Source organism: Nelumbo nucifera, chromosome 4, assembly GCF_055504915.1.
Source record: "Nelumbo nucifera cultivar China Antique chromosome 4, China Antique-T2T, whole genome shotgun sequence".
NCBI classification, from domain to species: Eukaryota; Viridiplantae; Streptophyta; class Magnoliopsida; order Proteales; family Nelumbonaceae; genus Nelumbo; species Nelumbo nucifera.
This window is the reverse complement of record NC_142652.1, coordinates 27,491,109-27,635,287: the sequence shown is the minus strand read 5'-3', so window position 1 is coordinate 27,635,287 and position 144,179 is coordinate 27,491,109. Positions and strand designations below refer to the sequence as shown.

Genomic DNA, 144,179 nt, shown 5'->3' with positions numbered 1-144,179 from the left:
TTTGTTCAGACTTCAAATAAATGATTCATATAAGTTCAAATAGTTTGAATCTAAACCTAATTTTATGGACCAAGCAATTATGATCATGTATTCATTTGCTTGACTCAGGCTGGAAAATTTGGATTTCAATTTCCTTTTATAAACACAATTTGTAAGATTTAAGGGCATTCATCTTTTGGTATGTGTTTGGTTTGAATTAGGGGTGGCAAATAGGTGAATTGGGTAAGGGTTGAATACCAATTCATCTATATTGATTCACCAATTTATCATGGCCCATCATCAAATACTTATTAAAGGGTCATAACCCACCCTAACCTTGACCCAATCATATTGACATTTATTCACCCTTACCTATAAATACAGAAATAGGTCGGGTCAACCCGTATGCCCAAAAAATAACAACTTTCGAGAGGACCATCTCTCTCAAGGCTGCCATGTTGCAGAAACGGGTCAGGTTGTCCCATATACCTGCAAATAACATTTTGTGAATCATCTCTTGTTGCTATTATGTGCCAAAATGGGTCGGGTCACCCGTATACCCAGAGATAATGTTTTGAAACGGGTTGTTTCAACTCATATTTCCTGAAAAATACCATTTTTTGGGTGAACCATCTCTTAAGGCTGTCATATGAAAAAAAAACAGGTCGGACCAACCTATATACCCTAAAATAACATTTTTTAGAGGATAATCTCTACCAAGGCTACTACATGGCAGAAATGGGTCAGGTTGACCTGTATACCCGAAAAATGCAAGAATTATGTAGAAAAATACCAAAACTTTGCAAAAAATACAAAAAAAATACCAGAAAATTGTATAGATGCATAAAAACACAAGAAAAATGTGGAAATTATGTGGAACATTGCAGAAAATTCAGAAAAATACCTAAAAATTACAGAAAATGCAAAATATGCATAACTTTTGCAGAAAAAAATGCAAAAACAATGCAGAAAATATCAGAAATGCATGAAAACACAAGAAAAATGCATAAATAATGCAGAAAACACCAGAAAATTACAGAAAATGCAGAAAAATGAAGAAAATACAGTAAAATACCAGAAAATTGCATAAATAATGAAGAAAATATTAGAACATTGAAGAAAATTCAGGAAAATATCAGAAAATGTAGAAAAGTACTAGAAAGTTTCAGAAAATGCAGTAAATGGCAGAAAATGCAACAAAAAATTGTGCAAAAAAAATACCAGAAAATGCAAAAAATTGCAAAAAAAGCATAACTTTGGCACAAAAAAAATCAGAAAATGCAAAATAAAATACCAAAAAAATGTAGAAATGCATGAAAACACTAGAAAACGTGAAAACATACCACAAAAACATGATAGAAAAAGGTATGAGAAAGCCTTGACCTTTACTCAGAAACCCTCAACCTGAACAGAGACTTTCAAGTTACTGAAACCAAGGACTAAAGTATCGGTATTGGGTATTGGATATCATATCGGATAACACGAATACAAATACGCTTTGGAAATGCATAGGTACAAACAAAAAATATGGAAAACTTTTGGATACACTAAGAAAATACATAGATATTTTATAAATACATTAATAACACTAAATTTACGGTCAAAATAATTACAAAATAGTATATAAATACATAGGAAATGTAAATTGTAATGATATATATGAAGAAATATATTACAATTAATATGCTGAAATGCGTAGATATCATATAATTTTAGTTATAATGGATCAATCACGAGTCCAAGACACTAAACATATGCACCTATTATATTTTAATAATTATATAAATTATTATTTTATTTTATTATTTTAATTTTTTAAAATTAATAAAAACTCAAATCAAATTAAAATATCACTTAATAATTTATAAAAATATAATCTTAACTTAAAGTATATCAAATTTGTTAAGAATTCTAAGATACATATCATATACAAATTCATAGTTTTTAATTACTAAAATAATTATTCCATTATTAATATTTTTACTTCTATAAATTTTATGAAATAAAATCATTTTTTTAAATAAATGTAGATTAGTGGATTTGATAGGTTTAATTTAATATTATGTTCTTCAATACTTTTGTTTATAATGTTTTTATTTTTAGTAAACAATAAATATTTTGTTATTACTTATTAATGTAAATTAAAATATTAGTTAATAATTTATAAAAAATATATAGAAATTTTAAGATTTTTATCGTGTACAAATTTATAGATTTCAAGTATTAAAATAATTATTCTATTATTGATATTCTATTTGTATAAAATTTTTTATATTAAAAATCATCTTTTGTATAAAATTTTTTATATTAAAAATCATCTTTTTGTATAAAATGTAGATTTGATAGCTTATTTATTCTATTAGTTTGTAAAATACTATTTTAAAATTTTTAGCTAGAGTTGTTAAATATAAATATGTGCTTTTTGTTTAAATTGCATGTGAACACAAAAGTTAATAAAATCTATTTTATTTCACTTTTAATTACAAAATGAAATGTGGCTTGGTGGTTTAGAATTAGAGTAAGATGTGGATGCGCTAGGTGGCCCTGAGTTTGAGTCACTTCAAATACATTTTTTAATAGACTTGACGAAATTGTCAACCCAACCCATCCTAACCCTAATGTGTACTCTCGAGTCTTGACCCAACCCACCCTGACCCTTTTCCACTTACCCTAATTGGTTGCTCGACCCATATTGACCCACCAATAGAATGGGTGGGTTAAATGGTTTGGGGGGTCAAGATTGCTAGCCCTAGTTTGAAGGAAAAAGTAGGGAAACCTTTACAACTTTGTAAAGCTTCCCTACCTTTCCCTTCTTTTTCCTTCAAACCAAATGTAAAGTTGACCAATTTTCTTATATTTGTATTTTAGTAAATTAAATATGGTTCCCATTGTAAAATAATTTTTTCCTTGGGTATCACTTATTTAGAAAGGTAATATCCACCTCCTATATGTATAAGTAATGTCTCCACTTAGGGGGGTGATAAAACTAATGAGACAAAATTGTCCATTAAACAGGCTTTACAAACAAAAAAATGCAAGGGTAAAATGGTAACACAAAAAAATTACCTGAATAGAAAGAGAACACAAGTAAATGGACTTACCTAGATAAGTGTTATTTGAGAAGTATTTATCCAAGTAAATAATTTAACAAAAAAATGAACAAGGCGTTAAAATCATTTTAATAAGATCACTTTGGTTGCAAATTGAGGAATATTACAAATTAACTAGTTCAAAGTTATTTGATTCATTGATTCATATTGAAATACTTTATCTTCCTACAAGCTATGATTAGTTGTTGTTAATGTATCTGAAGAAATATTGACTTTTATTAGAAGAAGAAACACCCATATACATGAGAGGATGAAAACAAAACTAAAAACAAAAAAAAAAATAATAACAAATAAATAAAGGAAATGCCCACACAAAAATTCAGGGCATGTAATTGTTGCTATATAAAACACTCATGTGCACCCAAATTTTAGGTGCTTACTGGTAGTACTTACTGGTCAACCCAGTCTGAGGTTAAAGAGAAAAGCCCATGGCAGTAATGTCAAGTTTCCCAGAAGAAATGAAAATACAAAAAATTCTTTTAGATGTATCAAAAATAAGTTATAAGGAGCTATCTACGAGACTAATTGGAGCTAAATGTGAGAAAGGAGAAACATCTAAACCTTCTAAAAGTAAGAAGGCAAATAAGGCCTCAAACTCATACTCAATAAATCAACTAAGTGAAGGATATGACAAAACAAAAAGAATCAATAAAAGAATTATAAAACTCATTGGAGCTAAATAAGCCCTCTAAGCAAAGTAAGAAGCCTTATTATCCTAGACACACCCCCGTAGACCTATTATTTGAAAAACCAACTAAGCCCCAGGTTGGCTATAACTGGAATACTTTTTATGAGTGGAATTTGGATGGAAAATCTGAATACCATATTCATGAAATCATACATCATATGATGATGTATGCTAGTGCCAGCAAATTGGCTGGGAATGATGAAAAGGTAATTGCCACAGTTATTACTGAATCCTTTACGGGACAATTAAAGGGATGGTGGACTCACTACTTGACTGAAGTAGAAAAGGATTTTATTTTGAATGCAGTCAAGAGAGATGAAGATGGAGAAGTCGTCTTAAGTCAAGACCAACCCATTCAAGATGCAGTCACAACTCTAATCTTGAATATCCTTAGTCATTTTATAGGAGAGTCAGATAATATGACAGAAAGATTAAGTAAATAATTAATAAACCTTAGATGTAAAACATTATCTGATTTTAGATGGTATAAAGATGTTTTCTTGTCCAAAGTTCATAGACTTACCAACTCCAGACAAAATTATTGGAAGGAACAATTTATCTCTGGCCTTCCTCTAGTATTTGCTGAAAATGTTAGAAATCACCTTTGGAACATAGGAGGTGGTAGAATGCTATATCCTCATTATACCTATGGATATCTGGTCCAAGTAATTAAGCAAGTTGGACTAGACTTATGTAATGATTTATGCTTAAAAAGGCAAAATAAGAAAGAGAGAACTGACTCTGAAAGATAGTCATCTTGTATTTTATCCCTAATTTCCTTTTGCCAGCAACGTTTACCTGTTGAGAGGTTTACTCAAAGTATTTAGAAGGTACAATTCCTTCTTTGATACAATTTATATCAGCACTTGAATCAACTAAGGCGATAACTGAGAAGTTGAAACCTTTTATTCTAATGATAATTTTTGAATACCATTTTTGGTACTTGACTTCCTCAGTAGAGTATATAAACTCTTCGTCATCTCCAATAAATTCGACGGGTTCTAATTCTGAGGATATTTCAAATTGCTCTGTCTAGAAATTTTCAACTTCTAACTGATCAACCCTGGCTTTTAGGGTTTTAATTTATTTTTTGAGCTCATTAACCTCTTGTCTAAGATCATTCAGAGAAGGGGGCTTAGATGTTCCTACTTGAGCTCTTCTCATAATCTCACTATATGAGATTATATTTTTTACTTCGAATGACCTTTTAGATTTTTCTTTACTTTCCTTTTCTTTGTTTTGGAAGGCCATAAGTAGGTGATTTTTCTTTGATTCTTCATCAAGAATTTCATATAGAATCTTTAAGAGGTGTTCATCCAGGGTTAATACATTGATTTCCCTTGATTCTTCTTCATATGTACTTGTCTCATTTTTACAAGTACATATTCCATTGCTGCAACATTCTTCTGAAGAGGTTGACGATTCTCTTTTAGATATATATTATTCTTTAGATATTATTATTATTATTATTATTATTATTGTTGTTGTTGTTGTTGTTATTATTATTATACAGTGAAGTAACGTGAATATATATATGTATGCTATATGCAGAGTATCAATATGCTGGGAAAAACCATAACGACGAAAATATGTAGAGAAAACCAGGAATAGTACGAAAGCAACATAACAGAAATATATTACTAATAGTACTTATAGAAGGAGATCGAAAATACATTGAAAACAACATTCTTGCTCACAAGTACAATAGCACTCAAAAAATTTTTACAACAATCCTTACTACAAACACTCAGAAGGAAAATAAGACTACTAGACTCTTCTTTTGCTTGAGATTTTTGCACCAAAAAGCATTGCACACCAAGAACTTGGAGGAAGCGTTCCTTTTATAGAGACTGTCGAGGATTCTAGAAAAAGGTAGAGAGAAACTGCTTTATTCGAGCTTATCTTGAAGGCCTCTATGATTAAGATTCTTTTTGGACTTTTCTTTTGAGCATCTAAATAATTGAGATGCTTTCTTCCGACCTTATCCTTTTCTTTGTCGTATTAGGACCAACAAATGATACTTTCACATTATTAATATTCTTTTACTGTTGAGGATAAAAGAAAATCTCTCAATAGTTTTCTAATAATTGTCCCTAGTGAGGGCTAAGTGACCCGATGCTTTTTGTCTCAAAGTCCTTTGAGATTCCTTTACTATTCTCTTTCATCCGTTCAGCAAAGCAGAGAGACATATCTTTGAGTTCCAAGGGGTCTAAGTCGGGAAACTTGCTTTGGAGCTTGTCCATGTAGGATTCAAAGAGAGACTGAAAGATGTCATCTTCATCTGTTGATGGCTTTAAGGTCTCAGTGAGATCAAATTTATCCCACCACTTGATTTCAATAATTCTATCAATGGTTAGAAGCATCCAAGAGACATCTAAATGGTAACTCCATTTAATATCCACGGGAAACGAAAAGTTTTAAAGAATTTGAACTATTTTAATGGTCGAATTCTAAATAACTTCTTCCTTTCCCAAAAGCTTTATATTTTTTTATTAACTCTTACTGGGGAAAGATGTCGTCCGAGGCTCCCCATGTGGTCCACCACACATAGGCCCAGTCAGGATAGGGACCCTGAAATTCTTCTGAAAATCTGATGAACCACGAATGTCTGAAAACGGAGTTTGTAACAAGAAAACCTTGTACTAAGCATCTTGATAATCTCAGTAATTGAACATCCTAGGTCTTCTGTCAATGGGCTAGCTGATGAATCTAGATTTACAAGAATCGCCCCAAGCTGCCTTTGTAAAAAATTTTACTATTACAAGTTTGGAATATGATAATTCTGTCTTGTTTGGGTCTCTGTAATAGTGTTGGATTCTTGCAGAGCCTGTGTGTAGGAGGATTTCTTCATAATATTTTTTATCTTTATTTAGACCACATATTGTGAAATGATGGCCGTCGAGAATAGTGAGAGCCAAATGTTGAAGTACCCCTTCGGGGTTGGCATGAGAAGAAACAGAGGGGGCTTCCTCTCGAGAAACAGTTACCACAAAATCGGTGGAGTAGGTGATGTATTGGCTTGAATTAGCCTCGTCGGATGCCGAAGAAGGATCCCTTATTAAGGGAAAAATAGAGGGGGACTGATTAGTCCCAGAACTTTATCTGATCTGATAAGATCTTGGATTGGACTCATTAGTCTGTCTGGATTGCCTCGAATTAGGACTTATCGGAAGACTTGGTGTTCTGTTGGCCATCTTTAATTTGATTGCCTTGAAAGAATTCCCTAGTTAGAAAATCTAGCAGAGCATTATCAGAACCTTTAATATATTTAATCTGAAAATCAAAAACTGATAAAATCGCTTGCAGTCGGGCGAAAATTTGTTTTAAAACCAGGTTTTTAACATCCTTTTCCAAAATTTCTTTTGTCGATTTACAATCAATTTTCAAAGTAAAATGCTGGTTTATCAAATCACATTGAAATTTAGTGATGCATAAGACAATACTAAGCATTTCTTTCTTTATGGTGGAATATTTCTGTTGGGTGTCATTCCAAGTTCTAGAGGTAAATTGAATAATTTCATCATTCTCATCTTTATTTTGCTTCAAAATTCCTCCATATCCTAGTTTGCTGGCATCTGTTTCTACTATTTTTGGGACTTTAGGGTGAGGAATATTAAGGCAAGGAAGGGTTTTTACCCTTTGTTTTATTCTTTTCATTATTTGGATGAATTGTTCATTCCATTCTGGAGGATTTTTTCTAAGTCTTTTTTGTAATAATTGGCGATCTCTAGCCAAATCTTTGTAATAGTCTACCACATAAGAATCTCTGGAGTTGAGTTTTTTCCCTAATTTCATCGGGAAATTTATCAACAAACTCTATTACCCTTTGAATAGGTGTTATCTTTTCCTTGGATATTTGATATCCTAAAAATCTAATTTCAGTTTGAAAAAGTTTCATTTTTCTAGCGGATGCTGCCAATCCATTTTCTTTCATTACCTTTAAAAAGATATTTAGGTGTTTCCTATAACATTTTAGTGAGGGGGAATAAATTAACACATCATCTATGTACACTATTATAAATTGAGTGTACGGGGTAAAAATTTCGTTCATAATTTTTTAGAATTCTGAAGGGGCATTTTTTAAGCCGAAGGGCATAACATTCCATTCATAATGCCCAAAAGGAACTGTAAAGGCGGTTTTATATCTGTCCTTTTCTTCTATTATGATTTGCTAGTAACCCGATTTTAGGTCAAATTTGGAAAATACTTTTGCATCTTATAAACGACTTATTAAGTCTTGTTTATTAGGAATTGGGTACGTAATCCATCTTAAGGCTTTATTTAATGGTTTATAGTTACTACAAGCCTTGGAACTCCTCTTTCTATTTCTGCGGCATTCTTAACATAGAATGTTGGACAACTCCATGGAGTTTAAGCGCATATATCATTTTCCCTTTTTGTCTGGAAATTTTCAATTTCTAGCTGGGTCTTTGGTTCATTTAGCAACTTAATGAGTTGCTTTTCTTTTATCTCTGTTTGCAATTCAGAGATTAATTTGATTTTACCCTTTAGACTTACCTTTAGGGTGTTTATTGTGGATACTTTTGGTTTTTGTCAGAATTTATAAGTGACTGATATTTCACCTATAGTGGTGGTAATCCCTGTCGAGTCTATTTGACAGGGTAAGATTGATAGTAGGAAGGGTGTACCCAAGATTACTTCTTGCTTTAAATCCTTTACCATAAGGAAAGTGGATTTCAAGGAAGTTCCTTGGTTGCAAATGTGGGCAACAGGGATCTTGTATTTTATCACTAATTTCCTTCCGTCAGCAGCATTTACCTGTTGAGAGGTTTTCTCAAAGTATTTAGAAGGTATAATTCCTTCTCTGATACAATTTATATCAGCACCTAAATCAATTAAGGCGATAACTGAGAAGTTTAAATCTTTTATTCTAATGGCGATTTTTGAATACCATTTTTGGTACTTGACTTCCTCAGTAGAGTATATAAACTCTTCGTCATCTCCAATAAATTCGGCGGGTTTTAATTCTGAGGATTTTTCAAATTGCTCCATCCAGAAATTTTCAACTTTTAACTGATCAACCCTGGCTTTTAGGGTTTTAATTTATTTTTTGAGCTCATTAACCTCTTGTCTAAGATCATTCAGAGAAGGGGGCTTAGAAATTCCTACTTGAGCTCTTCTCATAATCTCACTACATATTATATTTTTTACTTCGAATGGCCTTTTAGATTTTTCTTTACTTTCCTTTTCTTTGTTTTGGAAGACCATAAGCAGGTGCTTTTTCTTTGATTCTTCATCAAGAATTTTATCCAGAATCTCTAAGAGATGTTCTTCATCTAGGGTTAATACATTGATTTCCCCTGATTCTTCTTCATCTGTACTTGTCTCATTTTTACAAGTGCATATTCTATTGCCACAACATTTTTCTGAAGAGGTTGACGATTCTTCTTCAAATTCTCCTAATTCATTAATCTTTTTTGTATTTTTAAGACACTTGTTATCGTAATGTCCATTTTTGCCACACTTAAAATAAGTAGGGCTTTTGTTTTCTCTTCTTTTAGAGAAATTTGGATTCTTGTTTTTCTTCTTTTCTTTCATTTTATAAACTTTTGACTTTTTTCTTTTGTATACCAGTTTAGGACGAGATGGCTTAGGGACCATTCCAAACTAGTAACAGAAATCTCCTAACTCTTTTTTAGAGTCAGTTCTCTCTTTTTTAGTTTGCCTTTTTAAGCGTAAATCATTATGTAAGTCTAGTCCAACCTGCTTAATTACTTGGACCAAATATCCATAGGTATAATGAGGATATAGCATTCTACCACCTCCTATGTTCCGAAGGTAATTTCTAACCTTTTTAGCAAATACTAAAGGAAGGCCAGAGATAAATTGTTTGTTCCAATAATTTTGTCTGGAGTCGGTATGTCTATGAACTTTGGACAAGAAAACATCTTTATACCATCTAAAATCAGATAGTGTTTTACATCTAAGGTTTATTAATTGTTCACTTGATCTTTCTACCATATTATCTGACTCTCCTATAAAATGACTAAGGTTATTCAAAATTAGAGTCATGACTGCATCCTGAATGGGTTGGCCTTGACTTAAGACGACTTCTCCATCTTCGTCTCTATTGATTGCATTCAAAATAAAATCCTTTTCTACTTCAGTCAATTAGTGAGTCCATCATCCATTTAATTGTCCTATAAAGGATTCAGTAATAACTGTAGCGATTACCTTTTCATCATTCCCAATCAATTTGCTAGCACTAGCATACATCGCCATATGATGTATCATTTCATGAATCTAGTATTTAGATTTTTCATCCAAATTCCACTCATAAAAAGTATTCCAGTTATAGCCAACCTGGGGCATAGCTGGTTCTTCAAATAATAGGTTTACGGGGGTGTGCCTAAGATAATAAGGCTTCTTACTTTGATAAGAGAGTTTATCTAGCTTCAATGAGTTTTCTAATTCTTTTATTGATTTGCTTTCTTTGTCAGATCCTTCACTTAGTTAATTTATTGAGTATGAGTTTGAGGCCTTATCTGCCTTTTTACTTTTAGAAGGTTTAGATGTTTCTCCTTTCTCCCTTTTTGAAGAAGAAATTAGTCTCGTAGATAGCTCCTTATAACTTACCTTTGATAGATCTAGAGGAGTTTTCTGTATTTTCATGTCTTCTGGAAAACTTGACATTACTACCATGGGTTTTTCTCTTTCGCTTATTGTTTTAGGTTTAGAAACCTCTAAGGAACTTAAGAGGGTTTCTATTTTGTTGGTTTGTTGGCCTAACATGTTAAGACATATATTTGTATAATTATTTTACTCTATAATTTGATAGCAATGTTCTGGAATAACTGTTTCAGATTCTTTTATTATTATTATTATTAGTAGTAGTAGTAGTAGTAGTAGTAGTAGTAGTAGTAGTAGTATTCTCATAGCATTACACAATAGGGGTAACCCATTCCCCAACCCTTGTTATGGCAGGATACGATCCCAAATCTTTGCTACATCCAGTTAGAGACATTGCCAACTCAGCTAGTTGGTACCTTTAGGGGGTGTTCAATTTTTTTTTCTGGACTTTGAGTGGGGGAGTTAGTTCGCATTTACCAAGATATTTATTTTCTTCTTTCGGATTTATATGGGGTTCATGGGAAATTTATTTTCCCTATGTATCATTTACTTGGTGGGTAAGTAACTTCCCCCCATCCGAGGAGGAAAGTTGTCTAGCACTCGAGGAGATAAAATTATCCCTTTTAATAATGGATTTTTAGGGCTAAAACAGTCATTGTATTATTTAATACAAGAACATGGATAAATGCACTTATCCAGACACTTACCAAAAAATGTTTAATTACTAGATAAGTAACTTACTTAAAAATGAACGGGGCCTTAATATTTAAACTATAATCAGTTGAATGCTCATATAAGTTAATTTCCCAGCGCAATAACTTGTATGACTAAAACTTGAAGAATTGGAAACAGACAAGTCTTGGGATCGTATCTTGTGGGTTGAGTTGAAGAATTTGTCAAGTTGCTTCAAAATATCTTGTGGGTTGAGTTGCGAATGAACATTCTCGATTCACACTCCCCACTTTTTATTTCTATTTTGTTGAATCTAGATAGGATCACATTCTAAAGAGGTGGAGCTTTAAAGAAACAGAGAAGTCTTCAAAGTCATGCTAGTCAGTCATGAAGTCCATCGTGCGGAGCTGGTCCCTGGCATTTAAACCATTCAGAACATGCTCTGGGGTTACTGCACCGAGAAGCATACTGAAAGGCCGATCGAGGCCGGCTAAAAGTGATGGTCCCCAGGACTAGCTTGTCGTTTGCCGTGTTTTAGTAGGCAGCCGCATTAGCAAGTTCGAGTATTAGAAAAGAAGTTCATTGGTTAAGAGACCCTTTTCTGCTTAATTATATATATAGGAAAGCAATCTATAAAAAACAGTTTGATTCCATCCACAGAGGTGTGAGAGGACATTCAATCAAACACAGTGTAGAGCTATAATGTGGAAGATTACTAAAATTCTTGTGGCTAAACATGCACGAACTATAAACAATTGGGAGTTAATTTGTGCTGTAGACTCAGTTCGGAAGGAGTATAAATATAAATATGTAGAGTGCAAAATCTTGCATTTTGTATGTATTTGCACTGTACATATTTGTCTTTGTATTGCTTCCAAACTGAGGGCGTATATGCATTTTGTGAGTACACAAATGGAACGCGTACCCCCTAGCTAGCTCACCTCTTACTTGTCCCAAGTGTTTGTAATGTCATTTGGGTTGTTCTACAAGAAGTTTGGATTATTGGTGCTTGGAAACCATGGACATCACATGTAAATCTATGGGTAGTCCCCCCCTCCCCCCCACAGCCCCACCCCATACGGCCATACCCCGTTTTCTCTTGTCATCTTTGACACCTGTTCTGTTCCGTTACGCAATTGGCTCCCCTCTTATGGTGTGACACGTCTCTTATCCTATTGAGCGCCACATCGCGGGCAACATGGTTAATGCTCAATTGGTTGAAAAGGGTGTCCTTGTATACTTAGGCCATACCAGTGGTGCATTGGCAATTTGGATGCATTGTAAGTTGTCCTTCAACTGGTCAAATTCCCCTCTACTTGTTGGCTGTCTCAACCACAACCTAGGAGAGTAGCCAGTACAGACATGATAGATACTTGCTGCAATATAACAGCCAATGGCACCCAACCCCTAAAGCGAGTAAATGCTGTTATAAGAGACAACCATTGGTTTACAATGTGTATGGTTTCATCCCTTTCTTCTTTTAAGAATTGAGGAAAGAATGGAGGATGAAAGCTCTGTTTCCACAACACCAGTACATTACATATCAGATTGCTTTAAGAGCAATCAACATCAATGTTGCAATTCTTACCCCCATGCCCCAACCATCAAGGAGGGGGCACTATCTTTACAGTGATCTCATTTGAAAAAAAAAAAAAAAAGCAGTCCTTTGTTAAAAGGTAAAAGGAAAAGTGTCGAACATGTTGTGGGCACGTGGATGCAACAGGAGACACATGAATCATGGGTTCATTTACAATCAAGATTGCCTTGTCAATGCCGAAGATACTGAGGAGCTAGTGAATTTACACTGATAACAACATATCAGAGCCTTGATTGCAATTCTGAGTCATGTGGAATGTGTAGTTTCCGATGCAAATGTGAAAAAGATAAATAAAAAAAAAAACCAGGGAAGTTTGTTTGAGTCAATAATATTGAGCAAGCTTTATCATCAAAAGGGTTCTAAAAATCTAGATTGGAAATGTCAAACCTAATGCATGGTGCTTCAAATGCAAGGTGGAAAATTTCAGGTATTAAATGATGAAGCCATAAATTTTATTTCCAGTACTCATCTATGACTTTGATACCTATTACCTAATATTCTTGGCCTTCTGGGAAACTAAATTACTAAATACATTGCCACGTGGAAAAACACATGCTCTTTATTATGGGCCAATTCTCATTAGTCATTACAAAGTAACTATGCATGGGACATTGAAAAAAATCAAATCAAGTGTTCAAATTTATACATACTGATAGTGGAATTTGGGAGTGAAGACATAACTGAATTCTCCGCATAATAACTCAGACATCTCTTCTTAGAAATTCTGAAATCACCCCAAAATTGGAGGATTAAGGTCTGGTGGGGTCTCAAATCCCCTTGAATTGTGGAATTGAATGTGCCAACTGGTTCAGCTGGGAGTTGTGGCCTTGTGGATATGGAAAATGGGTTACCACCTCCCATTATGCAGACTCAGTGAAGCCAAAACAGAAAGGATTTAGAAATTCCTTAAAATGGAGGAATTCAAGGATTAAAGTCACCTCTCAAATTCTGTTTGCAATAGATCTGTAGCCAAAAGGTATATATGTCATTGAGAATACCCTCCAATGATCATTAGCTTTGTGGAACGGAAATGACTTGCAACTGCCTGTTTCCTTTCTATTTATTTTGCATAGACCTATTTACAGGCCGGGCTTCGAGCTTGACCCATGACCATTTTACATTACGTTAGGTTTAGGCTTCAGGTTAAATTCATATAAATTTTGGCAAAAGTTAAACTTGAGCATGATCGATGAATAGGTCTATTTTACATCATCATCATCATCTGAGCCTTATCCCAATTATATGGTATCGGTTACATGAATCTTGTTTTTCCATTTCATTCTGTTTAATGTTATATTCATTATTAAATTAAATTATTTCTTACTATTTCAAATTATATTCCTGTTTATCCCTAACCCTTTCCGGTATTCTTTCTGTTTTCCTTTTCCTTTTTATTTTAGAGCAAAGGTGTGTGTTATGCAAATGTGCAGGTAAAAATATGACATATAAGCGTAACATTATATATAACCAAGGCAAGTATATCTTTATACACTAATAGAGTTTATTTATTTACAACAACCTCACAAACTTAGGGGGTGCTTGACAATAAGGTTGGTTCTATTTTTGAAAAAAAAAAAAAACAATTGATACATAGTAAAATTATATTGTTTGATTGATGTGACAGTTATTTTTGTTTTAAAAACAAAACGAACCATTTGCCAAATTACCCCTAAATATTTAAGAATTTGAGATTAGGTAATAACTCAAAACAGTAAAAATAATCTCATCTTTTTATAAAAAAAAAAAAAAAATACTGAAAGGTAATTTCCACACGCCTATCAAAAGCCACAGTATAATTTAAAATGGAGGGGATCTCCCTTAATAATTATGAACAGACAAGAGTGGCCTCACCGTAGGAACTCCTCAAGTTAATCAATGATTAGCCCAACAAAAGTTGCTTTACATTAATAAGTTAAATTTCCCAGGGTAATCTCCTAAATGGTGGATCCTGATCCTTTGATCCTTAGTAAATGTATTAGCTAATGATTTATCATTCATGGCTCAGGATCTCATGTGTTACTCTTACCGTGTCTTCTTCTGAAGGAAAAAGCCACCATCCATTCCTGAGCCAATGGATGACAAACACGACGGATTCTCACGGTAGGAGTGCTCTCCTACCCGGGTCAGAAAAGTGAAGGCCCTGTTTGACAAGATTATGTGAAAACATTTTTATTGTTCCTAATGTTCTCGTGGAGCATGAACATGTTTGGTAAAAAAAAATGAAAGAAACAAGTTATTCTCGCATAAGAACAATACCTAAAGAACACATTCTTTGAGAGTGATAAATCGACATTCTCAAATAACGTGTTCCTAGAGAATGTGTGGTTCTCATAATGTTAATGCATATTAATGAATACATGCCATCGATTCCTACGTGAGAGAAGGGGTATGTTTGATATTTCACGTGAAATAATAGAAACAAGTCCTAAGCAATCGCCTTTCATTCATTCAACACTACCTCAATGCCACTGCACATCTCAGAGGAGGGAACTACCTCAATGAGCAAATGGTATAAAGCTCCAGCAACATTTTCGGTCAGATTCACGTAAACAGGTAGGTGTATTCCTTCTTGCCGTACCTGGTTTACTCGTTATTGCTTTGTTTCTCATCATTGCTCTGTCTAGATTCACCCAAACCAATCTCCAATAACAATCATCTCTAACAAATGTCAAGTTTCCATCATCTAAATTCGTTTGTTCATACTATTTTTTTTTTTTACTTTGTTGGATATCTTGAAATGTGGGATTTCTATTATATCGATTGAGTGGGATTTCTTTTCATCTGAATTCATTATTCAAACTCCATTTTTGTTTCTGTAGAACAAAAATATGTTCCTGAAAAACATTTTGCCAAACACCTCTATTACCCTAGAGAAGCAAAAAATAAAATTCTTATTTTAACACAAGAATTAAAAAAAAAAAAAAAACAGAAACAATTGGGAACATTGTCAAACAGGGCCTTAGGAGACCCCATGTCCAAAGGTCGTTGTCCTTGCCAACACTTCTCATGCATTGCACCTATCCTCAAAAGCCACGGACGCCTTTCCATCTTTTTACTTAGCCCAATTTTTCTTAATTTATTTATATATTCACTCTAAAAAGTCCAAAAGCTTATACGGGTCCACCTTACTGGATATATCATTTCTCCAGGGCGTTGGTTCCACCACGGGAGCAGAACCACAGAAGCCAGACTTGCCACGTGGCAATCCCAAACACTTCACCTCTTTCCATTTTAGCTTTGTTTTCATGTCAAAAAAAGAAAGTAAATAAAAAGAAATTTTACAGCATATCATATACCCACAGTGTTGTTGTCCAAGCCTCCAAGGTGTATGTATATCCAAAACCAAAACTAATCTATAAATAGCTCTCTGCACGCTCTCCATTATTTGAACATCCTCTGTGTCCTACGAGAATCTCTGTAACTCAAACCCCTATGGCTGATTTTGCAGGAGAGTCGCAAAGTTTCAGGCCTTCCTTCCCTTTCTTAGAGATCGACTCCAACATGGAACTAATGATGAACCAGCTCGCAGAGTTGAACCCAAGTGGATTCCTAAATCCAAACTTGAACATACAGAGCTTCATGGGTTTCTCCAATGACAATTTCTTCGTCCAACAGCAGCCGGATTTCTCTACAAGCTTTGCAGATAATAGTACTGCGGGTGTCCCTCACCGGTACGGTCCAAATGCTTTGCCAGTTATTCAATCCGTGGCTTCAGCTGGAGATGCTGTCGACCATGAAAGTAAGAAGCAGATGATGGTATCGGAGAGCAGCTCCGGGAACTCTTCCGCTCCGGTCTCCGAAACAGGGTCGGGAGGAGATGATAAGACTAAGAGAAAGAATGTATGTTTTGTATTGTATTGTTTTTAATTTGATTCTCCTTTCTTCCTGATTGAATTTGTATACACCACTCTTTTGGAGTACGATTGGCTCTGTTTATGTGAGACTCAGATTGTGGGTTTGCTTCGTCTTCATGTTTACAGAGCTTCGGGAGAGGAAAGAGAAAGAGAAACAATGAGAACGAAGGGGAAACACCAAAGGAAGTTATTCATGTCAGAGCAAGAAGAGGCCAAGCCACTGACAGTCACAGCTTAGCAGAACGGGTAATTTTTTTTTTAAAATACTGTTTTCAGTTATTTATTTGGTTAATTTGCAGAAATACCCCTGATCTAAATACTGTTACAAAACTAACCTGCAATTTGACTATGAGCAAAAGAAAAAAAAAATTACAGAGAGAAGAATGATCACATGCTGTTGAAACTTGAAATAAATAACCCTGATTCCTTTGTTGTCGACCAGGTAAGAAGAGAGAAAATCAATGACAGATTGAGATGTTTGCAAGGCTTGGTTCCAGGATGCTACAAGGTAAGATAATTCCTTGAGAAAATTCTTCAAAGTACAATTTCTTGACTGAAAACTTGCTATTGTGTAAGAATTATATATTTGTTTGTTTCTTACAAGCATTTCTGGAAATGCAGACAATGGGAATGGCAGTAATGTTGGATGAAATAATCAATTATGTACAGTCATTGCAGAATCAAGTGGAGGTAATAATTAAGTAGTAACAGATGAATGTTTTGCTAATGAATTGATAAGAGTTCTAAACTTGGGTATTAATTTATTTTTCCTTCTTCTTAATTATGTGCTTTCTCCAGTTTCTTTCCATGAAGCTATCTGCAGCCAGTTCTTTCTATGACTTCAACTCAGAGATGGAAGCTCTTGAAACAACGCAGGTACTCCTTCAAGACCAGAATAAGCAAGCTTTCCCTTCAATGTACTACTCCAACTTAGAATGCCTAAATACTAGTATTATATGCCCAGGCTTCTCTATTTGGAATCAGGGAAACCCTAAAAAGGGAAATGAGGTAGTGAGTACCACCAATAGCAGTTACCTTTGATTCCAAATGTTGGTATGTTTCCAAGGGACCACAGTATGGGGAAATTCTCTTAAGCAGAGTCCGGATCTGCTCCTCACACAGTGCGCCTCACACCGACCTCACAGCATGTTCTGGCCGAACAGGGACATCTCCTGTGCTTATATTTGTTATTCATGGGGAGATGTAGGCACAGTCTGTGAGGAGCAGATTCCAATTCCCCTAAGCAATGCTCATGGGAAATAGCAGCCCCTACAGCATTAGAAGAGGGCTAAAAGCCTAAAACTGCAGAAACTATTACCATGGGCCATGGCAGCCCTATTCATGCCGGACGTCCCTCCTGTTTAGGGTTAGAATTGTCTCTGAGAGATGTTGCAAATACAGTCACACCTTGGCAGGTGACCCATAACGTGGAGCTCGCATTTCCTGCGACCATATCGCATGTGACCCCCCAATGAAATGCAAACACACCAGAGTTTGAAATAAAGAAAGAAAACAGTTGATGTGATGTATTGAATTTATTGGAAATGCTGGTGTGTTTGTGTTTTATTGAGAGGTCTCAGGAATGTACTGTGACTGCAGTCGCAGGAAATGTGAGCTCCATAACGTGGAGTGGTGTTTTAAGTTGTTCTTTTGTCTTGCACATCAATCAGCTAAAGCCTAAAGATTAAAATTCCTCCAAAGTACGTAACAAATCTTGTACCGGTCCACATCCCCTTGGGCCTTTGTGAGAGTGAATGAACTGATCCAGAATAAGGCTCAAGTAGTAAGTGTGATCCCTTAACCCATGGGCTTGTACATATGGGTTTCATCAAATGGGTTCATTAGGAAGCCAGCGAGGGACAGCTGAGCTTCACCCACCAATCACCATGAATCTTGAGGCCAGCTATATGTAGAGTAATGTTTGTGAAATAATTGGTTGACGGTTTTGTTTGCAGGGGGCAAATGCTTATGAAGCCCAAGAGATAGAAAGGGTGGTGAGAGACGGAGGATATGGAGGTCTAACTTGCTTCAACTCAACATGGCCCTTTTGACTCCACTTTTGGCTCTTACTTACTGCTGCAGCCTGCATGCCACATGAACAAGCTCTATTCCCTTCCCCTGCGCCAAATCAGATGTGTCCCCCCCGTTCATGCCCATATGTAGCACACGAGAAAATGGAATTTGTAATCCCAACCACACACCCATATGTGGGGGGCCTAACTTAAGATTCAATAATAAAAGCTTAATTAATACCATTTTTATCTTCATTAGATTCTTGCTTAGTTGTCCTTAAACCCATGGTTTTGTATCAATTGTGCTTCCTAGTACGAAAAATGTATGTACACCCACCACCATGTCGGCAGGATCACATCTCTCTCTCTTTCTAACAACGTGGCAAATAGTTATTTTGCTCACTTGATGAAATCGATTGCAAATTTGTGCCCATTTAATGTGTGGGTACTATCATAATTTAGGGTCGTTGGATAACAGATGAAATTTCTGAATCAAATAACTTATTGTTTTATCTTTTATTGAATAAAATAATTAAAAAATAAAAATTTCAAGGATATCATGATTTACCTAACTTCAATTTCAGCCATTAAGAAACCCTCAACCTCATTAAAAACTTATTCATTAAAAGACAAAACAATAAGATTAGAGTTAGAGATAGAGATAGAGAGAGAGAGAGAGAGCCAAGCCCATTATTAGAAGGTCACGGGATCAACCCCATATTGGGGTGATGTCCCAGCGAGGTAGAGCCCGGCATGGACTGCCTCGCCCATGCCCTTCGGGGGCCTACGGACAAAAAAGTGGGCGCACATTCTAACAGTCAATAATAAACCTGCTTTAACCTTTATTTATTTATTTATTTATTTTTAGTTATTTTCTCTTACTTAATTGTGATTGCAAGGTTGGAACAAAGGGAAGACGACAGAGTTCCATGTAGAGGGCCCATATAAAAAATAATTTAGATGTATGCATTTTGTACATGTCTCGTTTGTAGGGAGTGATGCTGAGACCCTTTTTATTTATATTACCTTATTGAAATGGGGGATTTTTAAGAAACAAGAAATGTGAAAAGGTTACAAAATAATATCGTTTAGTTATTCTACTGAGTGCAAAATTACACCACAAATCTATGAAGATAATCAATCATATAGAATTGACGTGGAGATTCAACTGCACTTACAGTGCTTCTACTATTGTTTTCTTGTTATACAAGTCATATTATGCTATGAGTTAAGGCATATCTAATTAAAAATAGCTAATTAGCTTTTTATAATTGGATAACAATTTTCTTGCTTTATTTTTTATATACTTTAAACATATTAATAATTTCTTATTTTTATCTGTAATTCTTATTATATTTTTACTTTATTTATTTTAGTTACTGCTATGTTTATGAATGTCAGTGGTCAAACTTTTGAGAGTGCATGAGTTTTATTATTATTGATTTGGTCCATTACCGGATTATTATCAACATGGGAAATGTAAAAAGAGGGGAAAAAACCCTTGGTGAGGTTTAAGTTCTCACAAAATACATGAATTGGAATTCCAACATAAAATTCCAATCCCTACCCTCCCAATTCCCACAATATAAAACACCTGTGGTATTAATGTTCTATTTACCTAAAAGGCAAACATATTGAGGATAATCAGTAATAATAGTATTGACTTGCAGTCATAATTGTCCTTGAGAAATCAAAACACAATCTGATGCCACCTTTTGTACAAGATAATTAGATTCTCCTTGTAATAATCCATTGGATTGGAGATAAAAATGGGTATTTTTAAGTTCACTCAACCAATTCATTTTCTTCTTTATTAAGAAACTGAATATAATCACTTTCCTATAAAACATGGACATATTTTAACACCAGCCCATTATGCATCACACCAGTCTCTTCTAGTTTTAAAATAAAAAATAATAAAGGAAAAAGAAAAGAAAGATGAATGAATGAATGAATGAATCAAGAATATAATAAATAAAAGGAAAGGAAGCAAGTTATTTACATGATCATATCTTTTCATTTTTAAAATCCAAACTGGGACTGGACCAGTTGGACTGGAAGAATGGAAGATGGACCCTGGGACTGGACCAGTCGGACTAGAGGATGGACCGGACCCCTGGTTAATCCAACTTGCATATATAGTTGACCCAAGAAAGGAAATAACAATCAGAGATCAAAATTTTGTGTCCATCTTTTGGAGTTTGGACACATTTTCTGGTTTACCCAACCGGGTTCTAAGATAATTGCTATTGGATGACAAGGATCGTTTGAAGTACGGCTGCTACTTTTGGGACTAACGATGCCAACACAACACTTATAACGGATCGTGGACCAGATAAAATGGGCAAGTGTGTCAACTGGACGGACAGCTAGGTTCTACGAAGAATTTTTTGACATTTTTCATGGCAGAGATGAAAGTGACAGTGAGTAGGGCCCCATGAATGGACAGTGGGATTCGCAGAGATGTTACCAATTCATACACTGAATGATTGAAAGGAGGAAGCTATCAAAGAGTGGTTTTGGGTGTAATTGAAGTAAGAAAGACTGGTGCATTGCATCCACAGATTTAGGATGGGGAGGAAGAAGACAGCCTTGAATGGGCCACTTCATGCCCATAAGAGCATGGGCAATGTGGGTTCTCCAGCCTCTCAAATGATAAGAACCCATTAACCTCCAAAGCCGCTTTTCCTTGACTCCATATTGACTCTGATTTCCCTCTTCACCATGCATGCACAAGGTTGAGTTATGGGCCCATCCATCTTATTCTTACTAGCTAAATGGATGGGCCCTCTTCTCTCTTTAGATTTTGAATCCCATATACATCCAACTGTGATTTGGGCTTATTTTTGAAGGCGAGGACAACTATGAATACAATGAGCAAGGACCCCCCCCCCCCCCCCTCTCCCAAAACCCCATCAGTTTGACAGTAGGTATTTTATCATAAAGCCTTAGAATTGAATGAAACAGGTTGTTGGCTAGTCTAGAGCCTTATTCACCATGCATGCACAAGATTGAGTTATGGGCCCATCCATCTTATTCTTACTAGCTAAATGGATGGACCCTCTTCTCTCTTTAGATTTTGAGGCGAGGACAACTATTAATACAATGAGCAAGGACCCCTCCCAAAACCCCATCAGTATGACAGTATGTATTTTATCATAAAGCTTTAGAATTGAATGAAAAAGGTTGTTGGCTAGTCTAGAGCCTTATTCACCATGCATGCACAAGGTTGAGTTATGGGCCCATCCATCTTATTCTTACTAGCTAAATGGATGGACCCTCTTCTCTCTTTAGATTTTGAGTCCCATATACATCCAACTGGGATTTGGGCTTATTCCCCCCCGCCCCCAACACACACACACACAAAAAAAAAAGCCATCATTTGGACAGTCGGTATTTTATCATAAAGCCTTAGAATTGAATGAAACAGGTTGTTGGCTAGTCTAGAGCCTTATTCACTGTGTCTCCCATAAAATCCACGGAAAAGAAGTTGCAGGTTTTGTGTTTGACAGTACCAGAGGCTATTATTGGGGGAGTCACACTCAAGACACGTGACTGATTCTGGTATTATTTTGGATTCCGAATAGTCTCTTCACCAACTGCTGGCTCCATCCATCTTGGAGTAATCTATTTTTAGTTTACATATTTTTTTTCTTCTATATAAAATGGGAGAGCTAGCATTGGATGCTTTTATCAATCTTATCACACCCATATATATATTTATATATGTTGATCCTAAATATTCAATTTTGTGGGGTTTCATCTTTTAAGATTTTCGACACCAAAATTAGTTTTGATTATATCACCTTTTTGAACTTTCACAAGAATATGAAATCACTTCACTGAGAAATAGAAACATACAATCAATTTGGATTTGTGTCTAATCAGTAATCATCATCGTCATTTAAGTCTTATCCCAAGTATATGGGGTTGGTTACCTGAATCTTGTTTTTTATTATATCAGTTTAATTGTTAAATTATGAACGTTTAAATTATTTCTTATTACATCAACTCTTGCTTTTTATTATATTAGTTAAATTGTTAAATTATTTCTTATTACATCTACTCTTGTTTTTTATTGTATCAGTTCAATTGTTAAATTATGAATGCTAAAATCATTTCTTATTACATCAATTCATGTTCTTTAATATTTGGTCTATCCTTATCTCTTTCAGCCTTTCAAGTTATAACTGATGGTGTTTTTATAGCTATTGTAGGTGGTCTTCCATGTGGGATGGAACCATCTAACTTTACTTTCTTTTATTTTATCACCTACCGGAGAGCTACTAGTATTAGGTTCCTTAAAAGAATAAAATTTGTGTTGCCTGTGATAAAATGTGAAGAACAATACCCAAATACACTTTCAAAAGGTCCTTCCAATAGATAAAATGAAAACAGAAGAGAAGAATGACAGTCATAGAAATAGACATCAGCGCCTTTCCTACCGCAATTTTGAATGGAACCCTCTTTGATTAACAAAATAATTGAGGGCTCCTTTCATTGCTTTTGATACATATGTCAAAATTTTGTGGTTTTCTCTTTATCAATATTGTTCCCCTTGGTTTGACAAAATTTTATACGTCTTATTCTGTTCCATGGTCAAGTATCTCAATATTATAGGAGAATCAAGATAAACTTGAAAAACACAACCCATTAGAATTGATAGATGCAAAAACATTGAAAAAAAAAAGGCATTTGCCCAAGGTTTGTAAAAGTTTTTCTACCTTTCCATGCATTTTCCTTCAAACCAAACATAACCTAAAATCTTCGCTTGCTTTTACCAATCTAAAACATTCAATTACTATATGACCCATCTTCCAGATATGTATGACAGAAAGAAGAATCAGTTGAATGGATAATTCAACCACCTTCTTCAAGACTGAATCATTTCTTTGAATGCTAAAATGAAATTGAAAGGTTTCTTGTCAATCACAATCCTATATACATATTCTAGATGTGGTCTATTATTTGAACAGTTCTAGGTCGAAAACATTATCAACTAGCAGCTCACTGTATGATGAGAACTATACATGAAAAAGTAATGGCCCCACGAATTGAGTGTTTCTAAAATTAATAAAGATATGGAAAGATTATGTTATATTTGCTGTACTATCAAATGTACGGGTAGTACTGGGACTACCAATGTGTCCATCCTTCTTTAATATCCGGAAGATAAGCCAAACTAGTCGATTTATTTAGTATTGGATAAGAGAAATGGAAAGGATATAAATTCAAGCTTATTTCTAAGGCACACTTCCAAGATTAGATGCTTCTTATTGGTTCTTACAGGATAAAGCATGGACTCCCCCCTCGACATGCACAAACAGCTGAGGTTAGGATTTTAATTGAATCAGGTTGGTGTTTTCAGTTGAATAAGGGGAACTATGAAATAAGTTGATTGACTGCATGTATTGACATTGATGCCCTGCTATTTCAGGTTAAGTGGTATTTGACATTTAGAAATGTCAATTGTCAAGCATTATTGTGAAACCAACAAGAGCAAAATGTTTTACTACCTTAAGACTACAAGGTGCAACCTAGAAAAGCTTAATGTGCAAACAAAAGATTGGGAACATTTTAGTACCTATCTGTTACATCATCTCCATATATCTCTTCAAATTTGGATAGTCCCCACTCCTTATCTCACCTGCATCCTGTACCAAAAGGATTTGCATCTCTTTTCTTAGTATATAAATTTGATGTACTAAAGGCTCACCTTGGAAGGAGTATAAATACAAATACAGTGTAAATACATATAAAATAATATAAAATATAAAGTTTTACACTATGTATTTGTATTTATACTTCTTCCAAATTGAGCTAAAAGAAATCTTCAAAAAAGCAGAAAAGTTGGTCATGCTATTTTTTAGCAGCTTTACACGTTACATAAGTGAGGGGTGGGCAAAGTTCAAAATTGGCTGATACGTATCTTGCTGGTGGCTTCCCAATATGCCTTACAGGGGGTGTATCGGGGTTCTGACCGGTTCAGGGGGTGGAGAAGCCTTAAATCGCCCCTCTAAACCGGTTTTGAAAAAAAAAAAAAGATGAAAACATTATTGATATTGCCCGATACACCCCTACCGGTGTATCAGGCATATCGATATTTTGAACCTTGGGGGTGGGGGGGGGTGGGGGGGGGGCCACGAGGTTGACTGATTATACTAGTAAGAGTTCATGATTCCATAGGCAACTGTTCTTGGTTGCAATGTATGGCTCAGTTTTGAAGGAGTACAAATACAAATATGTAGGGTGCAAAACCTTCTAATTTATATTATTTTGTATATGTTTGTACTATACATATTTGTATTTGTACTCCATCCAAATTGAGCTGTAAGTGCAAAACTATATGCTGTAAAACATCACACCTCTGAGGTTCAGGTGCATGCAATTGAGGACTAGATTTTAACTTTAATTTAAACTCTTCTTGTTTGGCAACTACCAATGCAAAATAAGGGTGCTAAATTGTGAACATTTGGTTATTCTTAACGATACAAATTAGACCCTTTCCATTTATGTGCCAAAAATGACCGTCGGCTTCACCAATGAACTATGCCGCTGTTATAAAATGGACCTATGAGGCCCAATTAATGTCTTCTTAAAGCAGGACATTGCCTCCATTAACTCTGTTTAAAAATTGAGGTCAGTCTGTTACCATCTAGTGCCCAAGCTCTGATTAGATGCAAAATGATATGTTCTAAATTAAGATATTGATGCAGTTCGATACAACTGAGCAATAAAAGATGATATTGAACATCTGGTTTATAGTATTTGTTTGCAAAAGCTAGCTAGACTACGGTAAGGAATTAATTGTTGCCTGAACTAAAGCACCCCTAATAAAACACGAGAAACTTTTCAATGCATTTGTCAGTGGTACTTTAGCTTCACTGACTTCAACGAAGAAATCCTTCTTTCTGATCTGTTTTTTTTTTTTTTTTTTTTCTTTTTGGTGTATATAAGGTAGCAGCTGAAGAAGCATCAATATGAAAATATATAAAGAACTTTTCTTTTTGTTGCAAGGAAATCAGTACAAGAAGGAAATTACTGAACTATGAGAACCTAAATTTTGGTGGATAAGAGAACTCTAATTGACCACAAAAAGAAGGATCTTGGTGGATTTGAACCACCATCCTATTGTCTTTAGATAAACCTCCTTCATTTCCCAAGCACCCTACCAATTTGAGCCAAACACCTCATTTCATCCATTGAGTTAGTTATCAATTAATATTAACTGAGTACAAGTACAACAGTATTTAAGCCAACAGTGATAAGCACTCGTAGTCAATATGATTGTATTCAGGAGGCCGTGAACTTCTCAGTAATTTACATAGGCACTTGAAGATGAGGGTTGACATTGACACTTTACATAGAAGTGAATTGAAGGGTGATACATGGATTTGACAATCTAGCTAAATTTTAAATTAATCAGAAATTCAGAAGGGTGATACATGACTTTGATGTTAGGGTTTTTTTTTACAACGTTTCCAAAGCTTGCAATTGAGGACCGGGGTGCAATAATGCATGAACCGAGTTTTACACCATTTCCAACAGCCTATAGGTTTGAACCTGCATTATCTCCTATTTGGAGGGGTGCCGAGTAACCATCTCAACTAGGGTCATCCCCAACCCCAAAGTTGTTGATGTAGGAAGCAAAGTCATCTTTCCTCGTAAAATAAATAGATCCGAATAGATGTATATTCTTTAATTAGGTGAATTATTTCTTATAATTTTCTCTTTCATTTTATTTATGATTATTTCCTCTCTAGACAATAAAAAAGTCACTAACATCTTAGTGATAATTTACAAAAAAGAAAAAAAAAGGGTAAATTATAAAAAATCACATATGGGTCAAATACCCCTATACTTTCATTTGGGACAAAGACCCCTTTTAAACTTTCACTGTGTGACAAATACCCCTTTTAAATTATCAAAAATGCCCATCTAAACTTTCTTTATTTTTTTCCCTCCCTCTTTTCTCTTAAACCCTAATTGACCAAAAACCTCCATTTTTCCAAACAAAATCAGATAAAATAACAAGAATCATTTCATTGGCATATAAAAAAAAGTTTTATTTATTTATTTTTTAATTCTTGATTCATCTCACTGATATGAATGCCTCTTCATCTTAAATATAAAAATTATCCACACTTTTCTCCAATAAAACAAGAAAAACAAAACAAAAACATAAATTTGTATCTATCAAAAAGAAACCTCTACCATTTCATTTAAATATTGAATCTAGCTAAAAATCTGCAAGGATCTATCGGAACAACTAAGAGGACTCCAGCGTTATATTTAAAAACTAATGGACTCATAAATCGTTCAAGTAAATAAGAAAAGGGTATTTTGGGTATAAAATTTTTTAAACAATTAGTGGAAATCTTTTTTGAAGTTAAATGATTGAACTCTAACGGAGAGGGCATTTCTCACAAAGTGAAAGTTAAGGGAGGCCTTGTCGCAAATTAAAGTTTAAGGGGTATTTATCACTGACCCCAATAGTACATTGGGGTCTTTGTAATTTACCCAAAAAATATTCCTTTTCAATATTAAAAGTTAAAACAGCTCGATGAAGATTGTTAAAAACCTTTGATGTTATCATCAAAGGTTTTTTAGTCAAGTTTATACAAAAGGGGATCAAGTTATCATCTCCATCCTCTATAAATGGGGCCAATTGGAATTCCAAAGCCCTATCTTATGTTCAAAATATATAATTTTTTAAGTTGAACTTTTGGTTCATTTGTATCACCAGTAAAGTGAATTTGTAAGAATCACCACAAAAGAATAAGTAATAAACATGTCATATCTAGGGGGTTTCCTATCTAGTGGACAGTTTGGATCGGATTAATACTCCTCATTGTCGAATTCCATTGGTAGGGTCATCCCAAAATGAGGCCATACAGACCCCATTCCACTACCCGATAGTAGTGGTGGCACTGTTGCTGATGATAGCTGTACTAGTGTCTAGTGGTGGTAGTAGTCCCAAGCTAGCACTCCATATTGGAAGCCAAAGTTTTCTTCTTCTTCTTCTATGTATTACAATCTTCAAAAAGTGAAAGAATCATACTAATATGGGAGAAACTGTAGCCTCTATCTTCATAGGGCCAGTGGGACTCGGTGTCATATAAAGTGGTACTAGTGCCAAATGCCAATACAGGAGGGTTGTGTGATCACAGTTCATTTCCATGTCATCAATTCTATAGAATTTTTCACATACTAACATTTTTGGGCCTAATCATGGGTGGGATATGAGTGTTTTGGTCTGACAAAAAAAAGATCAATTGCCCTGATGTATTTCATCCAGACAAGTCAAACGAAATCATTTTCTCCCTATACTTACAGATAACTTTAGGTGAATTGTTGGCTTGTCATTGGTGATTGTAAGTAAAGCCTGTAATTCTTGGTCACAATAGATTTATAGTCCTCAGTAGTAGTCCAGTGTTTGTTGAGGACTCCAAAATCACAAACTATGAATTGATCCACCCAACTACCTGAGCTTATTTTCTAGTCTTTGCTACTGTTTGGTTCACAATTGTTTTTTTTTTTTGGGGGGGGGGGGGGGGGGGGAACTTAAATTTTTAGTCTAGTTTCTGCACCGAAAGATTCATACCCAAGAGCCATGTTCATGAATCAACAGGGCCCAGGAAACTTAAAACAAATAAATAAAGATAATAATTTAGTAGATTTCAATGATTCCAAACCGACCAGATAATCTTGTGAATTATTGTGAAATCCATTTATGGTTTTATGGGCTATGGTTTGGTTGTCCATCTCACAAGTGTTCCATGGACTGAACCCTACTTGGAACAAGTACATATGTACGGTATATTCATATCCAATAATTGAAACTATATGCCAACTAAATCTATGGTACATGTCCTTGTTGAAAAGTAACACAGTGGTGGCGAGTATGGACAAATCCAGAAGGGATTTCTGTTCAATCAATCTACAATGAAGACTGCTCTTTCCCTGGTAGTATGGAAGTGGTGGTGGGGATTGGTATGTGATAATTTATATGCAATAAGACGCCTTGTGAAGATGATTTGAACAGAACTACATTCGCAACCTAAATGCTTCAAGTTGGTCCCCAAATTCAATGAATTGTTTCGAACACTAATTTCATTTTCATTCACAAAATGGGGAAAAATACTGTTTTATCTTTTCCCATTTTTTTAAGTTAATGGGTCTCTGAAAAAGTTACCCAATTTCCTGTATTTCCCATTTTCTCAAAATGACACTAGAAGTACTGAAAGAGAAAGCATTTAATTGGTCCCATCCAAGTTGAATAGTTGATCTGCAATTGCAAAAGTTTATACGGTTGGATCACTGATTCACAAATTCTCCAAATTTAAGTGTGGGAAATTTACTTTATGTCCTAGGAAAATGCTGGAGGACCCTTATTCTAGAATTATTTGGTATCTCTTTGGTATCCATGTCCCACCATCTACTGATGAAGCGAGTCCAGATGAACTACAAACAAACAACAGGCTATGGATCTACCAATCAAGGGTGAATATGCCCGTGTTTTGTACACAAGGTATGGGCCTCATGTGTATAGAATATTAATGTGTTTATTCTTGAGACTCCGGATCTCCTGCCCATAAGAATTCTACCCACAACTATCGACAAAAACATTACAACCGCAAATTGGGAACAATTCCCCGTGCATAATTGCATACAAGCATAGGAGATGTTCCCTATGTGGGGATGTGATGTCATGTGGGTAGAGCTCTTGTGGGTAGCAAATCCAAGCTCTACTCTTGATTGATTCTGCAGCTTGTTTTACATGCCTTTGTCTAGTGTTCATTCTGTTCCTCTTCTTTAAAGGTGGAATTTTTGAAAGTGACTCCTGGACCTAATAGCTAGGGTTGTAACTTGGGTGCGCAGATGCACTGGGCCTAGCCCAATCCTAAATTTATACCCACAACAATCCAGGACCAATCCACCCTTTGTTGGATTTATAAATCTTAGGTTGGGAGGGCTTGGGTTAACATAGATCTGGGTCCAAGTCCAACCAGACAGGGAAAATTAAAACACAAGGTTCCAGGTCCAAAATGTGCTTTAAAGCCCAAAAGTACATGCCCAAGTTGCGCAACCCTAAGGGCTAAAGACAGTCTCTTAGACTTAGTTTGGAAAGAATGTAAATATAAATATGTACAATGCAAATATAGGTTTAGAAATACAGCATACAAAGCGTTGTACTGTACATATTTGTATTTGCACTTTTATCAAACACAAATACAACCTTAGGATTAGTTTGGAAAGATTGTAAATACAAATATGTACTGTGCAAAACCTTGTATTTCAGGCTCAGTTTGAAAGGAGTACAAATGCAAATTTGTAGAGTGCAAAACCTTATGTTTTGGCTGCGTTTGGAAACAATGCAAATGAAGTGTAAATTCCGGTTCAGAATAAATTTACACTCTGGTTCACTTTTGCCTGTGTTTGGCAACATTACATTTATGCATTGACAAATGACAGGCCAATGCATATTTATATTGATAATAAGATGTAAAAATACATCAATAAAAAAGAAGTAAATTTACATTCGAGTGGGTTTTTGATAAAAAAAAAGCACATGCTTTATTGGAATTCATGTTTGCATCCATTACAGCTAAAAGTCTGATTGGTAAGAAGATAAATTTGTCAGTACAAAACTAACCCAAATTTACAATTTATATGAACCATTTTACATTCTACATATTTGCATATTTTCCAAACGCAGCCTTTGTATTATTTTGTATGTATTTGCACTGTACATATTTTGTATTTGTACTCCTTTCAAACTGAGTCTCAGTATTTGCACTATACATGTATTTTTGTACATTTCCCAAACTTAAGCCTTTAAAGATGAGCTACCTTTGTGGTTTGAATCAATGTTTAAAGTATGGATATGCGCAATGCCTAGATTTCTATTAACCCATCCATTGAACCTTGACCCAAGGTGGGTTGTTTCTCAATAAGGGTTGCGACTTGGGCTGTAATTTTGGGCTTTGGGCTCATCTTGGGCTTGAAATCTTGTTTTCCCTTTGTCTTGGGCCCAGATCTCAGTTAATCCAAGCCCAGGCCAACCCACAACAAAGGATGGGTTATACACAAAAATTGGGTGTAACCTTTTTTGTGGTTCTGGGCCCAGCCCAGTCTAGACCTTTGTTGTGGTTCTAGGTTTGGGTTAACAGAAGTCTGGGCCCAAATTCAACTAGACACAGTGAAAATAAAAAGTTAAAACACTAGGTTCCAGGCCCAAAATCAGCCCAAAGACCAAAAACACAAGCCCAAGCAATCCTAACGGCTAACTACAGTCCCTTACGACCCACGCCCACCTTTATGGTTCGGACCATTGGATCATGATGGTATTTTCCTTAGGCTGTTGGATTGTAATTTTTCATCCATAGGTTGATACTTAAGGCTGTGTTTAGTCTGAAGGAAAAAGTAGGGAAAGGAAGGGAAATGTAGGGAAACTTTTACAAGCTTTGTATATGTTTCCCTAGATTTCCCTTCTTTTTCCTACATTTTTGTTCAAACCAAACATAGCCTAATAGGATGTGTTGAGGCGCAAAGCCGTGGATAGTAGATCTGATGAAGTGAGACTTGAGATTGAAAATGCCAGTCTAATGCTTTCCATAGATCCTCTATGGTGATTTTTAGGGTCTGTTTGGTTTATTGTTGGAATTGGAATCGAATCGGATTGATTTATTCTAATAGTTTGGTGGTTCAGACAGGAATTGGAATGGGAATTAAAATTAGCTAGAATGGAATTTCATTTCCAATAGAAGGGGAGGGAATGGCCAATCTACCAAGAATGGATATGGAATTCCGATTCCATCCAACCAAACAGTTAAAATTGAAATGACCCATTCTAATTCCAATTCAGGATCCCTCAAAGCATACAGGTCCTTAATAATCTTAGGGTCCGTTTGGTTTATAGTCGGAATCGAAATTGGAATCGAAATCCTCTAGAATCGGAATCGGAATGGTCCATTCCCATAGTCTGTTTGGTCCAGATAGGAATGGGAATGAGAATTAAAATTAATAGGAATGAGATTTCATTCCCAAGGGAGGGGCAGGGAATGGCTCAATGACCATTCCCTCGAATGGAGGAATGCCCTTCCAGCAAGAATGGGAATGGGATTCCGATTCCGCCCAACCAAACAATTGGAATTGGAATAGCCCATTCCGATTCCGATTCCAGACCCCTATTCCTGAAAACCAAACAGACTCTTAATTCGTTTGAACTAATAAAACCTAAAGTTTAGTCCAAGAATAGTGCCCAAGAGTTTTTTTTTTTCCTTTTTTTTTTTTTTTTCTTTTGGCAATTTTATGATGTTGCGTTGCTGATTTTACTGCAATCAGAATTAAGAAACGCAATACCATGAACACGATTATGTGGCTAGTTAAAAAACCGCAACGGCCAAAAGTGGCAACTATACTATACCCACGCCAACACCTTACACCCTCCAAATTTGAGTTTCTTCACTTACCCCGGGACTTCGATCTTCTATTGCATTTGGGAATACACAGGAAGGCGAATGACAGAACTAAGGAATCTGAATGTTCCGAAATCTAGTAAGATGAAACTATCGTAGTTTTAGACTTTTTAGTCATTTGGAACTTTAAACGGGTCCAAAAATCCAGAGATTGATACCGGAGAAAGATCCAAGAAGTCATAAAGATGATGTCTCCAAGGCCGATCTCTGAAGACCGAGGAACTTCTCATTCTGCTTCGTTCAGGTATAATTAATCAGTTCCCGCGTGTTTCTGATTCTCTATTATATGCATACGGAGAAAACCCTAATTCATAAGAATTCTGCCTTTGTAATAATTATGTCACAGTCTGATTTGTTCCTTCATTTCTCTAACACATTGAATTGCCTTTCCTCTTTGCGTCGTGCTGCAATGCATTCATTGTTTTAAGTTTTATCGAATTGTAGCATGTAAATTGCTAGTTGAGATAACCTGATGGCAATAGAAATAGAGTTCTTACAAATCATATCAATAGCGCAAGTGCAAGGACAAAGCTTCTGAGTTTAACGTTTCTTAGGGGACTTTCGTGGTCACATGGAAGGAGGTTATTTTGTCTCTCTCCCTATAAGCATAATCATTCAAACGTTAATTACAGGTAGAAATGAGTTGATTCCTTGAAATCCTAAAATAAGCTCATTTTAATTTTTATTAATATTTATGTGAAGACCCTATTTCAGATAATAAGGTCATTCCGTCAAATGTTATAGGAACTTAGTAAAACCACATTAAGGTGTTTTCAAACGGTGCATCTGTGAATTTAAGTGAACTGTTTTTCTTTTGCTGACGTTGAGAACTTATCTATTTTAATTGGGGTAGGAGTGAGTCAGTTCTACATGGTATTCCACGCAAACAACTTGATTCTTTACTCACTTCACTTTTAGGTTTGCTTGTTTCAATTGGGTCTTGGTTAATCCATTAAAATTTAAAACCTTCTTGTTTATCAATTTATCTATTTCAGTTCATATATGGCCACGATGATTTTGTGGCCTGGTCTGTAGTAATTAGCAAAAACTTGGGTTGGATTCAATTTAAGCTGAAGAAATGCTGAAACTGATCTGTGCCACTGCCACCCCTACTCTTTAGCATAGAAAGATGGTTTCTGCCAATGTAAGAATTTAGCAGGACCGTTTGTAACTCATTCTTCTATGACTTCTTATATTCTGAGCTTTAGTATTGCAGATGAACACATATGCTAGTGATAAATGCTTTAAGCTTTATGTTTTTTTGGTCCGTTTTACTTTGATTTATCTGTAAGACAAATGGGCAAATAGCTAATTCCTGTGTTTTCTCCCTGCAGGCATACTCCATTGCAGATAATCCACATTATTGGAAACTTAATGAGAATATGGTCAGTCTACTCCATGTACCACTATTTATCAGAGAATGGAGCTTCGGTTGTGGCTTTTATCTTCAGTTGTCTGGTTCCGTCTTCCATTCTCTTTTTAGCATTGCAAAGGCCTTGGAAGGGAAGGCCTCTGGCCAATACACAGGTTGTCTCTTCTTTCTTATTTCTTGTTATACAAAAGCAATCTTTTAAAATTCTGAACTCATTTTCTGATAAATGAATATCCACGCAGACTATACCAGTTGCTTATCCAAGCTTTTTCAGTAGGATTTTTTGTGTGTTTTATTGGCTAATTAGGCTCAAGCTACAACATTTTGTTCCACATTTCCACATTTTAAGAAAAACATGTGATATCTTTATGGGGCTCATACTTCTGATATGAGGCTTGACACTTGAAAAACGCTTTACCTCACTGGTTCACCCACATCTAATTCACTTCTTATTATGCATTTATGCTTGCCAGCATTGCATGATTCCTATTTGTGGCTTGGGGCACTTTGTCTATTCCTCACCTCAAGGTTTATTGCTCAAGCACCTAAATGCAAACAAGAGCAGAAAGTAACTTTATTGTTGATTTTGTATCATTTGATATGGATGTACTATAAGTTGCATTTAAATATTCCTTATGAACAATTGTGTTTCAGGTGGTGCCTTCTATAATCAATGGTGGCATAACAGCATTATACTTTGTAATGTGGGGGAAGGGCCTTAGGTCATGTGGACCTCTTAGGTAGGTCAAATTGTACTCCTTTGAAGAGGATTTAAAGTATTTTTCTGCATTGTTTTTCATTCTGAACAATATAGCCTCTGGTCGATTTTGTAATTTGTGGAATTATATCTAAATGTAATGGATAAAGGGAATTATATAATTTGCATCATTAATTGGCTATCTTGAAAGATAAAATATCTAAAAGCAATTCTTTTCTATTGTAGGTTATATGGTACTTAATAATAATTTCATCTTTTCTTTTTTGAGAAAGGATAACAGATTTCCATCCCTCTTGTTTTCTGTTTGTACAATAATGTTTAGAAAGAAATTGCTTGGGTGCAATAAAGTTGGGGAAGCTTGTTGGGACTCTTTATTGTTTATAGTGATTCTGAATGCTTTGGGACCACCCATTTGTTATAGGAAATGTGTTTGTATTTTCTTATATTGGTTGTGAACTTAGGTTGATTTGGGTATCCTCTTTGCAATCATATAACATTTTTTAACCAATCACCTCTTTAAAATAATGAAGGAGACATTTCTTAGTTCATTAGTAATTCTGAGACTGGTAAACCTGAGAATGTGGGTTTGTTTGACAATGGCCACTTTGTGCAAAAAATGCCAAAAGGTTAGGTCAGTATCCAGTCCACCCCTCTCAAGATCCCAGATAGCTTGGGACCATCATTGTGTAATGGCCGAAGGATTATTTTTTAAGTAAAGAGGAGTATCATCATCATCCGGGAAATGGAGTTCGTGCAGGCAGGTCAGTGGAGGAGATCCTTGAAGATAGAAGCAAAAAATCTCATGTTCGAAGAGATGAGAATCAAGGGGAAGGTAAGCCTGAAGGTAAGGGAAGCGAAAAAGGGTACAATATTGCTGGAAGGATTAGAAGTGATCGAGTGGCTAAGAGAGTTCATAGCTGGAGCTTGTTCAAAAGGTAAGCAGATAAACTGGTAGGATTTTAGTACATTAGAAGGGAGAAGATATGCTGTTGAATGTAAGAGGAATAGAAAAGGTTTCTTCATAGCTTTGGCTGAGTTTTTTGGTAAGGGACGAAGGCAACTGGTGTGTCTACCAACAGGAAAACAGAACCAAGGTTGGGGGGAAGTTGACTGGTTGCTCAAAGAGTAGCAAATGATAAAAAAGCCTCCATAAGGGAGGAGAAGGCATATCTCAGCAACAGCAGGGTAGAACAAGGGCCAGTGGTCATGGCAAAAACAAAAGGCCAATGCAGAATGGTGGGAGGTCTAGAGAGAGAGGAGTGGGATAGTAAGTTTGTGATACAAGCCAAGGAAAAGGTTAATGATTGGAGGAGGGTAGCTGATTTACTGGCAACCAGGTTGAAGCTGAAGAGTGTCTTCATAGTAACCCCCTTTGATAGCTGTAAAGCCATCCTAGATCCAATAGAGAATGATTTGGAAATATCAACTATCAATGTTCAAGCTGATTTCGGATCATTCACAGTCTTTAAATGGAATCCAACACCCAACTCCAAGGATTTTTTTGTCGAAGATGGTGTGGTGGTGCGTGTAATAGGTTTGCCATTTCATCTATGGAAACAAGAAATAGCAGAGTCTATAGTTGTATTGTGTGGAGGAATCTTGAAAGGTGCTTTCTGGGGTGATCTTTACTCAGCAGCAATCCTGCTAAGTGGTGTGAAGCTAGAAGACATTCCACGAAAGATAGAGGTACGAATAGAGGGGAGCTTTGTCTTTGTGTGGTTAGCTTCCTCCATTGAAGCAGGGCTGTGGAAGGAGGCTCGTATGGTAGGAGGAAGAAGAAGCACTACGTGGACCTGTGAGATTGGTTAATTCAAATGGGAAGGAATGTTTCACTAAAAAGGGCCAACAAGTTCTGGGAAGCCAAAAAGTTTTGGGGTAGTTGGAAGGTCAGACCTGGAGAAAGCAAGATAAGGATATGACAAATGGCAGATACTTTGCGCAGGTGGTGTCAGGGGAAACAGACAAAAACTTACCATTGGCGAAAGGGAGAGGGCTGAACAAGCAACCTCAGACAGGGAAGGTTGCTGGCTCGACCATTAAAACAGGGGGGCGTGACTTTTTAAGAGGTCACGTGGGACGAAAAGAATTAGAAAATGGGCCCAATCGAGTGGATCCCTTTTGTGGTGGGCCGAAGAAGGTAACTCAAGTAAAGGTCTTCAAGTTGGGTTCCTATAGTCTTGAGCCCAACGCCCATTACAAGACAGTTGGGCCGAGGGACACTTTAAGTAAGCACGTGACTGGGAGGAGGGATGAGCTGATAGACGAGACTAAGCGTCTATCTTCTTCTACCCCGAATCCCTCCTTTCGATCAAACAAATCAGGCGCAAAATCTCAAGACTCTCAGTCTCGAGGCTCTCTACAGTGGATTCCATTCAACCTGGTGAACCGTCTTTCACCAGATAGGCGCAACCCGAGATACCTGAAGCCTAGTGATTTGAACAGAACAGGGTCTGAAGATTGGTTGTGTGAACAAAACAGCAGTGACGATTCTGATAGAGACGAAACGTTAAGTTTGGGAAGTCTGTCTTCGAAAAGCAACAATGAGTTACTTGAAATAGAAAGTCTGCATACAAAGTTGTTGTTTTTAGAGGAAGAGACTGAAGAGGTAGGTGGCGGGAAGACTAGAAATGGTGAAGAAAATGGTTCTAAAGTTGTGAAAACTCCTCCTCCCTTCATCGAGGGAGCTGACCCTAAGTCTAATGAATTACAGGATGTTGGTGGAGAGGGACAAGAATCGGCCGTGAGGATGGATGTGGGTATTTCAGTGTCGGAAACACAAAGAAAGGTTTTCCAAGTGGGTAGGTCGTCAGGAAGTGATTCTTGCACTATGTCTACTTCATAACCTTGTCCAAAAAAGGGAAAGGCCTTAAAACCATTTGCCACCTGTCAACACTTCAATTCCAGTGTTTCTAGTCCTACCCCCGTCCTACCAGGTATGGGTGTCAATTCTTTTATAGGTACTGACTTGTTTGCTATGCCTGTAACAGAGATCCCAGCTTCCCATCTAGGAGGTTCTGATGCAAGAGAGAAGGTGATAGTGGAAGAAGGAGAGAGGGTGTTGGAAGGAAGCAGTAAGGGGGAGTCGGACAGAATTTGGGAGCTGATTTGTACAATGATGGAGGAAAAAAAAAAGGAAGGATTCTTAGAAAGATGCTGTAGCCAAAATAAGTGTGAGCAGGGTAAAATTCTTTCTCAGACATTGTCTGGAAAGGATGGAGAAAAGAAAAAGGATGATTGTTGTATTAGGAGGGGGGGGGGAAGGAACAAATAAGAAAAAAAGATCTGAAGTGGAAAGGCTAATTTCATACATTGAGGGGGATTTAGAATTCAGTGGTAGAGGGGATAGGAGGAAGGGCCTAAAATGAGGAGACTATGGCCTTTTCATGGGTTTTTTGCTATTTTGTCTTGATGAAAATTATTAGCTGGAATGTAAGAGGGTTAGGGAGTGCAAGAAAGAGAAGGGTGATCAAAGACCTACTCCGAAGGGAAAAATCCGATATTGTGTTGTTACAAGAATCCAAAATGATGGAATTAGATGGGAGATGGGTGAGGAGTTTTTGGAGATCTAGAGGTTTAGGTTGGAGCTTGTCTCCTTCTTGGGGAGCCTCGGGGGGGATCGTAACACTATGGAGGGAGGATGTGGTGGAAGTAGTGGAAGAATTGATAGGCAGATTCTCAGTTTCCATTAAGTGTAAGAATGTAGAGAATGGGTGTGTATGGGTCTTAACCAATGTTTATGGCCCTAATTCCTATAGAGAGAGGAATGAGATGTGGGAGGAACTATATGCAATCAAGGGGCTATGGGATGGTCCTTGGTGCCTGGGCGGGGATTTTAATGTCATTAGATTCTCTGATGAAACCAGTAATCCCCAACAGGTAATTTCAACAAGCATGAGGAAATTTAATGGTTTTATTGAAGAATGTGAACTGAAGGAAATACCTCTGCTGCAAGCCAGTTACACTTGGTCCAACCTTCAGGAAACCCCTTTGTGTTCGAAGCTGGACATATTCTTATTTAACCTTGCCTGGGAGAATAGTTTGGAAGACTTGGTTGCTAGAGCGTTACCCAGGGTCATCTCCGATCACTATCCTATCCAAATAGACCCAAACCTTTTAGATTCAAAAATATGTGGCTCACCCATCCAGATTTTGTGAAAAAAGTGAAGGAATGGTGGGGTGAGGAGGAGAGGGGGGTAAGGTGGAAGGGGATCAAGTTCCATAAGAAATTAAAAAGGCTGAGAGCCAAAATAAAAGAGTGGAATAGAGATCAGTTTGGTAGAATTGAGGAGCAAAAACTGTGCCTAATTTCTCGCATAGAGAACTTGGATGTAAAGGAATCTCAAAATGAGCTGACCGAGGAGGACAGAGTGTTAAGGAGACAATTGAAAAAGGATTTGGAAGAGGTGTTATTGAGGGAAGAAATCAGTTGGAGACAAAAATCTAGACACAAGTGGATTAAGGAAGGTGATGGGAACACTAGATTCTTCCATGATTTGGCAAATGGGAGACGAAGAAAGAATCTTGTGACCAAGCTAGAGATAGGAGAGGAGGTAATTACCAACCAGGATGACATAGCCAGAAAATTTGTGGACCACTTCAAATCGATTTATAGAAGACCTTTGAGTGAGAGAGCAGTCATGGAAAGGGTGGATTGGCCAAGAATTGACAAGGTGGCTGGAAAGGGGTTTCGAGGAAGAAGAGATTAAGAAAGCTGTCTTTCTAATGGATAGATCCAAGGCTCCGGGTCTAGATGGCTTTACAATGGGCTTTTATCAAGACTGTCGGGAGGTGGTGAAAGAGGATTTAGTTGAAGTCTTTAAGGAATTTGTAGACAATCACACTATAAGCCCTGGAATTAATGCCACCTTTTTGGCCCTGATACCTAAGAAGATTGATGCCAACCACCCAAAAGATTTTAGGCCTATTAGTCTGGTGACAAGCATCTATAAAATTCTGGCTAAAGTGCTCTCATTGAGGATCAAAATAGTGCTCCCTTCTATCATTAGTGAAACACAGGGGGCTTTCATTCAAGGGCGACAAATAACAGATCGGATCTTAATTGCGAATGAGTGTGTGGAGGAAATGAAAAGGTCTAGTAAGAGAGGATTCATTTGTAAAATGGATCTTGAAAATGCCTATGATTTGGTGGACTGGAAGTTTCTATTAGAGGTTATGCAAAACTGTGGGTTTGGGGACAAGTGGTGTAATTGGATCTTTGGGTGTATCAGTACTTGTCACTACTCTATTCTGGTAAATGGTATGGTGAGGGGCTTTTTTCTAGCTTGCAGGGGTGTCAGGCAAGGGGATCCACTCTCACCCTTCCCTTTTACCTTAGTAGCTGATGTGATTAGTTGGATCATTACTAAGGCTGACAGCGAAGATGCCATTAGGGGTTGGAGAATAGGGAGACACCAAGTTCCCGTCAACCACCTTCAGCTTGCAGATGACCTAATGATCTTTTGTGAAGGAGGTCTTAGCGAAAAGGTTGCAAACCTAAAGGAGCTAATAAAAGGTTTTGAAAGTATCTTTATTTTGAGAATAAATCTGGAAAAGAGCTGCATAGCCGGTATAAATTTGGAGTTGGAGGAGGTCGAGGCTATTGCGGAGTGTCTTGAGTGTTCCACCTCTGCTTGGCCTATGTCATATTTAGGGCTTCCTTTAGGGGCAAATCCTAGGGAGAGTAGATTTTGGACCCCAGTGATAGAAAAGTTTGAGAAGAGATTAGCCTCATGGAAGAGGAATTATATCTCTTTAGGAGGGAGAATTACCCTAATAAGAGCTACCTTGGCTAACTTACCTACCTATTATTTGTCTGTTTTTAGGATACCAGTTAGGGAAGCTAGGAAACTGGAGAAGTTGATGAGAGATTTCTTATGGGAGTCGGGACAAGAAAAAAAGGATCACTTGGTTAATTGGGAAATTGTGTGCAGAAGTAAAGAAGAGGGGGGTTTGGGACTTGGGAGTGTAACTAGAAAAAATCAAACTCTGTTAGGGAAATGGTTGTGGCGATGGCCTTTGGAAAGAGAGAGATTGTGGCATGAGGTGGTGGGAAGCATTCATGGGAGGTCAGAGAATGGATGGGATGCTGGTGTATCGAGGCAAGCAACCTAGCAGCACCTTGGAAGGCTATTCACAACACCCTTCCTCAATTCCTCAATTTTATCAGGTATGAAGTTTGTTCTGGCAACTCTGTCCATTTTTGGGAGGATATTTGGGTAGGAGACACACCGTTAAAGGATTTGTTCCCTTCGCTATTTTCTATTTCTTTGTACAAAAAAGAGGTGGTCTCAAAATTTGTCTCACCTTTGGGAACACCCTTAGATCCTACTTGGGATTTTGGGTTTCGTAGAGGTCTTAGGGATGATGAAATTGATTCTCTTTCTACTTTGCTTGGTTGTCTTAATCAGGTTTGTTTGGATCCCTCCAAGCCAGATAAGAGGGTTTGGACTCCTAGACCCAATGGAACCTTCACTTGTGCTTCTTTCTTCACGTCCATTTCTCAACTTTCTACTCACCAACCCTTTCCGTCAAAAGAAATTTGGTGTAGGCCAGTTCCCCCAAAAATTATGGCATTTTGTTGGGAAGTATTCCATGGGAAAGTAAACACTTTAGATAACCTACAAAAGAGAAGACCTTTCCTCTATATTTCTCCTAATTGGTGTATCCTCTGTAGAGCTCACGGTGAGGATTGTTACCATCTATTAATATCTTGTCCCTTTTCTGCAGACTTTTGGGCTTGGCTACTCTCGTTGTTTGGGGGTAGTTGGAGTCTACCAACAGAAGTTCACATGCTCTTCAACCATTCTACCTTTTATTGGCCTACAAAAATAGGGAGAATTATGTGGAGATGTGCTCGTGCTGCTTTGATTTGGACTCTTTGGGAAGAAAGAAATCTTAGAATCTTTCAAGAAAAGGAAAGGAGCAGCCAGGATTTGAAAGACTGTGTGTTGAATAGGGCAATACATTGGTTGAAGACCTTGGAAATCTTTCATCAATTCTCCTTTAATGACCTTTGGAGAAATTGGTCAGCAGTAGCGAGGTGTTCATCTCTAAAGGACAAATCAATTACAAGCTGGTCTCCTCCATCCGAAGTCTCACTAAAGTTGAACTTTGATGGAAGTAGCATGGGTAGTCCCGGTTTGTCCGGAATGGGGGGTGCTTTGAGAAATGCGAAGGGTGAGATTTTGTTGCTTTACTCAGGTCCCTTGGGATTTGGGAACTCCATCAGGGCAGAACTTTTAGCTGCTGTACAAGGGGTGCAATTTGCAAACCAGCTGGGGCTACAACAACTAATAATCGAGGGGGACTCCAAAGTGGTGGTGGGTTGGTTGAAAAATTCTGAAGAGGCTATGTGGTGATACAAGAATGAAATGAAGAAATTCAGTTGGTTGACAAGGAATATGTTGGTCACTGTACAGTGGGTGGGGAGATCAACAAATACTTTGTCAGATATGTTAGCTAAGCAAGGGGTAAATAGGGAAGAATTATTTTGGGCTCAGTTGTGACTCTTGTTTTTCTTTCCTAGTTTACTTGTAAGATTCAAGGAGGGGCTGCAGCTCGCGCCTCTCGCTGGGATGATGTATGAACTCACTCTAAATTTGCCTCTGAATCAATAAATTTATTATTATTCATAAAAAAAAAGGCCATTACCTATTTAAAAAGATGGAAGATAAAAACGGTGGGGAGATTGGTTGCTGACTTATAAGAGAACTAGAGAAGGACCTTTATATATTCATGTAAAATATAATTGTAATTGCACTTTCTTGGTTTGTCGTTGAGATTTTTTTCTTTTTTCTTTTTTCTTTTTTCTTATGAGCATTATTTTCTGTTCGTTCTGTTTCATTTATATTAAAACTCTAAGCATATTGCTTGTTTGCATTGGAGAATGGAGAAAGAAAGTGGATCATGCACATACTAGTCTCTGAACCTAGGCTAGCTAGCAAAGAAAGACATTGTAAACCTAGGAGCACATATTGGAGTGGCTTCTTCTCAGTCGTGTTGTATTAGTTGTAATTAGTAATTACTAGTAGAATCTTCAAGAGTTTGTAATATAGGTTGAAGGATAATTTTCACCAACAATGTTGTGAAAATTTTACCTAGGGTAGTATGAGATGAGGTAACAAGGTTCAACTTCAAGGAGTGGTTCCTTCTCCGTGCTTGACTGGTCCTGGCGGTGAAAGGTTTTTTATGATATAAGTTTTTTAGTTTTGGTGAGAATTGTCACTTTGAGGTTCTGAAAACATTTTATTACAATTGACATTACTAATGATGCATTGATGCTGAGTGGTGCATAATTATATAAAGTGCAAAGAAGAAACAAAACCAAGTTTATGTAACTTTGGATTCTCTCTATGATTTTTGCAAGTCTATAGATGGTGAATGCTCATTAAATCTTCTTTATATTTACAAAAAGATGCACATGGTGTTCATAGTTTCTAAAATTTGGAAACAAGAAAACCCTTTAGGGAAAGTGGCAACATGATGAAGTTTATTTTTTGGTTACATTTATTTGACCATTTATTCAAAGAATTATCATTTGGAATTAGTTTCATTTATAAACTGTGTTTGTTGTGTTTAAGACCCTCCAATCCCTCCCTCGAACCAGGAAAAAAACAGAACAAAAAAGGATTGTGAGAAAAATATTGGTTTTGGAACCCTTGTCCATGTACTCCAATCATATCATATCATACGATCCTTGTCCTATTTCTTTGCAGTCAACCAAATGAATCCATATTTATTCAAAGTTATTCTTTCAAGTATGAACTTCTATTCTTAGCTGTCATTGATTCTGTTTCTCATTAATCTCAGAGCCATAATGGCTGAGTATGCTGGTGCTGTTCTTGGCGTTTTATCTGCAGTACTCTATGGACGGAGGGGCAACATTTGGAAAAAGGTGCACTTGTTGCATATGTTCTACTAATCTAATGTTTTTTAGTTGATGTATTTGCTCATTGTCATTTATGCTAGCATCTGCATGCTAGAAATGCTTGAACAGCCTATTGCTAGTTTTATAACATAAAATTTTGGGAAGAACGAATTCATGGCATTTGGATATGAAAATGCATTTGACATGGTTGAATTGCAAATGCATCCAATTACTGGTTTTTGCATGATTTGTCTCTTTTAATAAATTATTATTATACCTTTTATATGACTTTACTGGTTTCTGCAATGTTTTGAAAATCGTAATCGTATCGTAAATTGTAGGGAAAGTTGAATCGTGAATCGTAAGATTATTTCTATTTTTTACAAACTTGTCAAAAAATTAAATACAGTATTAAACGGCTAAATATTTATAAGAAAGCGACTTTACTCTATTTTTAATCTATATCTACCATATATGTACTTGAAACAATACAATTCAACACTTATACAATAGAAGCCTAAGATGATATAGTCAAGCTGAACTTGAAAATCAAACAAATCTACATACAATCAAGGTTCTAAATATCGATACGCCTGATACGCCAGTAGGGGCGTATTGGGCAGTATCGGTATTGTTTTTTTATTTTTTTTTCAAATCTGGTTCAGGGGGGCCAGTTTAAGGTTCTTCCACCCCCTGAACTGGTCAGAACCCCGATACGCCCTCTGTTGGGGTGTTCGAGGTGCTCCCGATATGATATGTATCGGCCGATACGGGCTGATACGTAACGATTTATTGAACCTTCCATACAATGGCTCTTTAACCTACATATGATAGAAAATAAACTCAATCTCTTGTCTTAAATAATGTAAATAAATAGTTTTCTAGTAAGGACTTTAAAAAAGTCTCCCTTTGGCAAAATTGTATATAAACAAGAAAGAAGTAAACAAAGTAGATAACTAATTCTTAATTGAGTTTATTTGAATCGCAGTGAATTGTAGAAATCATATAGATTGTAAGATTTATGAATCAAATCGTAGGATTCAAAATAAAATTGTAATATTTTTGCAGAAAAGGATTCAGACATAAGATTTGAATCAAAACCCTTGGGATTCATGATTCAAATCGTGAATCGTAGGATTTTGACAACATTGGATTTATGATGTCTATTATTGATCCTTTAGTTTCCATGACACTGACACTAAAAATATATTTATTTTCTCATTAAATTAATTATGGTGGTTAGTGTTGTACCAGGTCGGTGGACTCATTGCAATGATGGCATCATTCTACTTCTTATCTCAAGGGTGGGCTATGGCCACATATTCACCATTCTATATCCTTTGTCTTTTGTGATGCTTAGATATGTAAAGAGATAGCAGATAGGGCCTAGATATCATTTTGTTTTTTAATTTTTGTCCTTGTGGTGGAAACATCATCACTCTCTATATCTGTTAAAACAGCTTGGTGATGATTGTTCATGCCTAGTTTACTGATGAACTTAACCAGAAAATACCTTTTAAAGACAACATTGACACGGAGGCTAAGGCAGAGGAAGTGTTAGGGATGAAGCAAATGATAATTCCTATAATTGCTGGAATTTTATCAGCATTGAGAAGGGTGATCGCAAGACGTGTCTCACTCAAGGTATTGTTATATACTTATGTGGTTCTGCATGCCTGGTACCCAGTATTTCCATTTTAGCTCATTTTACCTGAAGGGTAACATCTAGCAATTAGGTATCTGAAGTATCTGATATAGCCATGGTTTCTTACAGAATCAGCTAAAAAGGCGACTACATGCAATAACTATTACTTCTGCAACATGCTTTCTTTTTCCTTTGGCCATGTGGGACATGATATTAGTAAGCTTATCTCTATAACTTCTACTATTAGATTATAAATTTGTTAGTTAAAACTTAGAGTAGCTATGAGAATCTTCCTTTTATTCAGTTCTTTGTTGGTTGACAATTGGTTGCTTGCCATTTGCTATTTTCTTGGAGTAACTTCAGGGCTCTGCTTCTGGTAGCAGCATAAATTTGCCGTTTTCTACATGGGCTTATTTGAGCACCATTCTTTTCGGAGTTGTCTTAATATTCTATGTTGACAGCGTTGCTGAGGAGAGGTACCTTGCTATGTTTCTCTTACAATTTTCTTTAGCTACTGGCTTTTTGTGAACCTGCTATCATTTTTCTGATTCTACCCCACACTTTAAAAATGAGAAGAGGGGAGAAAGAGAATAGGTGAAAAGAATATTTTTGCATGACCTCTTTACTCAACTGAATTTAATAAAGTCTTCTCAGCCATTTAAGGTCAGTTGCATGAATATCCTGTTTTCCACCATTCCAAAGTCCACACTAATAAAGCAATATCCTCTGTTGAATTATGAATCCTTAGAAAATACAACAATTCAATAGTGCCTCCTTCCAACAATCATCTATTTAGAACTCATTAAGATATAACCAATCAGTAACTGAATGGCTCTTTCAGTGTGATATACAAAACATCAAATCCTTGACTCAAGCATATTGTTGAGCACCTTCACAGTTTTTCCTAGATTGTTTACTTCTCTAGAAAATTGAAGATATAGGGTGCATAAGGTTCAAAATTTTGATATTGTTGTCAACATTTAAGGTTTGCAAATATTGGAAAAGTTGCCAAATTTGGGGAAAGGTTAGGGCCATCCTTTAGGCTATGTTTGGTTTAATGGAAAATAAGACAGAAAAAGAAAGTTGAGGGCTTGACTTTCTGTTTCCTCTTCTTTTCTATCAAACCAAATATAGCCTTAGGATTGATCCTAATAAGTATTTCACAAAATTACACTAAGAGCTTTAGTTCGAATGATGACTAGGAATGGTAAAAGTGGGATGGCTTGAATAATGCTCCTGAAGTTTCTAAAGAAAATTGCCTAGCTGTAAAGATAAAAACAGTTGGTGTACCCGACAAATGGTATGAGTATTTTACTTTGTAATTTATACTAAAATTTTGTTACCTTAAAATTGACAAAATAGTATATTTTAGTTCTTTTATGGACAGTGATAATTAAATCCTCATGATCTATTGCAAAATGCCCTCCCATCCTGTCCAAAAATTGTTATGTTAGTTGTGTTTGGTTTGAGGCTTTGAGCCTGACCCAAGTAAGATCTACTTATGGGCATGCTGTTTGTAAAGGAACTGAAAAAGTGTATCTTATCATGGATTGAATGATGGGACAGGATGCTATTTTAGAAAAAAAATGGCTAAATTCAACAGCCTGTGCCACCAATAGGGCTCTCCCTGCATGACATGTTACTTTGCACAGACTCCTCTTAATAGTACTGGTGCTAGATGCCTTGCCAGTTGAACTAACATGTCATGTAGGGAGAGCTTGTTGACAGCCCAGGTTGTTGAACACGGACAGCCAAAGTTTTCTCTACTGTTTTAAGGTGACTTATGGTGTGACACAACCAACTGCTCAAGGATCTCTTCCCAGCTTTCTACTCCATAGCTTCAAATAGAACATAAATGATGCAAGCTTGGTTCCCATTTGGGAGTACTGTCCTAGTGCAGCATTTTGGCCTTCATAAATTTCAAGGCATGGAAGCCAAAAAGCAATGTTTGGTGGAATTTTTGGAGGGCCAAAATAGTGGCTATCATATGAAGCTTCTTTTTTTAAGCTCTGGGTCAACTTTCTATGTTTTTTCTATTAAGAAATTTTATATAAGTTAAAACCATCCTTATCACTCTTATTTTCATTAAATGTTATTCCTTTTATATGACTATCAATCTATCATTATTTATATTTACAAGAGCACCCAAGTGTTCACCATACATTGCTCGTCTCTTGCAAATTGCTACTACTCAGCTGCTATTATGAAGCAACTCAAATTAAGCTTGAGCCCTTCCAAATTGGCCCATGCTTTGGTGTGGATCAAAATGGTGTGGTTTGACATTGTAGACTGAGAAAAATATAAATGATTGGAAGATTGATGATATGGGCACTTTGTAGGTGATCATGGGCATGACCAAGCCAAGCTTCTAGGCCTACAACTTTAAATACACATATAATATATGTGTATTCCTAGCTGGGCTAGAAACGATCACCCCTATTTTTTTAGTGATGGAGCTCCAATCAAATCATCCATGACCTGATCGTAGAAATGAGGGATATTGGATTTGGGATCCTTCAGAAATCTTCTTGGTTAGCTTTCCTTTAAAAAGATAAAGCTCCAGTTACAAGAGATTTTTTCTAGGCTTGGATGGTAGTGTTAAAAAATGTCTGATTAGAGATAAGCTAGTTGCTTGGTATACAAGTATACCCAACATAGATTGTTCTTGTTAGCTTATTTTCATGATATCTTTGGTGTTGATTGGTGCTTCCTAGCTTCTACTGGAGACAATTGATGGATGGCATTTCAGGAAACTTGGTAAAAAAGAAAGTCAAGGTTTTGAGTGGCCCTCTACATATTTGTATTTGTACTCTTTCCAAAGTGAGCCTTACTACATTTTGGGTGGTATGGAGAGAGGAATGCCGGAATTGTTGACAAGTTTTGGAGTTGTTCTTTGGAGCTCATTGGCCCTCTTTCCTCTTGGTTGTCCATTGACAGTAATGCAAGAGCTGAAGAATCAAATTTGGAAATTTCTAAAATTTTTTTATTTTTGTATATTTGGACAGTATGGGTATTTTTGTCAATTTAACTAGTCCAATGTGGGCCTGGGCTATAACATCTTGTTCCTCTAGTTTAGTATGGCTTGTCTTTCAATTTTCAGTTTATTTTAATTAGTAGATAGAAAGTTATTATGTTTCTTGATGCACAAGACAAGAAGTGGCATTTTTGTAATTATGGTGATCAGTATTCTGGGCCACACAGGCACTCTATAAATAGATGCATTCTCTTCCTTTTGAAGCTAATGAATGAATGGAGATTTCTTTAGAGCTCTCTTGCAAGTTTGCTGTATGGAGTGATTCCTACAAACCCTAGAGTGATTTTAGGACCCCTTGGAGTGATTCCTTGGGATTTCTCTCTCTTTTCTCTTCCTCTACCCTTTCTCCTTTCTGTGTGTGTGTGTGTCTTGTGATAGTTTGTTCCAGCCCTACTGCATCAGTTTGGTATAAGAGCTAATGGTTAGTCACCATGTTCTCACAAAGTGACTGATTCTATAGGCCTAGGTATCATTTAAACAATCTCGTGGGTCTAGAATCAATGATGATAGGTTTTTTGAAGCATGTGAAGTATGGTTGATTTACTTGAGAATTTGGTGGAAGAAAATTGATCTAGTAATGTTGGCTATGGGAGTAAGGTTTTCAACAACGTTAGAAGAGAAAGGGAAGTGCCTAATTTTAAGGGAGGTGAAGAATAAACACATGATATGAGCAAGAGAATTCCCATTCTGGTACTGGAGGTAAAATGGAGAACAGGTTTGTAGAAGCTGCAAAATGGAGGAAAGCGATAAAGGTTGAAGCAAAAGTTTTCATTCTCGAAGAGATAAGGATTAGAGACCAGCAGAGCTTGAAGATTAGGGAGGCAAAGAGAGCCACAATATTGCTGGAAGGTCTTGAAGTGATCAAATGGATGCAGAAGTTTGTTTCAGAAGCAAGTTATAAAAGTAAACAAATAAATTTTACGAAGTTCAACCTTGATGAAAGGAAGAGGTATGAGTTGGAATGCAAAAGGTTGCTACATAACTCTGCAAGAATTCTTTGGGGGAAGAAGAAGCAGGTGGTCTGTTTCCCAGAAAGTAGAAGGGGTAATGGCTGGAAGGTAGTGGCACAGGTACTGAGTGACTTCATTCAGCAGCTGAAAACAAAACAAGTAGAGGATGTAGCAAAGGAAAAGAAAAGGGGAATGCAAAAGAGAGAGGAAGATTCCAGTGACAGAAACTGGTTGATTGCAGAAAAAAGGAAAAAGAAGTTGCAAACTTGCATCAGTAGAAGAGAAGAACTGGGGGAAGAAATTTGTGGTGGAAACTTCAAGTCTACCAAAGGATTGGAGAAGTATTGCACAGGCGATACTCAGAGAGTTAAACCTGCAAAAGCCGATGGTGATTACTCCTTATGCCTCTTGTAAAGCCTTGTTAGATCTGGGTGAAGATGAAGTAGGGATTTCAGCTCTAGTTATTCACTCAAGGCTGGTGGTGCCACAGTCTCGAAATGGTGTCCTCTCTCCAATACCAAAAGTTTTTTGATTGAGGACAATGTAATGGTCAGATTGCTTGGGTTACTTTTCAACCTCCGGAAGGAGGAAGTGTTACAGTCAATAGCTGTAGTCTGTGATGCAAGATTATATGGTGCGTTTGATTGTGATCTCCATTCAGTTGCAGTGTTGTTAAGTGGTGTTAAACCCAGTGGTATTCCAAGGAAGATAGAGGTTGTTTCAAATGGTTTAGTTTACCCTGTTTGGCCTACTACCTCCATTGAAGCTCAGCTATGGAAGGAGGGTAGAAGGGAGGAAGATGAAGGGGCAGAACAGGCTTGGTTGCGTGGTTTGCAAGGCAAACTAGTCTTTACAAGAGAAGTTAAGACAACTGATGTCCCCAAGAAAAAAGAGGATGGTTGAAACACTTGGGGAAAGTCTGCATGGCAGGGTGGGCTGAGGGATGGCAGGTCCTATGTTCAGTTGGTGATAGGGGAATTAATTGGAGACAGGCTTGCTGCAGTTCAAATTTCAAAACAAATTGAACAAAGGTTGGCAAGGTTTCAGGGCTCGAGCCAGTCCTGTGATCCGGCTCAGTCTGGTTCAACGAACCAAGGCCAGTCACACGTTTTTTAATTAAACACATGACTGGCAAGGGGATAGAGGGGTTGGGCCCAGGCCCATCAAGACATAATGGGTCTAGTGAAGTGAATGGGCCGGTTACTATAAATCGAGTGGACCCAGATTTTAAACGCCACGCGCCCTTGAAGTGGGCATGTGATCAAAGGAGCTAGCAAGGGGATAGAGGGGTTGGGCCCAGGCCCATCAAGATCTAATGGGTCTAATAAAGAGAATGGGCTGGTTAATGAAAATCGGGTGGACCCAGAACTTAAAAAATCACGCGCCCTTTTAAGTGGGCACGTGACCAAAGGAGTTGGGGAGATGATGGACCGAAAAGTCAGTCTATCATCGTCTCCCTCGAGCCATTCGCAACCAGTGCTTGCAGGAAGTAGAGTTCGCTGCAGTGGCGCGCCAAATATGAACTGGGCATGGGTCCCAAGCTTGAAGAAAAATGGCGACTCTCCAAAACGGCGCAATCCGAGGTTCAAGAAGCCTCATCCGACGATAGTGGAGAAAGGGTTCTCCATCATTCCGGCAACAGAAAACCAGAATACCACGGATGCTTTTGAGGACGGTGAGACGGAGGAAGCAACTCAGATTCAGAGTCTGAAGGCTCTTCAAGTAAGTCTACAACTGAAGAAAGCCAAACCCCTCAGCGACAATGAGAGCCTACATACCAAGCTGCTTTTTTTAGAAAACGAAGATTCGGTGTTAAAAGATTCAGTTCAAGAAAAGTTCACTCAACCTTCTCCCTTACCTAAGGAAGTGGGGTCTACTGCAGATTTTATAGAGGAGAGGCAAAGGTTACCGTCTCCTAAATTTGCTCCCAGTTTGCTAGAGCAGCTAGGCATTGATAGAAGACCAGAGGAACAGGACATACCTCGGTCACCGAACACAGAGGTATCGATCAGGGGACAACATCTAAAGGCAGATTATAATGCAAGGACTAAAACAATATTTGCTTAACATAACGGGGACCCACAGTCACCTCTTTTGGAAGGAGTAGACGTGACCTTGCCCCTTTGTTTTGCTTCTCGAGATCCATTGGCCTCTTCCTACAACCTGTCAGGTAATATTGTCCATTCGTTTTATGGTACTGATGTGGGTTTTCTGCCTGGAACAGGTACTTTTGCAGCTCAACTTAATTCAACAGCCATGGATGGAAAATATTTAATTGGGGATAAGGAGGGTCAAGGACGAGAAGAAGTGGAAAGGGGAAGGAAATTACAGGAAGAGGAGTTAGAGAAGATCTGGGGTCAGATCTGTAGGTTTTTGGAGGAGTATAAGAGAAAGGAGGAAGAGGTAGGGCAGGGTGGGGTTCAAGAAGTTTCAGTAAAAACAGGGGCTCAAAGTAGCAAAAAAGCTGGGGATGAATCAGTTATGGGAAAGAAGCAGGAGGAGGAACTGGAGAGGATTTGGGGACAAATTTGTGCCCTCTTTGAGGAGTATAGGCAAACAGAGAAATCTGTGGAGGAAAGCCAAGGACTTCCGGAAAGGCAAAATAAAACAAAAGCAGCCTTAAGTAGATTTGGAACAATTAACAGTCGAAGGAAGAAGAAAAGATCAGAGGTGGAAAGGTTGATATTAGATATAGAAGAAAATTTGGAGTTTAGCGGAAGAGGGGAGAGAAGGAAAGCCTCCAAGTAGGGGCCTGACCTCAAGAGGGGACGTCAAATCTTTTATATCCATGAAAATATTCAGTTGGAATGTAAGGGGGCTGAGGAGTTCTAGGAAAAGAAGGCTAATTAAGGACCTCCTTAGAAGGGAAAGGTCGGATATAGTGATGCTACAGGAGACCAAACTAGCTGATATTGATAGAAGTTGGGCAAGAAGTATCTAGAAGTCTGGAGGAATAAACTGGGTGTCAGCACCTTCTTGGGGGGCTTCAGGGGGAATTGTTACTTTTTGGAGAGAGGATGCTGTGGAGGAGCTAGTAGGAAATTTTTCAGTCGTTAAAATTCAGGATGGTAGAGGATGGATTTACTTGGGCACTAACTAATGTGTATGGACCAAGCAATTACCAAGAGAGGAATGATTTTTGGGAATGGATACAAGGGCTTTGGGATGGTCTGTGGTGCTTAGGGGGAGATTTCAATGTAATCCGATTTACGAATGAATCAAATAATCCCCAACAGGTCATCACAACCAGCATGTGGAGATTCATTGATTTTATTAATAACTGTGAATTAAAAGAACTCCCAATGCTGCAAGCCCTCTATACTTGGTCCAACTTTCAGGAGACACCAACCTGCTCCAAATTAGATAGATTCCTCTTCACTGAAAGCTGGGAAAATAAGTGGGCAGACTTGATAACTAGGGCTTTACCGAGAGTCACTTCTGACCGTTGCCCCATTGGCTTAGGACAGGAACCCTTTTGGCAAGGACCCCGACCTTTTAGGTTTGAGAACATGTGGCTGACTCACCCGGACTTCGTGAAGAAGGTTGAGGAATGGTAGAGAGAAGACCTAAGGGGGGTGAAGTGGAAAGGGGTAAGATTCCACAAAAAACTTAAAAGATTGCGAGCACATGTGAAGGAGTGGAATAGGGAGCATTTTGGGAGAATAGAAGAAAGGAAATCCTCTCTGTTGACCCAAATAGAGGAATTGGATGCGAAGGAATCTCAAAGAATCATAAGCTCTCAGGAGAGAGATCGGAGATGGGAACTAAAATGAGAGTTAGATGAAGTTGTTTTAAGAGAAGAAATTTCTTGGAGGTAGAAGTCTAGATGTAAATGGATTAAGGAAGGAGATGGGGATACTAAATTCTTTCATAACCTAGACAATGGAAGAAGAAGGGAAAACCTAGTGTCCAAACTGAAAGTGGATGGAATAGTCTTTGACACCCAAGAGAGGATAGCCAACTGTTTTGTTGAGCACTTCAAATCAATTTTGAGGAGACCCCTAAGACCTAGTGTGGAGTTGGAAGGCGTTACCTGGTAGAGGCTTCCAGAAGAAAGTAGAAGTTGGCTGGAAAGGAATTTTGAGGAGGAAGAAATAAAAAAAAGCCGTCTGGGTTTACAATGGCTTTTTTCTAAGACTGTTGGGACGTATTCAAAGAAGATTTAATCGAGGTCTTTGAGGAATTTGAGGATAACCCAGTTATGAGTCGTGGAATTAATGCTACTTTTTTAGTTTTGATTCCCAAGAAGAAAGAGGCCAAGCATCCAAAGGATTTTAGACCTATTAGTTTGGTGATTAGTGTTTATAAGATTATGGCTAAGGCCTTATCTTTGAGGATAAAAAATGTGCTTCCTTGTCTTATCAGCCAAGCGCAAGGAGCTTTTGTTCAGGGGGGACAAATTGTAGATCAAATTCTAATAGCAAATGAATGTGTAGAGGAGATGAGGAGATCAGGGCGTCAAGGTTTTGTTTGCAAACTTGATCTTGAAAAGGCCTATGACTTGGTGGATTGGGGATTCTTACTACTTGTGCTAAGAAAGTGTGAGTTTGGGGATAAATGGTTCGAATGGGTAAATGGTTGCTTGTCCAATTGCCATTATTCCATCCTAGTCAATGGGGTATTTAATGATTTTTTCCCAGCTAGTAGGGGTCTGAGACAAGGTGATCCTATGTTACCTTCCTTTTCACTTTAGTTACCGATGCTTTCAGTAGACTCCTCTTAGAAGTAGATAGAGCCGGATCTCTAAGAGGGTGGAGAATAGGTAGAGGTAGAGTTTCAGTAACCTATCTTCAATTTGTAGATGACATAATAATCTTTTGTGAAGGTTGTGATTTGATGGAGGTAAGGAATTTGAAGGATGTAATAACTCACTTTGAGAGGTTCTCAAACTTAAAGGTAAATTTTGAGAAGAGCTGTGTTGTGGGAGTTCACTTGAACAGAGAGGAGTTAGAGTCTATAGCAGCCTTGCTAGAATGCACCTGCTCTCAGTGGCCTCTATCCTACCTAGGACTTCCTTTAGGTGCAAATCCAAAGGAAAGTAGGTTCTTGAACCGGGTGGTGGAAAGATTCGAAAAAAGATTGGTAGCTTGGAAGAGAAACTATATCTCCAAGGGGGGTAGAGTTACTTTGATTAAAACAACTTTAGCCAACTTGCCTTTATACTTCTTGTCAGTCTTTAGAATTCCTAAAAAGGAGGCAAAGAGGTTGGAAAAACTAACGAGGGATTTCTTATGGGAACCTAGTGAAGAGAAAAAAGATCACTTGATTAGGTGGGAGGTGGTGTGTCGGAGTAAGGAAGAAGGAGGTCTAGGATTAGGGAACGTGGTGAGCAAGAATGAGGCTCTTTTAGGTAAGTGGCTTTGGAGGTGGCCTCTGGAGAGGGAGAGGTTGTGGCATGAAGTAGTGAAAAGTATCCATGGTTGTTCCGAATCAGGTTGGGATGTGGGAGTATCCCAAAGGGCTTTGCTCACAACACCTTGGAAGGCTATCTCTGGCATTCTCCCTAAGTTCCTCAGTTTTGTAAGGTACGATGCTTGCTCCGGAAACTTCATTCTTTTTTGGGAAGATACTTGGGTGAGCTCTCAACCCCTAAAAGACCATTTCCCTTCTCTCTATTCCATCTCCCTTTTTAAAAGAAACCCATTTCTTGGTTCCTTTCCCCCCAGTTTGCCCTTTGGCCTTAAATTGGGATTTCAGGTTTCAAAGAGGGCTAAGGGATGAAGAATCTCTTTGCGTTTCAGAGCTGTTGTTGCTTCTAGATTTGGTGTGTTTGGACCCCCCCTAACCCATCTAAAAGAGTCTGGTCCTTAACCATGGTTGGCTCGTTCACTTGTGCTTCTTTCTTTAAAGCCCTTTGCTCCAATCCCTTCTCTTAGGTCTTTCCCGTTAAAGAGGTATGGTCAAGACCAATTCCCCTCAAAATAGCTGTGTTCTGTTGGGAGGCCTATTATGGTAAGATCAATACTGTGGAAAACTTGCAAGAGAAGAAACCTTTTATGTGCTTGTCCCCTAATTGGTGCTCTCTGTGTAAATTAAGGGGTGAGGACTGTAACCATTTGCTGATATCATACTCTTTCGCTACCAATATTTGGAATAGGGTTGCTTCTTTATTTGGGTGCAGGTGGAATTTGTCCTCTGAAGTAAAGCTGCTGTTCACTCCAGCTGCCTTAGGGAGATTGACAAAAAGAGGGAAGCTAATGTGGAAATGTATCAGAGCTGCTACGTTGTGGACTGTATGGGAGGAGAGAAATGCAAGAATATTTCAAGAACAGGGAAGAAGTCTTGCTGAAATCAAGTAATGCATATTGACAAGGACTATCTCATGGTTAAAATCTTCACACTTGTTGGCAGATTACTCCTTTGATGACTTAAGGAGAAATTGGGCTGCAGTGGCTGCTACAGTCTCCACCAAGATCAGATCACAAGCTGAATGGATTCCCTCCGGATGGTGTGGTAAAATTGAATTTTGATGGTAGCAGCCAAGGTAATCCAGGGCCATTGGGAATAGGTGGGATTCTGAGAGACAATGACAACAATATGTTGTCTCTATTTTCCGGACCAGTGGGTGAAGGCGATTCAATAAGGGCAGAGCTACTAGCAGCGGTACAAAGTATACAGATGGCTAGTCAAATTGGAGTGACCAATATGCTAGTAGAAGGGGATTCCAATGTAGTAGTAGGCTGTCTAATCAGCCCAGAAACAGCCTGTTGGGGCTACAGGGATCTGTTAAAGAAAATTAAATGGATGACAAGGAATATGACTGTCAGGTTTCAATGGGTTAGAAGATCAGCAAATGCAATGGCTGATTCTTTGGCCAAGCAAGGGGTGCCAAGGGGAGATCTATTTTGGGCTACTTTGTAATTGTGTCTCAGGCCTGGGCAGTTTTGGTGTATATGGTTCAGTCCTAGGGGGGTAACATCTCGTGCCTCCTCCTAGGCTGATTGTACTATTGATATCTGATTTAATAAAACTACTTTCATTCATAAAAAAAAAATAAGGGAGATGGAGACTGGCAGGCATTCTTTGATTGGATTGCTAAACTAGAAGAATATTTCAATTGGCATGATATGTTTGAAAAACAAAGATTTATATTTGCACACATGAAGCTCTTGGGTCATTTTAAAGTATGGTGGAGAACTCTTGAGCAACGACTAGAAAACAGAGGTGAATATCCTATTACCACATGGGCAGAGATGAAGAGGTGTTTGCAAGAAAAGTACATTCCACAATACTTCTATGATGATCTATATGTGGAGTTGACTAATCTCAAGCAAGGTAATGCTATCTGTAGTTCAATATATGCATAAGTTTGAATTATATATTAGACATGGCATTATAGAAAATGAAAGGAACAAATTAATTCATTTCACAAATGGACTCAGGGATGATATCAAGAATGAATTGTCTACAATTCAGATTTATGACTTAGATCATGCCTTTGCATTGGCTCTTAAGATAGAGAAGAAGCAGCTGGTTACAACAAAAAATTTGAAGCCAATGAGAAGAAAGTACAAAGTTGAAGATAAAGAAGATGATTTCTTGCATGTTGATGCCCATTCTAGAGCTAAAGTTGTGAATGGAGAATTTCAACGTATAGAAGTTGTAAAAATTGAAGATCAAAAGGGTGCGGACCAAGAAAAGATTGGAATTGTTGAAGACGAAACTTACAACACCCATGGTCAGCTTGAGGTTAATGATCAAGAAGAGATAGAAGTGGACGAAGTTGAAGAAATTCAGGTACAAGATGCAAATGTGTTGGTTGTAGTAGATGTCAGTAAGGAAGTAAGTTATGACTTTACCTTACAAGTTCAACTGAACCAATACAAGAATTACAAGCTGAGATAGTACAAGTTCCACCAACATCATTAATGGCAGAAGTTTAAGAGTTTGTTGAAGAACCAAGGGTAGCTGAACACATAGAGATGGAGATTTCTCAACTAGAGGTTGAAGGAAACGTTCCAAATGCTGCAGTTGAGATTTTGGATATGAAAATTCATAGTGATAAGCAAGGGGAAGATTCACCACAAGATAGGCTGATTGATAATTCTTGGGATTTTGGATTGAGGAGAGGGTTAAGAGAGTCGGAAATGGAGATGGTGGATGAACTTGCTGCTCTCTTAGGGTTGGTTTTTTTGGATCAATCTTGTTTGGATAGCAGAATTTGGAAACCCTCCACCTCTGGTGTCTTCACTTGTGCTTCTTTTTATATTATCCTTCTCTAGTCCTCTAACCTTGCAGGGAATTTTCCAACAAAGGAGGTTTGGTGTAGTCTTGTTGCTCCAAAAATTCGGGATTTTGTTGGGAGGTTGCACTCCAAAAAATCAATACTCTGGAGGTTGTTGCAAAGAAAAGGCCAAACCTTTGCCTTGCACCCCATATTTGTAGCCTCTGCTTGGGTTTTGGTGAGACAATCACACACCTCTTAATATTTTGTCCTTTTGTGTCTTTTATTTGGTCTTGCTTCTCTTCTCTCTTTGGTTGCAGGTTGACCCCTCCCCCGGATGTGGTAAGCCTTTTTGACCCAAACTTTTACAGGCAAGCAAAGAAGCGGGGTAGAATAATGTGGAGAGCTACAAGAGCAGCTGCTCTTTGGTCAATTTGGGAAGAAAGAAATAATAGGATCTTTAAGAATACTAAAAGATCCAAGGAGGAAATTGTAGAAGGAATAACTATTAAGGTTATTCATTGGTTTAAAACCAGTGAGCTGTTTTAAGGACTTTTCAGCTGATGACATTTACAAAAGATGGAGTGAGGTGGCAAGTACTATATCCCTAAAGCCTGTGGTGCATGAAATGTGGGCCCCGTCAACTTCCCCAAATACAAAGTTGAATGGCAGCTCTATAGGTAATCTGGGCCTGTCGGGTATAGGGGGAGTATTTAGGGATGGGGAAGGAAGAATTATTGCCATGTATTCAGGGCCAATAGGAGAAGGAGATTGTTAAGAGTAGAGGTGATGGCTTTACTTAAAGGTGTAACCGCGTAACGGCGTAAGATATTCCAAACATTTGGGACTACATCAAATGGAGATTGAAGGGGACTCTAAGCTGTTAATGGGGTGGATGCAGTCAGGTTGTTTGGGAGCATGGAAATATAGACAGATGATAAGGGAAATAATGAATATAACGAGGGAGATTGGTCTGTGCTTTAAGTGGACAAAAAGGTCAGCTAATGGGCTAGCGGATACCTTAGCAAAACAAGGGACTGTAAGGGAGAACATGTTTTGGTCAGTGCTGTAATGAGTATGTAACTTGGGTCAACTTCTTAGGAGTTGACAGATGTACCTTATCATAGTTTTAATTTTAACGAAGTTGCCATTTCCAATCAAAAAAGAAAAAAAGCTAATGTTATTGATGATTTAAGAATGAAGGTTATGGAAGGCAGTATTTCAGACATACGTTGCTTCCAAGATTCATTTATATTCATGTGTGTGACATCTACATTAGATTTTGAGAGGATGATTGGTCTGGGTTAGGGAGGCTCTGTGAAATCTGTCCAAGGCTGTACAGATTGGGTCAGAAGGGTGTACCTATTTCTGAAAACCTTTACTTGACTGGGAGATGGAGGAATGTGTGGAGGTGCTGTCCAAATTACAGCCGTTGGAAATGAATCCGTTAGTAGATGATAGCTGGTGGTGGAAGGAATGCAAGGATGGGAAATTTGCAGTCAAGTCAATGTACTCAATTTATCAGAAACATGGTGGAATCTGATCCAGTTCAGGGAGTATGGGGGAAACCTGTGCTCCCAAGAGTGGAAGCCTTTGCTTGGCTGCTAGTCAAGGGGTGTGTTCTGACTCAGGACAACATAAAGAGTCAAGTGGTGTATCATGCATTTGTTCTACAGGTGCAGCTTCATTTCCTCAATATGGTTCTATTTCTTCATGCTGTTTAAGATGGACAGGTGGTCAATATCAGATCAAGCTGAAATCTTTGGACTTTGGCCAAGAGTTCAGGGTAGTTCTAGGGTCAAGCTGATGTGGAGCTGCATTCCATTCATGGTGTGCTGGGAAGTTTGGAAGGAAAGAAATAAAAGAATCTTTGAGAACAAGAAAAAAAGTTGAGAATAGGTGGTGGCTCGAATTAGTTCATCAGTCATAGGTTGGGTGTTAATCCTGCCAGATTTTCAAGGATTAAAGAAAGAAGATTTTGGAGCAGACTTCTGGAGCTCTTTGAATGCTTAATTTTCTGGGTTCTGATATAATTTGTTTTAAGTCTGTTTTTTTTTTTCTGACTGTTTCTTGGGGATGACCTCTTGTCACCATATGAGCTGTAAACTCTTTTCAATAATGATTTTTTTTTTCTTTATTTATCTTAAAAAAATTCTACAGTCCAAGTGTGTTGAAGTAGCTATGGGAATTACTACTCCTTTTTTCATTGAGGTACATCAACTTTTCACCCTCAAGTTCTTCAAAACTCGAGGACGGGCTTTTTTGAACCAGGGGAGAATAATGCAGGAGCTGAAGAATCAAATTTGGAATTTTCTGTATTTTTGTATATTTGGACAGTATGGGTATTTTTGTCATTTTAACTAGTCCCGTGTTAGCCTGGGCTATAGCATCTTGTTCCTCTAGTTTAGTAGGGCTTGCCTTTCAACTTTCAGTTTATTTGCATTAGTAGATAGAAAGTTATTTTGTTTCTTGAAACACAAGACAAGGAGTGACGTTTTTGTAATTATGGTGAACAGTATTCCGGGCCACACAGGCACTCTATAAATAGATGTATTCTCTTCCTCATGAAGCTAATGAATGAATTTCTTTAGAGCTCTCTTGCAAGTTTGCTGTATGGTGTGATTCCTACAAACCCTAGAGTGATTCTAGGACCCCTTGGAGTGATTCCTTGGGATTTCTCTCTCTCTCTTTTCTCTTCCTCTACCCTTTCTCCTTTCTCTCTCTTCCTGTCTTGTGATAGTTTGTTCCAGCACTACTGCATCACAAGGAATCCAGTGATTCCCTCTATCTTTATTTAACTCATTACATGTGAATCATACATTATGTTTTATTTTATTTTATGGGCACTGACTGTTGGGTTCCCACTATATAGCAGCTTGTTGTGCAGGGACACTTCTGTATATAGTTTTGATGGGTTAATGCATTTATTGTTTCAACAACAATACTAATTATATTTATGGATTCAGTTTGGGCTTAGCTGATCTGTGATATGAACTCTCATTTCTGATATTGTTTGCATTGAGAGACTGTATATTCTTTCAGATACCTATTTCTTCTTCATGACTAGATTATTCTGATCTTTAGTTCATTTTTCACATAATTTAATTTAATATAGCTTCTCTGAGGAGATCTTATTAGGGGCACATGATGGTTGATGTAATTTATGCCCCTTTGCAGATTGCATATGGTCTTCTCATCTCCAAGGCACTTAATGGTAGCTGGAGGATGCATCATCATCATGGAGATTGTGTACAAAATGGATTTTTCATTACTGGGATTCCTAATTTGCTCTATAATTTTGGGATTTGGTATGTGCTGTCTTGTTTGTGCTTAAAAGCTTTATTTTTTGATCAGTAAGTGTGAATATCATTAATAATAGAAAGTTAAAAAATACAACACTATTATTGACTGATACAGTTACATTCACACTAATACTTATATATGACAGTTACGAATTTGCACCTTACCTTGGCATTCTCCAACCTAACTCATCCTTGTTTACGCTCATCCTAGCTAGAGTATGTGCTAAACTGACAGCAGACCTTGGTTTCCAAGTGAGAAATTCTGATTGAAAGATAACACAAGTACTCATCTAACCTGATATCTTAAACCCTAAGGTCCTTTAAAACTTGATTGCAGCCATCTTAACCCCATGTGGCATTCACCTTCAACCACATGTCCATTCCATCCAATGCCATATACCAACTTCTTCTGGTCTTCCCTTGTAAGAGGGCTAACAGATGAGCTATCTCAGAGTAACCAAGCCCATCTGGCCCAATAACTAATTAAAATGCTTCTTTCATGGCCTCTAATAACCCCTCCCTCAAGTGGAACTCTCATCAAAATTTACAACCTGAAACTCTTATGCTCATTTGAAATAGTCACCAAATGAATAGTAAACAAAGAAAGTGGAGGTGAGTAAAACACTGGGTCTATTCTTTTTTTTTTTTGGGGGGGGGGTGAAGAATTTGTAAGGAAGGTGTTTTAGAGGACTCGAAGAGAAAGGTCAGGAAAAAGATAAGTTGAATAATGATGTGGCTTTAGAGAAACGGAATCCTTCTGCAAGTGGAAGGGTGTGCTGGGTTTCAGTTTATGCAAAGGCTGAGGATGATCAAAAATAAGTTGAAGATTTGGAATGTTCAGGTTTTTGGAAGAGTTGGGTAAAAAAAGATGGAAATGTTAAAACAGGTGGAGGGGGTGGGTAGGATCAAAAGAGAGGAGGGAAGGGGATTGCAAGAGGAAGAGAGAAGGAAAAGAATGGGCTTAAGGGCTGAGTTAAAAATGATTTTAAGAAGGGAGGAAATCTGTTGGCAACAAAAATCGAGATGTAAATGGTTGAGGGAAGGGGGATGGGATGGAAAGAGCAAGTACTTTCATTTTTTAGCAAATGAGAGAAGAAAGAGTGGTGATAAAGCACCAGGTCCTGATGAATTTGCGCTAATCTTTTACCAAGAATGCTGGGAGACCATAAAGGACTTGTGGAAAGCGTTTAATGAGTTTTTTGAAAGAGGGAAAGTGGGGAGAGGAATGAATTCCACTTATGTTTCCTTAATTCCTAAATGTGCAGGGGCTGTCTCCACCAATGATATTAGGCCTACAAGTCTCACTACAAGTTTGTACAAAATCTTGGCAAAAGTTATGTTGGTTAGATTGAACGAGGTGTTGCATTATGTGATTTCAAGTGAACAAGGGGCTTTTGTCAAAAACACACAAATTCTTGATCAAATCCTTATAGCGAATGAGGCTGTAGAGGAGTTTAGGAAGGAAAGGAAAAAAGGATTTGTTTTAAATTGGACTTGGAGAAAGTCTATGACCATGTGGATTGGGATCTTGCAGTGGGTGATGGAACAAATGGACATTGGGAATAGATGGATAAAATGGATAATGGGATGTTTAAAAGTCACTCATTTCTCAATTCTGATCATTGGTGCCCCACAGGACTTCTTTGAGGCAACTAGGGGAATTCAACAAGGAGATCTGTTGTCCCCTATGTTATTTCTCTTGGTGGCTGAGGTCATGAGCAAATTGTTGAAAAGAGCTGATGAGAAGGGGTTATTTTGGGGTTTTATAGTGGGTAGACAAGGACAGGTGGTATTGCATTTGTAATTTACAGATGATACCTTGATCTTAGGGGAATTTAAGGGTTTCCAGGATTTGAGAGCTTTGAGGTGTATTTTGAGGTTAGTGGAAGTGGTAACTGGGTTGGAGGTTAGTGTAATTTGGAGGGATTTGTGGTGGAGACATGGAGTGTGCCAGAATCTTGGGTTGTGGGGTTAAGGAGTGGCCTTTAAAATATTTAGTACTATCTTTGGGGGAAATCCCTATGTTGCTAGGGTTTTGGGATGGGTGATAGAGGGTTTGGACTCTATGTGTAAATGACAGTTACACTTGTTCATCTTTTATTAAAGTCCTTGGTAACCAAGTTGACAACCTTCCTTTCCCAGCTAAAGAATTATGTTCCAGCCCAATTCCCCCCAAAGTAAAGGTTTTTTGTTGGGAGGCTGCAAAGCAAATCTTAAACACCTGTAGCAGACTCCAAAGGAAGTGTAAAAATTGGACTCTTTCTCATCATGCTTGTGTTCTTTGCTAGAACGACGGGGAAAGCACCGATCATGTTTTTTTAAAGTCCTTGTTAACCAAGTTGACAACCTTCCTTTCCCAGCTAAAGAATTATGTTCCAGCCTAATTTCCTCAAAGTAAAGGTTTTTTGTTGGGAGGCTGCAAAGCAAATCTTAAACACCTGTTGCAGACTCCAAAGGAAGTGTAAAAATTGGACTCTTCCTCCTCATGTTTGTGTTCTTTGCTAGAAAGACAGGGAAAGCGCCAATTATCTGTTTTTCAGTGCTCTTATGCATCTCAGATTTGGCAACTTTTTTCTCTTTGGTGGGTAAAGAGTGGACAGCTCCTTCAGAGGTGGTGGATCTATTTAAGCCACAGGTTATGAGATATTCTAGACCAAGACAGAAAATCTTGTGGCAGTGCATGAGAGGGGCAGTGTTGTGGGGTTTATGGAGTAAAAGAAATAACAGAATATTTGAAGAAATTACAAAGAAGTGGAGGAGCTGATCGGACTTACAACACTAAGGGTTGCACATTGGGCTCAAGTTAAGAAAGAGTTCAGTGGAGTAAGCCTAAATAATTTACTAAGAGGGTGGAATATTTTTGCAGGTTTTAATAATAGGGTACTGGTACCACAAAGAGTGGTCAATGGACTTCACCAGGAGATGGAAGTTGTAAACTAAACTTTGATGGGTGCTGTTTTGGAAACCCCGGGAGCTCAGGAGTGGGAGGAGTGGTTAGAGATTCTGCTGACAATGTAATTCTTAGCCATCCAGGGCCAATTGGGTATGGAAATTCTCTAAGGACAGAGCTGTTGGATTTAGGGTCCATTTGGTTCGCAGTAGGAATCGGAATCAAATCCTTCGGAATCGGAATTGGAATCAAACTCCTTTGGAATCGGAATGGTCTATTCCCATAGTCTATTTGGTTCAGATAGGAATAGGAATGGAAAGTAGAATCAACCAGAATGGGATTTCATTCCCAAGGGAGGGGGAGGGAATGGCCATTCCCTCAAATGGGTGAGTGCCACTCCACCAGGAATGGAATTCTGATTCCGCTCAACCAAACAGTTGGAATCAGAATGACCCATTCCGATTCTGCTTCCAGACCTCTATTCCCACAAACCAAATAGGCCCTTAATTCAGGGCCTGAAACCGATAGTTGAGCAAGGGTTATTGAATATAGTGGTCAAGGGGGATTATGAAACAATTATTTTGTTGATGCAATCTTAAGAATTAATACCTCGGCAATTTAAACAGTTGGTGACAACTTATTTTGTTGTTTAAACAATTATTTTGTTGATTGGCTCATTCCTTTGGTGCCAACTTAAACATCTCATTCATTTGGGTATCCAGGAGGCCTGGAGTGCAATTAGGCTAGCTGACACCCTGGCAAGATTGGGGGTAGGAAAAGATAGTTTGGATTGGGATTGCCCAAGATCAGGCTGTAATTTGTAGAAGGAATTTCTTTTGCTGTTTTGGTCCGTTTTTGGCTTGTTCTAAGGTTGTTATTGTCCACCTACTCTGGTTCTAAGCAGTGTGATTTTAGCTTTTTAATGAAATTCTATTTGGTGGTTATCAACAAAAAGAAGAAAATGACTGGTAAATCCCAGTAGAAGAAATAGAAGCATGGGTGACAAGAAGTTGGAGAGCAGTGGGAGGGGTGAGAGTCAAAAAACTAATTGAAGACTTGTTTTGGAATGGTAGAATACTGATATGTTTCATTCTATTGCCAATGGGCATATTTATACAGTAAGCTGCTGCAATAAATAGAAAGAAAGAAAAATAGAAAGAAGAAAAAATAGAAAGAAGAGAAAATAGAAAGAAAGAAATAGAAAGAAAAAACTTTCTAAATCAATCCTTCCACAATCCTAGGAATATATACAATTCTATTTTCAGATCTGAACCAATAACCCCACGTTTTCTAACACTCCCCCTCAAGCTTGTGAATAGAGATCCTCCATTCCCAGCTTGGCTATAATTCTCCGAAAGTCTGTACTATTGAGCCCTTTAGTAAGTACATCGGCCAGTTGTCCTTTTGTAGACACATAGGGAGTGCAAATCAACTTGCTGTCCAGATCTGAACCAATTCTAAATCAATCCTTCCACAATCCTAGGAATATATACAATTCTATTTTCAGATCTGAACCAATAACCCCACGTTTTCCAACACTCCCCCTCAAGCTGGTGAATAGAGATCCTCCATTCCCAGCTTGGCTATAATTCTCCGAAAGTCTGTACTATTGAGCCCTTTAGTAAGTACATCGGCTAGTTGTCCTTTTGTAGACACATAGGGAGTGCAAATCAACTTGCTGTCCAGTTTCTCTTTTATCAAGTGTCGGTCAATTTCGATGTGCTTCGTCCTGTCATGTTGAACAGGATTGTGAGCAATATTGATGGCTGACTTGTTGTCACAGTATAGTTTCATAGGTTCTTCTCGTGGAATCTTCAGGTCTTCTAAAATTATCTTCAACCAGAGTAATTCACACACTCCTTGTGCCATAGCCCTGAATTCTGCCTCTGCACTTGACCGAGCCACTACATTTTGCTTCTTACTCCTCCAAGTGACTAAGTTTCCTCCTAAGAAGGTACAGTAACCAGAAGTGGACCATCTATCTACTGGAGATCCTGCATAATCGGCATCTGTATATGCTTCAAGAGTCAATCCTCCATTTCTTTTGAATAAAATTCCTTTTCCTGGATTGGCTTTCAAATAGTGCAGAATTTGATGAGCAGCCTGCAGATGAACTTCTTTAGGATTATGCATAAACTGACTTATTACACTTACAACATATGCAATATCCGGTCGTGTATGTGCAAGATAAATGAGTTTTCCAACTAGTCTTTGGAACATCTCCTTGTCTACACTTGCATTCTCGTGGGTTTCTCCAAGTTTATGATTGGGATCTATAGGCGTGGAAGCTGGTTTACATGCCATATTTCCTGTTTCTCTCAAAAGATCAACAACATACTTTTGTTGAGAGATAAAGATGCCTTGTTTAGATGTGCAACTTCAATTCCGAGAAAATACTTTAGTCTCCCCAAGTCTTTTATCTCAAATTCTCTGGCAAGGCAGTTTTTCAATGCTTCCTTCTCCTTTTTATCATTCCCAGTAACAATTATATCATCCACATAGACTAATAGTGCAGTAACTCCCCCTGAGGTGTGTGTTTGATAAACAATGTGTGGTCACCTTGACTTTGCTTGTAACCTGTACTCAGCATTACCTTCGTAAACCTTCCAAACCATGCTCTCGGAGATTGTTTGAGACCGTATAGTGCTTTCTTCAACCGAAAAACTTTGTTCCCTTTAATGCCTTCTCCAAAACCCGGTGGAATGTCCATGTATATCTCTTCTTCTAGATCACCATGGAGAAACGCATTTTTTACATCAAACTGTTGCAAATCCCAATTATAGTTAGCAGCCAACGACAGTAACACCCTTACTGTATTCATTTTAGCTACTGGGGCAAAAGTCTCCTGATAATCTACCCCATAAGTCTGTGTATATCCCTTGGCTACCAGGCGTGCTTTGTACCTTTCTAATGACCCATCAGATTTGTACTTAATTGTGAACACCCATTTACAACCTACCGTCTTCTTGGTTCTTGGTAGATCCACAACTTCCCATGTGTTGTTTTTTTCTAATGCCTCCATTTCCACTCTCATGGCTTTTCTCCACTCCTTATTAGAAAGTGCCTCGGCTAGAGTATTAGGAATTAGAATGGTGTTAAGGCTGGCTAGAAAAATTTTATGGGATTTAGAGAATCTTTGGAATGATACATATTTGGCTAAAGGGTACAATGGGCGTTTGGTACATTCTCTGGTTCCTTTTCTCAGTGCAATAGGTAGGTCATACTCATACTCAGACTGTGAAGGTGTAGGTTCAGGATCTAAGCATCCCTCAGTTCTAGGATTAGGAGTTGAATCTTGGACTTGCACAGGTTGAGGATCTGGATTTTTCCTCCTAGAGTAAACCTACATATATCTCACATTATCATGCACATCATTCGTGGGGTTAACAGTGTCCGAATTTGGTTCAATGGTCGGGTTGTTTGACTCTTGTTGAGACTCGGGAATGTGGGGCTCAGAGGAATGTGACTCAAAGGGATGTGATTCTTGACGATTGAATGTCTGTGAGGAGGGTAAAACATCTAGGGAGAGTAGATCCGATGCCTTATCTTCCATTAATGAGGGTTCCCTCTGAAGATAAGGTTGAGTGAAAAAAGATTTTCCTTCCTCAAATGTGACATCGATGGAGGTGTAGAATTTTCTGGTGGCTGGATGATAACTTTTATAACCTTTCTGAGTTGGGGAATATCCCAAGAAGACACACCTGATTGCTCGTGGGTCTAATTTTCCCTTATTATGGACATGAACAAAGGCAGTGCAGCCAAAAATTCTTGGTGTGAGATTATTTGAGGCTCGAATATCAGGGTAAAATTGAGAAAGGACTTGTATTGGGCTTCGGTTGTCAAGAACTTTAGATGGTAGTCTATTTATGGTGTAGGCAGCAGTAAAGACAGCTTCCCCCCAATATTGTTTTGGCACCTGATTTTGAAAGAGAAAGGCTCGGGTGGTTCGCAAAAGATGGCCATTTTTTCTCTCAGCTACCCCATTCTGTTGGGGAGTGTTAACACAGGAGGATTCATGCACAATGCCTTCTTTCTGAAAAAACGGGGACAAATTTTGATTAAAATAATCTGTAGCATTATCAGATCGAAACCTTTTAATTCTCACACCAAACTGAGTTTGGACCATGTTATGAAAGTTGGGAAGAATCGTACCCACATCAGATTTAGACTTAAGAAGAAAAATCCATGTGACCCTAGTGTAATCATCAATAAAGGTGACGAACCATCTGGAACCAGTAATGTTGGGAATTTGAGAAGGGCCCCATATATCCGAATGAATCAAATAAAAAGGAGTTGAAGATCTTTTATTGCTGATTGGGAAAGAAACCCTTTTGTGCTTAGCAAGTTCACAAACATCACAATGAAAGGTTTCAACATCAATTCCTTTAAACAAGGAAGGAAGCATTGTTTTTAAAATAGGAAATGAAGGATGACCAAAACGGAAATGATGACGCCAAATTAAATCTTTATTGGAGGTAGATAAGAATGACTCATGTGTGACATGCATAACAGTGTGAGATGATTTGCTGGTTGTTTCAAGGTAGTAGAGTCCATCTCTTTCCTTAGCAAGTCCAATCTTCTTCCCCGAAACCTGGTCCTGAAATACACAGTAAGAAGGGAAGAACACAACATTGCAGTTCACATCCTAGGTGAGTTTATGTATAGAGATAAGGCTAGTGGATAACTTAGGAAAATGAAGCACATTTTTAAGTAATAGGGTTGGAGTAATTTGAATATTCCCAATCCCTGCCACTGTGGTGAAAGAACCATCAGCAACAGAAATTTTTCTATTACTAGGACAGGGTGTATAGGTGAGAAAATGTAGTGAAGAGGGTGCCATGTGGTCAATAGCTCCAGAATCAAGAATCCATGGAAAAACACTAGCCAAGGCATGTAATCCTAGAGATAAAGACTCACCTGAGAGAGCAAGAGAGGTAGAACCACTTTCTGGTTTCAAGGATTTCAGGAAGCACCTTAGCCTTTCAATTTCTTCATCATTAAATGGTCCCTGACTTGAGTGTTCTTGCTGCGGGGTTGTGGAGACATTATGGGCCTGTTGAACTCCTTTTGAAACTCCTCGATTTCCTCATTCCTTGCTGGATGTGGGAGGTTTCCCATGAAGTTTCCAGCACCGATCTTTCGTGTGTCTGGGCTTCTTGTAATAGGTGTACCAGAGGTTATCGTTAGAGTCACGGGTGGTTGTGTCACGAGCCAAGTTGTGATTGTTCTCACCCTTTGAACCATTGTAACTTCCTCCCCTTGCCACCATGGCTGAGCCTTCGGGATCTTTAGGCTCAAGCATGATTCCACGACGGCTTTCCTCAACTCTGACAAGGGCTATGACTTCATTCAATGGAGGCATTTCTTCTTTGCCAAGAATTTGTATTCGAACCAAATCAAATTCAGCATTCAGTCCGACCAAAAAATCATACACCCTATCTCTTTCAATAAAATTCTTCAAGATCATAGCATCATCTGCGCACTTTGTCTCAAGAACCCGATAATGATCAAGCTCATGCCATAAATTTTGCAGCAGATTTGCATACTCTGTAACACTCCTGCTCCCTTGTTTGGCCGCCACAGTCTTCACTTTGACCTCATAGACACGAGCAGCGTCATGGGCTTTGAAATAGGTTTGTCGGACAACATCCCAAATAGCCTTTGCAGAGGGAAGAAACATACAAGTATCACTGATCTCGGGTGTCATTGAACTCCACAACCATGACATAATCATGGAGTCCTCTTCGTCCCAAGCATCAAAATTTGGCTCGCCCAACCTTGGTCCTGTTCCAAGGAGGTGACTAATTTTTCCTTTTCCCTTCAAATAGGTACGCACTAGTTGTGACCACTTCAAGTAATTCTGGCCATTTAGTCTATATGTTGCCTGAATATTCTGCAAATCACCAGTGTGAGGATGAGAGTTTGTTGCTCCTTCATCGGTTTGGACGGGAGCACTTGTTGCAGTCATGTCGGACATTGTTAATGGAGGAAAAATAAGGCCAACAGGAAAGGAGAATAAAGGAACACTTCTGGTTACAGATCAACACTGAAGGCCAGAAGAGAAAAACACAAAAAACTGGCAATGAAGGCCGAAAAAATCTCAAGGTTGACAAACCTAGAGCTCTGATACCATGTTTTGGAATGGTAGAATACTGATATGTTTCATTCTATTGCCAATGGGCATATTTATACAGTAAGCTGCTGCAATAAATAGAAAGAAAGAAAAATAGAAAGAAAAGAAAATAGAAAGAAGAAAAAAATAGAAAGAAGAGAAAATAGAAAGAAGAAAAAAATAGAAAGAAGAGAAAATAGAAAGTACAAAAATAGAAAGAAAGAAATAGAAAGAAAAAACTTTCTAAATCAATCCTTCCACAATCCTAGGAATATATACAATTCTATTTTCAGATCTGAACCAATAACCCCACGTTTTCCAACAAGACTGCTACCTATTCATCTTCCCTTCTAAGGAAGAGGCGGAGTGGGCCCTCTTAAATGGGCCTTGGTATATTGGCCAGAATAAAGTGGCTCCGGATTGGTGGATAGAAATGATAGTGAGTCTATTACCAGAAAAGTTGAGCATGATTAGCGATCCTAGAGAGATTTGGATAAAAGTTTTTGGGCTCCCACTCCCTCTGTGGTGCCCGAGTGTAATAAAAGGGATTGGTAATCTATGTGGGGGTTTTCTAGGGACAGACCACTCTACAGATGAGCTGAAAGACCTGTGAGTGGGTGAGAATCAAAGTGAAGGCTGGAGGGGTGATTCTAGAGAGGGTAGAGATAGTTGTAGGCGTTTTATCCTGCTGGGTGTGGTTGTGGTAGAAGAGGTTGAAGTTGAGCCTGAGAGAAAAGAGGGAGAGGTTAAGAAAGGGAAAGGGTTTTAGGGGGTGGGTCGGGCTAGGAGTCGGTGGTGGGAGAGATCATGATACTGATCCAAGATGAGATGGATAGCTCTAGGGGGAGATCGGTGTCAGAGAACAAAGAGGAAGGTGTTTCGAAGGGGGAGGCTGGAGCAGGAAGAGAACCATGTCCTGGATGGGTACATTGTAGCTTCCTCGATGTGAGGGTGAGACGATGGAACCCTTTGAGAACTGTCCGATGCTGGTATGTGACAGGGCGGAGTCTTCGAAGGTTTCCCCAAATTCAAGTTTTAAAACCGGAAAAGGTTTCTCCAAAAAATGGTTCAAGGAAACGTTATTAGAATGCCTTGAAGACTTGCATCTGCTGCCAGCTGGCGGTATGAGTGGGGAGGAAATAAGAGGAGATTTAAATAGTGAAGGGGTGGGGTCAAAAGGACTTGAAAAAAGGGGAATGGGTAAATTTGGAAAAGGAAGGTCTGATAATCCTAGATACGGACCAGAGGACCGGGGCCATTAAGCTCGGAACCGGATGTAGTGTGACCCAAATCCGATCCTTCTATCCCAAAGGGAGGGTTGTTTCTGTTCGATGGAAGGCTTGAACAGGTTTACGGTTTCTCCCCAACCAGTGGCCTCTGAGAGAAGAATTCCCATGCCAGGTTTTGGGAGAAAGAGACAACCAGAGCAGATTACGCCTGAAGCTTAGCCAAACTTCATCAAACTCCCAATAGTCGAAGTTTTCCACCTCGCTGTTGATGGGCTCAAGAAAGGTGAACTCAACAAATATTGTTCCTATCTCTCGTGGAAATGGAGAAAACGAGACTTTGGCCCTCTCTCTGATCCCAAATTTTGAGGTGGAGGTGACGGAAGCTACCCCCTTGGGTATTTTGGAAGTTGGGGAGTCTCTAGGTCAAAGGTTGGAAGAAGTTGTGGCTTGTGATGAATCCCAGGTACATGTTTTGGGGTAGGGAAGGGAAGAGAGATGGAACTTTGGTCAAGAGTCTTCTTTAAAGTCAAGGGAAAAAGGGGAAGGGGAAGGGATGAGGGAAGGCAAAGGTAAGAAGGTGGCAGAAACCTCGACTTGGGTTATGTCAAAACTTTTGCGGTTGGGAAAATTTTTGGAGGTTTCCATAGAGGGGTTGGAGGAAGAGACAGTAAGATACTTGGAAAATATTGGGAAAAGATGTCTGGAAGAGAGAGGAAAATTACTGGTGAAGAAAGGGAACCCAGGGGTGAGGAAAAATAGGGAAATGATGAAGCTGTCATGGGGCCTGAATGACAATGCGGGAAAAGGGGAGGATCAGTCAAAAGGGGGAGGGGGGAAGAAGAAGAATTAAGGGGTTTAGGGGAGTCGCTCTCTGTTTTGCATGGATCTGAAAATTCTTTCTTGGAATGTGAGGGGGTTGGGATTGGGTAGGAGGAGGATGGTGGTGTTTGATCTTCTAAATAGGTGGAAGTCAGATGTGATTTTCTTCCAAGAAATAAAGCTGGAATGTGTGGAGGCTGGGGTGGTCAGAATTTGGGGTCAGGGTCAAGTGAGATGGGTAAGCAAGCCGGCCAGATGGGTCAAGTGAGATGGGTAAGCAATCCTGTTTTGATAACAGAATTTGCTTGGCTTCCCCTTTTGGTATTTTCACTTGTTCTTCTTTCTACAAGATTCTTCTTCAGTCTTCTAACCTGACAGGGTCCTTTCCAATGAAGGAAGTTTTGTGCAGCCCGACATCTTTGAAAATTAGGGCTTTTTGTTAGGAGGTGGTGCTCTAAAAAATCAACACTTTGGATATACTTCAAAAAAGAAGGAAAAATTGCTGCCTTTCATCCCATGTTTGTAGCCTTTGCTTGAGTTGTGGTGAGATGATCACACACCTATTAATTTCCTGTCCTTTTGTGTCGTTTATTTTGTCTTGGTTCTTTTCTCTCTTTGGTTGCAGGTGGACCTCTCTCTTGGATGTGGTAGCTCTTTTTGAGTCAAGTTTCTTTAGGCAACCAGAGAAGAAGGGGATAGTTATGTGGAGAGCAACAAGAGCAGCTGTTATTTGCATAGTTTGGGAAGAAAGGAATAACAGAATTTTTCCAGGTCTTGGAAGAAAATCTAAGGAGGAAATCATTGACTGCGTAAACCTTAAAGGTTATTCATTGGCTAAAATTGATTAAGCTTTTTAAAGATTTATTAATTGATGACACAATGAGGGGGTGGAATGCAGCGGCTACTTCTGCTTCTTTGAAAACTGTTGCTTAGGAAACTTGGTCCCCTTCAGCACAACAAAGGGTGAAGTTGAACTCTGATGGAAGTTCTTTGGGTAACCCGGGGCCTTTTTGGTTTTGGGGGAGTTTTCAGAGATGGAGAAGGGAGATTGTGATAGAACCCAGATCAGTCTACATTCCACGCTCAGCCAGCTCAAGCCCATAAAGCAGCTAAAGGAACTTCGAAACAGGAGCAACCCATGAAACCTCCCATTCGATTTGTCTACATCAGGAGACAACATGAAGGTTGTTAGAGGAAGTGAGGCACCCATGTGCTTGAGAATTGTAATATGCTATTACTATACAAGGCCATGAGAGTTAGGTGTGAAGAATATTTTCCTCTTTCCATTCCCTTTTCTCTTTCATTGTTCGGGAGGCAGAGCTCCCCCGAAGCAGCTCTTCTTATCAAGTGAAGTTTATCAGATTGCTAACTTTATAAAGGACCATTAGGAGTGGGTGACTCACTAAGAGCAGAAGTGATGGCCTTGAGAGCATCTATTTCTGGGTGGTTGCAAATTGTGTCCTATAACTTTTGAATTAATGCAAGTAACTGTTTCCAATAAAGAAAAAAGAAAATGAGGAAGATTTTCAAGAAAAAGAAAGGCTTTCCACTTCAAGCCAGTGGTGAAGTTAAGTAAATGAGTAGAGTTTCATTTCAATATTCAAGTTGAGGTCAGAGTTTCAGTTGTTGGATGTTTTGATGGGTGGGGTTTGGTATATTTGATTTTGAATGGGTTAGGAGGCCTGTCTATTGCCTTGTTAGGTTCTGGATCCAATTGTAGCGTTCATGGGTCAGGGTAGGTCTGGTAGTATTTAGTTTGATATGGTCTGAAGAGTTACTAAAGAGAAGCTTCCTTTAATTGTTTCAAAGATGGGTCAATTAGCAGCTTATTTAGCATTTTGGCTGAGTCTCTTTGTTCTTCCATATAATAGAGATGTGGTAAGGCCAGAGACATTTTATATGGCCTCATTGATGGCTCAAGGTACCTGCATTTCTCTAGCCCCCATAGTTTTGGGTTTGATTTATAGTAGAAATCTGCTGAATTAAAAAATATGAAAGAAAGTAGTTTCTTGAAGAGAGAAGGAGAGGAAGAGAAGAGAAGTTGAAAGAAAAGAGAGCAAATAATCTGGCCGCCCCCTTCACTTATTATTTATACTAAAATAATAGAACAGTACAAAGACAACTATGCCTTTATAGGGCGGCAAAACATAAAACAATATATATAACACTCAAAATAAAATTTGGACTCACATAACTACTGTGGTCCCCACCTCCTATCTAACAACTAACGTAAAACATCTACTCAGAAAAACATCATAAAACTAATTAATCTTCAACACTCCCCCTCAAGTTGGGAGTAAATGTCACACATTCCCAACTTGCGTAGATCATGTTCAAGCTTGTTCCTTGCCACCCCTTTAGTGAGAACATCAGCCAACTGCAACTCTGAAGAGACATAAGGCAAACAAACTTCTCCGGTTGTTACCCTTTCTCTTATAAAGTGTCTATCAACTTCAATGTGTTTTGTCCTATCATGCTGAATTGGATTGTGGGCAATATTGATTGCAGCCTGATTGCCATAGTATAACATCATAGGTTCCTTTGCTTTCACCCCAATCTCACTCAAAAGAGATCTAACCCAAAGAAGTTCTGAGACACCATGAGCCATGGATCTATACTCAGCCTTTGCACTTGACCTTGCCACAACCGCATGCTTCTTACTCTACCAGGAGATCAAGTTTCCACCTACAAAGGTACACACTCCTGATGTAGACCTCCTGTCATCTAAGCATCCTGCCCAATCTGCATCTGTATAGGATTCTAGCTTCAGATTCTCATGATTTGAGAAAAGAATGCCTCTGCCAGGGTGTTTTTTCAGATATGCAAGTATTCTCTCAATAGCTTCCCAGTGCTGAACCCGAGGTGCATGCATGTACTGACTCACAACACTGACAGCATAAGAAATATCTGTTCGTGTCATACACAAATACAGCAGTCGGCCCACCATTCTTTGATATCTCCCCACATCCTTTACCAATTCACCATCCACACCATTAATTCTGTGATTTGGATCAATAGGAGTGTCTGCTGGTTTGGTCCCCAGCTTCCCAGTCTCTCGCAGTAGGTCAAGTACATACTTTCTCTGTGAAATGAAGATCCCATGCTTGGATCTTGCAACTTCAATCCCTAAGAAGTATTTGATCTCACCAAGATCTTTGATCTCAAGTTCTTACTGCAATGGTTTTTTGAGATCATCAATCTCCTCCAGATCATTTCCTGCCATCACTATATCATCCACATACACAATCAGAATTGACACCAAAGCATCTCTCCTCTTCACAAAGAGGGTGTGATCAGACCGTGTCTGTGTGTATCCAAAACGGATGAGTGTCCCTTTGAACCTGTCAAACCAAGCCCTAGGTGACTGTTTCAATCAATACAGAGATTTTCTGAGGAAAGCATTTTTGACATCAAGCTGGAACAAGGGCCATGAATAGGTGGCTGCTAGAGATAAAAGGATACAAACTGAACTCATCTTAGCTACTGGTGCAAAGGTTTCCAGATAATCAACACCATAGGTCTGAGTATACCCTTTTGCTACCAACCTTGCCTTGCACCTCTCTATCTTGCCATCGGCCTTATATTTCACTTTGAATACCCATTGACATCCGACTGTCTCCTTGTCTGGGGGGAGATCAACTATTTCCCAAGTTTGGTTTTTGACCAAAGCATCCATCTCATCTTGCATGGTTGTTTTCCACTCAGGTTTGGAGAGAGCCTCAGTAACATTATTGGGTATAGACACAGAATCCAGGGAAGAAAGAAAAGCACGGTAGGAGGGTGATAAGGCACTGTGGGAAAGATGGTGTGAAATGCAGTGGGTTGTACACTTTCTCTTCCCCTTACGAAGTGCAATGGGAAGATCAAGGTCAATGGGATCAGCTACAACAATGGTGTTAGGGACAAAAACATTATCATCAGAAAAGATAGCAGGCTCAATAGGATTACTTGGAACTGTATCTGCCGAATCTGGAGTTTCAGATGGACTGACAGAGAGAGTGGTGTGGGTCGAGGATGTGTGGAGTCAACCATCATCTGCCGGCGCTGATATTGCTTTGAGGCTGCCCATAGTGGCTCAGGTAATGAAACTGGAGGTGCAGGTGCTAGCTGAACTGATGGTGCAGGTGGTAGCTGAACTGATGTAGATGCTGGCTGAATTGATGGAGGCACCACAAAAGCTGGAAGAGGAACAGATTGTGAGTTCTCCTCCCCAAAACTCTCCCCCTGAGGAGAACCACTCGAGAAGAAGAATGTAGATTCAAAAAAGGTAACATCCATAGTGACAAATCTGCTCCTCGACACTGGGTTATAACAACAATACCCCTTTTGGTTTTGAGCATACCCAAGAAAAACACATTTCTTGGCCTTAGGATCCAATTTCTTGCGATGAGGGCCAAGAATGTGAACAAAAGAAACATAGCCAAAAACCCTCAGAGGTATATGAAATATCTCTCCATCTGGAAAAAGGAGGCTAAATGGCACCTTAAACCCCAAAGTCCGTGAAGGAACACGGTTAATCACATGTACGGCTGTAAGAACTGCATCTCCCCAGAACTGCACAGGAACTGAAGCACACACCATAAGACTCCTTGCCACCTCCACAATGTGTCTGTTTTACCTCTCAACAACTCCATTCTGTTGCGGTGTATATGCACAATTGCTCTGATGAACTACACCATGTTCTAAGAGATACGTGGTTAGGTCCTTCTCAAAGTACTCTCTGGCATTATCTGATCTAAAAGCCTTAGTTCTCACTCCAAATTGTGTGAGAACCATCTGGTGGAATTGTCATACTAAGTTAGGAACCTCATCACGTGATCTCATCAAATATATCCAAGAATATCGTGTATAATCATCCACAAACAAGAGAAAGTAACGGAATCCTCCCATGGAAGGGATTTGATTTGGCCCCCATACATCAGTGTGAACAATATTAAAAGCAGAAGTACTTCTTTTATTACTTGGTTTAAAAGACTGTCTACAATGCTTTCCTAACTGACAACTCTCACACTCCAAAGTAGATAATTGAACAGACTCAAACAACTTTGGGAAAAGACATTTCAAAGAACTAAAAGAAAGATGTCCCAAACGATTGTGCCAAAGCATAATCTGGTTTACTGACTCAGATCCACTACTACTGCTGCTGCTAACATGATGGCCCCGATGTCTCGGAATCTCATCCAGAAGGTAGACTCCATTCACCTCACGACCACTCCCAATCATCTCCTTTGACTCTAGATCCTGCAAAACACAATTACCAGGAAGAAAGGTCACAGAACAATTCAATTTTTTTGTCAAAGAACTAACACAGTAGGTTGGTATGAAGTCTAGGGACATGTAAAACAGAGGACAGAGTTATATCATTGGTCACTCTTAACTGTTCCCTTCCCAGCAATGGGCATATGTGAACCATCTGTTGTAGAGACTCTGTCTCTACCAGAGCACAACTGATAGGAACTAAAAATGGTAGGGGTATTAGTCATATGTTCAGATGCTCCTGAGTCTATAATCCGGGGAGGTCCCTCCTTACCTGAAGTGGATGCAAGATTCGCAGTTGCATATGAACTACCTGTATGTGCAAAGGAAGTGGTGTAGTTGGCTCCTACATTCTGCTGTCCATCTGGAAGACTAGAGCTGGGTGAACCTTTCTTACTCATAAGCTGTTCAAACCTCTCCAATTCTGTTCTCACTGCTGCTACTGCAATGGATTCCCAATCAGTTTGGGAGAGAGGGGCTGAAGAGTCTCCTGTAGTGGCTACATTTGCATTTCCTTTATTGTTTCTTATCCGAGAAGGCATTAGATTTGGATGAACCTTCAGCAAGTGTCCCTGGTATGCTTAGGCTTCTTGCAATAATCACACACCAAGTCCTTCTTATTTTCCCTTCGAGTCTCACTACTCCTCCTGTCTCCATTCGGCTTAGGTTTTGTTATACCAACCATAGCCGACTGTCTCAGTATTACATTCCTCCTACTCTCCTCTCCAGAGGCAAAAGCATAGGCTTGAGAGAGTGTCACACCCTCCCTAGAAAGAATATGCTGCCTAGCAATGTCAAATTCAGGGTTCAGCCCTGCCAAGAACTCAAAAACCCTATTCCTCTCTATTAGTTTGTGATAAGTTGTTGCATCATTTACACTTTCCCATACCACAGTTTCTAAGTGATCTATTTCCTGCCATAGGGTTTTCAGCATGGAGAAATATACAACAAGAGGTTTTTCTCCCTGTTTCATACTTATCACCTGATTTCTTAATTGATAGGCTCTGGCTTCATTTTGCTTCTGAGAGTAGGTTTCAGTCACTCCATCACAAATCTCCTTAGCAGTATTAGCCCATAGGATTTTTTTTGCAATATGAGGTAACATAGAATTACATAGCCAAGACATTACCATGTAATTCTCTTGCACCCATCGGGAAGAGTCTGTATCAAGTTTCTTTTCCTCCCCAGTGAGATACCCTAATTTTCCACGGGCACCAATAGCCACCTTAGCTGATTGTGCCCACTCCAAATAATTTGTACCATCAAGTTTTGCTGTAGTAATGATCCCAGACAAAAAAATATCACTACTACCTCCAACACCCAATCCCATGGTACCGGTAGATTTCATCTCGGTATTCCAACTCTCCATTTTACTTCAAACAGTTCAACAGTAAGAAAAAATAGATTGGAGGCCTTCAAAAAATAATTTAATACCACACACACAGAAACCAACCCTTTTGGAAGAAGAAAACCCTAGCTGGAGGGAAATCTCTCTCCTCCCCACGCCTCCCAATAGAGAGAAAAGTGAATTGATCACTTCGGGAGGCCTAGAAAATTTCAGAAACCAAACCTCCCTCTTCAAAAAATCAAAAGAAAACTAACAATACATGGGCGCCCAAGATCAGATCAAAAACAAAGAGTCCAACTTTTCTGGGACTCTTCCCCGTACTCCAGTTCTTCCTGATGACCTTGGTTCCATTCTCATGCCTAGTAGCAATGTAGATGGACCTGATCCTTCAAACGACTTTCGCATAGTACATCGCATTGATTCTTCTCCTCAAGTGGAGATGATAAGTGGGATTGTAGCAGAAGATTTGGAACAACCAAGTGATGCCAAAGAATAAAATCCTTCTGTTACTGCAACATCTGATATTCATGGCAGCATAGATTCACTTATTTCGAATTTGATTGAGACTAGCATCAATACGATAAGGAGGGAGATTGAGAAGGCATCTCCTAAGGCATTGATTTTGGGTAAACAAAAGATCGAGGATACAATTAGTTTGTTAAAGGGTATGGCCCTTCAGTCTCCTTTGCGGCAATCTAAGGTTGAATCTATTATCAAGAACACCCAAATCATCATGCAACAAGCTGTTGAAATTGAGGAGTTAGATGATATTATTCGAGCAGGTCCAAATAGAGACATGCTTCATTTTGAGAAGGTATCTTCTCAACATCAGGACTGCTTGGAACAAATTAAATAGGTTAATGAGACTATTGGGACTTTGGAGAGAAGTTTGGATATCAAGAATTCTTATTTGATTATGTTAGAGAAGGAGCTCCAAGAGATTGAAGATAAAGCCAAATCCTTAAGAGAGAAATTTGAAGCTGATAAGATATCTAAGTTAAAACTTCAAGGTGACATTGAGGCCTTGAAGCAAGAATTGGAAGGGCATGAAAAGGCCGAAGCAGAGCTCAAGATAGCAAAGCTTGAAGCTAGTGGAGACATTCTTGTTGAATTTGAAGAAAAGAAGAAAGCCAAAGCTTCCTTACTAGAGAAGTACTCCTCTTGGGGTACTCTTTTTGATGGTGCTTGACGCTTTGTTTTTTTTTTTTTTTTTGATAAATAATGAAGAGATTTTTTTTAGGGAATGTTTATCATGTTTAATGAAGTACTTATTTACATTTTTTTTCCAAGAATGACACCCTTTTTTTATTTTGATTTTTCCGTTCACAGTTTAAACTTGTGCGGGCCCAGAGTATAACATCAATATATGTTTAATAATGTTGTGGCTGCACCTATATGTGTTGGGCTGCCTTGTACCCGTTTAGGGATAAAGCCAACGTAGTTCATGTTCTACAGTTTAACCACATGAGAACAAATGGTTGGACATCCTTTTTTTTGCTTATCTCAATAGTTTAACCACGTAAGAGAAATTGGTGGATTGTCTCATCAGTTTAACCACATGAATTTATGTGGAGGTTAGAGCAACCTCCCCACTCTTCATACGTGGGGTGGTTGCTTAACTTCCCCCACAACCAAAACAACTTAAATTTTGAATTTATGTGGAGTGGGCCAGCTGTCAAGTCTGCCCCCCCCCCCCTTCAAGCTTTATATTTATTTATATTATTTTTTTTACATCGTATATTTTTAATCATAAACAGATTGCCCCCTCAAGCCTTATCTTCTTATCTTGGTGATAAGGTTAAAGGAGACAAGGCTTGACCTTAGTCCTTATCACATGTAATTCAAATTTGAATTACCTTCTTGGGATTATAAATTCCTGTTTCCATTGTATAATTTTGTCTTTTGCCAAGTAAGACAAGTTTGGGGCATTACTTTTCTTTGAAGCTACTCAAGTAAACTGCTTTCCTTTTTTTCTTTCTCCCCTTCTGTTTCTTTCTTTTTTTTTTTTTTACCAAGAAAAATACCACTTTGATCATCAGTTGGTTTTCCTTGGACTTAATAGTTTTATTTTGGGAAGGGTCAACTTTCCTTGGGCCTTATGGTTCCATTTGGGAAGCTACCATTTTGATAGCCTCCAGCTGTCTTCTTTGGACTCACAGTTCCACTATGGGAGGACTCGGCTTTCCTTGGACCTTATGGTTCCATTTGGGAGGGTTATCTTTCCCTTTGTTTGGAGCTATTGGTTCCAACCCCTATGAAAACCAAAGTAGAGTTTAAAGCTCTTTGTTATATATTAGGACTGATTATAGACTTCAAATCCATTGATTGTATGATTTCTTTGCAAATCTACCCATATATGGCACTAAAAATTTTCCTTTTAAGTTCAAAACATTAAAGTGGGCCATGCCCACTATCAAATCAAATTAGTGGGTCCCACTTGTTAGTGGAGCCCACTGTCAAAATATTTCAGTTTAAAATCTTAAAGTGGGCCATGGCCACTATCAAATCAAACTAGTGGGTCCCACCTATCAAAATATTTAAGTTTAAAATCTTAAAGTGGGCCATGCCTACTAACAAATCAACCTAGTGGGTCCCACCTATCAGTAGGGCCCACTGTCAAAATATTCAAGTTCAAAACATTAAAGTGGGTCATGCCCACTATTAAATCAAACTAGTGGGTCCCACCTGTCAGTGGGGCCCACTCTCAAAATATTTGAGTTCAAAACATTAAAGTGGGCTATGGCCACTATCAAATCAAACTAGTGGGTCCACCTGTCAGTGGGGCCCACTGTCAAAATATTGAAGTTTAAAATATTAAGGTGGGTTATACCCACCACCCAACCAATATAGTGGGTCCCACTTTTTACCGATTAACGGGACTCACTATTAAGATGTATAAGTTTAAATACATAAATACCCAATGGTGTATGGGTCCCATGACCTATCTACCAATTGTGGGGCCCACTCATGGGTATAACCTGCTAAGAGTCCAAGCTGATGGGACTGCTTATACCTGTTATTGGGTTTAACCCTTACAAAGTAGCTCTTTCACATAAAATCAAAATCAAAGGGTATTTCCTTCAAGGAATATAATTAAGGGGTTTTAGCAAACAGTGTGCATACTTATACACCCTGAATAGGGAAACCCTAATTCAACTCAAGTTTTTTTTTATGAATTATTATCAAAACACCTTTCTTGTAATTTCTTTTTTCTTTTAATGAAAATTTTATTTTGTTACCTCTTGTAGAATTAGGACACAACTAACTTAAGTACAAATGCACTACTTCCAATGGGCAATCCAAGTGCTTGAAAATGTTATTGTTTCGGGATGCCAATGCTTTGCTGTGGTATTTATCTAGAATTTATCAGAGGCTGCAGAATGCTTCTTATAGAATTTGGACATTTCTTGTCAATTGACATTGAATACCCACACTTTAAAGAATGTTAAATTATGATCCTTAAAACATGACACTAATGTTTTTTTTATTATTATTGGTGACTGTAATTTTATTGAGCCCAATGTTTTAATAGCAAATTATGACCTGTTTGCTCTTCTTCAAATTCCAAACGTATTGCAGAAAGTTGTCTATTGATTTCCAGCTAAAACATCCTACTTATAAAACTTTGATTATAATTCTGGAAAAAAAAAATCTATCTGGTGAATCTGTATGAACTATTAAGTATGAACATGATTTCAACCTAGTCAGCCATCTATATCTTACCAGCAAACATATCCCAAAAGTAGTATTTTTTTACCCTCTTTACCAGTTCAGTTTGGTTTTTATAGACTCAAAAAATAACTAACATTTCAAATGCAGCTTCCAATTTTGTTGTCTTTTTGGTTGTTAAAATGATGTATTTCTATCTAGATGTTAAGAATAAATAACAACCATTAGCTCTAAATAAGACACTACTTATACCAAAAAGTTTGTCATCAAGTTCATCTTCATACAAATTATATGTTGCTTTGCTTCTTTAGTTAGTGCTATGGTCATATATCAATGAAAATGGATGGGATATATTGGGGGAATACAAATTATAGTCTTTTTGCAGTTAGATATCAATTATAACAATGTAGAGTTACCAGGGGAAAAAACTAAGACAAGACTGAAATACTTCTTATACAGTAATACACACTTAAAGCTGAGGCCAAAAGAAAATTTTATTGATTTCAACTTTACTTTCATTGGTTGCCTAACATAAATCATGCAGCTATGGAAAAGTGAGATAATACTAATATAGTTCTAATTTTGTTTATACTGAAAAATATCTGAGAAAAAAAAATCTTTTTGCAGTTATATATCAAATATAACAATATAGAATTACCAGGGGAAAAAACTAAGACAAGACCGAAATGCTTCTTATACAGTAATACACACTTAAAGCTGCGACCGAAAGAAAATTTTATAGTTGTCAACTGTACTTCCATTGGTTGACTAAGGGCCTGTTCGTTTGCTCTGAAATCTGATATCTGAAAGTGCAATAATTACATTAAGAGGTATATTGGTATTAGTGAACTTTTCTTTCCTCTGAACTCTTAATGTAGAGAATGCTGTTCTGAATTCTGAAAATTATCAAATATCCATTTTGGCCCCATATATGAGAGTTTTTGTTTGTCTTTTTGGGGGTATCATTGGAAAACAAAAGGTTGTATGATTGCACTTTAAGAGATAAAAGAAAAGAGGAAACGAACAACCATTTTTCTCTTAAAGTTAAAAGAGTCCTCTAAAGAAATAAGAGTTAAGAGGAAATGAACAGGCCCTAACTCAAATTGTGCAACCATGAAAAAGTGAAATAATACAAACTAATACAATTCTAATTTTGTTTATGCGGAAAATATCTGAGAAAAGTATACAAAAAAAAAGAGAATTATGGAGATGACAGCCTTCAACCTGTCAGTGAGGTACAATTATGGTGTAAAATCTTTGTATGGATCTTAACTAACCTATTTCATACCCAAGATTATAAGCTTCTATTACTATAGAGGTGATCTCTTCTAGTTCTTTTTTTTTTTGATCAATAACAGGAATCTCTTCTAGTTCTTTGTTTTCCTCTTTTGAATAGACTTGCTTTATATCTGTATTATCAATTACTAAGGACATCATCAAGCTACCTTTTCTATATTGTTTGTAAGTTATTTGGCATGTATAGACTATACACAATATTACATGCCATTAGTGTTATTTATTTATTCTAATTGTTGCATTGAATAACTAGTAAATGTGAATGAATTTCACAGGAATCTTTGAAGCCACTTCTTTGGAACGTATCAGGAAAGATTCTGTTCAACCATCAGATATACCGGAGGGAAATTTTGAGAATGAAATGCATATTCCGTCACTTCCAACTTAACTTGAAGTATGCTATCTGATTAGATTATATAGAACAATAGTTATTGGTTTACTGTAGTTGCAAACTGATCTAAGTTCTTCCATTTGGGATCTACTGATTGCCACGCTGTGTGTAAAAACCTATGTAACTAATCCAGTGATTTAAAAGGCGCGCATCAGGCGCACAGGTAGGGCTGTTCACGGGTCAGGTTGGGCCAGTTTATTAGTGTTTTTTCAACCGACCCAACCTGGTTGGGTTACCTATAGATTAAACTGAAACCGACCCTCTATTAAGTAAAACCGACCTGGTTGGTTTGAGTCGGTTTGGGTTTCAACCAACTCCAAGCTTGCACAATGCACATGAACTCAAAGTACTAATATTATATATAATATTTCAGAATATATTTTCTGGAAATATATTTAAAACTGAAATATATATTTAAAACTAAAACATATATACAAATATATTGGAATATATATTTTCTAATTTCTAGAAATATATATTTTGGAAATATATATCTGATATATTTCAGAATATATATTTTTTCAGATATATATTTATTATTTAAAACTAAAATATCTATATTTTACAGATATTTTTTCAGATAACTTGGTTTGGTTCGGTTCGGTTTACTCATATTTGTAGCCTGAAACTGACTGGTAGTGAAGAAAAACCGGTCGACTCGGGTTGGGTCGGGCTGGGTTGGTCGGTTTGGATTTATTTGTGAACAGCCCTACGCACAGGTGAGGCGCATTTCAGGGTAGGCACCTTCCCCAGGTCCTAGGCGCAGCCCTTTTTGTGTGAGAACTAAGAATTTAAGACCTAATATGGACTTGTTTGGGCTTGCCTCGAGGGGTGTGGTACAAAGGCAGCTTGTAGAATCAGGAATGTAATATGTTTTACATCACATTAGCTACTTGAAGTAATGCAATTGAGAAAAAAAGAGATTGTGGGTTTTATATGCTTGAAAATGTTTTATATATTTGATTTTATTTTTAAATTCTCATTTGAATATGCTTTACATAGTATATTTATGTATTTTAATATTAGATAATAGGTTTTTAAAAACATTTATTTTAAAATCAAAGTTTATATTTTTATTAATATTATGTTTAATACTTTTTTTATTATTTGCATTTTTTTTATTTTTATCCTTTTTTTTTTTTTTTGCACCTTGCTTAAAAAGGTGCATGCCTTGCCTTGCGCCTCAGGTGCAAATTGACCCTTGTGCCTTGCACTTTTAAGACACTGAACTAATCACAAGTGAACATGCCAGTGTTCTGTACACATGGGACCCACGCTCATGTTTACAGAGCACTGGTGCCTTTTACACAGCGTGGCAGGCAGCAGATCTGGGCTCAATTTCTTTCATGACATGGGAAGCCAAATCTCACACTTACGTTTATATAGTAGCTTTCCAATGGCATGTTTATACAAGATTCATTAAAAAGTTGAACGGGCTCTGCCAAATGTATAAGGATACTTTGTCTGGTCAGACATTCTTTTTGAGGCTTCGTTGAAGGTCTACAGAGGGGATTTTATCATTTACTGATAAAAAAAGCTTAGGTCTGCAAAGAATTCAAATCTGTAAAATAGAAGAAACTGAAACATGGAATCTCCATCTTGCCCTTAATAAGTTGAGAGATATGTCAATACCCCAAGGGTATTCAATAACTTAAAATTTTTATTCCATGAAAAACAAATGGGAGTGCATCTCAGGTGACAACCATGTAGCTAGTAGGGGTGGATTCTAGCCAAGCTGAGCTGAATATTTGGCTATTTGAGCTCGGCCTGCTAGAATATGTGAGGCTCAATCTCGATTTGAGCTAGAGTCTTGAGCTCAAATCTGGCTCAACTCAAAAGCTCATAAATTCTGTCTCAGCTCGAGCTCGACTATGAGCTAAATTTCCCATAAAAATAATGAATTATTTTTTATTTTACATATAAAAATTTAACTTTTGGCTAGTCCCCTAGTTTTATGTACCATTCAGCATGTATATTAATTGAAAAAATAGCAATTCTCTTTATTAAAAACATTAAATTTCTTCTAAAAATGTTTTATATATATTAATTTCATTATTGTCAAAATTAGTACTACTATAATAAGGATTTAATAGAGAAATTTCATATCAATTAGCAGCTAAAGAAGGTTAACTTTATATAATAAATATTCAAGATGGAAAGTAAAATAGGAAAAAAAGGAAGGAGTTTCTGTTTTATTTAATTAGAGAGAGAGAGAGAGAGAGAGAGAGAGAATAGAAAAAAAAGAAAAAGAAAACAGAACCTTGGGCTCCCTTCATAGTGGAGCTGCTTAATGCTTGACTGATGCAAATGCAAAGAACTAGTGACAAGGGATTGCAGTGTCTAATACCCAGAGTTTGAGAAGTTTGTGTGAGATGTCCCATATAACTAAAAAGGTTGAAGTAGTGGTGCAAGCTTGGATTCGGTTCCTCTTTCTGTAACCAAGGTTCATTTTTAATAGTCAAGGAACTTCCAATTTGCATGATTATGTCTTTTCCATATCTATTTTTCAAAAGATCCCAGCATTCCCACTTCATATTTTTAAATCAATTAATTCATTAGCCACATGCATCCCGTCAAGTATTTTCTCCCTTTGACAAGCACACCTGTGACTCAATTCATTCTCAACCTTTATATTATTTTTTTTTACCTTAGATTTTATCTTCTACTCACTACAGCCTTAATTACAAAGATTTTTAATATCCATGTGCTATCGTTGAGTTTATTTGTATTGGATTATCTTTTGGTCCTGTTATGTGTATATAGTATGTCTAAATGTCTAATTGGGAAAAGATGCCTTTTTTTTGTTGTTGTAAATGGGACTTTGCTGCTTTCATACTTCTGCACCTTGGTACAAAAAACTATATTTAATTATTGAAAGATATCTGCTAATTTTGCAATTATTATCAGTCTGTTGGTTGACTTCATGAAAATTTCAATCATTGGCGAAATTTTGCCAAATATCCCAATGGCAACCATTTGCAGCAGAAAACCTGCACTGGTTTCTTTTAGTCTTTTGATGTGAAATTTGTTCTTTTATGCTAACTGCATTTTCCAGTGTTGTATGCTTTATCAGGTTGTTGCTGGTAGTTTCTCCAGATATCATTTAAATTTTTTACATTTAACTGAATAACATTCCTTGTATAGTTGTATTTTATTGAAATTCATTCCTTTAAGCTGGTTTAAAGTTTGGTTATCATAATTGTAAATAGGCCTTGACTTTTTATCAGTATGACAGCATGTGTGATGTGTAACTTGTTCGACTCCAGTAAATTTACCATTGCATTACTGTTGATCTAATTCATCTTCCTTTGTTGTTTTCCTGTGTCAGTGGAGGACTAAAAATAGGAGCACAACCGTTAAAAAACTTCCCCCATCCTTAGGTTTTATTAGGACTGGGAGCTGAGCCGGTATCTTTTCTTGTTAGGTTTTAAAACATTGATTGTTGTTCCTTTGTTCTTTCAAGGGGAGCCATTGCTCTTGTTGTATGTACAGTAACTTACAGGCTGAACCTGCTTGGAATAATTAATTGATCATATCATTCACTTTGGATATAGCTAGTAGCTATATTTTCCTTCTCGACCTCCAATATTTCCTTGTTTCTCAGAATTATTTTCTTATACTCTCTTGTCTTGAGTTTACAGTGGATGGGAGATATTGTCAGAACAGAAGTGATCTAGTGTCTTGAACTTGAACATTTGGCCATTGGAAAGAATGCTGATGCAGTGTTCCTATAATTTTTTTAATTAATTCGAACCGTTTCATCATTTTGATATATTATTATATCATCAAAGAATTAGGATAGATATCTAAAAGACTGAACTTATAATGAGGATAAGAGTTGCACATAGAACCAAGGAGGCGGTTGACCGTTGATTAAAGGAGCCGTTAAGTAACGGCTGAAGTTGCTGATCTGAATGATTTATTTCTTTAAGTGAACAAGTCATTAAGTAGATTTTCAGCTCCGAATTAGTGTTGGGTTGATATTGTAGAGTGGTAAGCTCCCTAGTGAGTAATGGATGAATGGCATGTTGGTTGATTTTTATATCCTCGAATTCTTTTCCGTAACTATGTCATCCATGAAATAGACAGCAATCATTTAGATCGGCGCCGGCCACTTCATCCTTTATATGAATCGAATTTAACTATTTTCATGAGACAAATAATACAAAACCCAACTTTTTGACTTACCGTGTGGATGGTAGATTGGTGGATCTGATTTAGTTTCGGAGTTTGAAAAACTTAACCCAAAAGATAATGTCTTAGACCCTTAAATAAAATACATGTATAATTGCCTCTGCCCAACTGCCTCCCTTTTCTTTCTCTTCTGCTTAGGGTAGTCCATATTGATTGATACTTATTTCATAATAACCAAAAAAATAATAAATTATAAATTATCATTAAAATTAATATCTTTAAATATTAATAAAATTTATAGTAATTTTCTAATCGTATCCATGCACTTTTTTTTATCATTTTCCATGGTCTCCCAAATATATCTTGTATAGGTTCAAGAAAGGCTATATTTGGTTTGTGGAAAGATTTAGGTGGGATGGGAAGAATGAAATGGGATGAGAAAGTGAAAATAGGTTTACAATTTTCATGTTCTATTGTTTGGTTGCAAAAGAAAAGCAAGGGTGCTCGCATTTTTTTTCCTAATTGAAGTATTGAACTGAAACTTTCGGTTAAAAAACCCTCTTCTTTCCCTAAATCAAAGAAAACAACCAACTAATATTTAATTTCCAACAAAACAAAGATCTACAATAACATTTCAATAATATTTATCTAATTACAACAAAACAAGTAAAGTCCTGTTTGGTTTACGAGAAAAGGGGTCTGGAATTGGAATCGGAATGGCCCATTTCAATTCTAACTCTTCGGTTGGATAGAATTGGAATCCCATTCCCATTCCTGTTGGAATGACATTCCCTCATTGAGAGAATGATCATTTTCTCTCTCTCCCTTGGGAATAAAATCTCATTCCAGCTAATTTTAATTACCATTCTGATGATCAATCAGACTATGGGAATAGACCATTGCTTAAATAATATTATATAATCATTACTAATTTATAATCCAACTTTACAATTCACACATTCCACAATGGAGTTAAATGCAATCTCTATATGCAAATAGAATATAATCTACAATCAACCCAAAATCAAGACCAGTTATCCCGATCAATTTACATAGGATAAACCCGTGAATTGTAGAACTGACCTGGGTGGATATTGGTTCTAAGAATTTAAAACGGACCTTATGGGTTAGAACCAACCTAATTTGACATCGATTCGAATCGGTTTCGGGTAGAACGAAGCCCCATTTGCTCATCCCGAAGAGTTGGACTTTATTGTATCAGTTGTGTGTCATGTGCGTCGAACGGAGGAAAGTAGAAAAGAATTGACGCTTCTCCTGTTGGTTTTCACGCCAACGGGTGCCCCAACGTATCCCCCTCAATTAAAGGTTAAAACATCAACCGCTGGTGTGTTCATGTTTAATTGGGGTTTGCAGGAAATCTTCTTCCCTGAGCTGAATCTGAATCTGAAATAATCTCATCTTGAGGAGAGATGTTGCAGGCTCTCCTTTCCAACTCACATATGGCGGCACTGGTCAACCCGTGTACTAAATCCAAGTGCCATCTCAGCCGTCCAACCACAGGCGTTCGGTTCTCTCGCCAGTTGAACTGCCGCCAATTTATCTCCTCACAACGTGTTCGATGTTTTCCCTCTGTGAGGAGCGGTATTGTGCCGGCATTTGATTTGCAAGGTGGCAAAGGGTACCTACCTACTCCTAACAATCTCTTTATTGTCGTTTGTTTGTCAAACCTTCGCTTCTAAATCTGCTTTCATGATCAATGATTCTAAGCCATCTTTGAGGTCCCATGTATATTTCTTTTCCTAAACATTTGGGTGGGGAGGGAGGTCTTTTTCTCGATTCATGAGTTTTCTGTTATTGATGTTCAGTTATTCATCGGGTTCCTTGGTTTGTTTCTTTTGGAAAACGACTAATGAAAGGATGTCTTTTCTGAAGGAATGTAGTTTTCAATTCGTACCCATTTCTTATTTTAGCCTTCGTTACAATGAACTCATGGGTTTATTAGGTGTTGAGTGCCACCCGATTCATATTTCTTGCCTTCCCCACTCCGCCCTGCTGATGAATGCATGTACGGATTCAAGCGTTTCGGTTTCATTTTTCTTTGAACATTTTGTCAGATTTATTTTTCTTGCCGTTACCTTTTCCATGATTCCATCTTGTTTGAAGGTTAATTCATCGAATTGAGAATTCAATAAAAACTGTGTGGCGCTTATGAGCAGAAAAATTTATAAGCCTTGAGACATTTGACTCTATATTTCTGTTAACTTGTTTGTGAAATGTATTGGTTATAACTGCAAATATGATTTAAAAACATGTCTCATTTTTTCTGTCTTTCCAGAATGAGTAGGTTCCTTGATGTTGAGCTTAAAGTTCGTGACTACGAACTAGATCAGTATGGTGTTGTAAACAATGCCGTCTATGCAAGTTACTGCCAACATGGTAAGATTTTGGTTCAAGTATTTTGGGATTAGATCTTTTCAACTTGAGGGCCTAGGATCTTGTTATTCCCAAATTTCTAGCAACAAGTACTCTGCTTCTTTTAACCTTTTTGTTCCTTGAGCTTCTCAATAAGTAGAATGTATTTTCAACAAACAAAGTTTCTTTTTAAATTCAGGTTTCAGTGTGTTTGAAGCAAACACTAGTGGTTGGCTTTCCTTGTGGGGGGACCTCTATAAAGGGATTAGAGATCCATCATATGGATGGCCAAACCCCACAGGTAGGTTCGGCGAAATTTCAAAAATTTCCTCTCCCCTCATCTTGGAATCACATTCCCTCGTTTTAGAAAATCTGCATTTTCAATGATCAATCTTGAACCATAAATCAAACCAGATCTGAAATCAGAAGTAGGAGAGGGATATACCTAATACGGAGAAGCAGTATCTCCCAATGGAGGTGTTCATGCCCAAGGTAGGAACCAAAGACTACTCCCACTGAAAATGGCACAGTGTAGGATGGAGCATAATCAACAGTGTTCTTCCAAAAGAACTGAACCCTTCACAAGAATTCGCTTGAGACAGTGAGTACACCTTCAGATCAGCCTTTTTCCAAAGACTGATATCAAGATCCAATCTTGACCGCTCTTGCTAGAAAGAGGAGATCGAACTGGCAGTAATGGCGGCAGCAGGAAGGAGGCAGCAAGGAGAAAACAGCTCAGTCACTAGGTGTTGTGTTCTCTCTCTGAATTTTGAATGTGTTGATTTTCTATAGCTACCGCCCCCTTCTCCTTTTATAACCTTAAAGGGATCAGCTCCTAATCCCATTAGGAGTTGCTGATCCTAATCATATTTGGATTTGAATTTCCTTTAAGAGATAAGGATAGACCCTTATCTTATCTGTAGATTAGATCAGCCCTCTCCTAATCTGATTAGGAGGTTTTCATATCTGAATCTGTATTCAGATTTGGACTCTTTGAGTGGATAGGGTCTTACCCTATCCTATCTGCTAATTTAATCTCAGATTCGCCCCCTCTTTAATTGATCAAATCAGTCCAGTTCGAAATGGGCTTTAGGCCCATTAATAGTATGTGCTCACTTAGTCTTCCAAACTGTTGTCCAGTTGGGCTTTCTTGCATAGCATGGGACCTAAGCATTGATCTACACATCAGCTACAAGGGTTTGGCCTAGCCTTTGTTACAAGGCTTAGCCGAATTCACTAGAAAGTCCAGTGAATCCCTTGAGCCTATCACAAGGACTTTATGGACCCAACACTTACACTTAATGGTCCATGGGCCAAGCCACCTTGTAACACCTAGGAACTGTGGGCAGATACAAAATTAGCCCATCAGGTATTACCCTCAATGGTCTTACACTTAACCTCTCAGCCCATAATGATCATACACTGGTGACAAGAGAGGACCTCTCACTCGGCTGCAAGGAACAGTGCTGCATTCTCTACTCACATGGATCCCGAAAATTAAAACCTTTTGCAAACAATTTGAAACCGTAACATATATATACTTTTATATCCGTATATAAAATATATTTTGCAAAACAAATCTCAACGGTTGAAATTGGCTGCCGACAGTATTGGTTTTCTTCAGAGAGAGTGCATCCCCGATCATTACCTTTGTCCGACAAAGGGGCTGATCCTGTCACTATGATCACCCACTCAGATGAATTCTCAGAATGTCCCAACATACCTAGGTTTTGACCCTCGTTAGGGATCTCACTGATTGGCATATCAAAGACAGTCCAATCCGACACCTAGTGCGGTATCATAATCGAGTCTAGGGGTCAGGTGTAACTTTATAGTTTTGCCCACTAATCTCCAAGGTCCAGGGCAATACTGGAAATCTGGTCCGATTCAGGGTTTCAAGTAAACTTACACTGCGTGTGCTTTGGGTCTCACCCTGATAGCTGAGACAGGCCACCCCAACACTTGGCAGCACACCAGTGTCAGCCTTAACAGGATAAATCACCCCAGACTTATCCAACGACTATGAACATTCTAAACTAACATGAGTCTCATTGAGTGTCAAGTTTAAAGGTATTACACAAAAACACACCATAAGAACATTAATCAAATATGCACTTTATTCATTTACAATAAATGTCATAAGTACATCAATCTGATTGGAGCTAAGGGCATACACTGTCTAACAACTCCCACTTGCACTTAGGTCCAATCTGGTACAAGCCGGAGTCCCAGACTTTCCACGTGTTTCTCAAACACTTTATGTGTCAGTGGCTTAATCAATGGGTCTGCCACATTCTCCGCTGATGCTACCTTTTAACATCAATCTCCCGTATATCCAGTGTTGTCACACAACAGTGGAATGGGTGATGTGCTGAATTCCAAATTCAAGAATGAACACCTTCATTCATAAGGCAGTCTCACTTACGGCAATGTGATCGGCTTGGGTTGTGGACTGTTATTTTTGCTACTTAGAACCCCTGTTTACTGACTTTCAGGAAACAACACACGATCCTATCGTGAAAACATACCTAGATGTAGACATTCTACCATTTGGATCTGACTGGTAATTAGTATCAGTATACCCTTGGATCTGTAGCGAGCTACCATCGAATACCAAACAAAACTCTTTTGTCCTTTGAAGGTACTTAAGTATATTTTTCACAGCGGTCCAATGCTCCTGCCCTAGGTTAGCCTGGAATCTGCTTACCACACTCACTGCTTGAGCAATGTCAGGACGGGTGCACAGCATGGCATACATGATGCTCCCTACGGCTGAGGTATAGGGAACGTTCTTCATGCCCTCAATCTCCTCAGAGGTCTTGGGAGACATTTTCTTGGAAAGAGTGACTCCGTGCCTAAAAGGAACATTTCCCTTCTTGGAGTTCTCCATGCTGTATCTCTTGACAATTTTGTCAATGTAAGCAGATTGGGATAATCCTATTATCCTCTTCGATCTATCTCTATAGAGTCGAAAACCCAGTATATAGGAGGCTTCTTCAATATCTTTCATGGAGAATTGCTGTGAAAGCCACACTTTCATCGTAGTCAACATTCCTACGTCATTCTCAATGAGTAGAATGTCGTCTACATACAGAACCAGAAACATAACCTTATCCCCACTGGACTTCCTGTAAACACAAGGCTCATCCGGGTTCTGCTCAAAGTCAAACTTTTTGACGGTAGAGTCAAACCAGATGTTCCAACTCCTAGAAACTTGCTTAAGTTCATATATGGATCTATTTAACTTACATACCATGTGTTCCTGACCCACAGCTATGAAACCTTGCGGTTGCTACATATAGATATCTTCAGTAAGATCTCCATTCAAGAACGCAATTTTGACATTTATTTGTCAAATCTTATAGTCATGGTATGCTTCTACAGCTAGCAGGATCCGAATGGATTTAAGCATGGCCACGGGCGAAAAGGTTTTCTCATAATCGATGTCCTCTTTCTAAGTGTACCCTTTCGCCACAAGACGAGCTTTGTAGGTCTCAACCTTACCATCGGGGCCCTTCTTCCTCTTATAGATCCATTTACAACCAATTGCTTTTACCTCGAGGGGCAGATCTACTAGAGTCCAAACTCCATTGGCATCCATTGAGTTCATCTTAACTCTCATGACATTTACCCACTTCAGGGAATCTATGTTCAACATAGCTTCCGCATAAGTCACGGGATCCTCCTTACTAGTCAAGGCTTTCACCAGGTAACTATCCTGGTCATAGCCAAAACGGACTGGTGGCCTAGACACCCGGGTAGATCTTCTAGGTTGGTCACTACTTGGAACCTGTGGGACACCTCCCACTGACCCTGAGCTCTCCTCATCAATAACTATTTTCTGACGGTGTGAGTCCAGGATATAATCAGTTTCCAAGAACTGTGCATTTTGGCTACAGAACACCTTCTGTTCACTTGGGTTATAGAATAGGTAACCCACAGAGCCTTTTGGGTAGCCCATGAATAGGCAACGGTTGGTGATTCCAATTTGTCCGCACTCGTTCTTTTAACGTGCGCATGACAACCCCAAATCTTCAAGTGTCTGACACTTGGTTTCTTTCCGGTCCAAAGTTTGTATGAAGTATTCGGAACCGATTTGGTTGGAACCCGATTCAGCACGTATATCGCAGTTTCTAATGCGTAACTCCAAAAGGATGTGGGTAACTCTGAGTGTACGAGAAGTGATCGGACCATATCCAATAAGGTCCTATTCCTCCTCTCTAAAACACCGTTAAGTTGTGGTGTAGTAGGAGCAGCCAACTGTGATACTATCCCGTTGATCTTCAAGTAGTCCTTGAATTCGTCAGAGAGATACTTGCCACTTCGATCCGATCGAATGGCTTTAATTTATCTTCCTAACTATTTCTCGACCTCTTGTCTGAACTCTTTGAACTTTTCAAAGGATTACACGTAACCATACCGAGAATAGTCATCGGTAAATGTAATGAAATACACGTGCTGGTTACGAGTCCTAACACTCAGGGAACCACATACATCACTATGTATAAGGTCAAGCGTGCTTGTACATCTTTCAGGCTTACCGTTAAATGGCCGTTTTGTCATCTTACTCTGAAGGCAAGGCTCACAAATGGGAAAATCTTCTACAGTTAGAAAATCCAAAGGACTATCCTTTACCAGCCTTGTGATACGGTGAACACCGATATGGCCAAGTCGGTAATGCCACAGGCACGTGGGATTAACTATATCACAGATCCTTTTCTTGGGGATATCAGCTGACGTACTTTCGGCTATGTTAGTTTCTAGAGAATGATGTAGAACATAGAGACCGTTCTCCAGTTCCCCGTATGCGATGAATATGTTGTTTCTTTTAATAGTAATCGTATTACTAAAGAAGACAAAATAACCATCAACACACAGTTTTGAGATAGAAATCAAATTTCTTCTTAAGTTTTGTACAAAAAGACAATCTTTAATTTCAATAGTTCATTCTTTAAAAAATAACTCTACGGTTCCTATGGCCACAACTGCAACACTTGTAGAAGTCCCCAAGTAAAGCGTTACTTCTTCACTCAGCCTTCTGCTTACCTTGAACCCCTGCAGCGAGTTACACGCATGAGTTGAAGCCCCGAAGTTAATACACCAAGACGCAGAAGCAACCAACAAATTGGTTTCTATGACACAAGATTCGAAATTACCTTTCTTGGATTCCAGGTATTGAGGACAGTTCCTCTTCTAGTGGCCGGTCTGCTTGCAAAAATGACAAGCATTTAATGCCTTGTCTTTCCTCTACTTCTTGGGTTTGGTGGCCTTCTTTTGGGGCTTTCTCTTTGCCCTCCTCTTCTTGCTCGATTTGCTTGCTTCAACAAGCATGGCAATGGGCTCATCCTTCTTAACCAATTCTTCGGTCCTCTACAACATATTGCTGAGAGCAAGCTGACATTCAACTTGTTCATGTTGTAATTCATGATGAATGGATTGAAGGACGGAGGCAAAGAGTTGAGAATAGCATCAATTTAAGTTACCAGATCCAGCCAGATCCAAGAGCCTCCAGTTCGTTGATATAATCCATCATCCGAAGACAATGGTCGTGAACCTATTGGCCCTTGGACATCTGCGCGGTCATGAATTGTTTCAAGACCTTCTGTCGAGTAGAACGGTTCTGCTCTTCATACATTGTCTTGAGACTGTCCAATATGTCATTGGAAAGTTCGATCTGATCGAACTGCCTCTATATTGGATTATCCAACGAGGCAATGATATAGCAGCGGGCCAGGGAGTTTTTCTCCTCCCATTCTTGATATTCTCTCCTTTGGGCCTCAGAAGACCTATCTCCCGGACGATCCGAGGCAGGATTCTTGGCTACCTTATCCAATTTCTCAGAGGTTAAGACCAACACCAGTCGACATAGTTTGGGCCCTTAAGTTTGTTGTTGTCAAGAAGCCTTGCAAATTGTCCGTTTGCCATTTTCTGATAAAAGAGCAAACATCAGTCCACAACCTAATTTGATTCATGTTCTTTACATAGATATGACTTTTAATCTATGTTCCATTCCCATTTGTTCATCTTTGAGGTTTCCCTCCTATCTCAGTGATGGAGACAGCGACTTGTCTCTGAAAATGTGGGAAACCACATAGGGTGCATGGAGCCAACTGTTTCAGCTGCAAAACCCCACCACCTTTCTGTGAAGGATCATATCCACTCATCATATGAGCTTTCCATTTGGCCTCTGTCAGACATGGTTCATAGCCATTTTAGGCTAAACCTTTCTGTCAGTGAGTGCTTACCCATCATATTCGTGAACGCCAAGGTACCGTGAGAGAGTTCCTATTTTTTGGTGAAGCCCCTCCCATATCGGTCTATGCCGCCCCTATCATCTTATGAAACACTCAGACAAATCCAATAGAAAATGGATAGCCCATTTTCTGGTGCGTTTCCTCATTACTGAAGGACCCATCTTCATACTAATGATGGAAGGCCTTTAGAGAGTTCATCACATGAATCTCCCTATCACATGCACTCATATTGCTGGAGGGAACAAGAATTACGCCCTATCTTAATTTAGGTCAAACCATAGTGGCTCCCACTGACTTTCATAAAGTCAGTTTTCGGTGGGCCCTAATCGGCTAGGGTTCCGCACGTATCCTCATCAGGAGGTGTGGGGCCCACCACTGAGGGAGATCATCCAATGATCTTTAGGGACACCATGGCAATGATGTGCATTCAACCATGGTGTGTGCAAGAGCCACTGTCGTATCTGCATGGACGAAGCACTTATGGCCCATGTACGTTGCACATCACACATCCATACATCACATGCAGGGATAAATTGATCCAATCAATTAAATATCTCTAAAGCCCATAATTAAAGCCCATTTTAATCCATAACATTAACAATTAACATTATCTAGGTATATGGGCCGAATTAGGGTTTAGTAGTTCGGCCCATATAGCTTTCCTGCGAAAGTGGGCTTTTAGCAGTTTTAACAGTTTAAAACTGGGCCTTACAGGTTGGGCCGAATTAAACTCTTAATTAATTATCAATCCTTAGGCCCATCAGTGGGAAATTAGGGCTGACAATCAGCCTCCATTGAACCCTAGATTTGGTCCAACCAGTTTGGACCAATCTGGTTCGAATGGGTCTAGGGTTTGATCTTTAATTAAAGATTTAATCTAAGAAAATGATCTGAAATTAAATACTGATCAAAGAAAAGCAAGAATCAATCAAATAGGGTTGTTCGTACATCACGTCATACAAAACAGAGGTTAGATCACATAATGCAGTTTCATAAACTGCAAATCGCAGATTACAATATCCCCATTTGCAAAATCTCCTTCCTGCGCTGTCTTCTTCGATCAAAAAATAATAAAAATAGAAACCCTAAAATTTCTATTAATATTAAATCAGATCGAATCCTATACATTCAATCGAAAAATAAAAAAAAAATTATTTTACAGACCAAATGTAACAAATAAATCAAGAAAATGCAAAATCGCAGTTTTCTGCGCCAATCAAGATCTCGATCTCTAGTTGTACGAACAACCCATAAATCAAGAAAATTATAAAGAACAATTCTGGGAACAGTGCTGCACTCTCTACTCACATGGATCCCGGGAATTAAAATCTTTTGCAAACAATTTGAAACCGTAACATATATATACTTTTATATCCGTATATAAAATATATTTGCAAAACAAATCTCAACGATTGAAATCGGTTGTTGGCAGTTTTGGTTTTCTTCAGAGAGAGTGCATCCCCGATCATTACCTTTGTCCGACAAAGGGGCTGATCCTGTCACTATGATCACCCACTCAGATGAATTCTCAGACTGTCCCAACATACCTAGGTTTTGACCCCCGCTAAGAATCTCACTGATTGGCATATCAAAGACAGCCCAATCCGACACTTAGTGCAGTATCATAATCGAGTCTAGGGGTCAGGTGTAACTTTCTAGTTTTGCTCACTAATCTCCATGGTCCAGGGCAATACTGAAAATCTGGTCCGGTTCAGGGTTTCAAGTAAACCTACACTGCGTGTGCTTTGGGTCTCACCCTGGCATCTGAGACAAGCCACCCCAACACTTGGCAGCACACCAGTGTCAGCCTTAGTAGGATAAATCTCCCCAGACTTATCCAACGGCTGTGAACATTCTAAACTAACACGAGTCTCGTTAAGTGTCCAGTTTAAGGGTATTACACAGAAGCACACCATAAGAACATGAATCAAATATGCACTTTATTCATTTACAATAAATGTCATAAGTACATCAATTTGATTGGAGCTAAGGACATACACTGTCTAACACTCCATCCAAATTCTGAGGTTTTCTAGTCTAAGGTCTCCCAATTACTTTGGAAATGAAAGAGTCTCTCGTTTTGTTTACTTTGTTTGGAGCAAGAAAAGCAAACCTGACAAAAACCACGTATGAAGTATACTTCCTTGATCAAATATTGAAATATTAATCCTCTTCAACAACTTCTGAGGGATAAATCTTTATACACCTACAACTTCCTAGATCCCAAAAGAATCCAAGAAACATATATGAGACATGTATACAATTGGATTTGTCTTTATTGAGAAAGAAGGGAATCAGAGATAAAGATTAGGAATTCAGAAAGGAGTTGGGTGTCACTACAATTATGTGGCAGAAGCAATGCCTATTTCCACAATTTCATGTCCCCTATGCTTAATTATGGGAAGAGGGACAATGATACAAATAGAGTTCTAAAGATGATACAGGTGAAATGAAGGTTCAAAACTATTGGAGCCTAATGCATATTTATTTATCTGGAATTGCTGTATGCCTAAGATTCCAAATGTTCACTTGAAATTGAAAACGTCCATAATCATTCTGTAAGAGGTTTAAGTTCAAGCATTTCCATATTCCTAAATCCAATCCACTAATTTGGATGCAGTCCTTTAGTTGATCATGACACTTTTTGTCTCTTTTGGATCCAAAGGCAATTTCTCTAGATTTGCTTGATTGTTCATATAATTTTCATCAGTCAAGGCATTAAATACAGAGACAAAATGCATGGGCAGATTAGATAAAATAAATTTAGTTTGACATATTGGAAACACCTTGGATAAATTAACTTAGGAATTGGGACTTTAAAACTTATGACTCACAATAGTACTCTCTAAAAGGTCTCACACTTACCATGTAACTTATTGACTACAAAGAAGTTTCTAATTGTCTAATGGTAAATACTTAAAATTAGAAGTTTCTAACTGTCTAACTAAAAAAACTGTCATGGATCTGTACTTGTTCCATGATTTGTCTATGACTTGTTCAGAATGACTGAGGAAACATGAAAGGATGCATGGTCAACAAATTTATTAGGTTAAATTACAAAGACCCCCCTGTACTATGGGGTTTGTGACAAAGACCCCCCCCCCCTATACTTTGTTTTGCGACAAAGACCCCCTTGTACTATGACCGTCAAACAAAGACCCCCTTCTGTTAGCTTTCCGTTGAAATCCGCCGTTGCAATATTTTTTAGTCCCCATACTACCCTTGTAAGAAAAACACTGTTCATCTTCCCCGACCTCACAATACAGGAACAACAGCGGCAGTAATCCCTTCTATCTCAGATTCCTTCACATCTCTCTCTCTCTCTCTCTCTCCCCCTCTCCCCCCCTCTTTCTCTCTCCCCCAATTTCTCTTCTTCCCCTTCCCTTTTCTCTCCTCCCCTTTCTTCTTCAAGGGCTACAGTCTATAGGACAACAATTATTTCCCCTTTCTTTATGTTTTTCATGCCTCTCTCTCTCTCTACACCGACAAGATGTCGGCGAATCCCTCTGGCGATGGCGCACACATACTAGTATTTCCTTTTCCTACGCAGGGACACATGCTACCGCTTCTGGATCTCACCCACCAGTTGGCCATTCGTAGCTTAACCATCACCATACTCGTCACACCCAACAACCTCCCCTTTCTACATCCTCTTCTCTCCAAACACCCTTCCATCCAAAACCTCGTCTTCCTTTTCCCCCATCACCCATCTCTTCCCCCCAGCGTTGAGAATGTCAAGGACATCGGAAACCGCGGCAATACTCCCATCATACGCGCCCTTTCTGCACTTTCCGATCTCATCACCCAATGGTTCAACACTCACCCTTCCCCACCGGTAGCCATCCTCTCTGATTTCTTCCTTGGTTGGACCCAGCACCTCACTCATCGCCTGGGTGTACCCCGGATTGCCTTCTACTCCTTCGGTGCATTTTTAGCCTCCATTCTCGGCGTTCTCTGTCCGAAACTTGGAACTCTACATCCCTCCTCATCTCCCATCTCCTTCCCCAGCCTCCCACATTCCCCTTCCTTTCCTTACAACCACCTTCCCCTTTCTTTCCTTACAACCACCTTCCCTCTATAATTCATCTCTATAGGGAATCGGATTCTGACTGGCAGATCGTCAAGGATGGCATGATCACAAATTCCTCGAGCTGGGGGTGCATTTTGAACACGTTCGATGCGCTGGAGGGCGTGTATCTAGATCACCTAAAGAAGGAAATGGGTCACCACCGTGTTTGGGGTGTGGGCCCTCTGGCTGTGATGGAGGGTGCTGGTGTTGGTGCTAGAACTGATGAACGAGGTCGGCCCAGTTCGGTGTCACCTGTTGATGTGTTGGAGTGGCTCGACCGTTGCCTGGACGAGTCTGTGCTTTACGTTTGTTTTGGTAGTCAGGTGTTGCTGCCGAAACGACAACTGGAGGCCTTGGGAGCCAAGCTGGAAAGAAGTGGGGTCAGATTTATTTGGACCGTTAAGATGATGATGTCGGGATAGGAAGCGGATGATCGCAAGGTTATCATTAAGGAGATCGAAGATTGGGTGGCAGGGAGAGGTTTGAATATAAGGGGATGGGCCCCACAAGTCCCAATACTGAACCATGGAGCCATGGGTAGGTTCCTGACTCACTACGGGTGGAACTTGGTGATGGAAGGGATTATGGCAGGGGTGTTGTTGCTAACCTGGCCGAGGGAAGCTGACTAGTTCATGAATGTCAAGTTGCTAACGATTGAGAGGTTTAAGTTGCAAATCTTTTTCTTGTCTTTCTTTTCTGACTTTTCTCATGGCGGGATTGCAGAACCAGCAACTTAGCTCAGGCGGTGGAGAGAGAAGACCAAGGAGAGTCTGAAGAAAGGGGAGGAGAGAAAGGGGAAGGGGCAGAAGAGAGATCGGGGGGAGAGAGAGGGAGATAGAGAGAAATGTGAAGGAATCTGAGGTAGAAGGGATTACCGCCGCTGTTGTTCTTGTATCGTGAGGTCAGGGAAGATGAACAGTGTTTTTCTTACAAGGGTAGTATGGGGATTAAAAAATATTACAACAGTGGATTTCAACGGAAAGCTAACGGAAGGGGGTCTTTGTCTCAGACCCCATAGTACAGGGGGGTCTTTGTAATTTACCCAATTTATTATGTACATTGAAATAAAAATGGTTTATAGTCTTACTCTAAAATAAAAATGGTTAGACTACATGTTTTATCCTCGTATGTTTACTCTCTCAACTTTTAGAAATAAAATGCTAATTATAAATGCTCATAAGCATATTTATTATCTTTTTCCAAAAAAAGCATATTTATTGGGATGAAACTCTACAGAGAATTAGGTTATAGGAATTTAACATTTTAGAATTTTGATGAACTACCAGATACTTGCCCAGCAAATTCTAATGAGAGAGTATTTTGCCAAAACTGATTGCCATGTATTGGCCTTAATGATGTTTCTGGAGATCCTTGATAGTCTTAGGTGATTAGGGTCATTAATGGTCAAGGTTATGTTTTGATGTTGTATTCTATCTTGGACCCCCCCTGCTCTTTTGATATGTCCTTGCCTTCAGATAGAGCCTATATGCATGCTACTACAGTAATGAGAATAGATGTTGTAGTATCCTCCTGGTCAGAGTACAACTTGAGATCAGTTGTTTCTTACTACTTGAGCTATTAGATGTTTGGATGTCTGGACTTGGTGAGTTATCCAAGATCACTTTGACATTTCTTAAGCATGTTCTGCATCTACCTGTCTGGTGTATTGGTATTTTGTGTGCATTCATCTAGTTATGAATTGATTTATCTAATATTAAGACTGATTCTGTGGCACACATCTTACTAATTCTTGAACTAACTACCAATTTTATGGTTCAATTGCATTATAAGCTTGTATGTAAATTGTAACATCAACTGACATCCAGCTTTTCTCTGCCTGGGCACGTCTGATTGATGATTGATTATTATTTGAAAATTTGATCAGGTCGTCATGAACTCTTTGAGAGTATGGGCATCAGCCCTGACGCAGTTGCTCATACAGGTGAAGCATTGGCACTCTCAGAGTTGTCCCTCAAATTCCTTGCACCATTAAGAGTATGACTCCCTACTTTTCTTTTCCTCAGTTAGAAAGGATGATACTTTTCTGACTCATTGTGATTTATATTCCATTGCTATACTTTGTTGGTTGTATTCAGTTTCAAACTAAAAGTTGGAGTTGGCATATTTTAATCTGATGGTATTTGAATTATTTCAGACTAGACATTCAAATTTGATTAGTTTCAGTATCTATGTTCTCACGGTGTTCCATGCACAGCCAGAGTGGTGATCGATTCGTTGTGATGGTCAGGATATCTGGCTCTTCTTCTGCACGGTTATTCTTTGAGCACTTGATCTACAAGCTACCAAATCAAGAGGTGCTACTTTCGTCCTTAGCCTTAATTTCACTTTGTTTGGCAACTTATTATTGATCCAAAATACTCTATTGTTCAGCCCATTTTGGAAGCAAAGGCAACAGCTGTTTGGCTGGACAAAAATTACCGTCCTGTCCGAATTCCGACAAAGGTGAAAGCGAAGCTAGTTCAATTCCTTCGTAGTGAGGAATCCTGAGAGATTACTTTGCTTGGAGCTTTAATGGTAGAAAGGTTTCTTGGTCGAAGGGCTTACTAGTTTGGTTAATCTATCTACAAACTAGCGTTGAATGCATTACTTATCATGTGAATCACATCGACTGGTTCATGCTTCAAAGCTAGAAATATTTTGAGGATTGGATATTGTTTTGTTTCTTCAAATAATGCTATTAGATCTACAAATGTACGGGTGTTAAAGGGATGTGGAAACCTTGATCATTGGTTTCTATATTTATTACCATCCTCCCACATGACACGGGGTGGGAATAAGTTGAAACTCTAAGTTCTGATCCTGCAAATGCGTTTTGCGTTGTAGTAGTTCACATAGAGCTGGAAGTTTCTGTCTTTCAATGCCATGGAGAGGGCCTGGATCTCCTACAAGCAAAAACTCTGCACGTTTGGTACAAGTATGTTAAATTTAGGGGGTGTTCTTTTTTCAAATTTTGAGAGGGGGAAAGTTGGTCAATGGGATTTTGGTTCTCATTGACCAAGAATCCCATGTGGGATTGTAACTTTGGTTTTCAAATTTTGGGGATTGCTTCATCATGGGGAGCTTTAGGTGCGATTGTAACTTTGTGGAAAGAGGATGTTGTTGTAGGGGTCGAGGAATTAATAGGAGATCACTGAAATTCAGGTAGGTGGTAGATGGTTTTGATTGGGTTTTAACAAATGTATATGGCCCCAATGACTACAGACAGAGAAAGAAACTGTGGGAAGAGTTGAGTGATATTAGGGGCCTTTGGGAAGGACCCTGGTGCGTGGGAGGGGATTTTAATGTGGTGAGGTTCAAAGAGGAAACTAATAATCTGATTCAGAGGGTGACTACAAGCATGAGGAATTTTAATCAGTTTGTGGACACCTTTGAGCTTAAATAAATCCCTCTTCTAAATCACAATTTCACCTGATTCAACCTACAATTTAGGCCGTTTTGCTCCAAGCTAGATAGATTCCTGTTTTCAACAGATTGGGAAGAGCATTGGAGGAATTTAACTTCTAGGGCACTCCCTAGACTTACCTCAGACCACTGGCCCATATTGATGTGTAAGGAGGAATTAAGAGGAGATAGACCTACCCCCTTTAGGTTTGAGAACATGTAACTGGCTCATCCGGGATTCATTGAGAAAATCAGAGATTGGTGGGAGCAATGTAATCTATCAGTAGAGTGGAAGGGTATGAAATTCCACAAGAAGCTTCAATTTCTAAAATCCAAGATAAAAGAGTGGAACCGATTGGAGGAGAGAAAGCAGGCTTTGCTGGAACAATTAGAGGACTTGGATTTGAAGGAAGTAAGAGGTCCCTTTGGAGAGGAAGACAAAGAGTTGAGGTGGAGTGTGAGGAGGCAGATGGAAGACCTTTTGCTCTAGGAGGAAATAAGTTGGAGACAGAAATCTAGGTGCAAATGGTTAAAGGAGGGAGACAGAAACACGAGGTTTTTCCATTCTTTGGCAAATAGCAGAAGAAGGAAGAACTTCATTTCAAAATTGGAAGTTGAAGGTGAAGTAATTTCCCACCAAGCAGAAATAACAGAGGCCTTTGTAAATCATTTTAAATCTATTTTCTGAAGGCCGATAAATGTGAGGGTTTGGCTGGAAGTGTTGGATTGGCCTACTCTAATTATAGCGGATAGGGAGGGGTTAGAGAAGGTTTTTGACATAGAGGAGATTAATGAGGCATTGTTTATGATGGATATGACAAAAGCTCCATGCCTAGATGAATTCACAATGGCTTTTTATTAGGATTGCTGGGATATTGTGAAGCAGGATATTATGCGGGTCTTTGAGGAATTTCATAGGAGGGAAATAATCAATCGGGACTTAAACTCCACTTTTATTGCTTTGATCCCGAAGAAGAAAGAGACTTCACACCCTAAGGATTTTAGACCTATCAGTTTGGTGCATAGTTTGTATAAGATAATTGCAAAAGTGTTGCATCTAAGAATAAATAAAGTTCTTCCTTCTATTATTGCATCCAATCAATGAGCATTTGTGAATGAGAGGCAGATCACTGATAAAATCTTGATTGCAAATGAGAGTTTGGAAAGTTTCAAGAAGCCCAAGAAGAAGGGTGTAGTCTGCAAACTAGATTTAGAGAAGGCCTATTATCTAGTTGATTGGTTTTTCCTGGTGTAGGTGATGAGGAGTTTTGGGTTTGGAAACAGATGGTGTAAATGGATTTGGGGTTGTGTTAAGAGCTGCCACTATTCAATCTTGTTGAATGGAGCTGTAAGGGATTTCTTTCTTGCCTCGAGGGGAATAAGACAAGGAGACCCACTCTCCCCCTTCCTATTCACTTTGGTTGTAGATGTTTTAGGCAAACTGATTCATAGAGCTGATGCGAGGAACTTAGTAAAAGGGTGGAGAATAGGAAGGGAGCAAGTACCACTAACACACTTACAGTTCGCAGATGACACAATTCTTTTCTATGAATGTGGGGACATAAATTGGATAGGGAACCTGAAATTGGCCATACAATTATTTGAGCAGATGTCCAATCTAAAAGTGAACTTTGATAAGAGTTGTTTGGTGGGAGTGAATTTGGAGGAGAGAGAGGTAAGTGAATATGCTGGGGTTATTAGGGTGTGCAATTTCGGATTGGCCATTGACTTATTTAGGTCTCCCCTTAGGAGATAATCCCATGAAGGACAGCTTCTAGAACCCAGTTCTAGAAAGACTTGAGAAAATGCTTGCCTCATGGAGGAAAAATTATCTTTCTTTAGGGGGGAGAATCACTTTAATTAGGTCTATCCTAGCTAACCTTCCTGTTTACTTTTTGTCGGTGTTTAAGATTCCCGCAAAGGTCTCAAGTAGAGTGGAAAAGTTAATGAGGGATTTCTTGTGGGAACCAGGAGAGGAGAAGAAAGACCATAGGGTGAGTTGGGAGGTGGTAACTAGAAGCAAGCACTTAGGAGGGCTTGGGATTGGGAATATCAGGAAAAGAAACATGGCATTGTTGGGGAAATGGTTATGGAGGTTTCCAATGGAAATGGACAAACTCTGGACGAAGATTGTGGCTAGTATTACATGGGCTGGAAGACAATGACTGGGATCCAGGAATCTTGGCAAGGACTACAACTGCTTCTCCTTGGAAAGCCATTCATGATTTGCTTTCGGTTTTCTCCCCTTGGATAAGGTATGATCTGAACTCTGGTAATCTCGTAAAATTCTGGGAGCAGCCTTGGGATGGGGACTCATCTCTGATGGACCAATTTCCCTCCTTATATGCGTTGTCAGACTTGAAGAATAAACCCATTTCTTCTTTCTTAGTTCCTTATGATTCTAATTCCAGTTTTGGATGGAATCTAGGGTTGAGGAGAACAATAAGGGATACAGATTTGGGTTGCCTGTCGTCTCTACTAGCCACCCTTGAAAAATGTTTTCTTGGACCCGAGTAAGGATGACTCCAGAATTTGGACTTCATCATCCAATGGTTCCTTCTCCTATGCGTCGTTTTTTGAGACCTTGGTCCATCTTCCTGCTCCTTTTGGCCTTTCCTTCCCTATTAATGACATTTGGAGTAAACCCAATCCTCCTCGGGTTGGTAGTTTTTGCTGGGAAACTTTCCTGGAAAGAATAAATACAACCGACTTGCTTCAAAGAAAGAGACTTAATTCTTGCTTACTTCCCAATAGGTGTGTTCTTTGTAAAGCTAATAGGGAAACGGCTTACCACCTTATGGTTACTTGTCCGGTTGCTAAGACTATTTGGGAATGGGCTTCATCCTTGTTTGGATGCACTTGAAATCCCCTCGTGAGTTTGCAAAGCTTGTTCTCTCCCTCGTTCTCTAGATGGCCTAAGAAAAGAGGGAAGATCATGTGGAGAAGCATTATAGCAGTTGTGTGCTAGTCCATATGGGAATAGAGGAACTCTAGACTTCTTTCAGACAATGAAAGATTTATGGAGAATTTAACTGAATTGATACACTTAAGGGTCAGTCATTAGCTGAAATCTTTGGAGTTTTTTTTCAGAGTTTTCCATAGCTAATCTTTTGAGAAAGTGGAAAGAAGTTGCTACCTCGGCTTAGTGCAAAAGGACCTCTAGACCTTCTTGGTCCCCCCCTCTTTCAGGATTCATGAAACTGAATTTTGATAGTTGTAGTTTAAGGAATCCTGGGCCTTCTGGGATTAGGGGAGTTTTCAGAAATGAGGCTGGGATTATTTTTGCTATGTTCTCTGGCCCTATTAGTGAGGGTGACTCTCTTAGGGTAGAGATTTTAGCAACTTTGGAAGGAATCAAAAGAGCAAGAGAATTAAACATTCGGTGCTTAATCATTGGAGGGGACTCGGAGGTGGTAATTAGGTGGTTGAAGGAAGACAACAATGGTTTGTGGAGCTACAGAAATGAAAAGAAAAAAATTTAAATGGCTGAGTAGGTATATTGAGGTGAAGTATAGTCGGGTGAAGAGAAGTGCTAATTCCATGGCTGATGGGTTAGCCAAGCAAGGGGTGGTTAAGGATTCTTTGTTTTGGGCCACTTTTTAGCTTTCCCTCTTGTTCTCTGTTGTGGGGGAGCTAAGATATTTTATCTCCCCTCTCTTGTATTCAAAGTTTCACAATTTTTATAATCTAATAAAACATTTTGTTATTGATAAAAAAAAAAAGAATCTCATGTTCTTTTTTTAGATTAATGTGGGGACTAGGGAAAGTTTATTTTCCTGGGTATCACTTATCTATCTCCTCAGTGGGTAAATAACTTTCCCACCTAGGGGGAAAGTTGCCAATACTTGAATGGAATAAAAATGCCCTTTTTAATAATGGATTTTTATGGATAAAATGGTCATTGCCTTATTTACATGAGAAATAAAAGAACATGGGTAAATGCACTTGCCTAGATAAGTGTTTCCCAAGTAATTGCATTTACTCGGATAAGTAATTTATCAAAAAATGAACAAGGCCTTGTAGAGAGATGATCTCAATGATGAGATCTTGCAAGTAAAACTGTTGCATACTTTTATAAGTAAAGCATTCAGTTAGCAAAACCGTTGCACACTCTATAAACATGAGCATCCTGTTGCACATTGGGGGACTCGGTTTGGGAGGAATACAAATACAAACTCCCTATGAATATGAATGCCCCAATGTGCAACCCTGATGTGCGACCGAATGCCCTCATGCCCAAAAGTTTTTGCTTGCAGTAAATCCAAACTTGACAAATCCTACTATCAAGGGAGCAAAGTGTTTTTCCTTTTGGGGTAAGATGGACAGTTTGGGTCCACGTTCCTCATGTTGAGTATAACCATTTATGTGTCTTTGTTCAAATATTTCTTGACACCTTTGCATTTCACAAACCTTATACGCTGTATTTGGTTTGAAGGAAAAAGTAGGGAAAGGATATAGATTTCCTTACATTTCCCTTCCTTTCCCTACTTTTTCCTTCAAACCAAACACAGCCTTATTTTCACCAAGAATCATGAATGCCAATTTTTTTTCTTGGAAAACACAGATACACGTACACACAAATACACGTGTTGGTGGAGGTGCATGCTGACCGTGTGTTTAAAGTGCTTTGATTTTATTTTTATAATATTTTCATTATGACAACCACAAGACTTCTCATAAAAGTTGTTTTCATTTTTCAAATTTCAATGCGCTGCATTACTTTGACGATTCAAGGTGATTCAAGAAATGTTAATTTGATGTTTCAAGAAACCTCTCCTCTCATGGATCTTAAATCTAATCATTGTAAGTTTGTAACAATGTGTTTTTTTTTTCCAAAAACTAACTTACGAAACGTGATTTAAGAACATTTATGTTTTTAAATCATGCCTAAAGAAGACTGACATTTTGTGGAGATTGAAGACAATTTTGGAAGAATGCAGGAAGGTTCACGAGCATCTTTGTTGCAGAGTGGAGTATCATCATGTTTCCAGAGAAGCCAATCAAGTTGTTGGCTGGACAGAAAAGGAAGTTCTTTCTTATTCGAATGATTCTATTTCTCTTTGTGGCATTAATCTCCTTAGGTTCAGTTTGGAAAGAGTACAAATGCAAATATATACACCGCAAATACATATAAAATAATACAAAATATAAGGTTTTGCACTCTACAAATTTGTATTTGTATGGAAGGAATACAAATGCAAATACATACAAAATAATACAAAATATAAGGTTTTGCACTCTACATATTTGCATTTGTACTCCTTCCAAACTGAGCCTTAGGGATTTAATATATATCTATTGGGGTGACTTGTGGGGTTGAGCTACTCCCTGCCTGCCTTGTATAGCTCCTCCTATTTCTATAAAAAAAAAGAACATTTATGTTTTTTTTTCTTTTCTTTTTTTTAGTGGCAAGTTGATGAAACAGGTGACTAGCGAAATGCATTGGTGCCGAACACCCACTTTATTAATAGAATGTTGCTTTTATCTCGGTTATTTTATTATTTCAAACCAAACACAACCTAGTAAATTCTTAGCAATAGATTTATGACTGTAAAACAAAATTAACATTATTAGCAACCCAATTAATATAAGACCTTTTAACATTGAAAATTAACCCATTGTGAGCAATTCAAATTTAATACAAAATAACAACAATCCATTTCCTCCTCGAGGCATCTAAAAGTTGAGGAAAGTTGCAAGGTGCCAACTAGTTGGTTGGTAAGCTCTCCTGCTAATCATAGTGGAGACTTGGGATCAAATCCCGTCTGCACCTAGGTTGAGGGGATTATGGGTTGGGGGATGGGCTTAGGTGATGATATTACTATTTTTGGATGACAAAATAAATACTTCTTAGGGCCTATTCACTTTTTAGATTTTGAGAGGGGGAAAGTTAGTCACTGGGATCTTGGTTCCCATTAACCAAGATATACCTATGTTCCTTTTTCAGATTTTATGTGGGATTCATGGATAATTTATTTCCCTTGGGTATCACTTGCCTAACTAGGGGCAAGTTGCCAACACTTTCATGAGACAAAATTGCCCCTTCTACTAATGGCTTTTCATGGCTAAAATGGCCATTGCCTTATTTACTTGGTTTGCATTTGATTTCAGAGGAAAAATCGTTGATGTAAAAGTCAATCAATTGGTTTAAAATTTGAATGGACCATTTATGTAAGTCAATCAATGATGGAAAAATCATTGATAATCGATGAAAAATTCAGCCAATTAGATGGTTTACATCGATTTTTGATGTAAACTTGGCATTGGAAGCAAACGCTTGAAAAAACGGATCAGGTGTGGAGTTTTACACTAGTTCGTATTTACACTAAAAACAAATGCATGTAAATATGAATTGGTGGTGGAATTTTACATCGATTCACATTTATACCGAAAACAAATGCAGTCTTAGGAAATAAAAGAATATGAATAAATACACTTACTCGGATAAATATTTTCCAAAAAGCACTTATTCAGATAAAATGCATTTAATTGAATAAATAACTTCACCAAAAGCGAATGGATATTAATGACAAATTGATTAAGCAAATAGGTTGAAAACTATTATGGGTGTTAGCGTTCGACTATGATATGGAAAATATATGATATCTGAAAAACTTTTGATCAGTCAACTGGAATCATAAACGTGATAGCCAATCAAGTGTTATTTATTAAAATTCAAGGGTGGGTTTTGATTGGTTAAAACTCTTCCCATACCATATCTTTTCCCTTCCCTTTAATAAAATGAAAACTATAGTATAGGTTTGAAGTAAATCTATAGGTGTTGTAATAAATTACCCTTAAAAAAATTGGCTATTTAACAACTCATCTTTTTCAATTACATGACAGATTTACCTATGCAACCAGTTGGAATTGAACCACTTTTGAGTTTTGATGTGGCGTGAGTCTTGTGACACTGGCGTCATTCGATATGGACTCAAGGAAATTTCGTAAAACGCATGATGAGTTTGGATATGATCCGAGCTAGGAATGGCAATTTTCCCCATTTCCCCGATCCCCATAGGGATCCGCCTCGAATGGGGCGAGGATGGGGATGATTTCCCCTCGCTGGGACGGCAATAGGGAAATTTTCATCCCCATTAGCGGGGACGGGGAGAGAACTCCCCGCCCCACGGGGACCTCGCTCCCCACCCGTGGGATCCCCACATATATATATGTATATATATGTTATATATACACATACGTCTATATATTAATGTTTTAAAAATATGATTGAATCTTTTTTAATAGATTGTAAATTTATATTATTTTATTTTTATAATAAAAACAAAATTATTAACATTATAAAAAATTACGTGAAATGGAAATCCCCGTCGGAATAAAAATAACCTTGACGGGAATGGGGACGGGAACAAGAACGGAGATGGGAATTATTAACAGATGTTCTCTCCTGGTTCCACAGTGGTTCTGCATTTCGTATGGGAGTCTGACACGTGTAAGTTTAGAAGTTGAGTCTGATCCAACGACCAACTGGTCCAAGGCTCCGATCCAAGCCTATCTTCTCTGTCCACACCCCACGGAGGGAAGAGAATTAATGGTGAGACAGAGAGAAGCGTGATGCAGAAGACAGTGGATTTGACAAATCTCTCTCTCTCTCCACGGGACTATTAAGTATTAATAGCGTCCGAGCTACCCCACGAGCTCATGTGCTCATCATCAATCCAATAACCGCAGGGCTTCCGTTCAATCACTGTATTTCATGTTCGTCTTGTGAACTTCAAACCGTGGAGAAGAGAAATGGCGGAGGAAGGAGGGAAGAAGGTGATGGTGGCTATTGATGAGAGCGAGTTCAGCCACTATGCCCTAGAGTGGACACTCGATAACCTTCATAACAGCATCTCCACGTCGCCCCTCGTTGTCTTTACTGTACAGCCTATCACCGATCTCAGTTACCTCAGCGCGGCGTCCTACGGTGCTGTTCGTACGTGTTTCCTCTGCCAGATTCTTCTTATCAGGCTATATTAGATTATTGTTATAGTTACTCTTTCCGGTTCCTGTCTCCTTTTCGCAGAAATTGATATTTTTTATTTGTTAATTTGCAGTTTTCCTTTACCTTTTTCCCCTGTTATGTTTTTTTTTTCTGGATTTTGGTTATATAGAAAATAATGTATGTTCTATTTAAAGGTTGAAGTTTTTAATGGCAACACAAATCTTTTGGATTTTGATGTTACAGCATGAAATCAGTGGATTTCTTTACCTAAATTTGCAGTCATCTCTCCTTGTTGCTTTGTTGTGGTTGTGTCTGCAGAAAACAATGTTGGGTTCTTGAATTATTAACCGCTCTTTTAAAACATTGTCATGATATTGGGGGAAATGATGTCTTGCTGTTGTTTTTTGTTTGGGCTATAAAAGATTTAGATCATTGTTAGAATATCATAATCGCTGATAGGGGTGTCAATTGTACCAGATTTGGTGGTCGAATCCGATCTGGTCCAATATGAATTCATTACAAATGGACCAGGTCCAATCCAATCACCTGTACTCTTATATTCTATCAATCTGACTCAATCCAATATATATCCTTATGGATGGACCGGATCCAATCAAATCCAATAAATACTTTGGACCATTATGTCTGGACCAGTTCAATTCAATATGTCTTATTGTTATGTCCAATCTGTTCGAATTGATTTTGATTTGAATGGTCCAACACAAAACCGGTCCATTGACACCCTAGCCTCTTTGCTGACTTCTTTGTCTGTTGTAAATTTCTTGCTTTTTAACAGATCCGGATTTGATTAAATCTGTCCAAGAACATCAACAGAAGCTTTGATCTGCTCTCTTGTCACGAGCAAAGGAAATATGTGCTGCTCGCGGGGTACTACAACTCGAGTTAGTCCTTCTCAGTTTTCACTGATGGTTTGTTTTTATGGTGATGTCAATGCTTTGTTACTTTATTTTCAATAGAAACTTAATCGGCATTTGTGATGCATGAAAACAGGAGGAACTATATGAACCAGTGAAATCACCTCTCCCTGTACATATATATCAACAAAAGCACAAGTTAGGTAGTTCAAATCCATATAATAGATTCTAAACAAGTCCAACTTGATGCAGGAAAAGGTAGAAGCAGATTAATATTTTCCAGTGGAAGATTGAACATGAATCTAAATGTCCTTGTAATTAGCCCTTTAAATATTTTTAGGAGTTAGGTGCCCTCCCCTGTTATCCATTTTTTATGGTCTTTTGAAGCATGGTCTTTAGGTTTTTCATAAGGTCTGTGATGTTATTTGATGAAATTCTGAATCTGGATTTATTAAATAGTGATTTTTTTATGAATATTTCTTAAATAGTGATTGTTCAATTCATACAGTTTACTAAATAAATAAAGAAAAAGGTTGGGAATAGGAGAATGGCGTTCAATTTTTTGTGTACAAGTAACTTGACCTGAGTCAGTCAACTTATAACATGGGATCAATGAATAACAGTAATAGTTAATGAAAGGGTTTCAATATACCTGTAATGTTAATTACCTTTGTAGACTTTTTTCCTTCGTAACTTCGTACATAGGTTTCAGTTAATCTTTTACGTAACCAGTGTTTGCATGAACTCTACCAAATGGATAAAGTGTCTGAATCAAACATGCATTGGACTGTGACACCCCGCGAATTCTTGAAGGATGCTTCTATGTGACATTTTTTCTTTTTTCTGTTGCTTATGCAGCATAAATGAACAGCTAATGTATACAATGAATGTTGTTCTTCCTATAAAATGTTATTAAGTAACAAACATAATCTTTTAAACCTTTTTCTATAGGTTTATAATGTTAAAATTCAATAAAATATGAACTATTTTAAAACTTTATACCTTTTATTTGTGTCTGCAAATCCTTGTTTCTTCGCCTCACCAAGTCAGATTCCCAGACATGCAATGGATTCTGATTCCCGTGTTCATGTCCCTGTAACACTGGTCATGATGACAGTTTAAAGTGGTTCTTTTGTTTTCTGTTTTCTCTTCATACTGAAATAATTGAAGACATGGAAGTGTATTCACATTTCACACTGAATTGCTTCCCTTTCCACAGGTAACAGCAGAAACAATTTCAGTGATTGGGGATCCTAAAGAGGCCATATGTGAAGCAGTTGAGAAGTTTAATATCAGTCTTCTTATCCTGGGTAGCCATGGGCGTGGAGTAATAAAGAGGTTAGTATTCTTCTTGTTTGAAGTCTATTTTACTGTTTGTAAAGGCCAGTGATTGCATTATAAAAAGGGAATTAAAGGACAGTTTTCAATCACCGATTGCAATGAATAATGGGATTTCAATCTTCAGCAAGAACAAGACTTGCAGAAAATACATGCATAAAAAATGGTCGACAACAGCTTGATAGACTAAACTTGGAAAGCAACACAAAGTGCTAGCTAGCTTGCAGGTAAAGTCTTTGACTGGTTGTAGCGGAAACTTGGGGTTGAATCCTGCCTTCAAGGAAGGGCTACCCCTGTTATATAGCCCATTTGCCTACCAAAAGAAAACATTGGAAGGCAAACATAGAAGAAACTTGGCCTTCCTCTACACAATTTTCTTACCCCGGACTTTCTCCTTTTGGTAAGAAGATTTTAGGACTTTCTTTTTAACCAAGGTAACTAATTCCTTTCATATTGAAGGAAATAAGAGCCACAAAGGAGTGTCAACGGTATTCGAAAATCTGATTTTGAATTCGATATTCAACATAATCGAATTGAATTCAAATAATTCGAATATCTAATCGGTCGAATTCGGATATGACCTGATTCGATTTGATAAATATCCGAATTCGATCGATTATTTAATTCTTATATATAATATATAAAATATTTTATATAATTTATATATATAATAATTAAGTTACATAAATAATTTATATACTTTATATATATAAAATATTTATTTTATATATTTATTAATTATCTAAAATAATTAATTAATCGAATTTGGATCGAATCGAATATTTGAATATTTAATCGGATTCGAGTTCGGATATTAATTTTCAATATTCGTCGGATATCTAATCAAATTCGAATATCGGATTTTCTAATCGGATTTGAATTTAGATATTGCCTGATCCGATTCGAATTCGATCCGTTGACACCCCTGGTTGAAAGCAAGAATATATAACACTTTATTAGTCCAAGGTAACTACCACCAAGGAGAACATAAGTAGTCAGTACCACTAAAATAATTCATTATGCAATGCAAGTCAATGACCCATTCAGATAGTCCCACCAACTGGACGAGGCCGAGGTGGAAGGATGAAGCCGCGCACCGAAATCTACAATCAAGAGAAAGGTCAGAGGCCCAAGGAGTTATTCCCCGAGTAGGTACTTCGATGTTCAAGTTGGTAGGGTAGAGAAGGATGTAGCCAGGACTAGCAAGTTGGAATAATGCTGATCTGAGCCGAAGAGATAGTGCAAAGAGGTATTCAAAGAGTGTAATTCCAAAAGTCCCTTACTTCGAGTGGGGAATACCTATTTATAGTTGTGCGTCCTTGTCCTAGTGGATAGGGCTTCCGGAGTTGTCTAGATGAGGGTGTCTACCGAGGTCTTCAGGAAGTTTCCTCTTCCCTGGTGGAGTTCACTTCCTTGTCCGTGCATGACACTCCTTAGTTGTGTTCTTATGTTACGCGTGGCGTCGACGTGGCCTGAGAGGGGGCAACCACGAGAGATTGCCACGTGGCATCATTGGCCAACTCAACCATCACCTGAACACCACTCCCCTGGTTTCGAAGTTGAGGAGTGTCGTGCTCAGCTGCGACTGGGTGTGGAAGAATTATGTGTCCTCGGTAGAGGGATTTTAGTTTCTTTGAGTTGAATGGCCCAAAGTAAGATTGGTTCGTCTCCCCGAGGTCACGTACGTGCGAAGTACGACATCGAATCGGTGCCATTGATCTAATTTAATCTGAACCGTTGGATGTCTTTGTAAAAAGGGGGTAGGTGAGCCATTTCACTTTGTCATTTGGAAAGAGTTTGCACCTTGGAGTTCGGCTGACGCCCCTTGCTTGATTTCTCAGGCGTCCTGAGCTTCTTTTTTCTTCAGTAAGATGTCTTCCACTACGTCTTCCTTGTCTTCCCTTTTCATTGGGTATACTTTGGGGATGAGAGCGAGGGTAGTCCTCAACGCGAGGCGACTGAGGTTATGGTACCGGAGATCGATGCCAATATGACTGAGGTTGATGACGAGGGCAACACTGAGGTTTGAGAGATTGGTGCTTGGGAGACTGGTGCCGACGAGGTGGTTGAAGCCGATTTGGAGTCAGAAGAGCAATCCCTCGAGAGGAAATTTAGGGAGCAGTTGCCTCGGCTCCGTGTAGCCTTTCTCTAGCCGACCTGGCTCGAATTTGGGAAGTGTATCTTATTCCCAAGGAGTACGAACCGGGGTGTCCTAGGATCGGGGAGAGGGCCAGTTCGGTCCGTCCTAGGGAGATTTGTGTGTACCTCCATAGTTTGATTATCGGCCCTAGGTTCCCTTTAGATCCTAGGGTAGTGGCTGTCTTGAGGTGGTATCGGGTCCTACCTGTTTAGTTGATGCCAAACTCGTTTCAGTACCTAGTTGGGCTGCTCTTCTACTACACTCTCAAGGATATTGAGATTACCTTGTCGATGTTTAAATACTTTCTCCACTTGAAGAAGCACAAGTAGGGGTACTAGTACCTGTCGGTTAGGCCAAACATCAAGGCACTCGTTGGGGCTCCCTCTTCCATTAAGCACTAGAAAGAGGGTTTCTTCTTTATGAAGTCCTGAGGAGGTTGGTCGTTCTCCCTTACCCTGCCCGTTCTGAGGACCAAGGATAAGGGTCCTTCCCAGGCCGAGTTGTTGAAGAAAGAGATAGCTATTGTGAGGAGGATAGTGCGGGTGCACATCAGGGAGTACATATCATCCCGATTGCTACCTTGGCTGGGTTGATGTGCCCTTTGGCCGAAAAATCCCCGTCTGGTCCTTGAACTATGTGGTCTCCCTTTTTTTTATGAGCCTATCTTCACTTGGTTCTAACTTTGTGGTGATTTGTGCAAATTCAGACATGGCCGATGCTGAGGAGAGATCTCAGTGTATGCAAGTTGCGGCTATGAGGAAGGCACAAGTGGCTAGGACCTCGGGCGTGCAGCCCGGGGCCGCGAAGCTTCAATGCCATTTGGCAGAGTTCATGCCTCGGCAGGGGAAGAGATTGAGGTTGACAAAGAAAGTCATGGTATTTGACTCTAAGGAGGCCACAACTCAGCTTGAGCGATCTTCATCGCAGAGGGGCGATGCTCTGGAATATGCTTCGACTGAGGGATCGATCGGTGTGTACATGCCACAATGGTCAGTTCGGCCAGAGGACACCCTTGAGATGAAGGGGATGGCAGAGCAACTTGCCTGGGGTGTGATGTCCCCTAGTATTAGGAAAGAAACTAGTAGTCGCACTAGCACCTTCCTGGAGAGTGTGGCTCTCCATCAGATCATGGCGGTAAGTTCGGCTTTACTTGTTCTTCCTTATTTCTCTTCTTTTCTTTTGTATTAACTATTTGGTGCCGTATAGCTGGTTTATTCGGTTGTCAGCCATGTCGACCACCTCCACGGGTTGTGGCGATTTTATGAGTTGCAAGAAATCGAGAACGCTCAACTGAAGGCGGAGTTGGTCGAATTGAAGCGCGCCGTCGAGGAAAGGGACAACACCATCCGCAAGCTGAAGGGCTACTCCATGATGCATGAGAGGTGCTGAGGAAGGGGCTCGGGGAGGTTGAAGCGAAGATAGCTTGGGCGAAGGAGGAGAGCGTCGCTGAGTGTAGAGCTTTGGAGGCTCATCAGAACAAGCTGGATGACTATGCTACTAACTCTTGGTAAGAGGGATTCACTCTCTACCAACTGCTGGTGATGCGTCAATTTCTGAAGGTGGCCGATGTTATTCAGGGGTTCAGCCCGTTCGATAGGTGTTTGGGAGTTTGGATTGGCTCCCCACACCAACCCCATGGCACCCATGTGTTTCCAACCTGCTGTGGGGAACCCATTCAGACTTTTTGGAATTGCTTTTTTACTCCTTTTTTTTTGTTGGATGAACAGTTTCAAGCCATTTCAGCAAAATTGAATGTCAGATCCTGTGATGGTCACTTCAAATGCCATTTTAGCGTTTCTTTCAATAGAAACAATGTTTTTACCTTTTTATACCTAGATGGCATCAAATATCAATAAAAAAAGGGAGAATGACGATTCCAGACTTCCAGGGTTAGAATTTTTAGGCCCAAAGTACAGTTGAGGTGAGTGTCAACTCGAAATTGATGCCAAGTCATGGGTGGACATTGGTGTATAGAATGGGTAATCGTGAAGATGTTGTCATCGTTGATGCCCAGGAGCGTGCCAAGGATCCTAGTGGAAAATTAATGTGATGTCTTCGGCTTCGTGGCCTCGGTCTCATGTTGGTTGAGGTCTTGGGCTTGACGCCAGATGGCCGGGGTCTTCGACTTTGTGGCATCGGTCTTGTGTTGGCCGAGGTCTTTGGCTTAGTGGCATCGGTCTTAGGTTGGCCAAGGTTCTTAGCATGATGCTTGCCAGTCGATGTTTTCGGCTTTGAGGCCTCGGTCTTGTGTTGGTTGAGGTCTTTGGCCTAGTGGCATCAATCTTAGGTTGGCCAAGGTGCTTGGCTTGATGCTCGTCGGTCGAGGTCTTTAGCTTGGTGGCCTCGATCTTGCGTTGGCCAAAGTCTTTGGCCTAGTGGCCTCGGTCTTAGGTTGGCCGAGGTGCTTCCAAGTTCTCAACATTGCCGGGGAGTTTGGTGGCACTTGGGCTTAGAAAGCTTCACACTCTTTGACTGGTCTAGTTGTGGTCTTTGGTTAGCTCTGCTCTAACTACAAGGAGGGAGGGTGCACAAAGTTCGATGGTCGTCCCCTTGCCATTCTGTAGCGGGGACATCGTTCCCGCGGTACTCGTTGATGGTTTGTCATGGCCTCAGACCATTTATGGTCGATCAAGTCTCAATGATTGTTAGGCCCCAACCGTTTTATAGGTTGGCCGGGTACGAGGATGCCGTCGTGCTGTGACCATTGGTCAATGTGGAGTTTGGCTGTCAGAGTTTGGCCGGATTGTGTGCAGGTGTTTGGTCGTTTGTGCTTAAAAGAAAATTCTTTATTCATTGAGTTTGTACAACTTGGTTGTCGATAGTGCTCGACATTGATTGTTGTCACTGCATTTGAATTCCTAGCACTCTAGCTCTTCGATGCAGGTCCTCCGTGCTTAGTTGTTCCCCTCTATAATGGTCTTCTTGCTCGAGATGATGGCGATGACCCCAATAGGTGGAGCTCGAATTGGGGGATCGCTAGTGAGGTGTAGCTCTTCTTTGGGTTTATGTTCTTTGATGTCGATGAAGCCACGGAGGTATCTGTGTCGGATGAGGTCTTCCAGGTGGTGGCGGAGGTCATGGTAGTTTTTGGTCTCGTGGCTGTGGTCTTGGTGGAAATCACAATACTTGTTTCAACTTTTCTTGTTGCCCTGGGTTTTTATCTTCTCGGGCCACTTAACGAAGTTGCGGTCACGGATTTGCATAAGTATCTCGGCCCGCGAAGCGTTGAATGAAGTGAAGTTATGATATGTCAATGGTGGGGTCCTTAGTCTGTGGTCAGGTTGGCGATCCTACCTCTTGGCGTCTCGGTCCAGTCTTCGGCTGTCATGGTCTCTGCGCTTTCGGTCGTGCTAGTCTTCATCCTCCTTGCACAGCGCTTGGGCCTCTTCGGCGTTCATATACTTCTGCGCATGCTTCATGAGCGCGGTCAGGTTGGGCGGAGGTTCTTTTGCAAAAAGAAGCTGAACATTGAGGAGCGCAACCTGCTCATGATGGCGGTCATGGCCACCAACTAGTATAGAATTTTTTACTTGAAGGGCCTTGGCGTTGAACCTCGCCAAGTATTCCTTCAAGGTCTCTCCTTCCATTTGTTGTACCTGCATGAGGCGGAGGGCTGCGAAGTGAGCAGGATCCCTGAGATGGGGAACAAGCTCCAGAGCGGTTGGATGTGTTATTAGGCATGGTTGCTTTTAGTGCGTAGAAAGGGGTTTGGGAAATAACTTTTTGTACGCATCCCATAGATGGTGCCAATCTATGTTGTCCGATCTGACGTGTTTCGAACCAAGGACATAGTCAGATAATCCTGCCAACTGGACGAGGCCGAGGCGGAAGGACGAATCCCCGCACCGAGATCTACAATCAGGAGAAAGGTCCGAGGTACGAGGAGTTATTCCCCGGGTAGGTACTCCGTCGCTCAAGTTGAAATAGTGTTGGTCCAAGCTAAAGACATAGTGCAAGAGATATTCAAAGAGTGTAGTTCCAAAAGTCCCTTACCTCGAGTAGGGAATCCCTATTTATAGTTGGGCATCCCTGTCCTAGATGGATAGGGCTTCTGAAGTTGTCGAGATGAGGGCGCTCGCCGAGATCTTCGGGAGGTTTCCTCTTCCCTGGTGGAGTTCGTTTTCTTGTCCGTGTAGGACACTCCTTAATCGTGTTCTTCCATTGTGCATGACGTCGACATGGCCTAAGAGGGGGGAGCGGCAGCAAGAAATTGCCACGTGACATCCTTGGCCAACTCAACTATAACCCGAGCAAATGTCTTTCTAGTTTCAGTGTGCATAGAACAGTACAGGCCTGAGAAATGGAGAAGGCTCATAGATTGTTGTAGATAATACAAGGGCAGGGCTTGCCTTGGATAGTTTTGTCTGCCTCACTTTGTATGTAACCAAACCACATGGAATTAGGTTTGGGGCAAAACAACACTTTTACCATTTGGATGCTCCTTCCCAGGTTCCGGTTTTGGGTAATCAATTATGTAACTTTTGCAGTGTAAAGTGGACAAATATAATTGGTAGAAAATTATATGTTGCTACAATTTTGTTTATTGGAATGATATAAATTATTCATATTCTTGCGCATGCTAGTGTTGTAAACCACCACAGTTAAGTAATAACTCTTTTAAACAAAGGCCTCCTTGTTAGATTGGTACTTTGAGCAGAACTAAATCATATGATGCGCATTTATGAGAAGTGAAGAAGGTTAGGCATATTTACACATCACTTCCTTTTTAGAATTCTTTCACCTTTTTTGTAACTGCTGGACTGCTAGTTATCCATGATAATTCATAAATGGTTTCATAAAGCAATTATGGCAGCAATTAAAATGCCTGATTTTAGTTTTGGCGGTTCATATTGCACATTTGAATGCTAAGATGAATTTGTTGAAACAGGGCTGTCCTAGGAAGCGTGAGCAACTACTGTGTTCACACTGCAAAGTGCCCCGTTCTTGTTGTGAAGAAACCTGTGTGAGTTATCATCGTTGGCAACTCAAAACATGTAGTTTGTTCATATGACGTTTCACATGGTTGTAATTGCAAGTTAATGGCGACAATAAAGACAGCACACTAGAAAATTGGCTGTCAATCCTTCTTTGTAATTCATAATTTATAATGCTATTGTGAAGAAAAATAGGAATTTTTAATCTTAATACAATTGTATCTTCTAAGCGCTCTGATTCCATGAGTTAAAAACGTATGGATGCAATGAAATAAAAAAAAAAAAGAGAAATTCTAGGATTTTATTTTATTATTATTATTATTTTTTTTTTGTTTCTTCGTTATCTGGTTTAGGTGCATCAAACACAATACACCATATCTCCACAAAGTAGCAATGAATCGTTGGGTCAGACCATGACACGTCAGCATATTTCACATACTGTGTATGTATGTAATACGTTATATTTATGTATGTATGTATGTATGTATTTTATCAATAAACATGTATTGATATATGCATCAACATATAAACATGTATTTTATCAATAAACAATGTATAATTTATTTTTACATATAATATATGTATATAAGAATTATTTCATGTTAAATTTATATTTTTAACTAATTTTTAGAGTTGTTATTTATAAAAAAATGCTAAAAATAATTTGAGGAAAAAAGGGTTTTTCTGGTGAAAAATAGCGAAGTGAGACATCGTTGGCACTTTAGATGCATAACTCTTGAAAAATTACCCTAAATTGGACAATCGTGTGCAAAGTTATGGCCTCTATAATTTTGAATATACATTGAGTGTAGTTCATGACCTAGTGACTTGGTCGAATGGGGATGTCAGATATTTCATAAAAAACCACATGATTTTTTACCAAAGTTTGGATTTTAGGAGAATTAGACGTAAAATCATGGTTGGGTTATAGTTTGAACAATTCGAATATTCGGGTCAATGGTGGGTTAAAGAGGTTGCAAGGTAGGGTATGAAACCAGTCTAATCCTGAGGGGTCCTACCAATTTTAGATCCACATGTGGATCATGTATAACTATATTGGGTCCATTTGCAAAAATGTATATAGTTGGATTCATACCCGGTTAGGAGTTTTACCCGACCTACGTATGTTTGTTGAACAATTCGAATTGACATAGAAAAACCAACTAAAAAAAACAAGAATCATTTCACTGACATAGAAAAATAAGTTTTTTGTTAATTCTTGTTTCATTTCATTGACATTATTGTTTCTCTTCATCTTAAAATATAAAAATTATCCACTCCTTTCTCTAATGTATATTGAATCTAGCCAGAATTTTGCAAGGAGATATTAGAGCAATGAAGAGAACTTCAATGATATACTTAGAAAATTAAAAGTTCAGGGGTAATTGCCCGTTCTATTTCATGCCTTCTAGCTAATGAGCGAAGGTGAAATGAATATCATGAGCTACGTGGTCGATGGATTGAATGATCTCGAGCTCTTGAATCCTTGATTGATGGGTTTATTGAGATCATTATCATTATGTATGCTATCAGATAATTGCGAGTAATCGTTTTTTTTTTGGTAAAAAACTGCGAGTAATCATTTTTTCTCTTTTTTTGGTAAAAAATTGCGAGTATGGGTTGCAGAGTGCTTCTCCCTTTTTTCTTCTTTTGGTAAAAAAACTGTGAGTAATCTCTTTTTTTTTATAGAAAAAACTTAGGGGCTACACAAGATGGGACCGGGGGGGGAGGGGGTAGCCCTTCCCTAGGAATAAAAAAATCAAATCTGATCGAGATCCTTTGGGACTAAACTTAAACTAGCTGGACGATAGGACAGGGCATTGCGAGCTAGCCAATCAGCCGCCTGGTTTGCTTCACGATATGTATGCCAGAAGGAAATGCTTGAACTAAACTCGAACTTGAGTAATCTATCATCGTGAATCTTATACTCTAATTAACACTTCTCAATTTTTGTGGGCCACAGCCAAATAGATATGCTAATGTGATACATTTTACATATGGTTGTATGGCTGTTCATATTCGATAGCCTCTAATATGTATATGTCTCTCTCCACGTGACTCATAAGACACATGAGAGAATATAATAAAACTTTGGCTATTGGGGGCCTCTGTTGTTGACAACTAGAGGTATAAAGTGGGCGGGTTGCTCGTGGCATGACCCGACCCAACTTTGGACCGGCATGGCACGGCATGGCACAACGGCATGTGGGTTGTGCCAGGCCTGGCACGATGGCACGTGGGCCATGCCAGGCCTGGCATGATGATCCAACATGGCATGGTCCACGAGCCCGTAGTGGGCCGCGCTCGGCCCACCCGAGAACTAGCAGTTAGGGACCCCCCCAACGGCTAGTTTCAGCTTTTGGGGGGGGTTTACAGAAATACCCCTCTTAATAGCTATAAACAGCTATATAGGGGGTATTTATGTACTTTTGTTAGGGGGGAGAAAAAATGACGCAAATGCCCCCTAACAACTATATAACATCTAGTTTAGGGGGCATTTTGGGTAAAGTGATAAATAACTTTATAATGACCAAAATATCCCTCACAACAACTAAAAAACGACTATTTTTTAGGGTATTTTGGGCAATTGAATTATTTTCAATTCCCATAAATAACCCTATCCTCCACCATTTTAATCACACCAATTAAACAATTCTCTTAATCTCTTCTATAGTTCTCATACTCTCTCAAATTTCAATCGCCCAATCTCTCATACATTCTCTAAACTCTAATTGACTGATTCTCTAATTCTCAACTTTATTGAAGTTTCAACAAGAAGAAGGCTTGCTCAACCAGCTCACGTATCTCAAATTAGCTTTTGGAGTTGAAAGACTTCAATCGTTGAAATCAAGTTGGGATTCCTAACCGGCAATCCGGGTAAGTCCAATTAAATTAATTTTTATTTTTTAGAATTTAAAAAATGGATGGCTCATCTTGAAACCAAATCCCTAACATGTTCAATGTTGACGATATTCAATCGCATCATGATAGTGTTAGCACCGATATGGATGCTATTGATATTGATGGAACTTTCATCCCTAGTACTGATACTAGGGAAAAGAAAAAGAGGGCCTCTAAGTTGATTAGCCCGGTTTGAAAAATATTTAAAGTAGATGATGTTGAGGGGGAGGGAAAAAAAGATGTTTACCAAAATGTAGGAAAGACTTTAGCTATTGTAGCAAGGGTGGTATTGGCCATTTGAGTAGACATTTGCTCACCCATGAGAAAGAAGAAGAAGAAGAAGAAGAAGAAGAAGAAGAGGAAGAGGAAGAGGAAGAAGAACACAAAAATAAATTGGGCTGGGAGGGTTTGGTACATTTAAATATTCTCAAGAAAAAATGAGGCAAGAATTAGAAAAATACATTGTACATGTTGAACAACCATTTTTGTTAGCTAAAGATACTAAACATGAAAAATGGTTACATAATTATGTAAATCCACAATATAAAAAAGTTTATTGGAATACTATTAGCTCAGATGCTTTAAAATTTTTTTATTCATATAAACAAAATTTAATTTATATGTTATCAAATCTTAATTCTAAAGTTACAGTTATTTCTGATGTTTGGACTTCTAAATTTAACACAAGTTATATTTGTGTTACCGGACATTTTATTGATGAAAATTGGCTTTTAAATGAAGAATTTTATGTTTTACTAGGTTTGAATGTCCACATACTGGTGTTAGACAGTGTATGCCCTTAGCTCCAATCAGATTGATGTACATTATAACATTTATTGTAAATGAATAAAGTACATATTTGATTCATGTTATAGTGGTGTGTTTCTGTGTAATACCCTTAAACTGGACACTTATGAGACTCGTGTTAGTTTAGAATGTTCATAGCCATTGGATAAGTCTGGGGAGATTTATCCTGCTAAGGCTGACACTGATGTGCCGCCAAGTGTTGGGGTAGCCTGTCTCAGCTGCCAGGGTGAGACCCAAGGTACATGCAGTGTAGGTTTACTTGAAACCCTAAACCGGACCAGATTTCCAGTATTGCCCTGGACCTTGGTGATTAGTGGGCAAAACTAGAAAGTTACACCTGACCCCTAGACTCGATTATGATACTGCACTAGGTGTCGGATTGGGCTGTCTTTGATATGCCAATCAGTGAGATCCTTAGAGGGGGCAAAACCTAGGTATGTTGGGACAGTCTGAGAATTCATCTGAGTGGGTGATCATAGTGAAAGGATCAGCCCCTTTGTCGGACAAAGGTAATTATCGGAGATGCACTCTCTCTTATGGAAAGCAAGACTGTCAGCAATCGATTTCAATCGTTGAAATTTGTTTTGCAAAATATATTTATATACGGATATACATATATATATATATATATATATATATATATATATATATATTATGGTTTCAAAATGTTTGCAAAAGGTTTTAATTCCTGGGATCCATGTGAGCAGAGAGTGCAGCACTGTTCCTTGCAGCCGAGGGAAATGTCCTCTCTTGTCGGGCAGTGTTTGATCATTATGGGCTGAGAGGTTAAGTGTAAGACCATTGAGGGTAATACTTGATGGGCTAATCTTGCATCTGCTCACAATCCTTGGGTTTTTATAAGGTGACTTGGCCTAGGGACCACTTAGTGTAAGTGTTGGGCCCATTACGAGTCCATGTGATGGGCTTCAGGGGGTTCATTGTCTTTTCAGTGAATTCGGCCAGGCCTTGTAAAAGAGGCTGGGCTGAACCCATGTGGCTGATGTGTAGATCAATATTTGGGTCTCACACCATACAAAGAAGTCCAACTGGGCAGCAATTTGGAAGGTTAATGAGCACACAAACTTATTGGGCCTAAAGCCCATTTCGAACTGGTTTAGTTGGACTAATTAAAGAGGGACGGATCTGGGACTGGATCAGTAGATATGATAGGGAGTTATCCCTATCCACTCAGAGAGTCCAGATCTGAATTTGGATCTGGAAACCTCCTAATGAGATTAGGAGAGAGCTGATCTAATCTGCAGATAAGATAAGGATTTTATCCTTATCACTTAAAGAGAGTCCAGATTCAAATAAGGATTTGAATCAGGAAACTCCTAATGGGATTAGGAGCTGATCTCTTTAAGCCTATAAAAGGAGGAGAGGGCGAACCATTCAGCCCATCCCAAGATCCAGAGATCAAATCTCAGATCACTCAAAGAGAAGACAACAACAGTGTGACTGCGCCATCTTCTCCCTGCGTTCTCCTCCAGTTGCCGCCATAGCCAGTTCGACCTCCATTGTTGTAGGAGCAATCAAGAAGCGTTCTTGACATCATTTTTTGGTGGAAAACTGATTGGGAGTCATGCTCACCTACCCTCCAGCGAATTCTTGGTGAAGGATTTGGTTCTTTGGAAGAACACTATTGATTTTGCTCCACCCTGCATTGTGTCATCTTCAGTGGGAGCAGTCTTGGATCATTCTTTGGGCGTGAACACCTCCATTGGAAGATATTATTTTCTTCTTATCAGGTATATCCCTCTCCTACTGTTTTGGTTCAGATCTGGTTCGGTTCTTGGTTCAAGATTGATCCTTGAAAAATGCAGTTTTTCTAAAACAGGGAATGTGATTCCCAGATGGGAGAGAGAGAAATTTTTGAAATTTTTCCCTACCTTCCTGTAGGGTTTGACCATCCATATGATGGATCTCTCATCCCTTCAACTGGGAATAGGCCATTTCGATTCCGATTCCAAAGGATTTTGATTCCGATTCCGACTATGAACCAAACGAACCCTCACTTTTGAGTCAATTTTTAGGGCTCAAATTTGTTACTAATGCTTTTTTCCTAGGACCATACTAGTATAATTCAGATGATTTGTGTATTCATCTCCACTTTCTGATAAATATTTCGTAACAAATTATGCAGACTTGACAGAGAAAACCCCATTTTCTATCATGCTCCAGTGCAAATTATTCAGCCAGTTTCCAAAGGCTAGTAGGATGTTAATATGTTTTCCACACAAGTCTCTAAGAAACTTTGTCTAATTAGTTCTTCATTCCATCTCCTTTCTTCTTCTATGATTAGATCTTTAACCAAACTAAGATGTGAGTTTCTTGGTTTCGGTCCATGGATTTTATGACCCTGAATTTTTGGGAACCAAGGGTCTTCCCAAATTCTGGCTTTATCTCTAGAGTTTATTGTCCAACACCAACCCTAGATTAAGATTTCTCTTGATGATCGCAAGCTCTACCACCCCCATGATCTTTTCTTAGAGGACTTTGGATTTAAAAAAAAAAAAAAAACTCATATTTTTAAGGTATTTTGCCTTAATTACCTTGACCCACAAGTTATCTTCCCCCTTGTAAAGCCTCCATGCATGTTTACTTAAAAGAGGCAAATTGAAATAGTGGGGGTCTTCGAAGCCCGGTCCCCCACTTAATTTAGGCCATGTTTGGGAGTGCTTAAAAATAAGTGTTTATTCAAAATAAGTTCTTATTTGGGCAGTGACCACACCATTAAGCACTTATCGGTGTTTGAGAAATAAGCCCGAATTAAGTGCTTATTTTAAAAATAAGGGCTTATTTTTAAGCCCAAATTTCCAACTATTTTTGAAGTGCTGATACAATAAGCACTTATTCAAATTTTTACTCCCAAAATTATCCATGGTAAATTTTTAGAATGCCAATTATACCCTTGTACAAAAGCAATTTTACAACGATACTTTTATAAAAGTAATTTTATGAAAGGTACTTTTACGAAAGCAAAGTATTTTTGCGAAAGCACTTTTATAAAAATACTTTTATATGAAAGTAATTTTATAAAAGTACTTTTATGGTAGTACTTTTACGAAAGCCCTTTTACAAGAAAATACTTTTATGAAAGTATTTTTATCAAAGCACTTCTATAAAAACATTTCTATCAAATGCTTTTATTCATTCACTTTGGATTGGATGTTTTGAAAATTTGAAAGAAAATGAAGGACAAAAAAGTTACAATTGCTTATTTAAGTGCTTATTGAAGAAAAAAGACCATCAAATGCCCAAGATGAAATAAATGCTTATTTTTTAAAATAAGCACTTAAAAAAGTTGAGTGTCAAATGAATAAGTACTTATTCAATAAACACTTATTTTTAACATAAACACTCCCAGATATAACCTTAATCCTATTGATTACCTCCCAATTGACTCAATGGGTTTTCTTGGTTTTGTTGGAATTATTCCACCAAAATTTCCTTTGGATTTTTTTTTTTTGTTTTTTGGATCTTAATGCATAACTTTTGAAATAAAAAGCAGAACATTGCATAAGATGGAATTGCAGAATATAAAGATAGTGATCTTGTATGAGATGATGTATCATATAACCAATTTATATCAAGCTATTACTTTAATTGATATAAAGATTCATATAACCGACCTCATATAGTTTGGATAAGGCCTAGGTGATGATAATTATGAATTTACGATGATTGATGGTTTCTTAATTGGATGTCCATTTGATACCACCTTGTGCCTTTTGATTAGAGGAATTTATATATTTTATAATTAATGTTGAACAGAAGAGAATGGCAAAACAGGACTCATGCAACTGACACCATATAAATCGGATAAGGCTTGGATGATGAGGATGATAAGTTGCTGAGAGATGAATTGTGGACTTCTAAATTCTCCTCTTTTGGTATTTATACAACAGTTTTTTTTTTTTTTTTTCTGAACTGCACAATCAGTTGCCGTACATAGTTTCTCTAGCTTTGCTGGAAATTTGGACAAATTTGTCGAAACATGACTTCTGTAGAGTACTGTGTCATCAATAACCGTGTTCATAATGCCAAGTGTCCAGTCTTTGTTGTCAGAAACCTATGTTGTTGGGTCATGGGTGTGGCCTCCATTGTGCCTCTTACATAGCTAATTACTGAATACTGACCTAGTCTAGTGCCCTCCATTCCTCATCTTTGAAGTAAGTGATCGATCACTTTTCATAATACTGCAATAACAAAAGAAATGGGGATATGTAGTTTATTCTGAACTTTTCTGAAGTAATGGTGATTCATTTCTATGTTGAATTCTCTTGTTTCTTATTAGTTCTGTTCTGTTAGCTAATGAAAACAGTAAAAAGGAAATTGTGAGGTGTTTGTTTTTAAAACACGGTTTTGTGTTTCGACTTTCGAGTGTGGGTTGCTAGAGAAAACTGTGGTCTCCATTGGTAATGTATGGACTCCGGATAAAGCAATAAGATTCATTTTCGGTTGAAAAACCAGAAATAGGTATTTCTGTGGGCATTATTGGAGGAGTAAACAGTCTGGTTTCCCTTGCTTGCTTGCTTTAGAGTAGTACTTCCTCGGGACCAAGAAGTTAGAGAAAGGATGTTTTCTTTTTCTTTTTTTTTATTTTTTTGTGGAAATATATACATATCTCCCTTAGGCTTAAATCTTATCCAAAATGAAACAAAACGCACTAAACAGCCTACAACTTTAACGAGATTGAGAAGCATATATCGTCATTATTGACGCACATTGGTCGACCACTTTTGTACTCTACTGATTATTATAAAGCTGATTACATATTTACATAATTAATGCTTAATTATTTAATAGATGATAAATTTTAATTTTAAAAGAAGAAGCACCAACTCCACAGCCCACAACCTCTGAATCCGAATCCGATGATGAGAAAATGGTGCCCCACCCCCACCAAGCTCATTGATCTGATTCTTCTATCTCCGTGGGGTGGGAGTGGGACCCATCCAGTGGGTTTGACGTTTGAGTCGTTTAACTGATTGATCCGAATCTAATCTATGTATGCAAATGCAGGCATGCTATACGCCAACACGTGGTGACTGGTGAGTTATGACTTATGAGCCCCCGCCCCACCTTAAACAGTCCCTTTCATTCCTCCCTCTTTTTGACCTTTTTCTTCTCTCTCCGCTACGTATCGACGTTGAAACCGGATGTGAGAATGACAGCCGAAACTATGTGCCTGGGTTTTTTGAGATTGGTTTGGTAGCGTAATTGGAACAAGTGAGCTAAGCTGTGTGCTGCAGTCAGCGCCCAGTGTTGTTTTCGGGTTGACGAGTTTTGTTACCTATCTCCTTCTTTGGGTTTGGGAATTAGCCACGTGGCAAACCCGCAATCAAGTTGTTAGTCTGTCACCTGCGCAGGGTATCTTGTTCTTATACCGTCCGAACTCCGAAATCCCAACTGCCAAAACTTACGGAGGAGTTTGAATATTTGAATGGGATTGGGTTGAGAAACGCTGTCGCTGAGTCGACAGTTGACACAAAGGGTCAAGATAGACGGAAATCTATACCGTCGCTACATCGTTTCAGCAAATAAATAGAGAGGTGATATTTCCCAAATCCTCATTCGATCTTGTTAGAAGAGATCTACGCAATTTACAAAGAGGAAGGAGTTGTCTTGTGAGGTTGAGTGGAATTCTAGTCGGTATAGAAGGGAAGAGAAATGGCAAATGAAGGAGAACAGAGTAAGGTGGCAGAGAGGGAAGAGGAGAGTAGAAAGGTGAATGTGTTGGTGGCCGTTGATGAGAGTGAATGCAGCACCTATGCCCTCCACTGGGCTCTCGACAATCTTCGCCACTGCTTTTCGGTTTCGCCCCTTACTATCTTTACTGCGCAGCCTGCTGCCGATTACAATTATCTATATGGGGTTGCCAGTAAGCTCTCCCTCCCTCCCAATTGTCGATTTTCTATTTGCAGAAATTGCGTACTGGTTGAACTAATTTTTCGTGTTTTGAGTTAAAAAGTTTTGGGTTTGTTTTTTGTTGAATTTTTGTTCTGTTGCATTCTAAAAGGGAACTGACTGTCTTATCCATGAGACAATATGAACAGAAAGTTTCTACATGAGAGAGACTAATATGATTCAATATGCAATAATAAAAAAAGGCTAGGGAGGGCTCTATAGGGATTTTAGTCAGAAAACAAAAGCTCTGCTAGTGATAGATCGATTCTTTTATCTTGTTAAATGGATTTTATGTAATGGACTGATTTAAAGCATTGAAGTATCTTTTTTCCTTACCTGTTCTGTCATTTTATTTTTTTCTTTTGCAGATCCAGAGTTGATTGATTCAGTCAGGGAATGGCAACAGAAGGCAGTATCAGAAATGTTTGCAAAAGCCAAGGAAATATGTGCACGTCGTGGGGTATGGTCAATTCACCTGGGCTTTTTCATTAAAAATTTGTAATTTGTACAGTGGATGACAGCAGTACATTCTGTACTTCAATTTCCAATTTTTCCGTAGACGTGCAGTTGGAATGGTATTATGATACATGCATTAATTACTGTCATTGAAGTTTTAATACATTTGTTCTGTTGCATGAAAAAGGTTGGCTCTGGTGTTGCATATAGATGTCTTCTGCTTCTGCACTTACAACATAGACTGAGATGATGAATTGACTTGGCAAAGGTTGTCATTTGAGATATTAAGGGCCAAGGAACCATCCTTTGTTGTTTTCGCAATGAAGTTCAGTAGAATATTATTGAAGTTTATGTTAGATATTATAGATGAGATGTAATGTTGTCTTTAGTTTGCAAGTTTTCATTTCTGATATGTCATTAGTAAAACTACAAAGTTTCCAATACAATGTTCTATGATCTGCTTTTTTCTTTTTCTGGTGAATGAATCTCCTCTGGAAAATTAAATGGGGAACTTATAGTTAATGGCTATTAGAACCATGTATTCAAATAGTGATCGGCAATAAGTCCATATTGTTAAACTCTCTCCTTATTGATAGAAATATGATTTTAGTTCAATTCGTGTCTGATACTGTTTCCTGTTTCTGTTTAAGATTATTTCTTTTCTTTGTTTTTTTTTTTTTTCTTTTTTGACATCCTCTCTGCATCAAAGCATGCATTTTAGTTACCCTATGCTCATTAAGAAGTTGGAGCATTCATTAAGAATATGCAGTGATGCTAAGGTTTGTTTTGTTACAGGTAACTGCAAAGACAATTACAGCAAACGGTGATCCTAAAGAAGCTATATGTGAAGCAGTTGAAAAGTTCAACATCGATTTACTGGTTTTAGGTAACCATGGCCGGGGAATTATTAAGAGGTAGGTGACCTTATTGTTTCTTTTTGACAATACAATGTGGTTCATATTCATAATTTCCTTCAGCTTATGCTCTGATTGAATTATAAAATATATAATTAATTTATATTCTCCCGTTATTGTTATTGCAGTATTCTGATTTCATCTCTGCAGTCCTGCTTGATTCTAGGGGTCCGTTTGGTTCACAGTTAGAATAAGAATTGGAATTGAAATCAGAATTGGCTGGAATGGATTCTCATTCCCTCAAATGACCATTCCCTCAAATGGCAGAATGCTATTCCACTAGAAGTGGGAATTGAATTCCGATTCCACCCAACCAAATGGTTGGAATTGGAATGAACCATTCTGATTCCGATACCAAACCCATATTCCCACAAACTAAAGGGACCCCTAGTTTTTTTCCTGATCAGAAGAAATCAGTTAGTGTGTGAATGTATATGCATATATGGGTATGGGTCTAGTAGGATCTAAAGACAAACTTCATCAAATACTTCTGCTAAATCAATGTTTCTTTGTTGCATAGCCTGGATGTTAAGATGATTCCTTCTTTCCTTGAAACAGGGCCCTTTTGGGGAGTGTTAGCGACTACTGTGTTCATCATGCCAAGTGCCCCATTCTTGTTGTGAGGAAACCAGCTTGAATTTGAAAGATGGCTCATTCGCATCACCAACTTAAAGATATTTTGAAGTGGTTAGTTGTTTGTTGTGGCCAATATGGTTGGAGGTTTCTTGTATTATACCTGCTCAACCCTCTGGCCTAAATCAGATCCGTAGATGTCATTGTTAGGAGGGTTCTCTTTTGTCAAAATAGATGTACAGTTTGTTTCTCTACCTAAAAATAAAATAAAATTTGACAGTTTGTTTTGATTTTGATGAAAATTCTTTGCATTCCGTATTATTTATTTATTATGTTTTACAAGGAAAATTTTAACAGGTAAAGGAGTTTTAACATTTTTTTTTTAATTTTGAGTGCCAACCATAGGTACAGTGGGTTCACATGATATTGATGAAGCTCTTGACTTGGATTTTGGAGTCTAAACCAAGAAGTGTGCCTTGGAATATGGTGCCTTCCAACACCGCCGTCAATCATGTGGGACCCAGATGGTGCCCTGAGCACCATGGATCTGGTGCATCATATGAGGGTCAATATTTGAATAAACTGTTAGAAACTAATGATTAATAATACACATGTTAATTGCTAAGCTGGCTGGAATCCAACCATCCAAGCTGTAGTCCATAGAGTTCAACCAAATTAAGAAACATGAGCTATTCTGAAGTTTTTCCTTTGCATTTTACCAAGAAAAGGAGAGAGTCACACGAAAATGGAAGAATGAAATGTTGAAAAAAGAAAACTCTAACCAGAGAGAGAGTCACGCGAAAATGGATGGGTGTGTACTGTTCCATTCCACACGCCAGAATATATACAGAATACAGTAATGTAAGAATGAGCAGTTGTATCCTTACAAGTGTAAAATATGTACAGTAATGTACAAAGAGATATACAAAAGAGTCAAATAAAAGAAAGTAAAACTACAAAGTTAACCCTCGTCCTCTCCACACTCTTCCTCAAACTGATGCTTACATAAAAGATCGGCCAGCTGAAGATTGGAAGACACATGAGGCAATGTGATGTGATCAGTAATGAGAAGACCTTGAATGAAATGGCAGTCCACCTCTATATACTTAATCCGTTCATGGAATATTGAATTTGAAGCAATTTTGATTACACACATGTTGTCACCAAATAAAGGGATGGGAGAGGAGTGATCAATGGTCAAATCAAGAAGAAGGGCTTTAAGCCAGACAAACTCACTACAAACAAAGGACATGGCACGGTATTCGATTTCAATATATGATTTGGAGATTATCTGTTGCTTCTTACACTTCTAAGAGATGAGGGAATCACATAAGAAAACACACCAACCAGTGGTGGACCGTTTGGTGTCAGGGCAACCAACCCAATCAGCATCAGCATAAGTAGTCAACTAAGGAGATGAGGAAGATGAGAAGAAAAGTCCATGAGATAAGGTGCCTCTAACATATCTGATAATCCAAAGCACAACAGAGAAATGAGATTGTCGAGGAGCTGATACAAACTAGCTAACTATCTGCAAAGCATATGATATATCTGGCCGAGTCATAATAAGATAAATAAGGTTTTCAACAAGTTGATGATATAATGTAGCATCAGGAATGAGTTGTCCATCATCCTTACTGAGCTTAAGGTTGAGTTCCAATGGGGTATCAACTTGCTTCAAGTCAGAGAGATTGGCCATCTTAATCAAGTCACTAGCATATTTGTGCTAATTAACAAAATATCCTCGAGCACTTCTAGTGATCTCAAGACCAAGAAAGTAGGTCACAAGACCATGATCCTTCATTTTGAAAGACTGACTGAGAAGTTGCTTCAACTAAGTGATCCCTTCCAAGTCATCACCAGTAATAAGTATATCATCAACATACACTAGTAGAAGAGTCACTCCTTGAGGACGGAGAAGAATGAAGAGGGAATAGTTTGAGGCACTCTACTGAAATCCTGTTTCAATAATAACCCCTCTGAACTTCTCAAACTAGGTCTGTGGGGCTTGTTTAAGCCCATACAAGGACTTCCTTAGTTTGCATACTAGAGTAAAATCGTCACAGTAGCCTGGAGGAGGCTTCATATACACTGTGTCACGGAGATGCCCATGAAGAAAGACATTCTTGACATCCATTTGATGAATAATCCATTGTTTAATAATAGTGATAGCAAGAATAATCCGAACAGTAGTCATCTTAACCACCAGCACAATCGTCTCCTCATAGTCAATGCCATGTTCTTGTTTGTAACTTTGAGCAACAAGGCGAGCTTTATATCTATCCAGTAGCTTAGAGGAGGCTTCATATACACTATCTCACGAAGATGCCCATGAAGAAGGGCATTCTTGACATCCATCTGGTGAATAATCCATTGTTTAATAGCAGTGATAGCAAGAATAAGCCGAACAATAGTCATCCTAGCATCTGGCACAAACGTCTCCTCATAGTCAATGCTATGTTCTTATTTGTATCTTTGAGAAACAAGGCGAGCTTTATATCTATCCAGTACCTTACGGAGATGCCCATGAAGAAAGGCATTCTTAACATCCATCTGATGAACAGTCCATTGTTTAATAGCAGCGATAGCAAGAATAAGCCGAACAGTAGTCATCTTAGCCACCAATACAAATGTCTCCTCATAGTCAATGCCATGTTCTTATTTGTACCTTTGAGGAATAAGGCGAGCTTTATATCTACCTAGACTCCCAGTAGAATTCAGTTTGATTGAGTACACCCAACGACTGCCAATAATGGAGGCATCTTGTGGAGGAGAAACAAGCTCCCAAGTATCATTTCCAATAGGGCCTGAATTTCCAAGTCCATTGTAGCTTTCCAATGGCCAATTGTTGCATTATGTCAGTAAGACTTAGGGATATCTATGGAAGACAAAGTAGTAGAAAGGGAACTATGAATAGTAGAATATCCATAGCGGTCAAGAGGACAAGTAACTCTGGAAGAGTGTTGTAAAGGAGTGGGAGTAGGAGGTGAAGGATTACTTACATGAGAAATAGATGTGGATGGCACAAGGTCTGAGGATGTCAGAGGAACAGGCATCAGGGTCGATGGAGGAGGAGGCATAGACATTGGTGCAACTGGATACTTCTTGTGATAGACTTGAAGAGGCAAGAATGAATCACTTGCAAGAGTAAAGTTATGTAGAATAGAGAAAGATGGTGTCGGTAATTTAACAACATATTAAAAAAAGGACAGATTCTCAAAAAAAGATAACATTTCGAGATTTACAGAGATGGTGAACTTTAGGATCATAACAGAGAAATCATTTATGTTATAAACGGTACCCCATAAAGGCACACATAGATGATTGAGCAGTAAGCTTAGTGTGCTCATGGGGAGAGGAAGATATATAAGGAAAATGCAACAAAAAACATGAAGTGTAGAGTAGTTTGGAGAACAATGAAAAAGACAATAGAAATGTGATTGATTACCAAGAACTAAAGAAGGAATGATGTTAATGAGATACACAACAATGTTGGATGCCTCCACCCAAAAGGTAACGGGAACATGAGAGTCAAGCAGGAGGGATCTCACCATACTCAAGATGTGTTGGTTCTTGTGTTCAACAACTCCATTTTGTTGAGGAGTTCTTGGACAAGATCTTTGAGATAGAATACCATGTTTCATTAAATAGGTTTGAAATTCTCCATTTTCCCCATCAAAATATTCTCCCCCTGAGTTAGAATGTAGAATACGAATGGTGGTATTGTGTTGGGTTATTATCATGGTATGAAAGTTCTGAAAGGTGGAAAGTGATTCTGATTTCTTTCGGAGGAAATAAATCCAAGTATATCTACTGCAATCATCAATAAATAAAACAAAGCATTTGTAATCCAACTTTAGATATAATAGGAGACAATCAAGCATCACTATGTATTACTTGGAAAGGAATGGTAATATGCACAGGTGAAGATGAAAATGGTAAAATATGACTTTTACTAAGACCACAAGTTATGCAAGATTTATCAATATTCCTAGAAACAGAATTAATAGTAGGTAAACAACCAGAATAAAATAGATGATCCAAGTTCTTATCATGTGTGTGGCCAAAACGTCTATGCCATAAATGCCACACATTATTACAACGAGAATGTAATACATCACTAGTAGTAGAAAGAAAACAAGCTGAGGATGAAGGTCTCTTCTCGAACTCAAGAGCAAACAACCTCCCAAGCCTACTCCCTTTCCCCTTCACCTCCCATTGCGTTGAGGAATAAAGAAGGTTTTTGGGAGATGAAAGGAAGATGATTGAGAGGTAGAAAGAAATAAATCATCACAACTAGCAATTTTTAATGACTCACCATTAGTAGTAATAATCTAATCATTAGAAGAGTAGGGTTTAGGAGTCTGACCAAAGGAGGCCCCAGTCATTTGATTTGAGGCTCTAGAATCTCTAATCCACATATGGTTAGGAGACGAGCAAGTGGTAGAAGACTTACCAAACAGGTCAATAGCAGAGAAGGTAGATGAAATAGCTGAGGACACAAGCTATCATATCTTATCCTCAATCAAAGTACCAGAAGGCTCCCCCTTTGAGTCTGAGTTGGAGGAGACAATAATATTAGATGAAGGCTCTGTAATTGCCTGAAGTGCCTTGTATTGACCCTTCTTGGGAGGTCGGATGGGGCATTCAGTAATGATGTGACCTTGTTGTTTGCAGTAAGTACAAAAATTCATTTTCTTTCATTAAGAGGCAACATGCCCGAACTCCTTGCACTCATAGCATTGCATCTTGGAAAAGTCCTTTTTACCCTTTGGCTTAGTAGCTAGAAAAATGTATCATGTTTATGTTCTTTCTTGCTGTCAAGGGAGGACTGAGTGTATAGTCTAGTCTCCTCCCTTAATAGTTTACCTAATATGGTGTCCAGGTCAGGCACATTTTCCCTACTGACTATGCTGGATCTTATCAACTCATAGTCGGGTCTAAGATGCGTAAGAAAGTGCATAATCTTCCTTTGATCAAAATGCCTTTTCATAGTTGTCACACAACAATCAATCACTCTGGCCCCAAGATGAACAAGTTCATATTCTGTCCAAAGATTAATAAAACCAGCGCAATATTCCTGTATTCTTCTCTCCCCTAAGTGTATGAGAATATGTCCATTACAATCTGATGTTGTCTGGACATATTTGACTGCTGATACACCTTCTCAAGGTAGTTATACATCTTCTTAGTAATTTACAGGCCCCTTATAGGAATAGTCACATCGGCAGTGACTAAACTTAATATCCAGAAAACTATTTGGGCATTACTGATTTTCCACTATTTCATCCCTTTAGCATTTGTAGCATAAAAAATGGTTGTGGTATCATCCAGATAGCCCCACAAACCCTTCCCTTCAACAAAAAAAAAAAAAAAAAATTGGAAATGGAATTTCTAGAGAGCATAATTTGTTCCACTGAATTTCACAGATATGAGGTCACTCCTTTCAGATCCTATATTCGGCCAAGAAACCAAAGAAAAACTATAGAAAAGATTATAACAATCACCAGAAGTCAAGAGGAATACCTTGAGATGGAGATAATAATCATCAGGAATCACTGAGACCCTTAGAGTAAGAAAACGATGTCTGGAACCTCAATTGAAAAATCAGTAGTCCAAGAAAGGAAACTATAAGTAGTATCCTCCGCTCAAGGAAGAGGATCAAAAACCCTTCAAAACTTCACCAAATCAAGAGATATTTGTACAACGGATGGATTTGGCCTTGGTGACACCAGATCTGAAGTTTGGCCTTGATCTGAGATCTCCCAAGAGAGATCTAATGAAATCTCTCCTGCAGAGTTCGGACTTTGTCTGTACAGCAAGTAGGGTTGATAAAAAATAGCCCTATACACTCCACCGGTCGAAGGGTTTAATAGATCTCGGTAGAGAAATGAGATTACTACTCACAGAAAGTGACAAAAAAAAGAATAAGATTAGAGAGCAGCCTCTTGTGATACCATGTCAATTCCAAATGAAGAAGAAAAGAGAAAAGAGAATCACACGAAAATGGATGAATGTATAATGTCCCACACGCCCAGAAAAATTACTCATCATCCTCTCTAAACCTTTACCACAATAACTGTTACATTCACCATCATTACTGAGATTTACTAAACCCTTCACCGTGTGTGCTGTGGGTGTACGTGTAATGCGTAGAGAGATCTACTAAACCCTTCTCTCTAGTGCGTGTGTACTGTTCCACACATGGATCTTCGTTTGGGTAGCCAAATGTATCTCTCCTGCGTGTGTTGTCCCACACGCCCAGAAAGATTATTCTCCGTGTATTACGGAAATATTCCAAAACGATACTTATCGGCTGATACGAGCCGATAAGTTGCGAATTTGATACACACCACCAGCTCGATTTGCATTCACCTCTGCTTCCCGCAATCAATGACGTTGGTCCACAAACTCAAGATCTTACGGTTCAGATCAATTGATCTTCTAAACATATGCAGTTTATGATAACAACTTGTCCTTTTCACTTGGGCATTCTGGATATACTATTATCCAAGTTAGACATCAATCCAATAGCCAAACAGGACGAGTTCAAATCAGCCCCCCACAACGTCCCACAGCACATCCCTGTGCCGTGTATTGTAAATATCGTGTGGGGGCAATCTTGGGGGGGGGGGGCTGATTTGGTCTCAAACAGGACGGGGTAATAGAATCCAGGTGATGGTGTGGCCGTGGGATGTCGGAGTTTCACTGTTGACTAATCGTTTTGAAATTCCACCAACCATTTTTGTCTGCAAAATATCTTGGTTACCCAAATGAAGAACACAAAACTCCTTCGCGCTTCCGCCAGAATCAGCTAACAAAAGAGCATCATTGTTGGGTGTGTGAAGTTCGAAAACATGGACATGACGGAGGAAGAGTTGGCGTGTAGGAAGAAGGTGATGATCGCCATTGATGAAAGCGAGTGTAGTCACTACGCGCTCAAGTGGGTACTTGACAATCTTCATGATTCTCTCTCCACGTCGTCGCTCATCATCTTCACAGTTCAGTCAATAGCTGATTTTTCTTACCTCCCTGCGGCATCGCCCGGTTCTGCTCGCATGTTCTGTCCTCCTTCTACCAGTTATGATTCGGCGGTACCCCTTTTTTGTATCTATGCTTTTGATGCTTTTGGGGAGGGGATTTTTTTTTTTTTTTTTTGGGTGTGATAAGAGGGGATCTAATTTTGATTTTTGAAGTTAACTCTGCTATTTCTTTAACCGACTTCCATGTGTTCTTGTTCTCTTTCTTCTTTAGAAGACATAGTCTGTTCCCTGTTAATAAACCTCTTACATGAGCTACAGTTACTTGTGTGTAACTCATTTAACCGACTTCTTTGCATTGTTTTGTTGTTCTCTTTCTTCTTTAGAAGACATGGTCTGTCCCTTGTTAATAAACCTATTTCTTTATATTCCTGTTCTCTTTCTTCTTTAGAACATGATCTGTTCTCTGTTAATAAACCTCTTACACGAGTTACTTGTGTGTAACTTATTTAGTAATAAAGCCATTTACTGCTTCTACTGAGAGTCATGAGAAAGTAATGAAGTTCGGATTCTCTACCTGAAATATGGCCCTTAAATGGCCCTATGGTCAAGTTTTTCCTACGTTTTTTAATCTTAATTTTGTTGTGGAAAGAGAGGAATTGATTGCGTTTAATTTCTGTTCAATTTATAATGATAATAAGCTGATACAGCCAATGGGTCTCATGTGATTTGATGGATCTAGAATTGATTTTCCTTGTTACACAGATATAGAATTGATTAAATCCGTCCAAGAACATCAAAAGAAGGTTGCTTTGGCTCTCTTGGAAAAGGCTAAAGGCATCTGTGCTAGCCAAGGGGTATGGTAACTTAGTTCCTTTGCCCCAATTTTAGTTGGTGACATTTATGGCTTATCTACTTCATTTTTAGAATATAAATGTCAATGGGTGAAATAAATGCATTTAGTGAGTACACTTAGTGCAGGAAGAATATCAAAATGCACAATATCCTTGGGACAGAAGTTGGTGATTGAAGGATAATGATCATGCTTTATCTTACAACAGGTAATTGCAGAGACAATTACAGAAGTTGGTGATCCTAAAGAGGCCATATGTCATGCAGTGGATAATCTCAACATCGATCTACTTATTTTAGGTAGCCATGGACGGGGAGCTCTCAAAAGGTCAGTTGATTTCCTTTTGAGTTGCTATTCCTCTACAACGATGTGATATCACTCAGATTTAGTCTGCATCCTCAAGTCATTATTTTCTACCAACGGTTTCATTTCATTCTAAATTACTGGGATTTTTGTGTTCTGCCCCCATGGTGTAATGTGCTAATATAATTTCCCCTTGTGATCTTTTGCAATATCCACTTGCATTATCTAGATTCCTTTCAAGTCTCCTCTCATCTTGATAGATCATGAATGTCATTGAGATTGTTATTATTCAAACTGTCTCTGGTTGCATAGGATAATGTTAATACCAGTATGATTATGGAAGTCTATTTTACCCTTTTATGCTTTCACCTTAGTGTATGAACATGTGTAGTTGCATATTATTAATTGGTCAGAAGAAGTGAGAAAAGGTAAAAATAACACTATTATAGAAGAGAAGGATGTTCATTTTAATATTGATCAGAACAATAGAGTAGGTTCTTACCAAATTTCTGGCACCCCCACCTAAGGGGAAAATGATCTTCTTGAGACTATTAGCATTTCACCATTACTTGATCAGAATTTGGTTCAATCTCTTCAGTTTGGGGGACAGGTAAAGCAGAGGTTGCTGTTTAGAAGGTTCTGAACCTAGCTCTGTGGTAATGACATTTTATCTAGCTCTGATGGTAAAAAATGCTAGGGGTTAGATCCATATCCAGCCCACCCCTCCCAAGGCCCTGGATAACCAGTGTTGGGTAATGGCAAGCATATATACTTTGATGTGAATGTTCAGTTCTATTTTATACTTCAGATAACTGATGAGTATGTCAAGCTGGATGCGAATAATACCTTACGTTAAGAAAAAATAGTCCTTATTTTTTATTTTTAGACTTTTTAATGGATGACCTCTAAACAATAGAAAATTATGAAGATTGGATGCACAAATGCATGAAATAATAGCATATAAATGTTTGTTGTAAGAATACACTGATATCATATTTATACATTTGAATTACAACATTGGAGGTGCTTCGTTGATATTTCACTACTCATATGCTATTTATTTACTTTTTTTTTTTTTACATTTAGGGGCTGTTTAGTAACAGCTAATTGACAATTCTTTTTCTTCCAGTGAATAAGTTACTAAGGATGTTGTGAGTCCTTGATGGCTGAATTTGGGATAATTAGGCCAGGATACCTTAAAATAATTTGTTATTTAATTATTTTATCAAATAAAAGACAAAGTAATAAGTTGTTCACTTCAGCCACTTCAGCTATTATCAAATAGCCCCTTGGCTTCAAAAACAAGATATAAAACATGATTTCAGCATATTACATGGGATACAAGTACCTACTTTCTCCATGTCTGGGATTTTAGGAAATGAAGAGTCATATTTCTCTTTCCCATATCTGTTCCACGTTTGTATCTGTTTCTGAGCCTCATCAAACTAGGGTAGATTCAACTTTAACTCAGAATTAAATGGAGAAATCAAAAGGAATGTATTGAATTCCCAGTTTTGTTCACCTCAAAAATGCTACGTTAAAGTCACTCTCCAAGTCGTGTATTTTTTGTTCTCTGGGGTCTGGAAACAAAGCAACTGCATATTTGGTATCTAAGTTTTCTCGTTGTGACAAATGGTGTTCTGAATATGAACCTTAGTTACACATGACCGAAGTAAAACATATTTGGCATCTGGGCCTCATCAACCTATCATATTAAGGCTTTATCTTTGTTACAGAGACCTTTTCATTCATTCTGTTCCCAACTATTATATTCAATATCCATTTCACCTCATAGGCAAATGCTAGCAGCAAATAATTCGTTCTTCTGGTTCATCATGTGCTTTCAATTTTAGATATTATAATGAGAAAATATTTTTGTAGTATTTTATCTATCAATGGAAAGATAAATCAGGTGATTGTTTGAAGTATAGTTGTTCTTTTGTACAATACTTCATTTCTAATATGAATTTGTTGAAACAGGGCAGTCCTAGGGAGTGTGAGCAACTATTGTGTTCATAATTCTAAATGCCCGGTTCTTGTAGTGAAGAAACAAGGGAATAAAGTTTGATTCCATTACCCACTTAAAATGATTTGGTAAAAATATCTATAGTCCCTGTGCATGTGTTGTTTGATGTAGTTGACATTGTAATAAATCTAAAGAAAAAGACAGAAGCTAAGACTTTATGAATGGAGTAAGTGAAGTCCATTTGAATTTGACTGTTAAATATTTTTTGTTTCTTTTGTTAATTCTGATTTTTTTTCTTCAATGCTTTGAAGGTCATCTACCAATCCACAGATCGCCATAGGGTAAGTGCTACGCAATTATTATTATTATTTTTTTTTTTTGGAAATTAGCCCGTAGGCTTCATCCATTCACCAAGTAAAACAGGATACATCAAGAGGGGTAATCACAAGATAATAAAGTCATGATAAAGCTTTGGGGAGAATCCACCCAGCTCAAACTAGAAGTACAACCCAAAGTGTGTTGAGCTAGGCTGTGAGCAATAGTAGTACCCACCCTGTTTACATGAGAGATTGACGAGCAAAATGATTGGAGGGCTCTGCACTCAGTCAGCTCCTGGTGGATGCACCAAGGAGGAGAGAGAGATCTTTCCAATTGGATGCATCTAATAGGTGATTCTCGTATTAACTAAATAATGCTCAATAGTCTTCACTGTAAATTATTTGTTTTTGGCTTGCAAAACAGGATACGAATGTTATACCACTTTTACAACAAACCAAGGATATCAATACTTGACTTTTAAATTTTAATTTTCTATAAAAATTAATTTAGCCTAAGTACATTAGCTCCAGAGTGCACATATAATATGTATAGGGATACCATGTTTAGTTTAGATGAGAATTCTTGTATTACATGCCTCCCACAACCTAAGCTCATTTGGAGTTGATTGATATGTGCTCATCATAATAATGCATTAATATATACTATTCCTTTTTACCATTAGTTTTCTTCAATATCCATTTTGATGTTTTAGACTAATTTTAGGAGTAACTAATACATTCTACTGTTACTGCCTTGGTTTTAAAAACGGAACTGCTTTGACTAGCGATGGCAATTGGGCGGGTTGGGTTGGGTTTGGATTGAGCTTCAATCCAATCCATCTAACCTGTCAACTCATTAATGACCCAGTTATATAAAATAAAATGGGTTGGGTTCAGCCTAAATTCGCTTTAACTCAATCCAATTTGCCCAAACCCATTAATCTTATATTTATGTACTTAAAATAAAAAACCAACTCCTTGACAAATAAATTGGTCATAGCTTGGTGGTAATAGTAGTTGCTATTTACACAAGTGGTGAAGGTTCAAATCACATTACATGCATGTTATTTTACACAAGTGGCGAAGCCATTTGATTATGTCCGAGTTTCGGGTTTGACCGAACCACTTAGGTTCAAACTGGTCAGACCAACTTGAACTATCTAATTGGATTATTTTTTAGCTAATCACATCAAGAGTGGTTGAATCATTTAGATCTGAATCAGTCTAGTCGGATCAGACTGGACCAGTTCAGTCAATGGCGGATTGACTTGGACCGGCCCATATCTACGCATTTCTTTCTGTCCAAATGCACCAAAAAACAAAAACACATCTTCCCTTGTTTTCCTACTTAAACCTATTGGCCTCCAGCCATGGAGAAAGTATTCTAATGATTCCAGAAAGCATCCCTTCCAACCAAAAGTGTCAAGAACTCTGCCCAAACCTAAGAAAAAAAGCAGACAATGTAATAATAAATGGTTTACAAACTCTACCTGAGAAGTACAAAAGATGCACTGGACATTGTTGATAACCATTCCCCTTCTCAATGAAAAAAAAATGCTTAACTAAGCAGCAGCCTGACCTATCCCAATTCCAGCACCTTCTATCCGACTGCCCCACCTGAGGCTTGACTATCATGGTTTGAAGCCCATAATTGATTCAAGATACAAAAGAGTGCTCTCATATATCA

General features: G+C 38.4%; 5 protein-coding genes and 2 pseudogenes across 7 annotated transcripts; all 7 read left to right on the top strand.

Moving 5' to 3' along the window:
- Nucleotides 1-16,012: 16,012 nt before the first annotated feature.
- Nucleotides 16,013-18,745, top strand: LOC104602926 (uncharacterized). The gene is made up of 6 exons (XM_010266799.3): nt 16,013-16,477; nt 16,618-16,737; nt 16,934-16,999; nt 17,113-17,181; nt 17,290-17,367; nt 18,447-18,745. Exons 1-6 carry the CDS (start codon nt 16,070-16,072, stop codon nt 18,540-18,542), a joined length of 837 nt encoding a protein of 278 aa, XP_010265101.1. The 5' UTR covers nt 16,013-16,069; the 3' UTR covers nt 18,543-18,745.
- Nucleotides 18,746-31,922: 13,177 nt separating this feature from the next.
- LOC104602927 (zinc transporter) lies at nt 31,923-86,598 on the top strand. Its single transcript, XM_010266800.3, has 11 exons — nt 31,923-32,228; nt 33,319-33,511; nt 34,011-34,096; nt 42,883-42,967; nt 44,195-44,273; nt 44,454-44,584; nt 44,715-44,801; nt 44,949-45,061; nt 59,911-60,041; nt 82,930-83,048; nt 86,374-86,598. The coding sequence occupies exons 1-10, from the start codon at nt 32,170-32,172 to the stop codon at nt 83,040-83,042; spliced, it is 1,077 nt and encodes a 358-aa protein (XP_010265102.1). The 5' UTR covers nt 31,923-32,169; the 3' UTR covers nt 83,043-83,048; nt 86,374-86,598.
- Nucleotides 86,599-88,319: 1,721 nt separating this feature from the next.
- Nucleotides 88,320-102,605, top strand: LOC104602928 (acyl-acyl carrier protein thioesterase TE3, chloroplastic-like). Its single transcript, XM_010266801.3, has 5 exons — nt 88,320-88,818; nt 89,476-89,576; nt 101,761-101,870; nt 102,095-102,190; nt 102,267-102,605. Exons 1-5 carry the CDS (start codon nt 88,610-88,612, stop codon nt 102,381-102,383), a joined length of 633 nt encoding a protein of 210 aa, XP_010265103.1. The 5' UTR covers nt 88,320-88,609; the 3' UTR covers nt 102,384-102,605.
- Nucleotides 99,910-101,753, top strand: LOC148792100 (flavonol 3-O-glucosyltransferase UGT89B1 pseudogene; annotated as a pseudogene).
- An 8,064-nt stretch (nt 102,606-110,669) lies between the features above and the next one.
- On the top strand, nt 110,670-120,741 carry LOC104602929 (uncharacterized; annotated as a pseudogene). Its single transcript, XR_016068556.1, has 4 exons — nt 110,670-111,216; nt 112,022-112,113; nt 113,320-113,438; nt 120,467-120,741. The product of XR_016068556.1 is annotated as an uncharacterized LOC104602929 (transcript).
- An 8,651-nt stretch (nt 120,742-129,392) lies between these two features.
- Nucleotides 129,393-132,363, top strand: LOC104602930 (uncharacterized). Its single transcript, XM_010266803.3, has 4 exons — nt 129,393-130,104; nt 130,499-130,590; nt 131,382-131,500; nt 132,059-132,363. The coding sequence occupies exons 1-4, from the start codon at nt 129,894-129,896 to the stop codon at nt 132,135-132,137; spliced, it is 501 nt and encodes a 166-aa protein (XP_010265105.1). The 5' UTR covers nt 129,393-129,893; the 3' UTR covers nt 132,138-132,363.
- Nucleotides 132,364-138,657: 6,294 nt separating this feature from the next.
- Nucleotides 138,658-142,456, top strand: LOC104602931 (uncharacterized). Of its 2 annotated transcripts, none has more exons than XM_010266805.3 (4): nt 138,658-139,153; nt 139,819-139,910; nt 140,115-140,233; nt 142,195-142,456. In XM_010266805.3, the coding sequence occupies exons 1-4, from the start codon at nt 138,931-138,933 to the stop codon at nt 142,226-142,228; spliced, it is 468 nt and encodes a 155-aa protein (XP_010265107.1). In that variant the 5' UTR covers nt 138,658-138,930; the 3' UTR covers nt 142,229-142,456. The 2 variants fall into 2 exon arrangements, with proteins under 2 accessions (XP_010265107.1, XP_010265106.1); XM_010266804.3 differs by having other exon boundaries at nt 138,679-139,153; nt 142,190-142,456.
- Nucleotides 142,457-144,179: the final 1,723 nt, after the last annotated feature.

What these genes read in the sequence shown, in the direction of transcription:
- LOC104602926 (XM_010266799.3), top strand. Translation starts at nt 16,070, where the DNA reads ATGGCTGATTTTGCAGGAGAGTCGCAAAGTTTCAGGCCTTCCTTCCCT. An exon ending in ATAAGACTAAGAGAAAGAAT is followed by an intron (nt 16,478 to 16,617) that starts GTATGTTTTGTA and finishes TCATGTTTACAG; the next exon opens with AGCTTCGGGAGAGGAAAGAG. An exon ending in AAGCTCTTGAAACAACGCAG is followed by an intron (nt 17,368 to 18,446) that starts GTACTCCTTCAA and finishes TTTTGTTTGCAG; the next exon opens with GGGGCAAATGCTTATGAAGC.
- LOC104602927 (XM_010266800.3), top strand. Translation starts at nt 32,170, where the DNA reads ATGATGTCTCCAAGGCCGATCTCTGAAGACCGAGGAACTTCTCATTCT. An exon ending in GGGGCAACATTTGGAAAAAG is followed by an intron (nt 42,968 to 44,194) that starts GTGCACTTGTTG and finishes GTGTTGTACCAG; the next exon opens with GTCGGTGGACTCATTGCAAT. An exon ending in GGCCACATATTCACCATTCT is followed by an intron (nt 44,274 to 44,453) that starts ATATCCTTTGTC and finishes ACCAGAAAATAC; the next exon opens with CTTTTAAAGACAACATTGAC.
- LOC104602928 (XM_010266801.3), top strand. Translation starts at nt 88,610, where the DNA reads ATGTTGCAGGCTCTCCTTTCCAACTCACATATGGCGGCACTGGTCAAC. An exon ending in AATTCCTTGCACCATTAAGA is followed by an intron (nt 101,871 to 102,094) that starts GTATGACTCCCT and finishes ATGCACAGCCAG; the next exon opens with AGTGGTGATCGATTCGTTGT. An exon ending in ACAAGCTACCAAATCAAGAG is followed by an intron (nt 102,191 to 102,266) that starts GTGCTACTTTCG and finishes TCTATTGTTCAG; the next exon opens with CCCATTTTGGAAGCAAAGGC.
- LOC104602930 (XM_010266803.3), top strand. Translation starts at nt 129,894, where the DNA reads ATGGCAAATGAAGGAGAACAGAGTAAGGTGGCAGAGAGGGAAGAGGAG. An exon ending in TTATCTATATGGGGTTGCCA is followed by an intron (nt 130,105 to 130,498) that starts GTAAGCTCTCCC and finishes TTTCTTTTGCAG; the next exon opens with ATCCAGAGTTGATTGATTCA. An exon ending in AAATATGTGCACGTCGTGGG is followed by an intron (nt 130,591 to 131,381) that starts GTATGGTCAATT and finishes GTTTTGTTACAG; the next exon opens with GTAACTGCAAAGACAATTAC.
- LOC104602931 (XM_010266804.3), top strand. Translation starts at nt 138,931, where the DNA reads ATGGACATGACGGAGGAAGAGTTGGCGTGTAGGAAGAAGGTGATGATC. An exon ending in GTTCTGTCCTCCTTCTACCA is followed by an intron (nt 139,154 to 139,818) that starts GTTATGATTCGG and finishes CTTGTTACACAG; the next exon opens with ATATAGAATTGATTAAATCC. An exon ending in GGACGGGGAGCTCTCAAAAG is followed by an intron (nt 140,234 to 142,189) that starts GTCAGTTGATTT and finishes TTGTTGAAACAG; the next exon opens with GGCAGTCCTAGGGAGTGTGA.